Below are 144,179 nucleotides of genomic sequence, written 5' to 3'. Positions count from 1 at the left end.
TGATGTATATGTATATAATAATATAAATGATGTATATAGATGATATGATGCTTATAAATGAAATAGCTTTGAAAATGATATTTATAAAATGATGAAAATGATACTAAATGCTTATGATGATGATATGATGTAATTTTTACAAATGCAAATTGATTTAAATGCAAATGAACCTAATGATTAATGCACCTAATGCAATTTGCAATGATTGACGATTTAATGAAATGCACCTAATGCAATCAATGCAAATAAATCTAAATGCATGAATGCAAATCATCCTAATATGATTAAATGCAAATGCAAATGTTTTTGTTTGTCCAATTATACTCAATCATTTTTTCAACCATTGATCTTGAATGGTGATGAATGCTTATAAGAAAACGAAAATGCAAAGACCTTTAAATGACATTGCCATCTTTTTAGCATTTTTGAAACAATGCTTAAATTCCTCATTGGGATTTTAAAATGTTGTAAGAAAATACAAGCATCTTGATATAAGAATTCAAGATGGCCTGAGTACTTCTTACATGGATTTTGATATAGCAAGTTAATACAAGCATCTAGGTACAAGGAACCAAGATGACCCGAGTATTCCTTGCATAACAGACAAGGATTATCCCCTTTCATATATGACTCAAAACGTCCTCAATGATCTTTTGTCGATCATGTCCTTAGACAAGTACATACATTATTAAGAGATAAACCACAAACAACAGACAAAAATAATAATCATGCCCCATCATAGCTCTTCTAGTCTCAGACATCCTTGAGCTACATAGGGTACATGATTAATGAATAGCAAGATACAAACATTGAATCATGTCATGCCACATGTACGTTCTCAAAAGCAAATATAATCATCATGATTAATGATTGATGATATGTGTTGTCACTTTCTTGTTGCATCTCTGAATTTTGAGTTTCATGATTCGATTTTGTTGGATATGTCTTGATTTTGTTTAAGCCTTGTTGCCTTACCTCTTCTCATCTGCTTTAAAATCCTATTGTTTTTGGTTTTTCTAAGTTTTTCGATGTTTTTGGATTTTATAGATTTCAATGTTGCCCCCAACTGTGTTCTAGATTTTGCCCCTAGCTAGAAACACACTTTATTATGGATGTACAATAATGATCCAAACCATGGTGGGATACGATGCAGATAACTATTCAAATAAGAAATGATAGTGACTATGCTAAGTATGTCCATGTTTGATAAGCTTTGTGAGCTACGAATTTCTATTAAGGGCTTAAGTCAAATGAATGTGAAATAAAAAGGCGAACTCATAGATAGAAGAGCTAGTTGTTAGATAGCGCCTGTTGCCAAGTTTTTACCGTCTAAATTTCTTGCATTTTCCATATATTTGATTTTTTTCACTGTTTTCGTTGTTTTCACTATTTTTGTATTTTCCTCTTTTCTACTTTTTAGGGATTTTCTCTTTTGTACTGTTTTTTTTTATTTTGTTGCTTTTATACTTTTTATGGTATTTTGTTGATATTTCAAGCATAGAACTTCTTGAGATGCATGGTGTTGATAGGTTCATCAAACCATTCACCCTCTGGTGTAGACAATCTATATGCTCCTGATTCATATGTTGCTACCACAACAAAAAGACCCAACCAGTTTGGCTCAAATTTGCCCTTTTTCTCTCTATCTTGTTGGTTGCGTGGATTTTCTCTCAGCACAAGATCTTCTATCTGAAATACTCTAGGCTTGACCTTGTGATTATAGCTTCTTTCCATTCTCTGTTGATATGCCTTCAAGTGATCTGAAGCATTCTAGTGACGTTCTTGTATACATTCTAATTTCTGTAGCCTAGAGACTCTTTCTTCTTCTTCTTCTAGGATAGGTCATTTCAATGACACATGTAGAGAAGGTATCTCTACTTCTATTGGTAGGATTGCTTTTGATCCATACACAAGGCAACACAGATTTTCTCCCGTTGGTGTATGAATGCTAGTGCGATATGCCCATAGAGAAATGTTCAACTAAATGTGACAGTCTCTACCAGCCTCATTGACTGCCTTCTTCAGAATCTTGAGGATTGTTTTATTTGATGCCTCGGCTTGACCATTTCCATGTGGATAATATGGTGTTGAGAACCTATGTTTGATTTGGAATCGCTCACATAGTTCTTTCACATCTTGAGTTTTAAAAGATCGTCCATTATCAGTGATAATGGTCATAGGAACACCATAGCGACATATTATGTAGTTCAGAATAAATGATGAGATCTATTTTCATGTCACTGTTGTCAAGGGCACTGCTTTGATCCATTTAGTAAAGTACTCAGATGTAGTCAAAATGAATTTGTGTCCATTAGAAGATGAAGGATTTATCTTTCCCACTAGATCTAACCTCCATTGAGAGAATGGCTATGATCTTGCTAGAGGATGCAGTTCTTGTGTCGGTGCACGAATGAGATTCCCATGAATATGACATTGTTTACACTTCTTAGCATATGTAAAGGAATCTCTTTCTATAGTGGGCCAATAGTACTCCAATCAAATGAGTGTCTTGGCCAGTGTAAGACCATTCGAGTGTGTGCCACAAATACCTTCATGGACTTCGTTTAGAAATTTTTTAGATTCCTCACATTCGAGACACCTTAGTAGAGTTCTATCCAAACCTCGTCTATATAGGATATTAGCAATGATGGTATAACAGGCTGATTGACAGATAAAGTTTTGCTTCTGATTGTTGGATAGGTTTTGAGGAAGGATATTCTCTTTTAGATATAGATAGGTTTGGTCATATAGGGAGACATTGGTTCCAGATATGTTGAAGACAATTTGGGTATTTGGGGAATCAATGGTAGGATAAAATATTTCTTCCACCAGGAACTCGTAACCCTCTTGATGTTCTTGAGTTTGTAAGATAGATGCTATCATTTCCATGACATCAACAACTTTATTCTCACTCCTTGGGATCTGAGTAAATGTGATTTCAGGAAAGCGTTCTTTGAAATATTCAACCAGCTTCTTGTATGGCACCGGTTTGTCATCCTTGGTTCGATATTCATCATTGATCTGATTTATTATTAGTTGTGAATTGTAATAGACATGTAACTCCTATACATTCCATTCAATATCCATCTTAATCCCAATGACTAGCGCCTCATACTCTTCAGTATTGTTTGTACGTGGAAATTGCAACCTATATGATTTTGGAATAGTGTGACCCTGAGGTGTTATGAACAAGATCCTTGCACTCGATCCATGTTGTGTGTAGGAGCCATTAAAATACAACTCCCAAAACTTGTTCTAATTGTAAGAATATCTGCATCAAGAAATCAATGTGTAAAGGTGCATCATTGTGTAGGGGTGCTTCAGCTAGTTGATTTGCAATTACTTGTCCTTTCATGGTTTTCTGATCAACATAATCAATGTCAAACTCACTCAATAGAATGACCCATTTAGCTAATCATCCAGTTAATGTTGCCTTGTTGAGTAAATACTTCAATGGATTAATCTTTGCAATTAGCTTTACAGAGTGGGTAAGCATATAATGTCGCAATTTCTGAGTTGCAAATACTACTGCTAAACATGTGTTTTCCACTGCTGTGTAGTTCAACTCATAATTGACCAAGGTTTTTCTGATATAATATATTGCTCTTTCCTTTCCTTCGGTGTTATGTTGTACCAGAAGAGCCCCTAATGATACTTCTATTGTCGAGATGTATAGCAACAATGCTTTTCCTTTGATTGGTGTTGCTAGCAGTAGTGGATTTACCTGATATTGTTTGATTTGCATGAATGCTTCCTCACATTTATCATCCTATCTGAATGGAAAATTCTTGCATAAAAAATGAGTAAAAGGGTGACATTTGTCAGCTAACTGAGCTATGAACCTTCCGATTGATTGCAATCTCCCTTGTAGAGAATGCAATTGGCTAATATTCTTTGGGGATTCCATCTCCATGATATATATTACTTTCGCAGGATCCACTTCTATTCCACGAGTTGATATTGTAGTGTCCACCCTTGATTTGACCTATTTTGACTAGAGTTGACTTTTATATTATGCTTGATAGACTTATCTAGACTATATTTGATGATTTGGACGATGATTACTCATGTTCTTCAGTTACTTATTATTGATGTTAGGCACTATTGGACATATGCTATTTTGATGATCGATATGGATGTTGGTACTATCATTATTGATCATGTGATTTGCTGATATATGTATTCGATGGATTTTATATGCTCACTATGTGGTGGATTATTGATAGATTAGATTTAACATGGTTTTGATGATGATTACGATTACGCTAACCCTACTTCATGATTACATTTGATGAGATGTTTATGAGGTGTGTTTAACTATTGTTTGATTGTCTTCATGATAGAGATGATTCCACATCACTCATTGGGAGTGGGATGTGTTGTCGCGATTCTCTATCACTTGCTTGTTCTATATATGTATATGTATATGTGGTATTGTTGTTTTGTGGTTGCAGGACTTTGCGGGTACTAGACATCGACTCCACCTGGCTTCACAGGTCTGAGTGTGTCTTTAGTTCCAATGGCTTATGTGGTTCAAATATGACATGAGTTCCCTTCACATACTCTAGGTCTAAGTTGTTCACCATGAGTAGTTAGCGTCTTGGCATAATTTGCCATGTCAGTTACTAAGCTTGGTCTTCTTGGTATTGTGAGTTCGTTTTTTGTTAGCTTATTTACTTGATTATGTTAGAGTAATTATGTGGCTCGTGATGTGTAGTTTTATACTTAATTAATTTTTTTAATGTATTTAATTTATTAGTTTTGAATATTTAATTATTTGGCATTTATATTTATTTGATAATTAACATTTATTGATTTTATGATTATTTAATATTTGATAAGATTTATTGTTGTTTAATATTTATTTTTGTGATTTAATCTTTAATGGTATTTGATTATTTAATTATTTATTTGACTTTCTATTCTTTACTATTTTATTTGATATCTCATATTTATTTGGTTCTTCATTTTATTTTATTAGCTTTTGGTTTATTTAATTTTAATCCCCATTTGGATTATTTATTTATAGCTTATTTTTATTTAATAGTTTGACTTTTATTTTCCTTAGTGGGGTGTATGAACACATTAAATTAAAATAATAATAAAACATTCCCACTTAGTTGGAAAAGTACATTTTATATTTACTATACCTACCCTTTACTCTCATTGGCTAAATTCAAAATGGGAGAATAAATTATAATATATGGTGGGTTCGTAAATTATATTCTAAAATGGAATATTTTGATTGGTCGAGATTGAGGCTAGGGGTTTTGGATTATTGTTGCTTTTTATTTTCATTCCCGTGATGTTTTTCGGGTTGGCTATTCTTTGGAAATTTTTCCAGCAAGCATTCTTCCCTGGTTTTGGATTTCTTTTACTCTTGGTTTTGGCTAGAGCTTGGTTGGATTTTGGTTTGGCTTTGTGAGAGTTCTTCTTCAGCTTCATTCCATCACTTCAGGTTGTAGGTTGGAGATCTTTTACTTTTGCATTTTGATTTTAATGGTTTCTTTGTGTATGCATTGTGTCTGCAAGTGTTTTGGGCTTGGGTTGAAATATTATGTTATTCTATAGTTTTAATATTGTTAGAGAGAAATATGTGGGGAAGAAACTTTATGATATAAGAGTTCTCATATAGTTGTTGGAGAAATATATTTGGTTTTCCTGTGCATGTCATCTCTCAGCTCTGTGAAATTCTTGTGAAAATCTCTGGTTGATGAATCTTTTGTTTGTATGGGAGTTGAATGGATATTTTTCCCCTTGAGAGTCTTTTGGTCTGAAAGTGGTTGGATTTAGTTTCATTGGTTTGTCTATGAGTTTGAAAGGGTCTGTATGCATTTTGTCGTGAAGAAATTTTGGTTGGATCTTGAGTTATAGTCTGAATTTATTTACCTTGTTTATACCTATGTATTCCTTGTTTCCGAGCGTCTCTATTCATGTGTTTTTTGAGCCCCTTTGTTTAAGTTTGGAATTTATTTTTCTGTCGTAAGTTTTTTGAGTTTTCCGCATGAAATATGTGAATGCATTGTTTTAGTGAAAGCGTTGTCTGAAAGTGTAAAAGTGTTATTTTGTATTGTGTTTGCGTTGCTCTGCCCAACATAAGCGATGTCTCAGAAGGAGTACGCGTGAATCTGGGAATGCATGTGCTGTCTTAGGAGATGTATGCGTGATTCTAGAAATGTTTGCATTGTCCTATGGGATGAAAGCGTTGTTCTATGGGATAAAAGTGCTAAACTGATTTTGTTATGCATTTTCTCAGTTTTGGTCATTTTTGAGGTATTGTCCGGAGTTGATTTTTGTACCAGAGACTTTATTTGAGGTCCACTAATATTTTTTAGTTTTGGGTTTGATCAGTTTTGATGTATTTTGATGGTTTAAGTCTATTTATTTCTCTATGCCATTGTGGATGTTATGGATCCTCTTCCGTGTTGATAATCCATGGTTATTTGAGATGATTATAATACTGTTTTGGACCAACAAGTGAGTTGTCCTTGCTATGATGTTATCTTTATTTGATGGTATATTTTGATGGCTTGATATGCCCTTGTTATTGCTGGCCAAGAGGCTCATTTTATTATCTTTGATGTTGTAGCCTTGCATATGTTGTGAGAGTATGTGTGGAAGTTATTGGTTGCATTGAGTGTTATTTTCATGTGTTTATTCTGGTTAGAGCCTCTTGTGATTTATTGTTAGGCCATGTTAGGAGGAGTGGGCTTCCTTGTGATGATCGGGGTCACAAGAGATAGGCTTGCATGAGGTTCCTTGTAAGGATGCATGAAGTCTAGACCACTAGGGCACATTGGAGTTTACCATGATTTGTAAATATGTCCTAATAATTGATGGGTTGGGTAGCTAGATTAATTAATAAGATGATAAATTGATTTGAGCCTCACGACTTAGTACCAGGGAGGATGTTTTAGGATAAGCATGAGAAGGTCATGAAGACGGTAAGCTAATCTCCCTTAGTCTCTCATTGGTTGAGATGGCTCCACATGTCCAGCAGGCTAGTGCCTTATGTTATTATGTTTTGAGGATGGCGTGTGATGACACTCCACTCCTAAATGTGTTCCCCTTTATGATTTATTATTATGCTTATTGATGAATTTATGTCTTGATGAGTTTTATGCCTATGGGAATTCATTCTTGTTGTATTGTGTGAGTTATTGCTTGAGAGTCCTTGTGTGGTTAGTCTCTTTGGTTAGAGTGTCAGCTTAGGTTTAGAGTGTGTGTTGGGACCTTGTGTCATCTCCTAGCATGGGTGGTGGTTCTTTTGGTTCCACATGGTCATACTTTTTATCTATTGGGATGTTCTCTTGGATTCTTCTTGCATGGATGTGGATTCTTCTTCATGATGGACTATGGATGTACCTTGTAGAAGATTTATGTAATGGATAAGATGGAATGCATGTAATGTAATATTCTTGTATATGGTAGATGGATTATTGTAGTAGAAAGAGATATGCTCATGGTGTATTTAATGTACTTGTATTTGTAAGATGAATTGTATTTGCAATTAAGATTGACATATTTGTAATTGTACTATTGTAGAGATGTGATCTTATGAATCATGGATATAAGTGGATTATAGTTGGAATAGAATGGATTTGCATTATGGTTCAGTTGTATTATCTCATGGAATGTTTAGAAGGAAGTTAGAATGTAAAATAATCTTGAAAGAGGAACATTCATAGATTAATAAATGAATATGTTGGAAGGTGTTAATTAGATCTAGTGAAGATGAATGATTCATATAGATGCATTGGTAGAAAGGAAATTATGCATATCATGAGGAATAAATAATGTTGTAGGTTGCATATCTCATGGTTAGAGAATTAGAATATGATGCATTAAATGAAGATGAAATGTACCTATCATGTGTGTAGTATGCTATTATGGTGATGAATTAAGTAATGATGTTGAAGTACCCTAAGGAAAGGTTAATGATGTTATGTTATTTCCGCTTGCGTTAATCAAAGAAATGAGCGATGATGTATGCTCATATTGGTTAAATGATTAATGAATGTAAAAAGATGGATAAGTTATGTGTTGCATTAGTTGTTATTAGATGTTAATTAAGAAAATTTTTTATCTCCATTTGTATGTTATTGTTTAGTTTCTCTAGGGTATTTTGGCAGGCATTACAAATATGATATAACCTAGGAGTTTACCTGATGTAACCCCGAAAGCACACTTCTTTGGATTCAACCTTAATTTGTATTTTTCTAGTCTATCAAAGATCTTGTCTAAGATTTCTAAGTGCTCTTCTCTTGTATGTGATTTTTCTATTATATCATCCATATAATTCTCCATGAAAGTATGCATCATATCATGAAAAAATGGTTGTCATGTAGCTCTTTGATATGTAGCTCCTACAATCTTAAGCCCAAATGGCATGACGTTCCAACAGAAAGTACCCCAAGGGCACATGAAAGCGGTTTTCTCTTGATCTTTGAGAGCTATCTTGATTTGGTTATACCTCGAGAAACCATCCATTATAAATAACATCTCATGTCTTGCTGATAGGTCTACAATGATATCAATGTTTGGCAATGGAAAGTCATCCCTTGGAAATGCTTTATTCAGGTCCCTAAAATCTGTGCACACTCTGATAATTTTGTTTGGTTTTTAAATAGACACAATAGTTGACACCCATTTTGGATATGTGACTGGTCTTATGAACCCTACATCCAATATTTTCCTCAATTCTGCTTTGACTAGAAGAGCAATATGGGGATGCATCTTTCTAAGTTTTTGTTTAATTGGTTTGGCTCCCAGAGTGACATTGAGATGATGCATAATGATATCTGGATCAAGTCATTGCATATCATCATACGACCAGGCAAAGTTGATTTGCCTCTTCTTGAAGAACTCAGTAAAGTTCTATCTTTCTTGTTCTGATAAAGATGTCGTAGGATGAAGAATCTTAGGACTCTCTGGAGATCCAATATTAACTACCTCTATGGGTTCTATTAAAATAACTGATCTCTCTTGAAAATATTCTGGTAGAGTGTCAAAGCTTCCATCTTCTAGCACCTCAAGGAGGTTTTCACCATTAGATACGTCCTTTATTTTATCTTTTGATTGATCTAATATTGTCATAAAATGGTTTTTAGCATTAGATCTTCTTCTTTGTTTTATCTCTTCACTTTTGCAACTGGAAGATTTGGCACCCTCCTGCCTACAAGAAGCATTATTTGATTCACTAGTGGAAGCTCTCTTTTGTATTGTGGGTTCAACAACATTAAGGTATACAGATATGCCATGGTCATTTGGAAAGGTATCAAGTTCAGGGATTTCGTCGTTTTCCCAGTCAATCAGTTCTGGGTGAATTAAGGGTAACTCATAATCTTGGTCAATCTCTGTGTTTTCAGTCATCATAACATAATTGTCAAAAATTTCAAGCATATTAGTCAACTCAAGAATAGCACTCTCTTCAGGATACACTCTTCTAATCACTCTCTTATTAGCTTTGGTGAAGTTAGAATGAGTAATTTGTGATTCACCTTCAAGTAATATATCTTTTGACGTTTGACCCTCAAATGAATGGATCATATCGACTTGTATATCTTTTGGATAACACATCTTTTCAAAAGTTGTCTCATCATTTGAATCAGTTTCATTACTTGCTTGTATTTGACATATTTGAGTAGCTTTTGCTACTTTTCTTGCCATTTCTTGTCTTCTTTCATACTTTGCTTCCTCTAGACTGATTGTTTCTTCTACTTGGCTTGCTATCAATTCTTATATGGTTCTACCAAGTTTTGGCTCTTGATGACTAGAGATTGATGAAGATCTCATTTCCTTTTGTTCTTCTAACTATTGAGTAGTGACTATATCTGTCTTTTGGATTGAGACTTCTTGTTTTCTCTTATTTTCTTCTTCCTATTTTCTAGCATATGCTTCTTTTCTTTGGATTCTGACCTCTTCTTGTCTTCTGTCAAGCTCTTCTTTTTGTTTCTTGGAAGACGTCTCTTGTTTTGTAATAGATTTCTTGTTCCTTAAATCCATTGTTTCATCAAATGGTGATATTGAATTCCACTCATACTCATTTGAGTCTATTTCAGAATCACTTTCTAGGACTACACCATTGTATCTGACAGGGATGTTATATGGTGAGAAGAGTTCGTTGATAATTGATACAAGTTTTGTCGCTTGTTCTGATTCAGTTTATGTACTTGCTAGAACTCTTTGAATTTTTTTATAAACAGACTCCTCCCTTTGAATGGTAGGTTCTTGTTGTTGTTTCTCATATTCCTCTTCCCTTTGTTCTCTAATTGTTTCTTCTATTGCTGATTTTGTACTAGCTCGATCAGGTTCTCTATTTGCTTGCACTTGATGAATTTGTTTATAGGAAGCCTTCTCTCTTTGAATGGCAAGTTCTTCTTGTTGTTTCTCATATTCCTCTTCTTTTTGTTCTCTATTTGTATTTTCACCTGCTTGATGTATCACTTCTTGCCATGATTCTTCTTTGTGTGCTACTTTTCTTCTCCACTGGGGATTTTGATGATGATCTCGATTTTGTATAGGTTGAGTATGTTTGTCATACCCAAGTCCATATTTATCTTTAACATGTTGAGAGTGAGGTGTGATTGGTTTTATGATGCCTTCTTGGTGCTTGCCAATAAGATCTTTTCCTTGGTATCCCATTCTCTACATGATTCTGAATCCATTGCCATATTGCTATGTGGGGATATTGATATTTAAAGATGTTGCTCTGATTTCTTCTTCATCTTTATATATCCAATCAAGGATGTCCTTTTCATCAGTTTCTTCAAATAATGTTCCATCTCTGACAAATTTTTTTATCAAATGTTTCAATAGGTTTTTGTTGGATTTGCATTTTTGCTTTTGTTGGGCTTCCATATGACTTGGGAGAAAGTGGTAAAGCTTGCAAATAATACTTTCCCATTCCTACATCATAAAATTTTAGCTTTTTCTCAAAAAATTCCAAAGTGGATGCATATGATGTCTCTTGAGATGTTTTGGCAGGAGATAATGCTTCTCTATTATGAGGAACCCTTGCATCTTGAGTTGGTTTCAAATTGTTGCAATACTTACTAGAATTTGTTGCTATGGTTATTTATTGTCCATTATGAGGAAATTTGACACATTGATGATATGTCGAGGGAACTGCTTGCATGTCATGAATCCATCGTCTACCCAGAAGAATGTTGTAAGATAAATTCAAGTCCAAGACTTGACAAACTATATCCTTCTCAACTAGTCCTATTTTGAGTGGTAAAACCATTGTTCCTCTAGAAGAGCGTTCTTCTTCATCATAGGCCTTGATTGTTATTTTATTTTTAGGATCCACTGCATTTTTTCAATATCCCAAAGCTTTTATCAAACTTAATGCACAAATGTTTAATCCAACTCCTCCATCTATAAGAACACGTTTGATGCAGGTTGTATGAATAGTGTCTTTAATGTGTAGGGGAATGTTATGGGGATGTTAGAATGATATGTCATCATTTTATGTGAATGATAAGCAATGAGGGGCTATGAGATGTCCTACCATGTTTTGAAATTTATCAAGATCCAAGTCCTTAGAGATTGTTGTTTCCACTAAAGCTTTTTCCAATATTTCTTTATGCATTGGTGAGATCTTAAGCAACTCTAAGATTGATATTTGCGCAGGTATTTTCTTTAATTGATCTACTAAGTTATATTGTCTTGAAGTGGATGTTCTGTTGTTTGTTATAACTGAAAATGTTACCTTTGCCTTACTTCAAGTAATTGCATTCACTCGTTCTGTAGGTGCTTTGTCTTTAGCAATGATGACATTCACTACATTGTCATATGTGTAGGTATAGTTTACCTTTTCTTTTCCTTTGGCATCTGCTGGATTGGATGGTCCACCCTTTTCATAATTGGGGAGTGGAGTTTTGAATGCCAAGTGTGAGTCATTCATTTTATGACCATCCACTGTGATAACCTCATTATCAATCAAGTCCTGAATGATATGTTTTAGTCTTTGACAATCATTTGTTTGGTGTCCTTTGTTTCTCTGAAAATCACAAAAAAATGATTGTCATTCCACCAACTTGGTTTGACCTTAGGTTTGAAATCTCTTGCTTCTGGTAATGTGATCAACTTGTTTGCAAGAAGCATTTTTAGATCCGATTCCAATGGTTCCCCAATGTTTGTAAATTTTCTGCGAGGGTTGGAATAAAAGGACTTTGGTTTAGTATTCTCTTGATTGTTTATTGGTGCTTGACTTGAGAGATTGAAAATGGGTTGTTGTGGTTTAGCATCGATGTTATGAGATACTTCCTCATTGGCAACGTTTATGTTCTTCATCCAAAATTTTGGTTCATCATTGTTGTTATTATTGCCATTATTGTTGTTACTATTGTTGTTGTTGTTGTAGTTAGAGGAATTGTAGAGTTTTAATTCTCCTTTATTGACCATAGCATCCTCTATTTTTAAACTGTTTTCAATCATTTTTGCAAAACTGGGAGGACATTGCATTTTGAGTCTATAACTCATTTCACTAGTAAGATTGTCAATGAATATGTCCATTTTCTCGTGATCTGGCACATCTTTGGGATACCTATTAAAGAATTATCTCCATCGTTGCAGAAAGACCATGAAAGGTTCACCATTCTTTTGCTTAATGTTGCATAGGTCCAACATGGTTATCTCATTTCTTATGTTGTAGGAGTATTGTGAGATGAATCTGTTCACAATTTCTTCAAAAGATTTAATCCCATAAGGCAATTTTCAGAACCATTCCATTAATTGCCCACTTAAGCTTCTAGGAAATAAATGCATCACATAGGTTTCATTGTGTGCAAACTCCATACTCATAGTGCAAAATTCCCTGATATAATCTTGAGGATCAGATTTCTCATCATATTTATCGTATTTTGGAATTTCACATTGTTGTGGGAATGGTATCATGTTCAAACTCCTATCAAAATGATATGGACAAATGTCCTCCAATGAATATTTCTTGGAACTTGTTCCATTATGCATATCATGTATTTCTTGTTGCAAAGTTTGTGTTTATTGAATAAGAGTCAAAAGAGGATTATCAACATGGGTTCTCCTTAAATCCTCATAAGTTCTTCTCTCACTATGCTCCCTTCTTGTTTCATCTTGGTTCTGTGTATCATCTTGGTCTCTTCTTGTTCTATCTGGACCTCTTGTTTCTTCCCCATCTCTTCTTGTTTATTTGTGGTTTACCTGATTCAAGTCATCATCGTTGTGATCATCAGTGTTTTGATTATGACTTGTTTCGGCATCTTGTTTCAAACTTTCCATGTTAAAACCTTGTGGCAATTTTGCTCCTGAATTTGCCAACATTAGGAAATATTTTTGCTTTTATTTTAAAAAGAGTTTTTCCATTAATTTGTAAAATTTGGAATCTTGTTCAAGGTCTCTAATGGTATTATTGACTGCTTCTTCATCAACATCTGTATATCCAAATTGATGAAACATTAAATTTTATTCTTCCATTTATTTTTGTTGTCTTCTCAATTTCTCGTGTTGAGCTCTATTCCAAATTGACATATGATCGATTTGAATCTTCCCAAGTTTTTTATTTTCTGGATGTAACTCAATAGGTGATCAATTGTTTAGGCAAACAAGTTAAGTTGATTCTACCACCTCTATTGGTACGTTGAGATAAAGCGTCTCTTTGTTGAAAAGCACATGATTGTAAGGTTTCTTCGTCAAACTTCATTCCACAACCATGTAAATAGTTACGAAAACGGTGTAGGAATATGTGATGTTTCAACACGATTTTGTGATTTATATATAGAAATATTCTCTTTTTCAAGAGTGCTTTATAACTAAGTTTCCTCTTCTTGAGACGACACAAAATGGTCATATAGGTATGTAATGTTTGACAAGTTTTTGATCCCAATGTGAGTGCAAGTTTTGTGAAATTTTGATAATACCAAGTTCAAGGTGAAACGATATATCCAAGTCAATGAACAAGGTTAATCTGATCTTAAAGTTTCGTGATGAAGGATGATGTAACCTATTGAGAAACTATGAATAAAAGATCAAATTTATCAAGAAAAGATGGTTTGTGCACTTGAGATATTTGATCTAAGACTTGTTAAGGGTGAATACTTGTGATAACCTTAGGTGTAATCTATTGTTTTGGGTGAATTCCTTAAAAAACCTATTTGTTTGGCCAATTATGAAATCTGTGGCAGTTGAAATGGAGTCTTCTTGAAAATGGGTGTCCAGAAATGTTTTCAAAAATTTGAGTTGATAAGGGGAAGTGCCCTCTGTTGTGGATGCACTAGAACAAATGTGCTACAAAAATGTGTGAATGCATTGTTAGATGTGACAAATGTGCTACACTGTTGTGTAAATGCATTGTTCTGCTATTCAAAAGTGCTAGTCTGTGTTGTAAATGCGTTGTTCTATGATGCAAATGCGCTATCAGATAATGTATATGCGTGACTCTATTGTTCAAATGTGCTATTTTGTCATGTAAATGCATTGTCAAAGTTTGTAAAAGTGTTACTTTGCGCTATGAATGCGTGACTCTGTAGTTTTTCACCAAGATGATTATTTTCTGCTTTGATTTGAAAATGTAATGCAAACACAACAGACACAATGTTTTGAAATAAAAATGCACAGGCAAGTACAATTCCTATGATAGGCCAGGACAATAGTTGTTTAATCTCACGCGGGTTTCCCTGAGGCTACGCTATTCAAAATGGATACTTAGGTGCTTGACCCCACTAGCTCCACCCTCGACACTCACCTATCTGGGGTAGCCAAGCAGTAGTTCCCATGAAAACTCTTCATGGAAAACTTTGTATCTCTACTAAGAACTATATGTATGTGAGTCATTTCAGAGGTCCGACCTCCTACGCCAACAACTAGAAGGATTTGGGCTTGTACACAAAAGAGTTTTTAGTGAAGGCATTCAGTTGAGTAGCCATACATGCGCCATGTTATGCTTCATTAAGGAAGGCCTCCCACCCTATAGAGGTTGTGCTCTATAAGGTTTATGGGAAGTCATAACGTCGGTATGGACTAATTAGCACTCATTGCCTGTAACTTTTATTACAAACATGATTTATTTATAGTGGATCGGAAGAGCTTGGCGTTAGCCCATTTCCACTTGGGTCTTCCCCTCTCATCGAGCCTTAAGGGCTACTCAGGAGGCAGACCCTCTAAAGGTTGAACATTCTAGAAAGTGGGTCTAGTTTTCTAATCACCTAGTTAAAGTAAAAACATAATATGTTAAGATAATCGGTGAACAATTGAGAGGGGGGTGTGAATCAGTTGTTAACAGATTATATCAATTAAACCACTTCACAACCTTTAACTGGAGCACATAAAGATTGAATACTAGAATAGGAGAATTAGATACCTGTAAGCAATAAAACTTAAGACTAAAATAGAGAATTAACACAATGCAACTATACCACATAAAACCATGATTTGTACCTGGAAAACCCATAAAGGGAAAAACCACGGTAGGAAGCCTACCCACAGTTAGATGATACTTTTACAGAAAGTATGTGATACAATAAGGGGCCTGCACATGCAGGAAGGCACACTACCTAGAGTGTACTGATCATTACAAAAGAGTCTCACTGACTACAGATAGGTTATAACCACCTTTAGATAATTGGACAACAATCCAAAAGAATGAACTACCAAAGATTGCATCTACCATGCCGGATTACAGTCTTGGTTAAGCTCAATATCGGAGGCCTTTGACCTCTTCCTTAAACCCAATTCGATCACCTACGATCGACCAAATATCCTTCGCATATGATATTATATTTCCATTCACATACCATGATCTATAATGAGATCTTACATCAATTTATACAAACCCTAAAGCCTAAACCAATTAGGTCAGCCACCTAAAAGATATTACAATAAGATCATTACATAATATTACAATGATATGCCATGTCGGCTTGAGACCAAAACAATAATAATCGATCCATAAATCATCCCGGTAACGTGTAGAGAACACATTAACATGATACTAGTCCATAACCTAGATAGGTATCATACCTAATCTAGGTCCACCACGCTAAAGAAATGTCTTCAATTAGTTGAAGCATGATTAAGGATTACCTTCTGCATCTCGAATTCCATCTAGAAGCTGCACCAACACCACTTATGCATTTTGTCTAGGATTCTCAGTGAAAGCTCTATCGGTTAAACCTTAAACCCATGCCAATAAGGGTTTACAAGAGTGTATGATAGCATTCGATCACCAAGTCAATACCAATTGACCAAAACATGCTCCAGAAGCAAGTAACACATAAAACCAAACATACTCCATTGATCCAAACATGCCAAAAGTGTTCAACAGATAGTCCCTTCTACCAATATCACTATATCTTCTACCGATAACCAAAACTTGTCTGTCGGTAACCAACCATAACAACTAGTGTTGACATCAATGACAAAAAATCAATGCAACACATAATCAATTCATCCATATTGCCAACAATCTCCCCCTTTGGCATTGATGGAAACACTAGATATGAAAAACATCTAAGTGCCAAGAAATGCCAAACAAGTCTCCCCTTGTGGAAGACAACCAACAATCTTCTAAATATCAATAACTCTCCCCTTATGAATAATATCTCTGTAAAGTTCTGAATTTATTTTTCACATCACTATCACTCCCCCTTTGACATCAATGCCAGAAATCTGACAAAAATATCAAAGCAAGAATATAAACCTTTGAATCTCAAAGTTGACTACTCCCCCTAAGTAGTAGCACCACTCATCAATGCCAGAATGAATAGTATCTCTTATAATGCATGTCAGACTGATGACAAACTACATCAATCAAGTCTCTGTCAGAGGGGTAGAAACCCCTAACTTGTTTCTCAAAAACTCAAATGATTCCTTAGACAACGGTTTAGTGAATATATCTGCAATATGATCTTTAGTGTTCACATAAACCAATTTGACTTCCTTTTCTTCTACCTTTTCCTTCAAAAAGTTATATTTTATTGATATGTGCTTAGTCTTAGAGTGAAATACCGGATTCTTAGACATGTCAATAGCTGCAGAGTTATCACAATAGATAACTACCAGTTCACTACAATTTACCTTGATATCCTTCAACATTTGCTTCATCCACAAGACTTGAGTGCAATTAGTTGCTGCTGCAACATATTCAGCTTCTGCAGTAGATAAAGAAATGCATGACTTTTTTTTTGTTGATCCATGAAACCAATTTATTTCCAAGAAAGAAAGCTCCACCAGAAGTTCTCTTCCTACCATCAGTATCTCCTGCCCAATCTGAATTTGTATATGTACATAAAGTAAAGTTATCATCTCTAGAATACCACAACCCATATTCTGTTGTTCCTTGCAAATATCGAAATATCCTCTTTACTGCACATTCATGATTTTCTTTAGGATTACTTTGACATCTTGAAACAATACTTACTGCATTCATAATATTTGGTCTAGTCTAAGTTATATATAACAAACCACCAATCAGAGACTTATACCTTGTGGGATTTACCAGTGTAGATGTATCCTTGATAGATAATTTCTCACTTGTCACCATAGGAGTACTTACTGGTTTGGAATTATCCATACCAAAATTCCTCAACAATTCCTTTAGATACTTAGTTTGAAAGATAAAAATGCCTTTGTCAGTTTGAGTAATCTGCAAACCTAAGAAAAATATCATCTCACCAGTCATCGACATTTCAAATCCATTCTTCATATTATTAGAGAATTCCATGCATAATTTATCTTCACCTCCAAAAATGATATCATCAACAAATACTTCAATAATCAGAATATCATCATCAGTGTTCCTATAATATAAATTACTATCAACACTACCTTTAGTAAAACCAAGCTTCAAAATATATTTATCCAACCTTTCATACCAAGCTCTAGGAGCTTGTTTCAATCCATATAAAGCTTTCCTCAATCTACAAACCATATCTTTATCATCTATCAGTGAAAATCCATGAGGCTGCTCAATGTATACTTCTTCCTCAAGTTCACCATTCAAGAATGCACATTTAACATCCATTTCATAGACCTTATAGTTCTTATAAGTTGCATAGGCAAGAAATAGTCTAACAGCTTCAATTCTAGCTACAGGTGAAAATGTCTCACCATAATCACTTCCTTTCATTTGAGAATATCCTTTACAAACCAATCTAGCGTTGTTTCTTACAACTTGACCATACTCATTCCGTTTATTTCTAAAAACCCATTTAGTTCTGATAACATTCTTATTTTTAGGTCAAGGAACTAAAGTCCAAGTCCCATTCTTCTCTATCTAATTTAATTCATCTTCCATAGCCTTTAACCAATGTTTGTCTTTACAAGCTTTAATAACAGATGTCGATTCAATTTGAGAAATAAGACATACCTCTTCATTTGCCAGTCTTCTTCTTGTCACAACTCCCTTGTTCTTATCTCCAATGATTTGATCTTCAGAATAATTTAATCTTACATACCTTGGTGTCTTCTGAACTTCAGGGTCACTGCTATGATCATCAGTCACAGATGAATTTTTTGATCGTATCGGTATAACTGTCTCAGTTTCCTGTACCATTCAAGGCATTGTCGGTTTAGTTATGATCATTTCCACTGTCGGTTCCATGTCATATGATATAGATTTATTTCTGTATTGCTCATCCACTTTCACATTAGCGCTCTCCATAATTTTCTACAATCTTTTGTTATAACATCTATATGCTTTGCTTTGAATTGAATATCTAAGAAATATTCCTTCATCACATCTAGGATCAAACTTCCCAATTGAATCACCCCTTTTGATATAGCATTTACTTCCAAAAATTCTGAAATGTTTAATAGTAGGTGTATATCCAAACCATAATTCATAAGGGGTCTTATCGATTTCACCTTTGATGTGAACTCTGTTTAATGTGTGGACTGTTGTACTCACTGCTTCTCTCCAGTAGATGTGAGGCAATTTGGCTTCCATCATCACAGTTCTTGTTGCATCCAAAAATGGTTATGTTATTTATTTCCACTACTCCATTCCGCTGAGGAGTCTGAGGTGCAGATAATTGTCTCCTAATTCCATTTGTCTCATAGTAACTGTTAAATTCATGAGAAGTGAACTCACTGCCTTGATTTGATCTCAGACATTTGATTTTCAATCGAGTTTTTGTTTCTACCTTTTCTTTAAAGATCTTGAATTTCTCAAAGGCTTCATAATTTTCCCTAAGAAAAGTCACCCTCGTCATCCTAGAATAATCATCAATAATCAACATGAAATACCTATCACCTTGAAAGCTTCTAGTCCTTGTTGGACCACATAAGTAAGTGTGAATCAAATCAAGCACATCATTATATTTATCATGTATGCTCTTAAAAGAAGTTCTAAATTGCTTTCCCAATTGACATTCCTTACATACCGGATTATGAGGCTTCATAATCTTAGGTATATCTCTAACTGCCTTAGTTGAACTGATCTTAACAATACAATCAAAATTAGCATGACACAACCTATTAAGCCATAGCCAACTCTCATCAATATGAGCAATCAAACATGTCTTATTACCACTGTTCAAGTGAAAGATATTACCTCCAGTCTGAATACTGGTTGCAATCTCCAAACCAGTTTTGTCAATGATTTTGCATTTTCTATCTTTGAATTGAAGTTGGAATCCATTGTCCACCAATTGACCAACACTCAAAAGATTATACTTTAAACCTTCTACATAATATACATTATCAGTATTATGCTTACCATTTAGAGAAATAGTACCTCTACCTTTGATCATACATACTTTGTCATCTCCAAATTTGGCTTGACTGCCTTTGTATTCTTGTAGGGATGGGAATTTTCTTTTATCTCTAATCATATGATGCGAGCATCCACTATCAATTACCCATTCATCCTTGTCTTCAACTTTTGCTGCCAGGGCCTTTTCTTCATTCATGATAACCGGTTCTGGTTCATCTTCTTGTAAAGCATAGAACACCCATTCCTGATCCACTAGAAGAGTTTGTTGTTGGTTCATCCTCAGAGTCATCACTTACTCCTTCCTCATCCACTATGTAGTATTGTTTACTTTTCTTGAATCTATATCTGTTCTGATTAGGCTTAAATGATTTCTTAACTCTCTCTTCAAATCTTGCATTCCTTTTAGGACATCTGGATGCAAAATGACCAATCTTATTACATGCAAAACATTTAAAAGATTATTTTCCTTCATACTTACTTCCTGTCGGTCCTTTAGGTACTCTTCTAGCAAATAGGGCTTCAAGTTGCTCAAATTTTTCATCCTCTTTCCTCATATCTTCCAATTCCTTTGCATATAGGGCTTTCCAATCATTCTTGTCGGTAGATGATGATGATGATGCATGAAAAGCAGGTTCAGACTTTGCAGCTCCAGAAGGTCCAAATTCTTCAAGCTCAAAAGTAGATAACTTCCTAATCAGAATGTCTTTGTTAACTGAAGTGTTTGCCATTATTCTCAGTTCATTAATTGCAGTTGCCTTCATGATGTAAGCCAGTGGAAGGGTTCTCGAGACTTTGAAAATTATTACATATTCACTCAAAGATCCTCCACAACATTGAATTCCCATAACAATCTCATTTACTCTTTCCATAAATACAACAATTCTTTCATTATCTTCCATCTTCAAGTTTTCATACCTTACTCGGTAACCATCAAGTTTAGCAATTTTGACATTAGGATCACCTTCATTCACAGTTTGCAATTTATCCCACATAACCTTTGTCGATGATTTATCAATCAATCCCGTAATTTACTGATTAGTAAGTGCACACAAGAGGGCTTATCTAATTCTGCAATCATTTTCAATATTTTTGTCAAAGTCTGCAGGAGCAGGATTGCGAGATGTCAGATCATAAGGTGTGTATCTTTTCTCAATGATATCCCAAATATCCTTGCCAAGACATCTAAGATGAGTCTCCATTCGGATTTTTCATATCCCATAATTTATTCCATCAAGCTTAGGGATTTCTCTTCTAAAAATAATTGTCGGTGGATTAGAAGTATTAATTGCCATAGGATCTACCTCAAACGGTTAAGCTTATGCAAAAGAGGACCAAAGCTCTGATACCAATTGTTAGGATAACCAGTGAACAACTGGGAGGGGGGGGGGTGAATCAGTTGTTAACAGATTATATCAATTAAACCACTTCACAACCTTTAACCGGAGCACATAAACATTGAATACCATAATAGCAGAAACAGATACCAGTAAGCAATAAAACTTAAGAATGAAACAAAGAATTAACACAATGCAACCATACCACATAACACCATGATTTGTACGTGGAAAACCCAGAAAGTTAAAAACCACGGTAGGAAGCCTACCCACAGTTAGATGATACTTCTACAGAAAGTATGTGATACAATAAGGGGCCTGCACATGTAGGAAGGCACACTGCCTAGAGTGTACTGATCATTACAAAAGAGTCTCACTGACTACAAAGAGGTTATAACCACCTCGAGATAATTGGACAACAATCCAAAAGAATGAACTACCATAGATAGCATCTACCATGCCTGATTACAATCCCGGTTAAGCTCAATATCGGAGGCCTTTGACCTCTTCCTTAAACCCAATTCGATCACCTATGATCGACCAAATCTCCTTCATATATGATATTATATTTCCAATCCCATACCATGATCTATAATGAGATCTTACATCAATTTATACAAACCCTAAAGCCTAAACCAATTGGATCGACCACCTAAAAGATATTACAATAAGATCATTACATATATCCATATTACAATGATATGCCATGTCGGCTTGAGACCAAAACAACAATAACCAATCCATAAATCATCCCGGCAACGTGTAGAGAACACGTTAACATGATATCGGTCCATAACCTAAATAGGTACTGGACCTAATCTGGGTCCACCACACCAAAGCAATGTCTTCAATTAGTTGAAGCACGATCAGACATTACCTTTTGCATCCTGAATTTCATCTAGAAGCCGCACCAACACCACTTATGCATTTTGTCAAAGATTCTCAGTGAAAGCTCTGTCGGTTAAACCTTAAACCCATGCCGGTAAGGGTTTACAAGAGTGTATGATAGCATCTGATCACCAAGTCAATACCAATTGACCAAAACATGCTCCAGAAGCATGTAACACATAAAACCAAACATACTCCATTGATCCAAACATGTCGGAAGCATTGAACAGATAGTCCCTTCTGTCGAAACACTAGATCTTCTACTGGTAACCAAAACTTGTCTGTCGGTAACCAACCATAATAGCTAGCATTGACATCAATGACAAAACATCAATGCAACACAATCAATTCATCCATATTGCCAACATAATAACCTACCACTTTAACAAGCACAGTAAACAAAGGTTAATTTTGAACCCTAAAAATTGATCTAAGTGCAACTAAGCTAAAGAAGACATAAAGATGCAAGTTGCATGTTGTTAATTGACCTTCTTAGTTAAACTAGGTGAAGTAAGAGATGGTAAATTACAAAACCCCTAGATTAACTAAATGTGATAAATGCATGAAAAACAACCTGCAAACACAAGTTAGTAGTTTTGATAATTTTGGTCTTTGATGGTCGAATCTGCAAAAGTGTTAGTCAAACAACCTGTTTTAAATTTTTTTGTAAACTGTCAAAAGAAAAGCACTAAAACTACAAATGTGCTAAAACAAACTACATATGCGCTATACTAAGATGTAAATGCGCTACCCTAAGATGCAAATGTGCTAAACTGTGTGTTAAATGCGCTAAAACATTTCAAATGCGCAACTAAAATTAATAAATGCACTAACCTGTATGACAAATGTGCTACCAAATAGAACAAATGTGCTATAGAAAGTCACAAATGCGTTAACAAAATAAATAAAAGCGCGACTTTGCTAAACCTGGCCAAACCTGTGAGAATGAAAGACATAAAATAGAAAGTGAGGTCTGGGCCCCACAGTGGGCACCAAAACTGTGAAAACTTGGAATTAATCTTCAGAATAAGACTGCAACTTGTTAGTTTTTCAACAAATATTAATAATGAAAGCTATAGGAAAACTCCAAATATCAACCAATGAAACAAAGTAAAGGAACAAAGCATGAAAATATAAAAATTATACGTTTACCCTCTTGTCTCATTGTGCCCTATCCCCATTGTTCTTGGTTGCAGATAATTGCTCTCAGGCATGCACTGTGTGGCTTCCAAGATGGCAAATGTGAAATGGACAGATAACTGATAGTTGGATATGATGATGCTAAAATGATTTATGCAAATTTTATATGATTATGCTAAAGCCAAAGGCACACTCCTAATTTGCTCAAGATGCTTAATTGCTAAAACTCATGGATGCAAAATGACTACTGCAAGATAACTATTAGATGGCTATTAATCTCAAAATGCTGGAGAATTTCTCTTTTTATAGATTTTTGTGTGAAAAATCCTATGTGGTAGAGATCAACGGTTGAGATTGAATCATGTAGATTGGATGGCTATGAAAAGATTGGTTGAGATGTGAGAGATAAAAGAGGAAGATGTTCCTCCTACAACTGCAAGATGGAGGAAAAGGTGGAAGGAGAAGCCAAGTGTCAAAAGACTCACCTTGACTGAGGATGAAGACTTGAGAGAATATAGGATGGTTGGAGAAGACTTAGGGATATGAGGACAATTTAATTATTGATAGCCAATTTTGAGTGTATACAATTGTCGTTGCTTTTAGATTTATTTTTTAAGAGTGCATAAACTATGTGAACACCTTCTTATGCCAAGGATGAGTTGTGCATAAACCAGTCCCTTTTTCATTTTGTCATTTGTTTGTGGCGGCCATAAGTCAATTTTCTTCCCTAAACCCAAATGAGATGAGGAAAAATAGAGATAATAAATTAATTATCACAATAAAAAGAATAAAATATAATGGATTAAAAGTTGCAAGCAAACCTCATGCGTATCAGATTTCCCCATTTGTGTAGCACTAAAATAAACACATCTACATTTGAATCAAAACATATGATTGCATGCTTGTGTTTGATGTCTTTGATCATCACCCAAGGATGTAACATTGATATATTAACAAGGTTTAGCAAAAAGAACTTGATCTTTGTGATTCAACATCCCTAAGGTATTTTCAAATATTACCAATACTTACACATCATCAGAGAACATAAGTTATTATAAATTGTTATAAAACTTTGTTATCTATTGAGTCAAATCTACACCTCAAAGGTATAGTCCATAAGCCTTTAGAGATCAACCCAAATACTTTGGTGCACTACAACCCCTATTTAAATATATCATCGATTTGAAAAGGTTACATATATCTCTTCTTTTTATTTAAATCTCAAAATAAAATTTGAATATATTATTTCCAATTATTTAAATTTAGATAAATTTATATCTAATATAAATATATTTATTTAATTAACCTAAATTTAAGTTAAAAAGTTCATACATACCCTTCCAAACAATTAAAATAAGAATAGATCTAATTTTATTATATTTAAATCTTATTCTTTCTCATTTTATTGTATTTAAAAACAAATCTAACTTTATTATTGTCCTAATAGGAATGGAGTAGAACGAGCAAGGGTTTCTGCACATTAACCTGGGTTGCAGTTTGTTAGTCAGATTCCTTATGTTGTAAAGTTGTTTGTGTATGGGTTCTTTCTTACTACTTTCCTTTGAATACAACAAACACGGGGGACAACTCCCCCCCCCCCCCCACCTTGAATGGAGGCCACGGGGCCCCAGACTCTCTGATTCTTGATATGGGGCCCTTCCAAGAGGAAGATCCAAAATCCTATGTTGACAAATTGTTGGAGGGGAAAACTCCAAAAAGAGTGGGAAAATAAATTCAAACAGAATCCTCATTCTTAGTGAGGGGTTATGAGATTGATGTCCCAAATTATTTAGTTCAAGATGCTATTCAAGGATTAAGGCTCTCGCTAGTAGGTAAGTTCCTATCCTTTCACCCTAATGTTGATCAAGTTAGGCATTGGGTGAATGGGGTTTGGAAATTGAAGGGAATTTTTAAGATCAATGCTATGGCAAATGCCTTATTTTTTATCAGCTTTGTCAATAATGAAGACCTAAAAGTCCTCACAAGGGGGGCCTAGACTTTTAGCTCTAATACCACTAACATTTTGTCCCTTTGTAAATGGAAGCCACGTTTTGACCCTAAAGTGGATTTGGGATCTATCACCCCTACTTGGGTTAGGTTACCGGGTCTTCCTTTGGAATATTGGAACACAAATATCTTCTCAAGAATAGCTAGTGTTTTTGGACAACTAGTGGTAGCGGACAAAGTGACCCTACAATAGACTAGACTAGTATTTGTCAGACTTTGTGTCAATGTCTTAGTGAATATGGTTTTGCTAACTTCGGTGGTTCTCAAGTTTGAATATGGCTCCTGGAATCAAACCATCAAATACAAGAATATTATCTCGCATTACTAAAATTGGAGTAGATATGGGCATTTAGGTCCTTATTGTAAGAATCAACCTCATCAAATCCCTTTACATTCTATCCCAGAATTTCAAGTGTTGGATCATCCCAAGAAGATTGTATCTGAGTCGGCGAAAGATCACCTTGAACAGTCCTCCTCGAGGGGTTCAGACAATCAAACTAGTGAGAAGACATAGTTAGAGAAAAAGGTAGTAGATGGGTAAGCCCAAAATGATCCTAGCAATGAGATTAGATTTCAATCTCATTCAGGTCCCCAAGAAGATAACAACAACCCTTCTCCTTTCAGGGAGAGGAACTTGAACATTTCAGATCAACTCTCCAACATGAAGTAAAAAATAAACCAAACTAAAATTGATAGGGATGTTGAAGAGGAGAACCTTCCTCAAGGAAAAAGAATATAGACTTCCTTGATGGATAAGAAAGGTATGCAAAGCCAAATCAAACAGAAAAAGTTGTCAAGGATATGAAATGAAATGGTCAAGAAAATATCCAATCCAACGGTAGTGAAAGGTTGTCTCACTCTCTTGGGAGCCAAAATCAAGAGCCATATCCAAAAAAGGAAAAGAAGAAATAACAGCAGCCCAAAAATCAAAATGATGCATTCATAGATCTAAGGGCAAACTTAGCTATTCTTAGGTTTGCTTCAACCCCCCGGCAAGGAAACCAAAAATTAGACTCATTAGAAGAAGAACTAGATATGGAGTGGACTTAGGTCAATAGCAAGGCCAAAAAGAAAAAGAAAGTGGATGTTGGTATTGAGAGCAAGATTAAAAGGCCATCTCAAAAGGAAACAAGAATCAAAGATGCTACACGAGAAATAGCAAATGGTAGGCAGAAGACCCTAGATGAGTTATTAGAACAAAAAAGAAACGAAGGTAAAGGGAGCTGCTCCAAATGTTGTGGAGTGATAGAAGTTATAGTTTTGTTATTTTTTTTGGATAGTTATTAATGAAGTTTATCTCATGGAATATTAGAGGGTTAAACAACCCTTTCAAATAGAATACCCTAAAATGTACCTTACTAGATCAAAAAATGGATGTTGTTTTGTTGCAAGAAACAAAAATGAAGAGTGACGGTTTTGAAAAAGTAGCAAATAAGGTGTCATTGAATGTTGATCCCCTATCCAATGATGCAGAAGGCTTGGCTACTCTCTGGGATTTAAGCAGATTCTCAAGTTTTTTGATTGATAGATGTAAAAATAGTCAATTGTGAGGATGAAGGATAATCTCTCTAATGAAGAATGGAATTTGATAAATGTCTATGCCCCAAACTCCAAATCTTCTAGAGCTTCCCTATGGGACAAACTGGGGTCCTTGATTATAAACCATAATGATGATCACTGGATGTTGGGAGGAGACTTCAACTCTCCTCTTTATCCTTCAGAAAAGTCAAGAGGGGTGAAAGAATTCTCTGATAGTATGTCTGGTCTGACTTATTTCCTCACTACTGTGGGTCTAGTTGATATAGATATTCAAAGTCAAGAGTTCACTTGGTCTAATAGAAGGCAAGGGAATCATTTGATTTAGGTGAAACTTTAAAAATTTCTTATTTTTAATAATTAGCCCATTTTAGCAGACTTGTCATTTTAGCCTCTCCCAAGATTTGGCTCGGACCACAATGCCTTGATTCTTACCTGGGTAAGAATTCTATCAGTGGTTTGTTTCCCTTCAAATTTGAGATCATGTGGACTTGTCACCCGGAGTTTAGAGGATTATTAGAATAATTGTGGAACCTCCCACACCAAGGGAGCCCTATGTTTAGGTTCATGCAAAAACTCAAAACGTTGAAACCTAAGGTAAAAGGTTGGAACAAAATCTCTTTTGGCAATATCTTCCATAGAAAGAGGTTCCTGACGAACATATTGAGTGAGATTTAGACAAAAATGGATAAAGGAGATTCAGATGTAAACTTATGCAAAGAGGAAAAATAATTGAGAATAGAATGGTGGAAAATTTCTAAACAAGAAGAGACTTTTTGGAAGCAAAAGTCACGTTTTCTATGGTTCACTGAAGCAAATAGGAATACAAAATTCTTTCACCAATCGACTATGAAGCATAGGAGCCAAAAAAAGATAATAAGTCTACAAAGGGAGGATGGTTCTACCGTCTTTGAGGAAAATGAAATTGTAGACATTGTTGTCTCTTTCTTTGTTGATTTCCAAAACATGAATCTTCCTAGGATTGATTATGTTGATCTCCTTGAGGCAATCCTAGAAGTTCTAGGTCTTGAAGATATTAAAAACCTTGAGAAACAATTGACCCTTCAAGAAGTTAAAGAGGTTGTGTTTTCCTTTGGTGGGTTCAAAGCCTCAAGGCTGAATGGGTTCCCCTCAGCGTTTTTTAGGAATTTTGGGATTTAGTTGCTTTTGATTTATTCAAAGTGGTTAGAGATTTTTTCAGAACTGGTAAGCTTCTCAAACAAATTAATGCTATGTTTGTTGCTCTTATTCCTAAATTTGAAAATGCAACCTCAATGAAAGGTTACAAACCAATAAGCCTGTGCAATACTATCTATAAAATTCTCTCGAAAGTCATAATCGATAGGCTTAAATTTGTTATGGTTAAATGACATCTCCAAGTCAAAAGGGGTTCGTGAAGGGTAAACAAATATTAGATGTTGTTCAGGCCACCAATGAATTGATCCATTCCATGAATATGAATAAAAAACAAGAAACGATCTTAAAACTAGACATTTCTAAGGCATGTGATAGGGTGTTGTGGCCATTCCTTATAGAAGTACTAAAAAAATATGGTTTTAAAGGTACATTTCTAAAAATGCTCATTCAGTGCTTCTCCACCCCTTCCTATTTAGTCTTTGTAAATGGATCCCCCAAAGTTTATTTCTCATGTGGTAGACGACTAAAGCAAGGGGATTCCCTCTCCCCCTACCTGTTTATTATCTTGGCAGAAGTCTTTGGCAGAAATATCCAAACAAGTTTAAGGAATGGTTCTATAAAAGGGGTTAAAGCAGGGACGTCTCTTCAATCGAATACCAATCAACAATTTGTGGATGACATAATTGTATTTGGTGAAACCTATTTATATGAAGCTAAAGGCTGGAAGACTATCCTCGGGAAGTATGTTGAAGCATCAACCCAGTTCATTAATTATAATAAAAGTAAACTCTTTTTTTAATGTGAACCAATCCACCAAGACTATAATTATTAATATTCTCAACTACTAGGAAGTTGCTTTGCCTTATGCCTACTTGGGGTTGCTTCTTGTTTGCAAATTATTGAAAGAGTCCAGAAGAAATTGTCAGGGTGGAAAGGTAAACTCCTAAGACAAGCAAGGAAATTGCAACTTCTCAAAGTTTCTCTCCAGAATATTCATGTGTACTACCTTTTTCTTTTTAGAATCTCTGAATTCATAGCTTATAAAATTGAGCAGATCCAGAGGAAGTTCCTTTGGACTGGAGTGGAAGAAAAATCAAGGATAGCTCTTGTAGACTGGATTGATATCATGAAAGTAAAATACCTTCACAATGAATCCACAAATCAGTTTTTATTGGAATCCAATCTTCCCCAAGGATTAGTGGTATGGAACACTCTGCTAAATGTCGGATTGATTCTCAAGAAAGTGGGGAGAAAACTTGTCGGCAATGGCAAGAACACCTTATTCTTGGATGATGCTTGGGCCAAATATGTCTCCTTATCTTCCATACCTTGCTTAAGACCAATTAAAAATAACCTCATCAATAAAAACGGTAGATTTCTGAATAATTATGTTGAGTGGCAGGGAGATAAGCCAAGATGGAGGAATTTTAAAGAACAGTTGGTGGATGGTGATACTCAAGGAAACAAGAACCCAAATAGATGGGAACATGACATTGCTTTCTTAATGGAGCAGCTAGAAGGGAGTGCTTTTTCTTGACAGGGAAATTCTTAGTTAAGTTAGCCTACTCATTGTGGAGAACCACTATGATATGTCAATGGATAGGAGGTAGGTTTTAATCCCCAATCTGATTCCTAAAATTAACTATTTTTTATGGTTGGTAGCCCACAACAAAATATCAACTATTGATAATCTCATCAAAAGAGGCTTCTATTTACTTAATAGATGCTCCCTTTGTTGTAATGATTTTGAGTATGTTTAGCATTTACTTCTCCATTGTCCATTCGCCTCAGAGGTTTAGATCTCGATCTTGTCTCTGCTCAATGTTGAGTGGGAGATGCCTAGTTGCACTGGACACCTTATCTTGGCTTGGTCCTCACCTCGTTTTCACATTCAATCATTAAGGACTTATGGAGACAGGTTCCCCCCTTTGTGGTGTGGGAAATTTGGAAAGAAAGAAATAATTGGATATTCAAATATTGGAAAAGAGATGCTAGTGTCCTATCCCAAGCCATAAAATAGTAAATTAAAGAAAATGTTAATGTTGTTTCCTATGGGTTTTCAAAATCATAGTCGAATTACATTGAGTTGAGGATAAAACAACTATGGGGATTAAATTGGGATCTCTTAAAAATCAATTGGCAAAAAATTGAGGCAAGAAAGAATAGCAAATGGGAAGCCCCTGATGAAGGATGGATCAAGTGCAACTTTGATGGTTGCTCAAAAGGGAATCCAAGGATCTTTGTGGCAAGAGGAGTCATAAGAGATCATAGTGGAAACTTGATAAAAGCTTATGGATGTAATTTAGGAATCTCTTTTAATAACAAATCATAAGTGTATGCGGCTTGGAAAGGACTTCAAAGACTTAAAGATATGAAATAGGAAAGAATTATTCTAGAGGGAGTGTGTAAATTAATTATCTCAATCCTAAATGATCAAAGTGAAAGCTCATGGGAAAATAGAAGATTGATGGAGAATTGCAAACGAATTGTTAGGGGTTTCCCTTATTTCAAAGTGGTTCATGACTATAGAGAAAGCAATCAACTGCAAACTTAATGACCAATATTGCCTTAAACTACAAAGGTTGGAAAATATTAAAATTCTGAGATTGACCTAAAAATTAGAAGGAAGCCATGTTAAAAGAAAAGCAACAAGGCGAGCCTTTTAGAAACACAATTAGTAATGAGTATGGTGTCCCTTCCTAATTGCTTAAATTTAAGCACTTCTCGTCACCTCCGCACGAGGGAGAGATATGGATATTAGGAACCACATATGGCACAATGGCTTGATTCAAATTTTAAAGCCACACAAAGGATAGATGATAATGATTTTAATAGGAATAGTTGTACTACGCATATATGGAAGGACACATGTATGATGGAGAGGCAGGGGAAAATTCAAGAAACTTTTAATAAGAAATTTGGAGAAATCTTTAGTTTAGACCGCCCAGATTGAGCAAATTATTTGGAGAGAAAAGAAAAAGGAGACTTTACAAGAGAAAACTTGGAACATTGCTGAAATGGGGGGAGTCATGAAGAGGATTGAGTTAAGGGATTGTGTGTCGCTACAAGAGAACGAACAACTCTAAAACCTACTAGACAAAGTCGGGTTAGTTCCTTATATCCTCTCCATGAAAGGTAATAACAAAACCTTGTCTGCTAAGTTTTGCAATTCTTGGTTCAAAGAAACAATTTAAGTTGGCAGTGTTAGCTTCATTGTTACTCCACAGTTAGTAGTGGAAGCCATTGGCCTTAACTACAATGGTTTAAAGGTGGTTAAAAATAGTTCAGGTGATTATAAAGCCTTTATTAATAAGTTTTTAGAGAAAGGCGAGAAACTTAAGCCCAAAATGGTTATCCAAGAGAAGACCTCCCCACCCCGTATGCCTTGCCGAGTTTGTACATGATGAAGTATTTCACCTTAGAGGGTCGATATAAGATTGTGCATGGATACCATTTTCCACTCCTTAACCATATTCACCATAAAGAATTTTTAAACATATCCTACTTCCTTTTCACCTCAACGAGCAGTAATATCAATAAAAGTGTCTCTCCTCCCCTTCATCAAGGGTTGATGTATGCCCAGTACATGCATGAGCTCCAAAAAATCCCCCATGGTAACTGCTTGCTTTCTTTGTATGCCATTAATTCCCTTACATAACAAATGGTATAATGCAAAATTCGATTATGGTAGTGGTCTCAAGCAAATCCAATCTCTTGAAGATGATCAAGAAAAAGAAGTAGAAGGACAACAAGAATGAAGAGGACTACGCCCTACAAGAGGACGATTGGAAAGCTAACTTGCTGAGACTGGCTGATGCCTAGGACAAGATCTCAGGAAAGAAAGATTAATATCGTTTCTTTTCTGCTTATGCTTAGGGCTTATTTAGATTTAGTTGTTACTCTCTATAAGACTGATGGCCTTCATGGCTTATGTTTATTGGATAAGTTATTCTCAGATGTTGGACACTTCAATGCTTTTTTGATTTAGTATGTTGCAGGTAATTTATGTTTTAGTGCAGTTTGCTGTTTGTTGTCCCTCATTTGATTTTTGTTCTACTGATGTAAGGGATCAAGGCCCCCTCCCTACTTAATCAAAAACAAATCTAACTTTATTATATTTAAAAAATTTCTTTTTTTTTTTCTTTAATATCCAATTTCATTTATACATATACATGGAATCGTCGTCAATAAGAATGTAAATTAATTTAATTTGTTAGCCAATCTTTGTTTGCATTTGCTTCAGTAACATTTTGCAGTAAATCTGCAATTCCAGGAAACGTTTATTCTCATCTTATATATATCTTTCTAATTCTAGAATTGTGTCATAGCGTGTCAACAGCATTAAAAAAAATATTAAAAATTCCTTAGTCATGTAATGTCTTGATCTTAAGGTTTTTATAATTTACTAAAAATGTCTATTTGGTAGCAAAGGGGAATGAACTCGGTTCAAATCCCTGCAAATTCGCAATTCAAGTCGTCGTTTAATCATGAATAATAATAGATGATTGTAACAGTTGGATTAAAATATTCAAAAAAAGGAAAAAAAATATTTTTTAATATTCATTTCTTGTGTTTTGGATTGTTGTTATGTATTGAAGTACAAATTCCTAATTGCAGGCAGTTACAAACCATGTTTGTGGTTGTTGCCATCCATTGTAATACAAACTTCTAATTCAAAATTCATGTATACAACATCCACCTTTTTAGTCTGTAGTTGCTGCCATGCAGTGTAATACAAATTTTTAATTGCAAACCGTTTCAAACTAAGAGCAGATTCCATCAGTTGGTTGGATTTTCACGAATAACAGCTGGATTAGAATACTCATCACGAAAAAATCCCTCTATATTAACATACATTTCTCTTGTTTCTGGTTGCTGATGTGCATTGTAATACATTTTTCTAATTGCAGACAGTTAAAGAAGCCCGGTTGCCATCTATCATAATACAAATTTATAATTGAAAATTCCTTTATATAGCATTCATATCTATAATTTTGGTTGTTGACATGCATGGTAATACAAATTTGTAATTGCAGATGGTTACAAATCAACTAGCATATCCCACTAATTGGTTGAATTTGGTTTGAGCTTTACTGTTTAGAGCCTGTATCTCATTAAACCTGCGGGTGGCAACTAGGCATTTAATTTTGCCAAAGTTAACATCAGATGTTCTTATATTCTATAGAGTCAATAAATGAACCTTGATGGATGTAAGTCATTTGCTTAGTGACTTATGAAGGGAATTTTTTAGGCATTCACAACATACGGAATTTCAATAAACAACTTGCATTAGATGTGGAAAACAAAAGAAAATTTAGGAACATGAAATATGAGACTGTTGCTGCTTTGTTATTTTGATGTGCAGCAAAACATCAAATAGAACCCATGGAAAACTAATGAGATGGGCAATTTTAGCGTCATCATCATCACGACGAACTCTCTTGCCCCAGTAACTTGGATGGTACGTTACGTAATACCAAGCAGATGCCTTGGCCAGTTTTTTGGTACCTTCACAAACATCATTGTAACTGTCTTCGAGATCAAACCACCCTCTGGCTTCTTTTTTCAGAGATTTCACAGCTGACATAATGGTTTCTCTAACATATCCATACCTTTTATTACTGCCCACGAAGTTTGACATACTCTCGATGTTTCCACTTATGATTTCTGCTTCATTTTTTACGCCATAATGATCCATCAATGCGGCCAATCTGGAGTCATACCTAGCCTTGTATTCAAAGGCTTTCTCAAGATATCTCTCATATCCCAACACTTCCAAATCTTTGTCGTATGCCTTCTCTGCAAAATAGGGGTTGGAGTTCTGTGGAGCAGCTTCTTGGACGGATCTGTAAAGTTTACCGAGTACTCTTGTTGATTCATATGTTTCCTTATCTTCTTTTTCCATAAAATCTGGGTATCTTTTAGGATGTAACTCGGGAGGGATTTCGGCAGCAACTCCAGTCTTGGCAAAGTCGACTGCTGTGGAATGGAGCTCGGCTAACTGTAGGCATTTGTGACTTCGTGCCATGTCAGGCTCTTGATCCGCAAATGCAAGATGAGAGTTCGCTATAATTCCTAAGGTGTCATTGACAATATGATTTGCAAAATGCTCTTGCATATCCTGCATCATTGGAGGACAAATATTAGACATGCAATCTCTAAAAACATCACAACTACATGGATTACATGGATTTTTCGCTGACGAGACGCAGCATTTGAATGGGTTAAAGGAGTTAAAAGCAAAAATCCCAAAACCAAAAAATGCACACAAAAAGAACACATATTTTCTGATAACTTAACAAAGACCCTGGTCTTTTCGTTTGGATCTATAACCTGAATAATCCAAGTTTTCGATAAATAAAAATAAAATTCGGATTTAATTCAATTTAAAAAAGAATAAAAGGGAAGTTTTCTTTTCTTGAAAAAGTCAGTGACAATCATAAGTTTATCGTGCATATACTACAATTATTACATACTAGGGATTCCTGGTTATCCACTTAAATTCAGAAAACATGTCAAAGGGTGCTGATGCTTTTACCTTTGAGAGACGGAGAAGCTTCTTTCAATGACCAAAACAGGTAGAAAAGAAAAAGGAACCGGTATAAATGCTAGTCTTCGTAAATACAATTCAATGTTATTTAAAATCTCAGCAAAATAGCATACAGCTCCAGAGAAGCTATTTTTAATGCAACATGCACTTTCAAAGAACCTGTTCCTAACGCACCTATGAGTTGATCTCCTTTATGTGAAAGGCCTTCCTTTGTGCTCTCCCTTTGTCTTAGTCAATCCAAGTGCTTTAGGCGACCTTTCAACTTGAGTTTTTCTTGTAAAATGTCTTCATGTGGCACCCAAGATAATTAAAATCTCAATGTTACATACAATAATTAATTAGGAGTAAACTGAACTAAGAGTGGCATCCCATTTTAGGTGGACCACAACTTACAACAATATTAAATGTTTTAAATGTAACATGTAATGCACATATTTCTCAACATTGAGGGACCCTCATCACCCTAAAACACAATCCATTACTTTCTTCATTGATGAAATCTTCAATAATGAATACTATGGATGCCTTTACATTCCAACCACTATTTCTCATAATTCCCACCCGTAGGTTGGATGAGTCTTTGTAATGCAGAACAGAACAACTACTCTTGCCTGCCACTGATGCAGAGCATCTCCCTTAAATTCCCCTACCCACGTTCTGACTGTGGAATCAAAGGAATTTGCCTTTTCTTGGTTGCTTCCTGCTGTTTCCATTTTGTTGTGGCGGTTCTGGGTTTTGTCCTATTTTGGGGTGTGAGTGGTCTGTGATCAAATCAGCTGCATGCTGGCTGGGTGTTATTTTTATTTAAGTTTTTTGACTTAAGTTTGTGGGGGGCTGAGTTTCAAGGGGAACGGAAAGGGAAGAATTGAGAGTCAATATTCTGAACAAATGGTGTGTATTTTCCAGTGATGTAATGGCTGTATATTGAAGAAGAATTAAATGAAAGGAAAGACTATTCAAATCTGATTCTATTCCTGTTATATTTTCTGGGCTTTTGATATTTGTTTTCTGCAGATTTTGCATTTCAATTGTTTGTTTTGAGCTGCATCATTTTGGTATCAGAGCATCTTTCATGGCCTTGGGGGGAACCTGGGGTAGAATAGGTCGTTGCAGGTCCTTGAGGCCAGATTATTGTATGAAGATTCTGAGGAAGAACCAGAAGACCAAGGAGGTCAAGGGGGAGCCATTGATCCCATAGGAAGACTTTTTGAAGCCTCTACCAAACAGGGAACTAAAGTTAAGGTTGAAGTCCCTGATTTTAGAGGGGAGTTAAATCCAGAAGTGCTTTTAGATAGGATCCAAGAATTAGAAAAATTATTTGACATAGAAGGGATTGAAGAGACTGATCCACAGAGAGTCAAAATCGCTGGATCCAAACTGAAGTCTCATGCTGCTTTATGGTGGGAGAATCTCCAGAATGCTAAAGAGAAGACAAGGAAAAGAGAAAATCAGACTTTGGCCAAAGATGTTAAAACATTTGAGACTAAGTTCATGCTTTCGGATTATCAGCAAAAGCTCTTTAAAGAGTTTCAAAATTTGAAGCAAAGAGATTTGACCATATCAGCTTATACTAAAGAATTTTTGAGGTTGCAAATCAGGACTAATTTAGGAGAAGATAATGAGCATGCAACAGCTAGATATATTAATGCACTTCGATTCCAACTCCAGAATGAATTAGCCTATTCAAGGTGAGTAACGTGGATGAGGCATATCAATCAGCCTTGAAAGTAGAAGAAAAGTTGAATAGAATGGGCAAAATGGCGAACAAAAGAGGTGGCAACAGTTCAGGTAGGGGAAGAGGGAGTTCCTATAAAGCAGCTAACGGAGAAGAGCCTAAAGATGATGTGAAGCCAAACTTCCAAGGGAGGGGTGGCCTTAAAGGTAGGGGACGAGAACAACGATTATCTGAAGGATGGAGACCTTTGAAATGCTTCATTTGTAGTGAAGCCCATAAAGCTGCAGATTGTCCTCAAAATCCCAAGAGGGCATTGGTGATCCAGGAAAAAGGAGAAGAGCCCTTGAGAGAAGAAGTTGAAGCAGAAATAGGTGAGGACCTAATGTTGAATAGAACTTTGGTTGCTAGTGACAAGGAAACTCCCACGACTGATTGGAGAAGGAATAGTGTGTTTCCGACGCAATGCAAGTGTAAAAGTAAGGTGTGGATGGAGGATGCACCGACAACTTGGTGAGTACAGAAGTGGTGCAAAAATTACAGCTGGTATGTATTCCAAAACCAAATCCTTATAAAATTTCTTGGTTAAAAAAGGATTATAGTGTGCTTGTGAACCAATTTTGTCTAGTTGATTTCAAAATTGGTCCTTACGAGGATAGAGTGTTGTGCGATGTAGTACCAATGGATGCTTGTCACCTGTTATTGGGTAGACCTTGGTTATATGATAGAAATGTAACTCACCATGGCAGGGAAAACACCTATGAGATTCAGCAAGAGTGTAAACTCCATTTATTGAAACCATTTAAAGGAGGAGAGAAAACTGAAGTAAAAGATTTGTCTTTGACCACAGTAGGGTGTAGAGAGTTCTTTAGAGAATCTAAGGGAGGGACTTGCTATCTTTTTACCCTCTGGAGAATAAGAATTCAGATCAGCAGATAGTTCCATTGAAGGTACAAGAATTGTTACAACAATATTCTAATTTGACACCATCTGATCTATCACCTGGCTTGCCTCCATCCAAAGGCATTACCCATCAAATTGCTCTTATCCAAGGTGCCAAACTTCCAAACCAGGCTGCCTATAGGTTACCTCCGCTGGAAAATGAGGAGACAAATTACTGAATTATTGGAAAAAGGATTTGTAAGAGAAAGTATGAGCCCATGTGCCACACCTGCTCTACTCTCTCCTAAGAAGGGGGGGTAAATGGAGGTTATGTATGGATTCTAGAGCCATTAACAAAATCACTGTGAAGTACCGATATCCCATACCCAGAATGGATGACTTATTAGATTGTTTGTCAGGTGCTAAAGTCTTCTCCAAAATCGACCTCAGGAGTGGTTACCATCAGATTCAGATCCTTGAAGGTGATGAGTGGAAGACTCCCTTCAAAACACAAGATGGATTATACGAGTGGATGGTGATGCCATTCGGACTATCCAATGCTCCAGCTACCTTCATGCGAACAATGAACCAGGTATTCAGACTACATATTGGAAAATTTATCATTATTTATTTTGATGATATCCTTATTTTTAGTAAAAATATGGAGGAGCATTTAGAACATTTGAAAACAGTGTTTGACATACTTAGAGGAGAAAGGTTGTTTATCAACCCTGAAAAGAGTGAATTTTGCAGGGATAAGTTGTATTTTTGGGAAATATTATTTCAGAAAATGGATTGAGCACGGACCCAGAAAAAATGAAGGCTATTCTTGAGTGGCCTACTCCTCAAAGCATCACTGAGGTTAAGGGCTTCCATGGGTTGGTGAATTTCTACAAGAGATTCGTTTAGAATTTTAGTGGCATTAGTGCACCAATAACTAATTGCACTAAAGGAAAGGATTTCACTTGGACCAAAGCAGCTGATGTGAACTTTGAACAACTCAAGAATAAGATTACTTTTTTATAGTGGAGTGTGATGCTTCAGGTGTAGCTATCGGGGGAGTGTTAAGCCAAGAGGGAAAGCCTGTGGCCTTTTTCAGTGAGAAGTTAAATGAAGCTAAAAAGAAGTATAAAACTTATGATAAAGAATTCTATGCAGTGGTACAAGCATTAAAATATTGGAGACATTATCTTCTACATAGAGAGTTCATTTTAAAGACTAACAATCAAGCCTTGAAATATATAGATTCACAGGGTAAGCTGTCCCACAAGCATGCCAAATGGGCTTCATTCTTGCTGGCTTATACTTTTGTTGTGCAACACAGGAGTGGTAAAACTAATGTAGTGGCTGATGAATTGAGCAGGAGGTGTCATTTATTGGTTGTAATGAGTCATGAGTTAGTTGGCTTTGAAGAAATGAAGAATGAATATACAAATGATCCAAACTTTGGTCACATATATGCCATTCTCAGCAGTCAAGACCATTCGCTTATGCAGCCATTTGAGGACTAATTACTGTTGGATGGATTTTTGTTTAAAGAGAACCAACTCTGCATTCCCTTTCGATCTAGGAGGGAACAACTCATAAGAGAGATGCACTCGAATGGATTGGGAGGTCACTTTGGAAGAGATAAGACTTTTGTAGCAGTATGTTACAAATTCTTTTGGCCTAATATGAAGAGAGATATGGACAGATTTGTTGCTTCTTTTAAGGTGTGTCAAATGTCAAAAGGGGGGCATCGAAATACTGGCCTAAATATGCCTTTACCAGTACCAAGGGAACCATGGACTGATATCTCTATGGATTTTGTTTTGGGTCTTCCACAAACCCAAAGAGGTAATGATTCAGTGTTTGTTGTGGTGGACCATTTTTCTAAAATGGCCCATTTCATTCCTTGTAAGAAGACTAATGATGCAAGTCAAGTGGCCCATTTGTTCTTTAGAGAAATTGTGGGCTGCATGGTATTCCAAAAACCATAACCAGTGATAGGGACACCAAATTCTTAGGCCACTTTTGGAGAGTTTTGTGGAAAAAGTTGAATAGCAGATTGCAATTTAGTTCAGCATACCATCCCCAAACCGATGGTCAACCAGAGGTAGTAAATAGGAGCTTGGGAAAACTATTAAGGTGTTTAGTTGGAGACAATCACCGACAAAGGGATTTGGTGATTCCTCAGGCTGAATTTGCCTATAATTCCAGCATTAATCGATCTACAGGTAAGTCTGCATTTCAAATTGTATATGGAGTAAATCCTAAGGGAGTTGTAGACTTGGTTGATTTGCCAATAAGCCCACATAACAGTCAAGAAGCTACAGATTTTTTAGAGCGTATCCAAGAGGTACACCAGCAAGTTAGGCTCAAATTGCAGCCCATGAATGAACAATATAAGAGGAGAGCTGATTTGCATCGGAGAGAAAAGGTCTTCCAGGAGGGAGAAATGGTCATGATCCATCTATGCAAAGAGCGGTATCCCCAAGGCACCTACAACAAATTGAAGCCCTAGAAGATTTGAGCTTGCAAAATTATAAAGAGGATAAATGACAACACCTACCAAATTGATTTACCAGAAGACTTGGACATCAGTCCCATTTTTAATGTTGCTGACCTATAACCATATTCAGCTGGAACTATGGAAGATTAGATGGAAGTTAAGCACAATGAGGACAACAACCTTTGGAGTAAGCAGTTGCCAACGAAGAAAAGAGAGCAAGTTGAATGAGTATTAGATACCAAATTGGTGGCAACAAGAACCAAGTCATATAAGCTTTATTTCATTAAGTGGGAAAATTTGCCAAATTCTTACAATTCATGGATCACTGAAGCTGATCTGATGAAGCGCAGTTGATCAGAACCAGGAGGTTCAGATTTTCTCAAAGGAGGGGAGAATGATGCAGAGCATCTCCCTTCAATTCCCTTACCCATGTTCTGACTGTGGAATTAGAGGAATTTGCCTTTTTTTGGTTGCTTTCTGCTGTTTCCGTTTTGTTGTGGCGGTTTTGGGTTTTGTCCTATTTTGGGGTGTGAGTGGTCTGTGGTCAATCAGCTGCATGCTGGCTGGGTGTTATTTTTAGAAAAGTTTTTTGACTTAAGTTTGGGGGGGACTGAGTTTCGAAGGGAACGGAAAGGGAAGAATTGAGAGTGGCTATTCTGAACAAATGGTGCATATTTTCCACATATGTAATGTTTGTATATTCAAGAAGAATTAAATGAAAAGAAAGACTATTCAAATCTTATTCTATTCCTGTTATATTTTATGGGCATTTGATACTTTTTTCTGCAGATTTTGCATTTCAATTGTTTGTTTTGAGTTGCATCAGCCACTTCCATACACTCAACATAAAACACAAACCAATATGCAGAGATTCTCTGCTTTCAAAACAACAACAGATTGAATGCAACAATAAACAAATTTTCATTCAATTTAAATCTGCATCACTATATTAACAATCATGGCCTTTTCATTGACCTTTCCCTCTATTGTGCTGCTCTCACACAGTGATCCAATTCTCTCCTTCATAACATTCCGGCCCCTCTACTCAGCTATTTACACACCACTCTTTTATGCTACCTCCTCCCTTACTCCTACGCAACCCCTCAATCAATTCCCACACTCCCTCTTTAATTCCAATGCAGCTCCCGTCTGCCAGCACATAAATGATTCGAGTGTTATTTATAAACCACAAACTATGGGCTCTGTTCCCACTCCAACGATGCCCCTATCAAAATTCATTTACTATTTTTAATAAAGGCATTTCCGAAATAAAAATATCTTCATTTAATAAGCCTCCTTTTTACTTCTTAAATTCCCCCTCCCTCCATTTTTCTTACCTTCTTCTCATGTTATCTTACTGCTGTTCTAACAATTCAAATTATTGTTTATTTCAGATTTTATTATATTTTAAAAAGTGCAATTTAGGAGCCCATAACTGGCAGCCCCACTGTTCCATGCCTTCCTCTCTCACCTGTATCACTTATGCCACCTTGCTGATTTCTTTTGGTTTTTATTCAGTAGTCATTACCTTTATTTATTTCATCATTTCAATTTCTTTGTCTACACTACCCTTCACCTGCGCAGGCTTCCTCTCCTAAGCCATTTCAAATTCTTTCCAATCTGTAATTTGTCAGATGCTCCTGCACCACTTTGTTGCCACACAAGAGTACAACTGGTCAAGGAGCAGCTTGAACCATACGATATCATTGGAGTATAATTTTTTCACCTAGAAACCGAACAATAATATAATGCTTTGCATTCTGGATTGGCATAGGAATTCACTTATTTTAAATGCTCATTTAGATTTTGTCTATCTTCTTTTCTTAGCATGCAGAAGGATAGGTTGACTCAAGGGCTCCATTAATGGAGTCAGAACAAATATTGGTATTTTGAGACCACCCTAAGTTCGTTGGAAAATGTGATATGGTGCCAAACATTGAAGTGGCCTAATTAGTCAGAATAAAGAGTAAGAACTAATACATTTTATCTCATCAAGGGTTGTTCCCTTTCATTGGAACCATTTACTGGCTTTGCAAAAGCCCTCTATATCTATGAAAGGTTGATGCCTTCGTAGGGAAGTTCAGATCAGTTAGAAAGTAGTTTGCTCAACTTGATTTGAAATGATTCATATTGATTGAGAAAGATGCAATTTGGCTTTGCACTATCACTGTATGGTGAAGCATATATTCCAATCATATTTTGAGCTTTTCCTATACAAACTATTGTGTATTTCATTTCTATGTGTTGTGTTGTTTCCTTGCTGCTTGGTGAGTGCTTAATTGGGTTCTCTGATCTTGAGCTGCATGAAATGCAACTAGATCAGGCATAGTTCCTGTGAAATGTGAGTTCTAAAGAGTGTCCGTAGTGTACTCCACCTGTGTAGTAATGTTACCCAAAGTTACAATAGTAGGTCTTGTCTGTCACGTTGTGAACATGCCTCCCAAAAGAGCTACTAGTAGAGGTAGAACTGGAGTTGTCAGTATAGCAAGTTGAATAGATGAAAATGCCAAGATGCTCATAGCAATGCAAGTCAGATCAGATGCAGTGGAGGAAGGTAAGCGCAATTGGTTTGTTCAGAGAGAAAGTTTGCAGAGTAAGCTCAAGATAAAGAATTGCATAGGAATGAGACCAAAGAAAGATTGATGCAAGCTATTTCAAAAATTGACAAGGGGTATGAATGGATGTACCGAATTTCTCCAAGACTTTAAACCCTAGGGAATTGATTGATTGGCTCATAAAGATAAAGAAGTACTTCGAGTGAGATATCTTCAAGCCACCTTCACTTTGGTGGAAAGAAACTCGATTGGAATGAACTTGGTGTGGGAAGGACCAGATCAGCCATTGGAACTATATGATTCAAACTAGAGGAAAGTTCCTATTTGGAGATTATCAGTTGATGGTATTGAAGAAGCTCCAAAACTTGGAGGAAAAGGAGTTGATTATGAAAAATCATACTAAGTTTTACCAATTTACATTTAAATTAAACCACAATGAAATTGACCAATAAAAGGTGGTATGGTACACAAATCAACTGTGGCTCAATATTCAAGATGAAATGAGCATGCTTAAGCTCTAAACTACTTAGGAAGCCTATTAGTATGCCTTGAGGAAAGGAGAAAAGCTGACAAGGAAGCAACAAAACAAGATGCAAAGCAAAGAAGAGGGTACATCTATTGCTGGAAGAGACCAGCAACATTGAGTAGAAACCAATACTTCTTAGACCCAAAACTATGACGATGACAAACAATCCACCCAAAGGGTGAGGATGATATGTCAAGGGAGGAAGGTGGTTTCAAGGTACCAATTTCAAGTGTGGGCAAGTTGGACACATAACATTTGAATGCTCTCAAGATGAAAGCGAAGGGCATTACAAAAAGGATTCAAGCACTGATGTTGTACAAGTTGATGATGATCGCATTGCCAAGAGCTGAAGATCTAGAGCATGGAGAGACTCTCATGACAAAGAGTGCAAATACCTAAGGCAACTAATGACTTGAATAGTAGTTAAGTACTTTTCATATTTTGTGCAAATCTGAAGGCCAGTGTTGCAAGGTTATTGTTAATAGCAGCAGCATTGGCAAACTTGTATCAAAAGAAATCGTTAATAAGTTGTGATTGAAGAGAGTTGCTCCTAACTCCTGCAAGTTTTCACGCTTGCGAAAGAATCATCAAGTAGTGGAGAGAGAACAATCCCTTGTTAATTTTAACATTGAATCTTACAAAGATAAGATTTGTTTTGACACCATGCTTATGGTTGTTTGTCATGTTCTATTGAGAAGACCATATCAATTTGACAGAAAGGCACTACGTGATGGAAGGGAAAATACTTACAACCTCATCAAGGATGGCAAGTAATATATATTGAATCCTTCGAAGGAGTGTCCTATTGACTATTGCAAACGAGATCCTAAATGAACTGAAGTTGGAAGCCACGTATGCACTCATCACCAAGGGTACAGATAAAGTTAATACGAAGGATTTGCCCAAGGAGGTAAGTTATCTCTTGAGTGAATTCGTTGATGTTGTATCTTGTAAGACTCCTAAAGGGTATCCAATGCAGAGAAGTATCAACATTTTGTGGATCTGATACTAGGAGCAAGTTTGCCTAATAAAGTTGCATATAGGTTAACAAACAAGTTGGAGAGTTGTTGCAGAAAGGACTTGTTGATGTGTTGTTTATGCACAATCAAACACATAATAAAATACCAATGGTACTCTATCCCCTTGTTGTGACCATTTCACACATCGCCCCATTGCAAATGGGGACCCCTGCTTTTTGCTTTCTAGGGTTTGTTCTTTAAGTTTTTTAGGGTTTTGTTAGTTAGCCTTTGCATTTTGAGTGTCGCCAAGGGGATCACCTGGATAGCAGGTTTTGTTTGAGTTAGGTCAAGTTGGTGAGCGATGAAGTCTGAAAGTCTTGATCCTGAAATTTGGCTAAGTCTGAATGTCCTGAAAATTGGCTAAGTCTGAAGTCTTGATCCTGAAATTTGACTAAGTCTGGAAACTGAAAAACCTCCAAAAATTAGATTTTGCAATATAGCTCCTGGAGGTCTGAAACCACTCTCAAACATCCTGAAAGTATATATGGAATATAACTTAAAGTATAAGTGACATTTCCTCTTATACTTAAATGTTATATTCCATATAATTATCCTGTCGGAGAGTTCAAAAAAGTCGGATTTCACTCCTGACCCTCTCAGGAGGTCCAAAGCGAATTTCGCTCTTGACCCTCTCAGGAGGTCCAAGGCGAATATCGCCTCTGACCCTTCCAGAGGGTCCAAGGCGAAAATCAACCTAGGACTCATTCCTGGCCTTATTTGACCAAATTTTGATTTGCAAAGCATTTTGTTTGGACTTTGGAATTGATTGACCACCTTGAAGAAAATGATGAATTTTGGCCAAGATTGGGAATTTCGCTCCTGACCCTCACTGGAGGTCCAAAGCGAAATTCATTGTAGATTTCGTTTGCCAACTCGCTTGAATTTGAAACCTTGTTCCTGGCCTTGAAAATGATCTTACCTTGCCCTGTGAAGTGATTTGAAACTAAAAGATTGAGCAATTTAGCCTAGATTGTAAATTTCGCTCTTGACCCTTACTGAAGGTCCAGGGCGAAAATGTGGTTCAAGTTTATTTCTCGCTAATTTTGGCTAACTTGTTTTGTGCAGGGTTTCCCAGAGAGAAGATTGGACGTTACTGGATGCATTTGAAAGTTTGAAAGTTTGAAAATTGTTGAATTTTGGGCAACAAAGATAATTTCGCCCCTGACCCTTACTGAAGGCCCAGGGCGAAATTCTCCATGAAGGTCATTTTTAGCATTGTTGTGGTCAAGATGAGGTATTAAAGGCAAGAAGAGCGGTGGAATGAGCATGATAAGCCCCAAACCCGTTTGAAGACCAAAGGATGAAGGAGTCTTGCCTAGAGAAGGCAAATTCGCTCCTGACCCTCTCTGAGGGCCCAGGGCGAATTTCTTGTGGACACATTATTTTATCACTTGTTGGGCTTAAAGATTTATTCATAGCATGAAAAAGGAAAGTTCTTCCTTATCAAGGTGATTTCAAAGGGAAAGGTGAGAGAAAATAGCTTAAATTTGCAAAAGCGCTCCTGACCCTCACTGAAGGTCCGGAGCTAGATTCTAAAAGTACAATTTTCTTGCAAGGACAAAACAAGTTTTGTGATTAAAATAAATGGAAGAGGGTGTGTTCTATCCGTTGAAGATAATTTGGAGAAACAACAAGGCATGGACAAGCTTAAATTTGCAAAAGCGCTCCTAACCCTCTCTGAAGGCCCAGAGCGAAATTCTCAAAAGTTCATTTTTCTTGCAAGGTCAAAGCAATTTTTTGGTTGGAATGGATGTGTAGAGGTATGTTTTACCCATTGAAGAAAATTTGGAGGACTAACAAAAGATGGATAAGCTTGAATTTGCAAAATCGCTCCTGACCCTCTCTAAGGGTCCAGGGCGAAAAAGGAATAAATACACTTTCCTCCTAAATATCAAATGAAATCAAACTCAAAATTCCAGTTAAAAATGCCATTTAAATGTCTAGATGAAGTTTTGGGCGGAAAAAAGGAGGTATGCAAGGTCTAGATTGAAAAATCGCTCCTAGCCTTCACCAAGGGTCCAGGGCGAAATTGATGATATCCTTCATTTTTTGCATTAATTGAACGTTGACATTCCTTGAAATTCACCAAAATTTGCTAACTTTGGGGCATTTGAAAAAATTAAAATTAAATTGGCATTAAATAAAGACATTTTGGCATTTAATAAATTGATTTTAGGCCTTAAAAAATCGAACTTTTATTGTGAAGGCATTTAAAATTAATTTTTATTAAATTAAAATTAAATGTGGAGCGCACAAGGCCTTATTTTCACTTATTTTGCCAAGTCGGCCCCCCTTTTTTTTGGAAATTTATTTATTTTTAACCTCTTTTTGCCAAGTCGGCCTAGAGGGAGCAAAGGGGTGAGCGCTCTATATATTGGAGGTGTTTTTTCACAATTCAAATCATTCAATCATCCTTTCAAGTGCGAATTTGGAGAGCTAATTGAAGGTGCGAAATCTAGCTGGAGTGGAGCGAATTTCTACTAAGTGTGGAGACTAAGGAGGGCGAAATTCATTTTGAAGGCTATTGGAGAGGCGAATTTCTTTGCTAGATTGGCGGATAATTTCCAGATGTTTTGAAGGTATTTGAAGGCGAATTTCCAGATTTTTGAAGAGGCTAGTGGAGTTTATTCTTTTCCAAGCTAGAGGAGGCGTAATTCATCCGAGGACTATAATCTAAGCTTGTCCATCAAAATCCGGTTTTCTTTCATCTTTTGCCAAGGTTTTGTAGTTAAGCAATCAAAGAGGAGGTATGAAGAATCATTTTTGAAGTTCTTATTCAAGACTTATTGTGATCCCATTGCAATTTTGTAAAATCTAAGTCTTGAAGATCCAAATTCCATTCATAATTAATTTGAAAATGTATAGTTCTTGATTTATCATGACTTTTTTCAAATTAATATCTTAAGTTTTACCTTTGAAAGGTCTTAAATTTCATGCTTTGAGGTTTGATGCTCAAAAGACTAACTTTAATATTTTGTGTAGGCATCAAATGGAGATCCCGGAGTTGGAAAATCAAGCCAGATCAAAGGCGGTCTCCTCCAAGAAGATCAAGCAAGGATAAGGGCGACTTCCTCCAGTCTAGCATCGACAGGGACGACCTTCTTCGATCCAGCATCATCAGGATAAGGGCGACCTCTTCCAATCCGGCGTTCCAAGGCGAGGTACATCATCATCTTGCACATCAAAGACAAAAGAAATCAGAGCAAGGGTTCGTTGAAGAAGCAGATAGTTCCAGAAGAGTTAATTAAAGCTAACTTCTCAACATTACCAAATTGAGTATCAACCAAGTGTCTGACAAGTTGGCATCCTAGTCATCATTTCTCCAGTCAGTGTGGTCCACCTCAACATGTCCAGATTCAATGTACCTAACTCATGGGAGGTGGCACAAACTTCTATGTACCTACCCTAGCTATCTATTGGTCGATTTTTCCAGAGAAGACATGTGTCCTAAGGATGTAATTTTATCATTGGTCAAGCATTAAATGTTATGTAATGGCTGTAACAAACCCTAATTAGGGTTTTCATTATTGAATCTTGGCCATTGATCTCAAATTGATCTTAGCCATCGAATTGTATTAAGGGCACTATATAAGCCCCGACTCTTCATTTTGTAAAGGCAGTTGGAAGCAGTTAGAAAGGAGTTAGTGAATAGAGAGTAGTTAGAAGGTGATTAGAATAGCAATTAGAGTAGAGTAGAGAGAGAAGGCAAAGATTGTTGCCAAGATGTTGTTGTAAAAGACTTGTAACTTCATTGAAGAAATGGTGAAATTTATGGGTCGATTCGACAATTTGCATGGTCTCTATACTTCTCATATTTGATTTCGTGTTATTAGATGAGTGGAAGAAATGTGCTTGATTGATGGTGAAATTCGTATATCCATACTACTAGTAGTTTGTTGATTGCAAACTTGCCTTGCGTAGTCAACTGGAATCATTTAGCTTAAGCTTAACTTCAATTGTCGCTTCTTCATTGATATGCATCAGCCTGATGGTGTCTATGCCTGCAGTGATGATTTGAACATCATAAAGCTTTCCTTCGAAGATTGCACTAACCTTGTGGAGATGGTCCTGGGATGTCAAAACAAGACTTAGTTAGAATTTCATCAAAGCTCAATCATTGCTCCTACATTCCTTAGTATTAGGATTAGATTCTTTCCTCACCCTCATCTTTTTTCCTTTTTTCAAATCAAAGCTAGTAAAGTCCTGTGTTCTAGCAATATTCAAAGCAAATCAGACGTTCAGTCATCAAGTGTAAGTTCCCTTGTGATTCCAGCAAATCACATCATACCACAGAGAGCTTATCCACACGTAGAGATCCTACATACAAAGAACCTTGAAGTCATCCCGATTGATCCTTTTCGTGACATCTTCAGCATTCGGAGACTTTATTCAAGAGAGGATAAGGTACCTTTAGGTATTTTATTCTGTGTTTGATAGTGTACAAAATACACGTCAACACCCCTCTTGATCAAAATCTTCCTGGATGCTAAATTGAATGATCAACCAAGATGACTCCAAGGTCTTGACGTGTAGATAGCTCAATTGGTTTGATGTGTTTGCTGGTAATCCAAGGGGCCTTACATATATGCTTCTTAAGAGATATTACTTAGCTTCAAGGAATGCTTTTCGAATGATTTGCAAAATGGCTCTCTTATTATTACTACTACTAGACATTTGATAAAAAAAATTGCAAAAAGTTGAAGGGTTGAGGGATGCTAAATTATGCCTAAGAATGCAAGGACGGAGGACAATTCCGATGAAACTCTACTAGTCTTTTCTTTGACATACAAGAACAACTCCACAAAGGCTAATGCAATCTTCTAAGGAAATTAAATGGTTTTCAAATTATTACCAAACATAGACACCATTATTTGAATGCATATCAATGATTGAATAACAATTGAACTTACACTCATTCAAGAATTCCAGTTGACCACACAAGGCAAATTTGCAATCAACAAATCGCTAGTGGTATGGATTATGAGTTCCACCATGAATCATGCACAACAATCTATCATTCAACTTAGATACTTAAACAAAATTTAAAGCTTGAATTGAGAAGATGAATAACCATGCAAATGCTTCAAAGATTGAATAGGAACACCACACTTCAATGTCTTTATTAATCCAACAGCAAAATAGCAACAATTATTTAAGGCTGCTACTTGAAACTTCTTGCAATTCATTCTCAATAATCTCCTTTTGTAATGAATCACCTTCTCCCTTGATGGCTATATTGACACTTTGATCATCTCTTGCTACCACTTTTGTTTCAAGCAGCTCACTTACACTATCTTCTTGTGATTCTTCCTCTTGGGATGAAGTTGTAGCATACACCTCTTTAGGTGCAAGGTATGGGAAGTTATCAATTGCAATACATTGATCATCAAGTTGATTTGTGTCATCAGCTTGCAATTGGCTCTCTTCACTGTTGGGTGATGTAGTAATGCCTTGTTCATATGTTCTTCTAAATTCAGTTGCAAGGTGTGCACTCCAAAATCTATTCACAATACACTCTTCCTTAGATAAGGCTGGCAATCAAAACTGATATCTGACTTGGTTGATACCATTTCGCATAATGGGCAAGTAAACTCTGAGTGGGATGTATTATGAATCCTACACCACAATGGTAGCAATATGTCTTCTAAATGCAGTTCACCATTCAAGACAAGCTGACTTTCGATCATCCCTAAGAATCTTGAAAGAGGATCATTGCTTTCTGGGACACTAAATTGCCTTATTTTGCTTGTGGCTTGGGAACATCCCAAAAGATCTTTTCTTGCACTGCCGATTCTATCCTTGACAAGAATGTCAAGCAATGCATTTCATCATGTTCAGTTGTCTCATGGATTCTGCATTTCCCTGATGATGCAAACTCGAACAATCTCCATGGGTATAGTTGTGCATTCAGTCTCCACCAAAGTTGAAGAATATCAACTTGTTGCTCATCTTGAAACTGTTTCTGCTCCATTGAAAAACCTTTCTTTTTTATTTTCTCATTTTTTTATTATTTTTCTCATTTTTCACTTTTTTTTTTTATTTTCAACTTTTCTACTTTTTTGGATTTTTTGGAATAAAAGAGATCTTGCAAATCTCGAACTCAACTTGAAAGCTCACTCTGGTTCCAGCCTCTTTTGCAAATCCACCTAATAATCCAGCGATCACCTTCTTTCTTTGAACAAATTCTATTGAGCATTGCTTCAAAATATGACTTGATAAGTTCCGACATCAACTGCTTCTTTCATGTATCCACAATCAAGCCCTTCTAGTGCCGATCCTGTTGATGTGTTTTTTAGCACAATCGAACACAAAATAAAATACCAAGGTTATCCTCTCTTGAATAAAGTCTCTCAAATGCTATGCTTCGAGATCAAATGAGACAACTCCAAGGTTTCTACTGTCAAGTCTTGACTCGTGGATAAGCTCAATTGGTTGATGTGATTGCTAGTAATCTAAGGGGACTTGCATTGAATACTTGAATGTTGAACGTTAGGATGTTGTTGGAACTTAGATTCTAACTACTTGCTCGGAAAATAAAATAGCAAAAGGATAAGGTTTAAGGAGTCTAATCTAATCCTAAGAATATAGGAACGATGGACAATCTTTGGTGAAACTCGACTAAGCCTTGTTTTGACATGCAAAGCAACAACTCCACAAAGCTTAGTGTGATCTTCTAAGGTAAGTACATGATGTTCAAATCACTATCAACTACAAAGATAACATCAAGGCAATGCATATCAAAGTGTGAATAGCAATTGAAGTTAAGCTTATTTAAGGATTCTAATTGACCACACAAGGCAAACTTACAATCAGCAAATTGCTAGTGGTATGGATATATGAATTTCACTATTGATCATACACAAAGTTCTTTCATTCATCTAAACAACGTGAAAATAAATTGAGAAGTAGAGACCATGCAACTTGTTGAAACAACACATTAAATTCACCATAGCTTCAATGAAATCATATGTTCTTTACAACAAAGTCCTAGCAATATTCTTTGCCTTCTCCTAATCTATTCTAACTTCTAACTTCTAAACTATCTATTTTCCTATTGTTGTTAACTTGCTATTAACCCTTTACAAATGAGAAAACCGAGCCTTATAAGATAGCTCTTTACAATAAATGGCTCAAATCAATGGCTAGGATTACAAGATGGAAACCCTAATTAGGGTTTGTTACATCAAACTTCCTTTTGGCCAATATGATCATTACAATGAATTGCGCACATGTCCATCATGATGAGGCGCCATGTGTCACTTGCTCCACCATGAGATGAATCAAGTTCATTGAACTTGGACTTGTTGATGTGGAAGTAACTTGATTGGCTTGAATGCGAATAGGATGGCACATCAGCCTCTACTTAAACTATCTCCATTCCTTGATCACGTTCACTCTTCTTTACTCTAACTTGGAAATTTTCCTCCTTGTGATGCATTCACAATCTCAACCCTTTGAATCATGAAGTTTTTCTTCCTTAACCTTCTTTGATCTTGAAATTTCTTGTCTTGGACTTGGAACATGTTGTTGTCTTGAAAAGTAGACTTTGATCCTTTGGAATCCATGTGATGTGTATCCTCTTCATGCATCCCTGAGGTATCTTCTATCATGTTGATGACCTTGAGGTTGAAATGTGAAACATGTCCTTCGCTTGGAACGTTGAGCTAGACCTCAATGCGCGGATCTCCTTGTTGACTTGGCTCAAATGTGTTGATGTTGTGATACTCTCTATCTCTATACTTTCAAGCTTTCAGCCTTCCTCTATGATGTCAATTCGCCTTCTCCAAGTTGCCTTGATTCATAGTGGTATCTTCCCTTGACATTTTCTTGTACGAAACTAGAAGTTAGAACATTTGAAGGACGATTTAAAACTTAATTCCAAAAATATTCCTAAGTTCTGATTTCTTCTTGTGAATACCAATGTTTCAGATTTCCATCAAAACTTAGAAATATCTATGTTAAATTCTGGAAATTAGCATGATCGTTCATTCAATTTGCACTACAAAACCTGATTTTTGTGACTCTAAAAGTCTGATTATTACCCAGAAATATGAGATATACCCTTTGAGATATCCTTTTCTCAATTTGTGATCTTTGAGTCAAGGATGAAGTTTAGTCACCACTCAGAAATCAGAGTTTAAACGATTTGGGCTTTAGTCATGGACCAGCCCCTTTGATTCTTCTCCCACATGAATTGATGTTTGAAAATCTTCATCTGTATCTTCTTAAGGCAATTTCACAATACTTCCCTCTTTTGGAATTAATGTTTTGAGTTTTATCCTTGGCACGAATTTTGCTGAGTCTTTCTTTGATGCAGATTCAAAACCATAGTTACAAAACTCGGACTTGGCTCGGACTCGGCAAGCTGATTTTTGACTCAGACTTGGACTCAGCAAAAACTTGGCCAAGACTTGGCAAATTGAAAAACCCAAGAAATTCAAAGTTTAAGGATTTAAAACTTGTTTCACTTCCCATATGCCCTTTTTATGATTCATTCATGTATTCTCTTATGGTTAGTACTTTGTGTGGTAGAATACAATGTAAAAAATCGTTGCATCATTGCGTGGAATGGCACATATATCACACAATGCAGTTTACTTCTTGACAAAGCTGAGCACAAATCTAGAAGAAAAAATTATACTCTATATTTGGTCTATGCTTTCTATTGTTTCCAGTTTGATTCTTTTCTTTAAAAAAATAAATCATTTTGGAGGGATGAATGTCAATTTGATTCTTAATAAGACAATTTAGATTCCATTCCACACACCATCTATGCAATATGCTTGTCACTTTGATACTAATGGTCCCATTAAAAGTCATAGTATCTCTTTTCCCCTTCACAAACTCTTTGTCTACAATCAGGCCTGACTTGGAGATTAACCAATCAATCATGTGTTTCGATGTTGTACTACGATTTCTTACATAAAGGAATTCAAATAGTTCATAAGATTTCTATTCCACTTCTTCAGCATTGACATAGCTAGAAATAACATTCTCAAGTCCTTAAAATACCTTTTTCAAAAACCTATCAAACACTCATGAAAAAAGTTACAAGAGGACATTTCTGTAGCGTTGATGTGTTTTTCAGGCACATGCGAACACAGAATAAAATACCCAAAAGTGTCTTATCCTCTCTTGAACAAAGTTACTCAAATGTTGAAGATTAGCTTAAGGATCACTTGAGATAACTCCAAGGTTCTGGTATGTCGGGTCACGATGTGTGGATAAGCTCCATGGTTTGATGCGATTATGGTGGAATCACAAGGGGGACTTACGTTGAATTGTTGAATGCTTGAATCGTTGGAACTTGATCATCGGATGTTGCAATCTTGTGATGCTTTTTATCCTAAACTAGCTTGAGCTGAAAAAAGGGCAAAAGGAGAGGGTTGAGAGAGTCTATTCTAAGACCTAGAATGTAAGAAGATAGGTGAATGATTAGATGGAATCCTACTGGGCAAGGTCTCACCATCAACTTGAACAATTTGACACAAGCTCAGTGCAATCTTTTAAGGGATGATTCAAAGATGTTCAAATCATTATCATCAAACAATGATTACCATCCAAGTTAATGCATAAACAATGGACGTATAACAATTTGAAGTTACGATCATATCATTCCAGTTGACCACGCAAGACACACTTAAAATCAGCAAGAGGCTAGTGGTATGGACTCAATGGATTCCACACAAACGCATTCAACAAATTCTTCCATTCGATCTAATCAACATAAAAGCAAATGAGAAGTAGAAACCATAGATGGACTACTCGTCGAAAACTCGCCAAGTTTTTGAGCCTGGTGAGTAGTTACCATTTCTACTCGCCAGAAAACTCACCGAGTTTTTGGCGAGTTTTTGGCAAAAACTCGGCGAATCCAAGTTAAAAACTCGGCCGCTTGGGTCTCTTAGCCAAAAACGGCAAAACAGTAATGCATTTTTTGTTTTTTGATTGTGTTTTGGACTGAGAAGGGGGAAGTGGACTTGTAGTGAGTTGCAAGGTGATTTGGAGTGATTTCTGAGTGATTCCAAGTGGATTTGAAGGGGATTTGAAGGGAAAATCAGATTCTTAGGTAAGTTTTTGCATTTTTTTTCTATGTTTTTTTAAAACAATTTGTTTATTTTTTGTTGCATTTAGATGGATTAGAAATGATTCCTAGGTAATCTAAATCATTTCTAAGTTATTTGCACAAGATTTAACACTAGATTTGACAAGTTTTGTTGAATTTTCACAATTTTTTTGAAGAATCTAGTTTTCAAAAAAAAATTCAAACCCTACCTTTTTTGAAAAAAAACTTTGAATGATGTCTAAATTTATTTAAACTAATGTAGATAGTTTGCTAAATTGTTTAACTAAAATGTTAATTTTTTTTTTCACTTTTTATGTGGAGGTTAAGTAAGCATTAATCATGGCAAGGGAGCAATGGCCACTAGATCCATGCCCATCTGGATATATAGGCACCCATCCTAGAGGTGCTAGAGATGGGGCATGGAGGTATGCCTATGAGGGACCTGATCCTGGGTTAGTTATATGCATAAAATGTGAGAAAATACTTCATGGGGGCATCAATCGCCTCAAATACCACCTTGCAGGAATAGATAGGCACGATGCTAGAGCATGCCCTAGGACCAATGAAGAAATAAAAAGACAAATGAATGCCCTACTTGTAGCTGGGGAAGAGAAGAAATTGCAAAAGGAGAGGGCAAAGCTAGCCATGAGATCAGCCATAGCTGAATCTCAAGGTGTTTTTGTTGACCTTGAAGAGGAACAAGAAGCACTTGAGGGCATAGTGGGCTCTCGGCGTGGCCCACGTATCCGCAAACCCACCATCACCTCGCCCGTTGCTTCTGCTTCCTCTAGTAGAGTACCTGGCACTGTTCCACTTCCACCACCACGAGCAGGGTCCATAGGTGATTATTTTGTGCCCAGGAACACACCTGGAGCACAACCATCATTAGAGGCCACTGGATGGAATAAGGAGGTACATGAGAAAACTGACATTGCAGTAGCTGATTTTTGGTACTTCAACAACATTGCATTCAATGTGGCGGAGAATGCTTATTGGCTGAATTTGGTGACTGCTATGACAGTTTCAGGAAAGGGGTACAAGGCCCCTTCTTGCAAGGATTTGAGTGGAAGGTTAGTAAATTACTACATAGTCCACTTGATTTCATTTTTAATTATTTTTTAGATTTCTTGTTTATTAAATCAAAATTGTGTAGTAAGACCTAATTTCACTTTGCACTTACAGGTTGGCTCACAATGGCAGTTGGTAGGGCAAGAGAAGTGATGGAGGATCAAAAAATTGAATGGGCAAATTATGGCTGCACCATTCTTTCTGATGGGTGGACAGATGGCAAGAACCGCACCATCATCAATTTTTTAGTTGCTTGCAAGGAGAATGTAGTATTCTTGAAATCTGTTGATACCTCCAACAAGGTGAAAAATGCAGAAACATTGGCTGGAATGTTGGAGCATGTCGTCATGGAGGTGGGGGTAGAGAATGTGGTGCAAATCATCACCGTTAATGCAGCAGCATATGTGTCAGCAGGTAGAATCCTTTTAAATTATCACCTTTAGGCATTAGCAATATTTTCATTTGTTGTGGCTTTGTTTTACTTGGTTGCATATTTCTTAAGAATAAATTCTTCTTTTGCAGGAAGAATCCTCCAAGAGAGGCACCCCACTCTTTTTTGGACACCTTGTGCAGCACATGTCCTTGACCTTCTCTTGGAGGACATAGGAAAACTTGAGTGGGTGACTCCAGTTGTGGAAGATGCAAGGAGGATCACCAAATATATTTACAATCACCCCTGGGTCCTACATTTGATGAGACAACACACCCAAGGGAAAGATTTGGTGAGAGCTGGTGTCACAAGGTTTGCAACGATTTTCTTGACGTTGCAAAGCCTTCTTGCATTGACTTCTTTGAAAGAAATGTTTGTGAGTGGAGAATGGCTTAACTCACCTTATTCAAAGAAGCCTGAAGGAGAGGCTGTTGCATGCATAGTCTTCGACAACCAATTTGCACAAAGGGCTGCAGAGATTGTGAAGGTTGTTACTTTAAAACTTTAATTTTTAAATTTTAGTTATTCTTGATTCAAGTCTCTCATTACTAATTTGTAACTTCATTATTTAAATTTTAATCTTTTTGTAATTTGTATTTTTCAATTGTAGGTGTCAGAGCCCTTGGTTCAAGTTCTTCGCTTGGTGGATGGGGATAAAATCCCAATGGGATATCTTTATGAGGCCATGGATAGGGCCAAGGAGTCTATAAAAAATTACTACAAGGGGGATAGGCTGAAATTTGATCCCATTTGGGAAATTGTTGATAGGAGGTGGAACAATCAGCTCGACCAACCCATTCATGCAGCAGGGTACTTCCTCAACCCTCGTTTTAGGTTTGGGGGTTCTTACTCAGATTCGAATGGAGAAGTCATGGAGGGCCTCAATACATGCATTGAGAGGATGGTACCTGATGTTGAGGAGAGAGACCTCATTGTGAGTGAGCTCCAAAATTATGAGGGAGGAAGGGGTAAGCTATTCTCTTCAGAGCTGGCTAGGAGAGGAAGAACCACTCAAACCCCAGGTATAACATTTGCCATTTGGATTTTGGGATCTAAAGACTAAAACGATTGATAAATTATGTTTTCTCTTTTCTCTTTGCTTTCTAACTTTTCCATTTTATTTATTTTGCAAATGCATGGTGGCAAAATTGGGGTGGAAACACCCCACATCTCAAGAAATTTGCCCTCAGAGTCTTATGTCAGCCTTGCAGTTCATTCAATTGTGAGCGCAATTGGAGCTTGTTCGAAGCAATCCACACGAAGAAGAGGAGCAAGTTAGCGCAGAAACGGCTCAATGATGTCTACGTGCAATATAATCTTCGATTCCGCGTAAAGAAGGTAGAGGAACTACAAGGTGGTCCAATTGACTTGGATGATATAGATCCTTACAATGATTGGACATCACAGGAGCAGCCTCCATTGTTTTCCGACACTGACATCACTGATTTAGAGAGGCAGGCTATGGAGGAGGGGGGTGGATTTGGTTTCAGGCTCGATGACATTGAGGAGGATGAGGATGAGGATGAGGATGAGGATGAGGATGAGGATGAGGATTCATTGCCAGTGCCAGAGGCAGGTGGAGACATAGCTTCATCCAGGATGGAGGATGAGTCTCAATCAACCATACCGAACGAAGAGGCACAGTCACGCCTAGTCCCACAGCAGACTTATACGACTAGACAATCTAGACCCTCTAGTTCTACCTCTCCCCATGTTTTTGCTAGAGCTGGGAAGAGGAAGTTGTAATTGTAATTTGTAATGATGTATTTACTTTTGTTTTTACAAAAACTATTTAGTAATATACTATTTTGCTTCCAGGCTTCCAGCCATCAGCATTCCTCATGAGGATGTGATTTTGTAGACACTTTGCATTTAAATATATCTAGAATCAGCTTGTTTCTTTTGTGTTATCATTTATTGACTCATTGGATGCATCTTCTCATTAAATTTTGCAAAAAAAATGCATTTTTTACTAAGTTTAAGCGTGTTTTTAAGTTGCTGAGTTTTTCGCCGAGTTTTTCCGAGTTTCTCCCGAGTTCGCTCCAAGGTGGATGCAATTGAAGTAACCCTCTAACTTGCCTTTCATTATCTCAAATTTAAAATTGTTCTTTTCTAAGCATATGAAGACATCAAATCGGCTCAAAGCAATGATCTGTAAGCAATTTCTCATCTTATCTTGAGCAAATGAGGCAAATTCGCTCCAAGGTTCATGCACATAAAGTTCGCTCTAAATGCCATGCACATGAAGTTCACTCCAATTTGCATGCACTTGAAGTCACTTTCAAATCAACACTTGAACTCTCCTTGCTCACTTACACTCACTTTCTCAATTTCAATACGTCATAGCATGCTCGACATGAGATCTTAGGAAGAATTTCGCTCTGAGTCTCGAGCACATGAAGTTTTCTCCACAAGGGGTGCACATGAAGTGAAGTCCGCTCCAAAGTGGATGCACATGAAATGAAGTTCGCTCCAAAGTGGATGCACATGAAGTGAAGTCCAAATCAAAGTGGATGCACATGAAATTCTCTCCAAAACTCATGCACCTGAAGTGGATTGAAACTTGACACTTGGTGATTTCTTGCTCATTCTCCTTCATTCCATTCATTCAAGCTTGTTGAAACTAGACTCATGGTGTGTTCTCGGAACAATTTTGCTCTCAACTAACGACACTTGAAGTGAATTTCGCTCCTCAAGAGGAGCACTTGAAGTTTTTCGCCCTCAACTTTGAGCACTTGAAGTAGCTTGAAAATGCACTTTTGAGTTGAACCTTATTACTTTATGCCTTAGTTTATGCCTCTATATACTATAAGACCTCAAAACTCACCTCGATATGATCTCACCTTCAACCTAAGGCAATAAGAGTGAAACTCGCTCTAAGAGAGGGGCACTTGAAGTTGCCTACGTACTTGACCCAATTGATGTTTCCTTGCATTGCTTGATTGGGCTTGATCTTGAAGAGTTCCTCCATCAGACCTCTTTCTCTTTATGTTCATTTTGATCTCATTTCACCCCAAAACAAGAGCTATCCTCCTGACTCCTAGCCTCTCGACCAACTATGCCCCTTCAATGCAAAGGCTAATAGCTAAGGACTCTAACACTATCCTAGAAAGAAGAAAAAAAAGTGGGTGTCCCCATTCGCAATGGGGCAATGTGTGAATACCTCACAACATGTAGTTTGTACATAATTTCAATCATTAACTATACAACTTCAAATAAGCTATATTATCTTGATGACAACTAACTACATTTTCCCTAAATAGTGAACAACAAGCTATTTGACTTTAACCTTGATTACACTTTTAAATTAACTGAAATAATTGTGAAGTCCAATGCTGATTTAAACACAATTGAGCTCTAGCATGAATAATTTGAGAAGCATCTCCCTCAAATTTACAATCAACATACTAACAAAAACAATTGAAATGAATATATTCAAGAATGTACAGCAGTTACATAGATTATAATTTATAATCCCCTACACTTAAAAACCTCACATCTTATAGAAGATTTACTTATTTCCAAACATTTCATATTCTTTGGGAAATTGTTTGTTGGTTTGAAAAGAAGCGTCAATACAAAATTAAAGACATTTGCCAAAGGACACTTGCTGGGCACGACAGAGTCCTAGGCTCGAGACTCGGCGAGTCTGCCGAGTTTGAGCAGACCCAGCTAGACTCAGCCGAGTCCAAGTCCAAGGTCCACTGGACTTTGCAAAGTCGACCCACCTCTGGACTCGCAGAGTTCTATAACTCTGTTTGAAACAACCTTGTTTGATGGAGCTTGGTTGATTCCTCCCTTTTCCTTAGGCAAGTTTGATAAAACTCCTTGAAGCGATTTTAGATAACTTCTTGTGCGAATTTAGAAGGGCAGAGATAATTTGATTCAAATTTGTTTCCATGTAAAAAGGCTTCCCTTCCATCATATATAAGCCTTGAATGGGAAGTTGCACCCTTCCACCTTCTCATGAAAGTTAACTTCCTATCAACTTGAGTTGGTGTGCATCCCTTTTTCTTATCAACTTAAGTTGATCCACATGCTTTGCTTTGCTTTTGGAGGTTAAATTGACTAAGGTGATTTTTCTTCTTATCAACCTAGGTTGATCTGCATGTTCTTTCTCATCTTTGAGGGTTGATACATTAGTTGAGCAAGTTTCACTTTCCCATCAACCTAAGTTGATCCGTAGGCTCTCGCTTAAAAACTTGCTATCAAACTAAGTTGATCCGTAGGCTCTCACTTAAAAACTTCCTATCAACCTAAGTTGATCCGTAGGAGACTTCCTATCAACCTAAGTTGTTGCACAAGCCTTGAATAATGTTGGAAGTTGAATTTTCTTTTGCCTAGATAGTTAATTGATTGTTTAAACTTAACATTTCATCTTCTGGAGTTGATCAACTTCCTTATTTGGAGAAGTTGTTATCACTTGAACCTGCACCCCTGTTTGCTAAGCTATCAACTCAGCAGGCTTGTGACACATGGGAACCCTCCTAGGCCTGTGGGTTGCCTAAAAAATGGAGTGAACCTCCAGAGTAAGCTGGTTCTTTTCAGATTCTGCACCTAAACTAACAATTTCTTCAGGGAAAAGAGTAAGGAGGAGAAAATGTAAAACTAAAACTTGAATCTAAGGTGATTGCACCAGATGGTATTCTTTTTTGGAATCTATCTAAGCAAAAGACACACAGTACAACAATGATAATAAACCCTTTTTTACACTGACCAACAACTCATGACCCTTGCATCAATGCTTCATAAACAGGCTGGATAATCACAGTCCTAAGATGGAAAAAATCCTTTTTCACAACCTAAGACTATTAATCATTAAAACACAGCTTATGACCTGCAAGTAGTATATATGTTTCTGCATAAGGCATCAAAAGGAGATGTAAATTTTAAGGGGGGCAAAAGCCAACCACCAAAGAACTGACTAACCCTGAAGATGCAGTAACAAAGAAAGATGAGAAGTAGAGCAGCAAACCAAGCTATTATCCTTGCCAAACAGGTATCACCAAGCTTTATAACTCCTGAAAATGTGTTACAAAGACATCCATTCTTGCAGAGAGAACTAAAAAATTACAGTCTGCTCCAAGATGAATGAATCAGAACCCTTACAAAGATGAAGGTTCCCAGTATATATGCCTTTTTCCAAAATTATCAAGAAGACTCCACCTCCTCATTTTAGGTCGAGCAAACTCAAAAAACCTACTTTTTGGGCCTCAAAAATATCTCAAAAGGGATAAACCTGAGCCAAAAGGCTAAGTCATCCATTCTGCAACCATAAAACCTCATAAAAGCAACATAAATGCCCCTGAAATGTCTCTGACAGGCCTGCAAGCCCTCATAAATGCAAAAATATCCCTCCCTTTGCCCAAACAAAATATCTAATAAAGTGATTTTTTTAAAAGAATTTATTATTATCTCGTCAGACATTTGTTTGACTTTATTTTTCATTTATATTTAAAGGTCTTAATAACATAAAAATAATAGAATCGTTTTATTTAAAGTGACAAAATAAATAAATCACTTTAATAACACAATTTTATTATTTTTATTTATTAAATAATAAAATGTAATAAAAAATATATTTAATAAAAGTGTTTGATTAACACTTTAATAAATAAAATTTTTATTATATTTTATTATTTTTTAAATATAAAATAAAATAAAATCAAACCTATGTTTGATCAAAAAAATAATTTTTTTTTTTTTTTTTTTTTTAAAAAAGGAAAACTTTAAAAACCTTTGCTTACATCCTTGAGGGCGTATTCTTGAGTTTCAAAAGTTAACTTGCTAGGAAAATTGCAAGGGGGGACTAAGTGATAGAAGATCACTTAGGAAGCAAAAGACTTTACAAAAATGTTAAAGTGATTAAAATCACTTGGAAGGATATGCGAACCTTGCCATTTGGCTTACAACCATTAACGTGGCATAGAAGAGAGGAGACAGAAAGCGAAGGAAACATAGGCGATTTTTTATGAAGATATTTTAGGGAAACAATAACCCTAAAAGCTCATTTTGCCTCTTCACTTTTGTCTTTCGATAATTCTGGAAACTGGCTCTGCATCCTTCTGGGCGCCGCTTAGGGTTTGAGCTGGGCGTGGAAAGAAAAAACGTCGGTTTGCTCTCTGTTCTAGGTGCCGAAATGAGTGCTGGGCGCTCCTTTTGCTTACGGCCGGCTCTTTGATTGCGTATCTGCTAGTTTCGGGCTCATTTTGTGGAGCCGCTGTGGAAATCCGTTGTGTTTCTGAGCATTTTTGGGGTGTTCGAAGTGACTCCTTCCTTGCTGGGCGCGATCCCTCCACTTTGCATCCGTTATTCTGCACACGTCCGCCATTCTTTACCGATTCTGGAAGGAAAAAATGCTTTTTTGAAGTATGCATGGCTTTTCTCTCTGTGTCTTTCTGAAAAATTTCATGGCATTCTTGCTCGGCATTTGCTTCTATGTGTAAAAATTCATTTATGTAATTTGTTGCACCTTCTGTAAGCTATTAATTCAGCACTGCAGGATTATCTTTCCCTTCTTTATCATAATTATGAGAAAAATACTTCGACCTGTTGCATCTTTTTCCATTTTTCTGAGTTATTGCAACTTCTCCATTTCACTGCGAATTGTGCTACTTCTCATTTCATTATTTGGAGGCCTGCCTTGCCTAGGAGGGGTTGGCCGATCAAGAGACTTTGTAGGCTTCAAGACTATATTGCCTAGCTTCTCTGGGTTGTCTGAATCAGACTTCTGGTGTTTCTTCATATACCTTGGTGTAATTTTATTGTCACTACTTGTTGACTTTTCAGGAGGAACAGAAGATCCCTCTTGAGACTTTGATGTTTTAACCTCTACTTTCAAATGTCTTCGTCTCTGTTGAAATGGTTCCATGCTTTTTACCTCAATTGTTTCAACATTGACTCTATTTTTCCCTGTAATAACCTTTAATCTTTAGTATCATTGCCCAAAACCATTGCTGGAGCAGCATGGTAAATATCCATCATAGCGCTCAGTCCTGCACCAGCCGAACCATTCCAAGGAGACATACCTGCATCTTGGGCAATTTTACTTTCGCTATCATCTATCAGCATTCCTTGCGCAGCTTGATGGTTTCCATTTTTCTGAGTTATTGAGTTTCACACCTATTGGAAGTCTCCAATCATCTACTTTTGATTTATTCTGTAAATCACTTTGCATGTGAGCCCATGCCTCTGCTACAGAGAGGTCCAACTCTTCATTCCAGCAAACTAACCCTTCCTTATCCATTAATTGTGCAGGAGCGTCTTCCTTCCAATGCCCTAGTCCTTTATCAGTGTATTGGGAATCTGATGATTCGTCTATATTTATAGCTCTTTCATTTTGCGTAATGCTAGAAAATGAATTTCCCTTCACATTACCTTCCATATCATTTGAAAATGAATCTTTCAAACAATTTTGAGTAAAGATGGAATTTCTGGTAGTTGATGATGACAGTTGATGCTGCTTAGTTTGATTGTTGGCTGCAATATTTGTATTTGGAATTTCACCATGATTTATATGACTAGATTCATTATTAGAGCATTTTCCTTGAGCTGAATCAAGATCAGGAACATCTTCTCCCATCAAATTGTGTGTTACCTGAGATGAGTTTGAGAAGCTAAACCGTTGGTCCATTTTTTTTTTATTTTTTTTATCTTGATTGTCAAACACACAATTTATCTGTTTTGCAGCAGTATGATTGTCAGCTCCACCATTTACCCCTGAAGAACTATGCATACTCACTCTCTTAGCAGACTTTGTATTTATGCAAGGTAGCTGGGGCTTAAATCCACTGTTTTTATTCTCATTTTTTTGAAGAGACAGTTTTAAAATGACCTGATTTATTGGGCATAGGAAAAGTACTATCTGCACTATTAGTGTAATCAGGATAAAAACTGTTAATTTCAATGGGATAATGACTAGAAATTGAATGTATCTCTCACTTACTTCAGTGTCATCAACTATAAACAATCTTCCAATCTTTTGTGTCCTTTTGTTTTGGACTGCACCATCTACGCTCATCAAATTCTATGCTACCATCTCCAACCTTCTTTACATCAGTATTACCTCTTGGCGATGATCTTGTATTTACATGCCTCTTGAGATAATTGTGAACTCCATGCTTTTCCCTGTAGCAATCAGATGAAGTCTGCATGAGCTTAGTTTTTGTGACTTGCTTGGGCTACCATACCTAGCTGATCTGAGCTCTGAACCTCTGTCAACTAGGACTTCCCTCCTTTGCGGAGAGCATGTAGCTCCATCTGGTGGTTCAGCAGCACTGCCATTATTGTAACCCAAATCCTCAGAATGATTATTATCAATGAAACAAGAATCAAACGAGGCACCCTTCACAAATCCATGTCCATTTGATCCTGGACCAACATTGTGGTATCTATTTATCAAACCAATTCCACATGGCAATCTTTCTGTTTTTTCAAGGCTTGAAATCTCAACAAATGCTTCTTGGACACTCCCATAAACTACTGGAATATCTCTTTCAAAAATTTGATCTTCACATCCAACATCCAATGCTGATTTCTCATTGTCTTCATTGAAATAAGCACTTCTCTGTATGACTGTTTGGACTGAAAATGGTGAAAAACAAACACTAGAAACCATCCTTTTGTCATCTGCCATTCAATGCTGATTTCTCATAGATATTTTATAAAAACTGTAGCTGCCATTTAAACATTATTCTCTTAAAATCTGAATATTATTTCCAAGGACGCAACTGACTTGAATTTGTTGAAATGTCTGATCAATCACGCCTTTTCCAGCGTATCATAAAAAATCTTTTAGGCTTGATGCATAAAATGTCATCTTGTTGATCTGATTGTATGAAACCTTGCGATTGTCCACATGAGCTGGGCTCAACCCTTGTGGGAGCCACATTCATCTCCACTCATCTTAGTGAACTTTATGACCAGCAAACTGTCCTTTTTCTTTTTCTTGCACATGAAACAAACCTGTTAACAAAAATGCATATTTATGGTGACCTTCCTTTGATCTGATTTTGCCTTTTGGAGATTCCTTTGTGATGCGAGCTATATGCATTCGATGTATGTAGGGATCATATATATATATGCGTGCATTAGTACATATGTCAGAAATGCAGCCAGCTATTGCTTAGAACAAAATGTTCTAACACATTGTTTGTTCCAACTTTTTGCAGATATCAGAAGGAAAACATCAACGGACCAGGGTGGAGCAGCAAGACAAAGGCGATGACGAGCGTCTCTCAACTGTTCCAGTCATTCAGGCAATGACTGGTTCCATTTTTGACATGCCTTTTCCTCATTTTTTCCTTTGTACTTGCATATATATATGTATATTTCCTTTCTGCATTGGATGTACATAGCTAGTCCCACGGCTCTTTGTGTGGGACGCAATTTTGAAAATGAATAAAATACTTTTCTTTTGCAATGAGATGTCTCCTTCTTTGTTGTTACAGAATAGAAGTACTTAGAAACACCATCTTTAAAACACAAAAATAGAGAAAAGTATAAACTGGCTTTCTTTTGTTCATGCTAGCATTTCTCAACCTATTTTTCAGCCAGGAGCGAAAAATAGGTAACAGAAGTTAGTGTGCATCTCCTTCCTTGTTTATGGAGGTTGATTAATCACTTAGACTTGAAATCATTCGAAACCCCTTCTTGACAAACATGGAAATTCTTGCAACATATTGACATTATTGACAACTTACAACCTCAAGCAATTTTGCAACAAGACCTCAACTTGACATCCCTTACTAGCAAAGGTTAATGACTAAAGAAGCTAAGAAAACTAAGACACCTAATCTAAGCAAAAAGTGAGGGTCCCCATTTGCAATGGGGTGATGTGTGAAAACATCACAATAGGACTCATCAAGGAGAGTCTCAGTCCATGCATGGTACAAAGTACATACAATGCTTGTCCCAAAGAAGGGAGGAGAAAGGCACATGGGTAAGCTCAATGGCGATCAATAAGATCACCATCATGTACAAATTTCCATTGCCAAGAATGAATAATGGACTTTTTGAGTGGAACAAGATATTTTGCTAAATTAGATTTGAAGGGTGGTTACCTTCAAATCAAGACCAAATAAGCTGATGAATGGAAGACAACATTTAGGACATGAGGGATTGTCTGAGACGACCACACTAAGAACATTCATGCAGCTCACAAATGAAGTATTTAAGTCTTATATAAGAAAATTTCTGATTGTATATCTACATGATATACTGATTTTCAGCAAGACCAAGGAAGAAAACTTGGCACACTTATAGCCAGTGCTGCAGAATTTCAAAGAAAAAAAAACTATTACAATCAGAAACTTCCACAGTCCATAATGGTTTTTAGCCAATATTTTGTGGACTTGACCATGTAGATTTTTATTACCAACATTTCAAATCAAACTCCATGATCCATCATCGGGGTGTGCAAGCAAGAGAAGAGAAATGAGAAGTTAGCAGACCAAGATGACTAAATAGATAGAAGGAAATCTGGCACAAGAACCTAGAAAGTAGAAGATAGATGAAAAGGATAAGCCTTGGGTGAGGGGAGAGCTAAGAAGGGTAGGGCTAATGACAAAAATATGAGAAGAGGATAAGAAGCCAGTATAGACACAAGAAAGCCAACAAATTAAAAGAATTGACATAAGGAAAACAATAGCAAACAAAATGAAATGTAAGGATAAAAAATGAGTCATAATTAACTTGAAAGGTAATACAGCTTAGGAAAGAGGGAATTCAAGTAAATACGGAAAGGAATAGATATACATGCAAATGTGTGTGTGTTATTCATATATTATCTTATAATGCTAGAACTATAGATATAGTACAACTATTATAAGGTATCTATTGCTAATAATAATATTAATTATAGGGATGACTTTAAAATATATAGGCAATGATATGAAACTTAAAATGAGCATATCATGCTATCTGCTGTTGCAGAGCACTCCTTGAAAACCAAACACCACATCCCCTTGGATGACACCCAAATCCTAGCCAAAGACAAGTACTTCAAAAGGAAACTCAAAGAGGCCATTGAAATCCATAATCACCCCTCCAACTTGAATTGGGATGGTGGTAACTGGTTCTTCCTTCCCTCTAGTTCTCTCTGTCTTCTTCTTTCCTTTTGTACTCTCTTTTGTCCTCTTCCCCTAATACTTTCCTTCCTTCTAGCGTATGGCCTGCCTTTAGTTGGGGCTCATTTGAGTTCTCCCCCGTCACTCATTTCCCCTCTTTCCTTTCTAGGCTTATGTTTCATTTGTTTTTCATTACAACAAAAGACCCAAAAGATACAAAATCATATACGAAAGTCCAATAAGTAACATATATTTCTTTAACTGTATGCTGTCACAGTTCTGCTCATTACACCTGTATACTCTCATTTTATAATCGTCTTCTCTCCTTTAACTATATGTAGTCATAGAATTGCTCATTGATGAAAATAGTAACAACTGTATGTTATTATTCAACAGGATTATGTTTTCATTCCATAGTTGCATGTGGTTACAATTTCCATTGATGAAGAAAAGTTAGAAATCTATGCTGTCATTACATTTTCAGTCTACAGTTATATGCAGTCATTTCACAGTCTTACTCTTTCATTCTATAGTTTTATGCATTCATTCCAAAGTTCTACATTTTTTTCATAATTTATGCGATCATAAATTTGCTCTTTGAATAGCAGATTTTTCTTTTTGGGTTAAAAATTCAAACCCTTAGGAGGATGTTCGATTGTCCCTGAGATGGTTGCAAAACGTCTTAGATGTCCATCCCAAGGATGTAGACCCCTGTGGACACCTTGCTAGGGACGCATTCCCAATTTCCCCAGTGACAAGGGGTGGCCAAGATATGTCCCTTGCCATTTGGCTATACTGGGGATGCCAACGGGTGTATCCTAGGTAACATGGAAGAGAAACTATTGACTGATTTTAAAAAGTGCAGTTTCATGAAAGAAGAGCTAGTATATTTAGGATTTGTGATTTCAAGCGATGGACTCAAGATGGATCCTAAAAGGGTGAAGGTAATAGTGGAATCACACTATGTCGCTTGGCATAAATGTATCATAACTTGAGTAATAGAATCTATGACATAAAATAGTTGGTAAGAGGGAGTTATGAAGTGGATCTGGAAGGACAATGAAAGCAGCCTTTGACCCATAATGATGGCATCTATAATAGCATCTTGTACGTGGTTTGGACTAAATTGGATTCCCAAGTTTGGTGAGTGGAATATTTGACTCGAGGAGTTACATGCTATTCGGAGAAGGTGAACTCATTCTGATAGGGGTTGGAATTTGAGGAGACAAATTTGGGTCCCTTGGTTTGGCCCATGATTTTGGAAACCACTTATGGTTTCTTGGTTTGCCTTGGTTTTATAATGGATTCTTGAGTTGAAGGTTGATGTTATGTTGCTAAAATTTCTCAAGACGTAAGTTGAAGATCTATATTGAAGAGTTGATTATCTAAAAGTGTATTCTGATCTAAGTGTTATGATTAATTCATTAAGTGCTCTTTTGATGCTATTTTTTCTCAAACTGGGTTTCCTAGGATATATCTTGTGTTGCGTGTTGCTCATCATTATTGAAATTGTGAGAGTGAAAATTATATAGTTTTTACCTTGTTTCCTTTCGATGACTTCCTTTACACATGCTTTTAGATATGTATCTGTATGCAATATTTCTCTCATAGGGTTAGTGTGGAAATTAGATAGCTTTTAACCATACCCTTGGTTCTTGTCTCTCCATACCGAAAACATGTCCTCATCTTGGAGACCTATATGGAGACATCTCTAGACATTAGAGACTTCAGATTAAGTTTCTTTGCATCTCCTATACGTCTCCTGTAAGCATCGCTTAAAGAGAAGGAAACTTCCAAAGCGTGTGCATGTTAGTGGGAAAGCCCTTAGAGATGCCACAAATTTCCTAGTTGGGTATTTGATCTGGCTACATTTGATAGATTTCAAGGACAAAGGAAAAACTTCAAATCAATTTAACATGGACCTTTATGTAGCTCATGGTAAATTAAATCAAATGCCTTCAAACTGGATCAGTCTCCATAAATGCACATGCTAAGTTTGGCTTGTGCATAAACTATAAATACTTATTTTCGAACCACAAGCTAGAAAACCTATAACAGTTATCTTTTACTTCTAAAATTTAGATATTCGTGATTTTCTGACAGTATTTTCCCAGACTATGAAGTTATTTCTACATGTATAAATTATTCACCTGAGGTTATGAATCACTCATGTAGTAAGATAATATATATTCCTGATAGAAGTAAAAGAAGTTTGTAATTAGCTCTTACACTGTATACTGTTTGTTCTAGACTTCAGCCAGAAAGGAGCGAAGCTGGAAATTTCTGTGTTCAATTTGCTTCTAGTTTCAAAAATTCAAATGCGACTAGTTTCAAAAATTGAAATATGATAACATACAGAAGTTCTCAGTTCAAATGGGAAGATTCAACATAAAACATACGTGAATAATTTATAACAATATAAGTTCAATGTTCATGTGTAGGAATTGATCAGTGGTTGTGACTATATCTCCTAGGTCACAGTTTTAGAAGCCAAATGACAAAAGTAATCCATTCATACCGTTCTAGTTCATTATATTCCACAGTTCCCTTGTATGAAAAAGTTGGAATACAGAAGACAAGATATTGACTTAATGGTAATGTGAAAAATATTAAGTATGCTGTAAAACCATTATGAAATTCACATTTGAAAATAGACAACATAAATTTTATAGTTTACTATTCAAAGAATTGCTATGCTTGTACCTCAATGGTCACATTGCGATCCAATTGTATAAGTGGCTTAGCAACATAGTCCATTGGCATGTATTCTTGAGATGGAAGGAGTGATTCATCCCAGCTTGCAAAATAAAGATCACCATCAAGATCGCTACCTGAGCACTCATTTGGGTGGGGCCTGCATATTCGGAAGTATTTCAAATAAATTGAATGCATCAGGAAATTCTGTATTCCCAAGAAACAGTTAAACTCAGATACAATTTGAACGCTAACAATGATTAAGACATCATTTTATTTTATTTCAAATAGACAAAAAAATAACAGAAATTTGTGGGGTCTAAATTGCAAATGGCATTCAAAGCTAAAAGTTAATATCATGCATGGAACCCATGATAAATAATAAATAAAATTTAAATCGCTCTAGCCATCTGAAATCTGCAATCATCATCACTCTAAATGCAAAGAAAACCTGAAAGCATCAGGTCAATGGAACTTAGGCAATGATACCAAGGAAAAGGAAATTATGGAAGCCTCTCCTGGGTATCATTGCTTAAGTTACAAATTTCTCAGGAAAAATTCAACACATGGAGATTGTCATTGGAAAATAAAAACTTCTTTTTCTTTAAATTTTTGTGAGGATACTGCAAACTTCCAGTCTCCAATGTATAGCACCTACTGAAGCTCTCCTGCCAGAATTATCAGTGGTTCTAATTTTAGGATAAAGATCTTGTTTATTCCTGTTGTTTTGCTTTGGATGTTCCATGGATGATAGAATCATTTGCACGGAAAAAATAGTAATAGCCAACCTTGATGAGACTGTCCTTGGGGATTTTAGAGTAGATCCAATAGAAAAATGCCTAAAGAACATTATCAACCTAGTTGTCTTCTTTAGAGTCACATGCATGGACTTAGGGCACCCTTCTACTATAAGACAAGCTACCCTGCAAAGAGGTCTCAATAATATAGTCTTTCACAGAACAAGGACGTATATTACCAGAAAGACATCATTCATCAGTGCATATGCACTGGTGGACAAGCTAACATCAGATAAAAAGTGAGACTAAGCTGCAGTGGAAAGTGACTTTTCAAAACTTAAGTTCTTCATATACTACCAAGATATACAAGAATAATATTGGCTTCCTGAGTTATTCTACTTAAGTCTACAATGAACCAAGTGAGTGGGAGACAACACAACATTTCTTTTCTGTTCCATGATTTCTTATTATGAAAACAGAATGCTAATGAGCTAAATATGTAGATGACATTGCAGGAGAAATCAGAGAAATGGTGAATTTCTTGAATCATTGCTATTAATTGCGATAACATGGCACAGGTCTAAAAGAGCAATTTATCAAACTCTTATTCAAAGAAAGGAGAGAATGGTGAAAAGAAAACACATATGCAATTCTCCAATAGGTTCTCAAATTTAACATAAGAAACATTATGGCTTTGGATCATAATCTGGGAAATTGGATCTTAAAACTTGCCTCTCAAGATGTTACAAAAAACCATTTCATTCTATACAGTTCAAAATTTCTCGCAAGCCTTTATGACCATAAAAGTGGATCAAGTTAATGTAATAATAGTAGAACTTGCTATGATTTTGGGAGCTAAGGAATAGATTGCTTCAACTTATACTATTTGGGAAGACATCCCCAAATGTGTAACATATCAAGATAACGAGTTTCTACTTTAGTTGTCACTAAGTAATGCTCTCTCCCAAATGAAATTAACTTCATATACATAACAAGAATGGCAAAAGTACAAACTTAAAGTTTTCTGTTTGAAGATCTTGAAAATGCATTTGGATGGTTTTGTTGATGTACCCATGGGCATCACTCCTCTTTCTATAAAAGACCATGCAATTGAATCATTTCAAATTTTTCGCAGTCTATGTATGGAAATAGAACTTAGGACAACATATCAAGGCCTCAATGGGGTTTCCAGAGAATTCCAGACAGTGCCTAGAATGCAATAACAAGGAATAACATATCAAAATGTACATTATTTAGCTGTGATGTTACATGATGGTAGCAGCAGAGAACAACATACAAACTGAAACAGTCAAAAAACAATAAGGAAAATTATCATGGCACTCAAATTCCTTACCTTCGTCCATGCTGGGGGAAAACGATACAATCAATCATATGATGAAGCTTCAATGTGTTCTTGGCCAAAAGGACACGTATATCACCTGGATGAAGGCAGGGATTTTTTGCAACAATTACTTTTCCTTCTATTATGGAGTTGGCATGGTTCCTGTCGTCATGAAACTGCTTGTTTCCTGGAGCACGGGAAATTTGAATAAACACTTCACCGTAATTTAGTGTTCCAGTTTCATCCAGGCATCCCATTAAACATCTTCCCTTAGGAACAAAAATGCGTGCCTTACTTCTTAACTCTTGAATTTTAGATGCTCGAAATGCTTGAAGCATCATTGACAAGTAAGGCTCTGAACTTGGGCAATAGCCACACGACAGAATGTCTGTGAGAAGATGGTGACTTTCACCTGAAAAGAGAATATGTAGCACACCAAGAGCATCATCTCTGTTGTACAGAAGATTATCCAGGTGCGCCAATGCCTGTTTTTGCAGAATCTCAAAGTTTTCATCTTTAACCCCCAAACTAGACAGCAGAGTAATAATTTGACGGTTTAAGAAACATGGCCCATATTTTGTCCAAGAAAGGACATCAAGACTTATATTATTTGAAGTGTACTTACGCATGCTTGGACGCAAGGACAGTTTGTGGTTAGATGCTGGATCAATAGCTACAACACCTTTGAAGCCAGCATACCTTATTTGAAAAGCAGAGGGTGGTTTCTTCTCACATCCACACTTACGAGCCACCTCTTCTGCCAAAGAAGAAGATATTTTACCAATTCCATCTGAAAAAATGTATTTTTTACCACTACTATGAACCTCTATGTCACGAATGTATTCAAATTCATCTGAGGCAACATCAACTGTTTCAGTGGAAAAGCTAAATGATTGTCCCATTCTTGTTGCACACTTTGCAACACATTTTATCGTCACAAAGTTACCTAGCCATTTCCTTATATAATCTGCACTAAGTGTGTCAGTCGAGGCAAACATCCACACTGAACTTTCACGTAGCTGACTTGAAGAGAAAGCAAGAAACTCAAATATTTTATTCCCTATCACAATGCCTTCTTTCAAAACAGACAGAATCCTCTCATATATTTTTGTATGCTTCTGTGGCGTTTCACGGCCCATCCATTGAGACAAGTCACGAGAACTAAGCGTGTTCAAGTTCTCATCAACAAAGGAAACACGAAGAAAGTTGTCAATGTATTCTGCAAAGTGTCGTGTCACACGATTGGAAACATTAACTTCAGGTCCACAGAAGTAGATTTTTGAAGGAGTAATTTGTACCCTGTTGATATGCATCAGGCCATTATCCAGAGATATGTTTTCAGAATGAAGGTGCCCTTTTGATTTTTCCAACATACCTAGTTCCTTTGTGAGCCAATCTACAGGTCTGTAGCAAGTGTTCCATCCTGAATTACTAAGTTTTGTTAAAGCCTGATATATATAATCAGCTGGCCTTCTCTCAGGCAGTAGCAAATTGAAGAATTCCTTGCTAAGGGTTGGCCAACTAAGAATGCCTTGTTGGACAAGTGAATTTATTTTGAACATTATTTTGTAGGGTATGTCCAAATCTTCTGGAGGACTTCTGATTGGCACCAAAATTGAAGTTGGATTATATGGTCTTCCATGCTCTAGCAAAATTTTCTCTTCAATCTCTTTGTAATGTGCAAACTTGTTCTGAATATGAGAAATGTCTATAGAATTGGGAAGCTCCAAACTAAACGATGAAGATTGACCTATACAACAACATTGTGTAAAATCTGTTGTTCGGATCCACTGAGCATCTTTCAAGTCTTTGTAGTTGCAGCCATTAGTATCAGATTGTAAAACTGGGGACATATTGCTGTAAATCCTCGGGGCATTCCGTAGCTGTCATAGTCAAGCATATCAGCTGATCAGTGAATGCGTTAAATTCCTCAAAACACAATCATTTCACAACAGAAAATTGTTTTTCACTCTTCTTGTTTCTAAATCTTAATTAAAAAACAACTACTCGCTCCAGGAACCTCCTTCACGTTAGCTGCAGATATGACCATTCATGTCCAAAAGCTCCTGGAGAATAAGATATTCAATTGAAAGAGATAACTTGATGCAAAAGTTTCTTACATTTTATTGTCTTTACAAGACATGACAGGAAATTCTGATTTACTTGTAATACTCACTGCATAAAACTTTTGTTCTGGATATATCTAAATGCCAGAGACGAGACACTGAATCTAGATCTATAAAATGTAGAACATTTCAGTACATTTCAGGCTAGTGTATGATTGTAACTGTTACTAAGATAGCTTTTCGTATTTTTCTCCATCAGTATTTCAAGTTTCCTTTTAGGATTTTTGAACAATCCTGATCAAATATTAGTTTAACGTTGCTCGTCTGTACTTTTGCTGGTAACTTAAGGTCCTTGATATTTCATCAAGACACAATTCAAACTAAATGGAAGGTGTTACCCTGCCAATTATCCAGCACTGCCTCAAAGTCAAATGTGGTTTTCACATCGAGTCTATCATGTATGCAATATTTGAACAGTCTCAGTAATCAGCTTTATTCCCAACAGCTGTACAAAAAATATAAACCAAAGTAACCTTGGATCCTTCTCTTGAGTATATTTTGAGGTAGTTTGAACTTTGAAGTCTTTACTTTTTTTCATATTTACATTGTTCTAATTCAATTTTGATCCTTAATTTCCAACAAAATCCAACCAAAAACTACAAAACCAAAGCTTACTTATGTTCCACTGCAAATGACAGTGAAATGTGGAGGAATTCAAGTGCTGTCACACAGAGAAATGAAGTACTAAAATGAGAAAACAATGCAACAATACATTATTTATCCTGGGAAAACCCCATAAAGGGTGAAAAAGCCAGATTGGTAGTGGCAAATTCTCTTCTACCATTGTGTATTGCTCAACTCGAGAAGGATAAATGTAAATACAGCCTCCACCAAGCCTATCTTCTCATTTTCAGCTTTTTCTTCTATTGCTTGTATTCTCTGTAATGTCCCCTTTTTTCAGGTGACGTGAGATGAGTAGGGGTTGACCTACCATTTGAGTTCCCGTAGGTCAACGACATGGTTAGGGGACTCATTCTGAGGGTCATGGAGCTTTGCAAGGGCTCTGTGAGCCGTTTCAGACCTTCGAACGAGGTCTCCTATTTTTTAGGGAGAACTGGCAGTTGACTAAATGACCTCGTGGGGGACCAAGGAGCAGAGCAAGATCCTTTTGAGCAATTACAGGTGTTTGAAGAGAGGTTCCTACTTTTTACGGAGATTCCCTACCTTTTAGGAGGTTGTGGCAATTTCCATATTTGAGGTTCCACGGGACCATACTATGGTTTCAGTTTCAAGAAGATTGGGTGTGTTTCCTAGTTTCTAGGAGCATCCCTAGATTTTAGGGATGGGACTGTCAGTTAGCTCAGCTTTTCCGGCATCGGTCACAGATAGGTAACAAAGTTATATTCATGATTGTTTGGTTATTTTGGGCTATTATTGGATATTTGGAGATATTTTAATATATTTAAATATTTCCTAAGTTAGCGATTTAATAAATTAAAATAAGGCTATGTATTTAGTCATTTCGGAGTAATAAGGGGTTTATGGCTTCATCTGGGTTGATATGCCTATGTGTTATAGCTCGTTGGAAAGGTCTTGAACTTTGCTACATGATTCTCACCTTCCAAAGTCTTTTTGGATGCTTGGCGCTATTTATTTGCAATTTAGTGCTATTTTCCTATAGTTGACGCCACAATTAGAAAATAACACTCTTTTCATAATGCGCCAACTTTACTCCCTTTTAGGGTTTGGCTTGGAAAGGAAAGGAGATATAAGGAGATGAAGACCTAATTGTTCATTATCTTTTTACACAATCAAACTTATTTTGTGAATTTGCTCTGAGTGAGTGATTCTTCATCTAGGACGCAAACCCCAAGATTTGGACTGGCTGGGACGTAGCCCTCAACAGTTATTGGCATTGGATTCTTCAGGCAGAGTGCATAGTTGACAGAGATTGAGTACGCCATTCTTCATTGTGGATTCAGGTTGCAGAGTAAGGGTTTCAGCATGGCAAATTGATTCTTCAGCTTGGGCGTGATCCTTGCAGCCTTAAGGCCGCCATTTGCAGCGGGTACATCCCACATGGAATGTAAGGAATGCATGTATTCAGCCTTAGAGGTATTCTTGATTCATGATATATTATTTTGTGAAGAACTTGGAAGTTGCAGGTCTGCAATTTACAACAGCAAGCAGGTTTGAGACGGAAACCTCAAATTTGGTCTTCAGGAGGACGGAATCCCTTCTACAGGAGGCACGTGGAACACATCAGAAGCTTGTTTCAGGCATATTGAGGGTCATTTCAACAAGAAAACTCAGTAATCATTAGCAGAAAGGTCATTACATCAGATCTGAGCAAGAATACATTCAATTTCAGTGCATTACTTATTTCTTTTGGCAGCTGTACTGTTTCCCAAGGGCGCCGTACCATTACAGATGGCTGTGGAGTGATAATAAATAAAAAGGAGGGTTTTAACTCCATTTCTTGTTCTTAACTTCATTGTTAGGATCAGTGAGGACTGTGTAGAAGAAATCACAGTCATCAGGCTTGAATTGAGATCAGGGTGAGCAAAACAGTGAGGATTTAAGGCTAAAATTGTATAATTTTGCCTGGCAGAATTTGGATTTCCAGCTGGTAATTGGGTTTTTGGCCCAATTTGTTATTGGTAATTCATTTGGAGGTAGTATAAGTGTATTGGTACATCTGGACTGCCCTTGTACCTTCAACTCGTGCCTGTATCCATTTCTGGATAGCAAATCAGCAACAAACCCCAGCGTTGGATCCGTGGTATGTTTCTAATTGTTTTGGTGAATGTATCTTCACTCCTAGTTGAATGTAATCTGCTGCTATAAATAAAATTAAAAGCTGATATCTTATTTTGAGTTGAATTCTATGTTATTATTGGTTAATGATTGCAATCCCCATCACCAAAAAATAAACAACACTTTCTGCATCTTCTGTCTAGTCTCTAAAAACACCAAAAGGCTCTGAAAGATAGTTTATTAATTAAAACTTATCCAAGGCAGCAAAGAACCCATTTAGGGATCTTTCAGTGGTATCAGAGCTTTGATCTTGCCAGCCTGTTGGGTGAAGATCAAGAGTTCTAATTCAGATTTGAGTTTAGTTTGGTTGAAAATCAAATTGGACATCATGACAGGGTTGTTTAGAAATAAACAAGCAGGGAAAGAATCTGAACAAACACCTTCAAGGAGTTCCAGACAGTCTAAGGGTACAACTCCTTCAACAAGTACAAGGAGAAGGTCTCCTGCCAAGACATTCAATGATACAGTTATGAACAACTATGATAAGTATTGCTCTCTTCCTAAAAAGATAAGTGACCACCTTTCCTTCACACAATTCATGGGCGTACCGGTTGAAGATGACTTGATGTTTTCAAGTCCACGTCATCAACCAAGAACAAAACAAGAGTCAATTGAGAGCAAGGGAAGCAAAGGAAAAGGAGCAGATATGATGTTTACCAGTGAGATTGGTAGGAAACTATTTGAAGATTTTGAGAGACATGTAGATCCAATTGGTGCCTCTTTGGTTGGTTACAACGCTGTCCCATCATTTTTGGTGGAAGATGTGAAGGAAGAGTTTGTAACTTCAAGCAATATACAAGACATTCATGAGAGGTTTGATGAGTTTTCAGATTGCCCAAAGACTGATTTTGAATCAGCAATTGATGAAGAACATGAGGTTGAAATGGACAGTGTAAGTTTGGATTCATTTGTCACACTACTTCCTCTTCTCAATTGGGAAGACCATGAGGAAAGTCGAAATTTAATGGTGTAGTGAATCCAAAGATTTGTCACCACGGTATGATCATAATTCTGAAGTCCATAACAGCAGTGACGTAACTTCTCTTCCTCAAGATATGACAGCCTTTGGTCATGAAGAGAATAAAGATTTGCATTCTACATTTGCGGGTGCTTATGGTACAAGCATGGGTTATGCTGATGCAAATAATACAACTCACCATAAGTCTGATTTTGTGTACTTTGGGGCAGCTGGTATAAAACATTGCCAAAAGTTGAACGAAGATTGGTTACATAGAGCTGCCCAAGCAAAAACGCTTGCTGCCCAAGCAAGACACCACCTCCAAAGAGTCAAAGAGCGTCACTATCGGTTAGATGACGCAAGGATACAAAGACAATCATCCATTAGATCTTTATTTCTTCCAAGGGAAGAAAAGGACAGCGAAGATATATTGAATGGAAATAAAAATCGGTTTGATTTTCTGCGTTTGATCAGCAATTCTCCTTTATATAATGAGTCAAATTTGAAACCTTGCATTGAGAACATTCAAGTTGGGAAGACTAGGTGTGAAGTTGATGAGTTGTTAGGTGGCATTCATAGTGGACCAGCCACTGAAGGTTTATCCATGTTGCAGAACAAAAACATCTACTATTCATTTGTGGACTTGTCACCTCTTTCATATGGTAGGGCAGCGATGTACTTACTAATTCGTGACTTAGTTTTCTTAGAGGTGATAGTGGGCTATGAAGATCAGCCTGTAAGAGACTATATTTGGTGCATGGCTAAACAATATATTTATTTGGCATCCTCCAATGAAGACATACTAACTTGTGGAGAAATTGGGCAAGTTGCAGCCGCTGATCAAGGGTTTTGGAGAGGTTTCCATCACACTTTGCTTGTTGGAAATTGTCTTATTGATGGGTCCATTTCAACATTGAAGATTGGTGGTATTTATGGTTTCAATTGGAGTGAAACTCTCAGCTGGTTAGGTGGTGTCCAAATTTGCAGCAACAGTATAATGAGTATTGACACGATGGATGGATATGACAGTGCAAAGATTTGGGATCCTGGTATTGACATGTGTGGTGTATTTCTTCAGTGGATCCATGATGAGTTGTTTCACTTTTGGTATACAAATGTTTATATCAGAGTAGCGTAGCGGTTGGGTGAAGTAACATTTATTAGATTGATATGGGATCTAGTGAATTGGTTCTCAGCATGCAGGTGGAGATTGCTTGAGGGCAAGCAATCTTCGGGAAGGGAAGATTGTAATGTCCCCTTTTTTTAGGTGACATGAGATGAGCAGGGGTTGACCTACCATTTGAGTTCCCATAGGTCAACAACATGGTTAGGGGACTCATTCTGAGGGTCATTGAGCTTTGCAGGGGCTCTGTGAGCCGTTTCGGACCTTCGAACGAGGTCTCCTATTTTTTAGGGAGAACTAGCAATTGACTAAATGACCACGCGGGGGACTGTTGACGTGTATTTTGTACACTATCAAACACAGAATAAAATACCCAAGGGTACCTTATCCTCTCTTGAATAAAGTCTCCGAATGCTGAAGATATCGCGGAAAGGATCAATCGGGATAACTTCAAGGTTCTTGTATGTAGGGTCTCTACGTGTGGATAAGCTCTCTGTGGTATGATGTGATTTGCTGGAATCACAAGGGGACTTACATTTGATGATTGAACTTTTGATCTGCTTTGAATATTGCTGGAACATAGGCTCTCACTGCCTTAGATTTGAAAAATGGAAAAAAAATGAGGGCGAAGAGAGGATCTAATCCTAATACTAAGAATGTAGGAGCAATGATTGATCTTTGATGAAACTCTAACTAGGTCTTGTTTTGACATCGCAGGACCATCTCCACAAGGCTAGTGCGATCTTCGAAGGGAAGCTTTATGATGTTCAAATCATCACTGCAGGCATAGACACCATCAGGTTGATGCATATCAATGAAGAAGCGACAATTGAAGTTAAGCTTAAGATGAACGATTCTAGTTGACTACACAAGGCAAGTCTGCAATCAACAAATTGCTAGTAGTATGGATATGCGAATTTCACCATCAATCAAGCATATTTCTTCCACTCATCTAATAACATGAAATCAAATATGAGAAGTATAAAGACCATGCAAATTGTCGAATCGACCCATAAATTTCACCATTTCTTCAATGAAGTTACAAGTCTTTTACAACAACATCTTGGCAACAATCTTTGCCTTCTCTCTCTACTCTACTCTAATTACTATTCTATCAACTAGCTAACTACTCTCTATTTGTCTTCTAACCGCTTTCCAACTCCTTCCTAACTGCCTTTACAAAATGAAATGCGAGGGCTTATATAGTGCCCTCAATACAATTCGATGGCTTAGATCAATTCGAGATCAATGGCCAAGATTCAACAATGAAAACCCTAATTAGGGTTTGTTACAACCATTACATAACATTTCATGCTTGACCAATGATAAAATTGTATTGCTTGGACACATGTCCTCTCTAGAAAAATCGACCAATGGATAGCCGGGGTAGGTACATCGGAGTTTGTGCCACCTTCCATGAGTTAGGTACATTGAATCTGGACATGCTGAGGTGGACCACACTGACTGGAGAAGTGATGACTAGGATGCCACCTCATCTGACACTTGTAACTTGGTAAATATTCAACTTGATGTTGTTGAGAAGCTAGCTTTAATTAATTCTTCTGGAACTATCTGCTTCTTCAACGAACCCTTGCTCTGACTTCTTGTGTCCTTGATTTGCAGGATGATGATGTACCTCGCCTTGGAATGCTAGACTGGAGGAGGCCGCCCTTGTCCTTGCTTGATCATCCTTGAGGAGACCGTCCTTGATCTGGCTTGATTTTCCTTGAGGAGAACCTTCCGACTTGTAGATCCTTCGAGCTTGGGAGTCGCCATCTTGATACCTACACAACATTTCAAAATTAGTAATATATCTTGAAATCTAAAAATTAAACTTTAAAAGGAAGATTCAAGATTTTAATTAGGAAACTTCATGATAAATCTTGAGTTATCATTTCCTAATTAACCATGCAATACTTAGACTTTTCTAAAAAATGTCTAAAAAAATCAAACCTTGAATAAGGGTGTCAAGATGATTTTGCCATACCTCTTCTTGAGAATTAACTCTAAGAAATGATGTAAAAATAGATGAATTTTGCTAGGCAAAGTGTAGATCAAAGCTCTCCCTTGGATACAATGCACCTCCTTTAGCTTGGAAAAGAACTCCACCTTCCTCTTCAAAAATCTGGAAATTCGCCTTCAAATGCCTTCAAAACATCTGGAATTTATCCTCCAATCTAGCAAGAAATACACCTCTCCAATAGCCTTCAAGGTGAATTTCGCCTTCCTCAAATTGCTCTTCAAGTTCGCATGAGAGATAATGCAAGAATGATTTGAATTGTGAAAAAAAAACACCTCCAATATATAGAGCACTCACCTTCCACTTACCCATGAGGCCGACCTTGCAAGTAAAGGCAAAAACTAAATAAAATTAAAAAAGGAAGAGGCCGACTTGATAAAATGAATAAAAAAAAATACCTCAAGCGCTTCATCTTTTAATTTTAATTTAATAAAAATTAATTTTAAATGCCTTTATAATTAAAATTTCGATTTTTCTAAGGCTCAAAATTAATTTATTAAATGCCATGAGCCTTTATTAAATGCCAATTTAATTGAAATTTTTTAAAATATTTTGAAGTTTTTAACGAATTTGGCATCTAATGCGATTTGCTAAAATAAGGCAAAAAATAACGAATGTTGATAACTTCGCTCTGGTCCCTTGGAGAGGGACAGGAGCGCTTTTGCCAATTGTCATCGAAATTTGTGGTCCTTGCAACTCCATTCCACCCCGAAGCACTTTAAGTATCATTCCAAACTTGTGCTTTGGCCTAGATTCGTCCAAACTTGGCGAGAAGGACTAGATATTAGGTTTTTCGACCTGGTCCCTTGGAGAGGGACAGGAGCTATTTTGCAAATCCAAGCTTATCCGTCCTTTGTTAGCCTTCCAAATTATATTCAATGGATAAGTCATGTTTTCCTTGGTCTCTTCAAATCATAAAATTGTCTTGATCCTGCAAGAACAGTGCAAATTTGAAATTCAAGCTCCGGTCCTTCAGTGAGGGACGGGAGCACTTTTGCAATTACAAGCCAATTCGTCCTTCTTTACTAGCTTCGAAAATTATCTTCAACGGATCGATTGTGTCTTCCTCCACCCACCTCAAACGCGAAACTTGCTTTCCTTTTGCCAAAAACTTGCCTTGAGGGAAAATCGCTCTGGTCCCTTGGAGAGGGACAGGAGCGCCCTTTGAAAATAGCCCTGGTCCCTGGGTGAGGGACAGGAGCGAACTTGTCATTTAGGTTGGTTTTCTCCTTTGTGGCCCACTTAAATTATATTCAACGGACAGAGCACACTCCCCCTGGCCTCTTCCAATCGCAAAATTATTTAAGTCTTGTGAGGATAATGCAAATTTGGGATTCAAGCTCCGGTCCTTCAGTGAGGGACAGGAGCGAATTTTGCTCTCTAGGCCAAATCGTTACAATTTTCATCAAAAAATGTCTTGGCTAAGGAAGATATCATCTTACTTCATGCTATGAATAAAAGTTAATGTCCAAAAAAGGTCTAAAATTGTGCATATAAAGAAAAGCGCTCTGGTCCTTCAGTGAGGGACAGGAGCGAATTTGACCTTCTAGGCAAAAACTTCATCATTTCATTGTTTTTGATCAAGTCTGGATGCTCTATCATGCTCATTTCGTCCTTCACCATGCTTTTGATGTCTCAATTTAACCAAACAAGGCCAGGAATGGCTCAAATAAGTATTTTCGCCCTGGTCCCTTGGTGAGGGACAGGAGCGCTTTGCCTTGGTCCCTTGGAGAGGGAGAGGAGCGAAATTCGCTCTAGATCCTCAGTGAAGGACAGGAGCGAAATTTGACTTTTTGAACTCTCTATCAGGATAATTTTTATGGAATATAACATTTAAGTATTTCTTATACTTTAAGTTATATTCCATATATACTTTCAGGATGTTTGAGAGTGGTTTCAGACCTCCAGGAGTTATATTGCAAAATCTAGTTTTTTGAGGTTTTTCAGTTTCCAAACTTAGTCAAATTTCAGGATCAGGACATTCCAGACTTAGCCAAATTTCAGGACATTTCAGACTCAGCCAAATTTCAGGATCAGAACCTCACTCAAGCCGGACTTGCTTATCCATGTGATCCCCCGAGCAACACTCAAAATGCAAAGGCTAACTGACAAAACCCTAAAAAACCTAAAAAGACAAACCCTAAAAAGCAAAAAAAAAGCAGGGGTCCCCATTTGCAATGGGGCGATGTGTGAAAACGTCACAACAGGGACCAAGGAGCAGAGCAGGATCCTTTTGAGCAGTTATAGGTGTTTGAAGAGAGGTTCCTACTTTTTAGAGAGATTCCCTACCTTTTAGGAGGTTGTGGCAGTTTCCATATTTGAGGTTCCACGGAACCATACTATGGTTTCAGTTTCAGGAAGATTGGGTGTGTTTCCTAGTTTCTAGGAGCATCCCTAGATTTTAGGGATGAGACTGTCAGTTAGCTCAGCTTTTCCGGCATCGGTCACAGATAGGTGACAAAGTTATATTCATGATTGTTTGGTTATTTTGGGCTGTTATTGGATATCTGGAGATATTTTAATATATTTAAATATTTCCTAAGTTAGTGATTTAATAAATTAAAATAAGGCTATGTATTTAGTCATTTCGGAGTAATAAGGGGTTTATGGCTTCATCTGGGTTGATATGCCTGTGTTATAGCTCGTTGGAAAGGTCTTGAACTTTGCTACATGATTCTCACCTTCCGGAATCTTTTTGGATGCCTGACGCTATTTATTTGCAATTTAGTGTTATTTTTCTATAGTTGACACCACAATTAGAAAATAACACTCTTTTCATAATGCGCCAACTTTACTCCCTTTTAGGGTTTGGCTTGGAAAGGAAAGGAGATATAAGGAGATGAAGACCTAATTGTTCATTATCTTTTTACACAATCAAACTTATTTTGTGAATTTTCTCTAAGTGAGTGATTCTTCATTTGGGACGCAAACCCCAAGATCTAGACTGGCTGGGACGTAGCCCTCAGCAGTTATTGGCATTGGATTCTTCAGGCAGAGTGCATAGTTGACAGAGATTGAGTACGCCATTCTTCATTGTGGATTCAAGTTGCAGAGTAAGGGTTTCAGCATGGCAGATTGATTCTTCAGCTTGGGCGTGATCCTTGCAGCCTTAGGGTCGCCATTTGCAGCGAGTACATCCCACGTGGAATGTAAGGAATGCATGTATTCAGCCTTAGAGGTATTCTTGATTCATGATATATTATTTTGTGAAGAACTTGGAAATTGCAGGTCTGCAATTTACAACAGCAAGCAGGTTTGAGACGGAAACCTCAAATTTGGTCTTCAGGAGGACGGAATCCCTTCTACAGGAGGCACGTGGAACACATCAGAAGCTTGTTTCAGGCATATTGAGGGTCATTTCAACAAGAAAACTCAGTAATCATTAGCAGCAAGGTCATTACATCAGACTTGAGCAAGAATACATTCAATTTCAGTGCATTACTTATTTCTTTTGGCAACTGTACTGTTTCCCAAGGGGGCCGTACCATTACAGATGGCTGTGGAGTGATAATAAATAAAATGGAGGGTTTTAACTCCATTTCTTGTTCTTAACTTCATTGTTAGGATCAGCAAGGACTGTGTAGAAGAAATCACAGTCATCAGGCTTGAATTGAGATCAGGGTGAGCAAAACAGTGAGGATTTAAGGCTAAAATTGTATAATTTTGCCTGGCAGAATTTGGATTTCCAGCTGGTAATTGGGTTTTTGGCCCAATTTGTTATTGGTAATTCATTTGGAGATAGTATAAGTGTATTGGTACATCTGGACTGCCCTTGTACCTTCAACTCATGCCTATATCCATTTATGGATAGCAAATCAGCAACAAACCCCAGCGTTGGATCCATGGTATGTTTCTAATTGTTTTGGTGAATGTATCTTCACTCCTAGTTGAATGTAATCTGCTGTCATAAATAAAATCAGATGTTGATATCTTATTTTGAGTTGAATTCTATGTTATTATTGGTTAATGGTTGCAATCCCCATCACCAAAAAATAAACAACACTTTCTGCATCTTCTGTCTAGTCTCTAAGAACACCAAAAGGCTCTGAAAGATAGTTTATTAATTAAAACTTATCTAGGGCAGCAAAGAACCCATTTAGGGATCTTTCATTCTCCTCCCCCTTGTGTGTGTGCACCCTCTCAATGTCTTCACAAAGAATGTTGTAAGACTCCAACATGTTTACAATGTCCTCTTGCTCAGAATTTGAAGAGACAGGGTTTCTTAAAAAACTTCATATTCTTATTTCAGTTGCCATGACTAAACCATCACTTTTCTTCAGCAGACGGTTACAAAACCATCATGTGGGAACTAGCAGTTTCAAAACTGCCCCATATCAAAAAAAATTGCAGTTTATGAAAACCAAGTTCTGGGGATAATTTTTGCACTTGAAACTTGCTTAGGTTTCTTCATCTGATGATGAACTTTTCTAATAGATGACATAAATCTATTTTGTGCTTTTATTTGACCTTTTATAGTACAAATGCATGGGTGTTATTTGGTTTGGTGCCTGAATAATTTTAGCATAGGTAAGCTAACATGATAAGGTAGCATTTAAACTGGATTCAATTGATCAAATATTTTAGTAGATCTAAAGGAATCTCACTAGATGTGCTATTAGCTTATTTGAACACAACATAATTACGAAATATTGCAGATTTGGGATGACATCACACCAGATCTCCCTTGTGCACCAACAATAAACATCATTTTGTACTGCTAGTGCTCGGTCACAATAGTTGTTGTCTCTTCTACAACCAAAAAACCTTGTAAAGTATGGCGTGAGTGTTCTTTTTCAATGTCAACTTATGAACCCTCTCTGTCAATGCTAAGTTATCATTGTTGCATCCATCAATAATCAAATAACACAACACTTACCACCTGACTTGCACTTAGTGCAAAAGATGCTCTTCCACAACCATGGTTCCTTCTCTACTTGAGCAAGTTTGAGGAAAATCATGCACATCATCAAATTATCGTGTGCTTAAGAAGATCTGCTTTCCATTTCACAATCTTCTTCTTCTCCTCATGCAACATGAAAACACTTCTATGTGTGACCTCCTCATGCATGGATTCCAAAGTTCCAAACACTCAAATGCTCAAGACCTACTACCCACAATTAAAGTGAGTTTTGTTGAAGCCTTTGCCAAGACTTCTCTCAGCCTTAACTCTACCTCTAGAGGCATACTCATCCTTCAGGTTCTGCATGTTACTGCTGGGCTCTATCCCTTCCTTCTACACATAGCCCTACTTTCAATCACCTCCCTTTCTCTACCTCTACCTTATGCACTTTGTCGTTTTTGAGACTTCTCTCCTTCCTAGAGCATAAGCTGATAGGCATCTTCTAAGGAACATATATGCATCAATTAACATATTATAACTCTTATGAGTACTCTTTCATAAATGCCTCCTTTTAGTGCAAGTGTAGAGCCTACACTCATCGGTTATTCTCAAACCAATTCATATTTGCTAAGTTTAGAGCTTTACGAGGACTCCACTACTCCTAGGATGTGAGATTATTTTTAAACTCCCCACCACTTACAAATTAAAAAGCCTCACAGAGCTGGTCAAAGCATCTAATGCCTACTGATGGACAATTTGAAATTTGGGTTCCCTCCAACACATGGATGCCCTACATCCAACACCCATGGTAGAAAGAAAAGTGACCCTATCACTTCTCAAGAGGAAAACCAAGGCCTTTAACTTCATCTTTTGATAACCAAGATGAGTCTTCATTAGGTCTTCCAAGCCATTTTACCAAATATTCAAAGTATTGCTTGTTCCTTGTGCTCCTACTCACCCTACTATCCAAGATTGCCTATCTCCTCCTATGAAGTAGATGCTAGAATTTTCATCTATGCTCCTTTTACATCTCCCTGAAACTCGCCTTCATGATATTCTGTTAGATCTGAAATATTAAATATGGGAGAAATATTAAGCTCATTAGGTAACTCCACTTCATAGGCATTACCTGAATCATGCTTACTTACAATCTTGCAAGGCCCAAATTTATTCATTTTTAGCTTTTTGTAAGTACCAATTGGGAATCTTTCTTTTCTCAAGTGTACTATAACTTCATCCCCAATCTGAAACTCCTTATGTGTTCTCTTCAAATCTGCCTTAGACTTATACTAAGAATTCATTTTGTTGATATGCTTCTTTACCTCTTCATGTACGCTCTTCATGTGTTCTAAAAAATTCTTTTGCATCTGCACTTTTCTTATCATTTATATCTAACTTTGTTAAATCTGTAACATCTCTTGAGCTGCTACCATAAACAATTTGGAATGGTGTCTTACCTGCACTCCTATTAATTGAGTTGTTATATGCAAATTCAGCTTGAGGTGGAACCAAATCCCACCCCTTTGGCTTGTCTCCAAACAAGCTTCTCAACAAGTTGTCCAAGCTCCTATTTACTACTTCTATTTGACCATCTACTTGTGGATGGTAAACTAAACAAAACTGCAAATCAGTCCTTAGTTTCTTCCATAATGTCCTCCAAAAGCCACCAACTTTGTATTTCTATCCGAAACTATGCTCTTTGGGAGACCATGTAGCCTTACTACTTCCCTGAAAAACAAATTTGCAATATGCGTGACATCATTAGTATTTTTACATAGGATAAATAAGCCATCTCGGAAAATCTATCCACCACCACAAATATAGAATCATAACCCCTTTGTGTCCTTGGCAAACCAAGAACAAAATCCATACTAATCTCCTCACATGGCCTCTCAAGTACAAGTAGTGGCTGATATAACTAGTGTTTTGACTAATACCTTTTGCAACTTAACATATCTTGCAACTTCGAACATATTTCCTTACATCTTGCTGCAATTGAGGCCAATAATAACTTTCTCCAAAAAGTACTATAGTCTTATCAAAACCAAAATATCCTGCAAGACCTCCATTATTTTTCTCCTCGATCAAATTCAATTTCATACAACTTCTAGAATGCATAACTCATTACCTTTGAATAACATACCATCCTGAATAAGATAATCTAACCACCTTGTCATATGACTCATCCATAGAAATAGTATCTTTGCAAGCCTTCCATGCCTCTCCAAAATTAGGATCTTCCTCATACAACTCCTTGAGCTCATCAAAACCAACAACTTCAACCTGCATTTCAATCAACAAATTCTGCCTCCTACTCAAAGCATTTGCAACCCTGTTAGACTTCCCACTTCTATGTTTCAAAACAAATATATAACTTTACAAGAACTCTACCCATTTCATATGCCTTTGATTCAATTTCTATTGACTATTCAATTATTGAAGTGCTTGATGATCAATAAACAAAACAAACTCCTTAGGCCAAGAGATAGTGTCTACATTTCTTAAATGCTTGAACAATAGCATAAAAAACTTGGTCATAAATTGAATACTTTTTCTTAGTATCATTTAACTTCTCGCTAAAGTAGGCAATGGGTTTACCTTCTTGGCTTGAAACAGCCGCAATAGCATTACCACTTGCATCACAATCAACTTGAAATAATGTTGTGACCTTTTCACACATCGCCCCATTGCAAATGGGAAGCCCCACTTTTTCGCTTTTTAGGGTAGATGTTTTGCTTAGGTTGCCTCGATTTAGCAGTAATTTTCTAGTTTTAGCATTTGCTTAAGAGAGACTGTCATGTCAAAATGCGAAGGGTTGTTAACAATGTTAGAATGATCCTAAGTGTCAAGTTGCCTTAGCAAATTAAGTTAGCTTGCTAAGTCCCTATAGGAGTCATTTTTTCCACTCCTAAGAGGTGAAATAAACCCAAAAACGCACAAAGTCCCCATGGACTTCTATTTTCCACCCTTGAAAATTTGGGAAAATTCATAAAGTCTCGATGGAAATAGAATTTCCACCACATAAATTGATGAAATTGGGTAAAAATGGACTTCAAAGGCATGAAAATCAACAAAGTCCCAATGGAAAACGTTTTTCCACTAAGCAGTTAAGTCATAATTATCAAAGTCCCGATGGTAGGCGTTTTTCCACTGAGCAATCTGTTGATTATAATCAGGGAATGGCGGATTCCAATTGCCTTGGGCAACATTGGAATCGGTCCAAGGGGGCCAGCCCCTTCCCAACGTGTAGGGCTGGGCCCTATACCCCACAGCATCTAAAGAAGACCCCATGCTACATACATACAAGCTAACACACCAACATAGGGCCAACCCTATCCTTATGCACTTCGGTTAATAAATTAAAGGACTTTAATTTATAAAGGCAAGCCGACATGATTAAGACTATTGCTCCACATATAAATAAACACAAACTTCACATCATTATTCATTCATTCAGTTTTTGCATGCGAAATATATGTGCCTGCCTAATGCGAACTTAAAGGAGCGACATTGTATCTGCCATTAAAGCGAACTTCATCTGCTAGTTAAGGTGCGAAATTCATCAATGTGGAGAGCGAACTGAGTGTTAAGGCTGCAGTCCATAAAAGAGCAGACTTCATATGCAAATATTGCAGATCTAGGGTTTGAACCTGATTGCTGTTAAAGGGGGCAGATGTGACAATTTGATGTTTATGAAAGTGCAGTCTTGTGGAAGACATCATCAGTCCTATGTGCAATCACCTTCAAGTACTTGAGATAAGTGTTGTAACCTTCATATGCATTCAATCCATAATCAGATCTGAGGATCTTTTCTGGCTGGGTTTTTTCTCCTAGGGGGTTTTCCCAGGGTAATTGTGTCTTGTACTTATTTTGCTCTTTTCTTGGTTATGCTTAAATCTGGAAAACTATAACTTATTCATTTAATCAAGTTAGTTAGTAATTAAATTCTGATTTTCTGATTTTACATTAATCTGAAAGTGTTAAAATCAACATGGTATCAGAGCCAAGTTGTACTAACCGTAATCAGATCTAGCATCCTGTAGCCTAGACCTTGCACTTTCTTGCTGTCGTAAAATTGATGATAGGTTCCAGGATCGAGGAAAGATTGAAAAGGTTTTGTGATCAAAGGTTTAGCATGGTCTAATCTTGGTCCAGTATGCTTGAAGATCTGACTCTTCAGCGTCATTCAAGCTAAGTATTTTTGAGTCCTTGCATTCTTGATTGCAAGAGATTGAAGTATTATCGTTTGGCTGACCTAGTTCTAGGTCGTATTGATTTTATGATTCTAATTGCCTTAGTGGGTAGACTTATCTAATATAGAACATTTTTGTTAGAACTTAGAGGGTATTCTAAATTTCTGTTTGAGTATTGCAAGGTATTATAGATCGATTCTTCGTTAATATTTTGATTGGAATCGGGAATGTCTTGGACTCATCATCCACAGTTGCCATCTATATAACTATGATCTAAATACTTGTTATGTCCTCTGCATATGTAATTTAGATATTGTTATTATGTTAAATAATATGGATTGGTTCTATTATTGACTTTTGATCTAAAAGTTCTAAGTATTCTTGTGATGAATACTTATATGCATTCTAAGTGAGTAGCTATGCTTGGTTGAGTTATATTTTTTTTAATGATCTTCATTCATGACATTTTTTTATTGACTTGAATTCTACTTGACATGAACGACTTATGGAGATGTGTACAATCATAAGGAGCTAATGATTGTTTGCCTTGGCATCATTGATATAAGTATACCAACTGAGGTGTAGGAATTTTATGTTCTATTAATTGTGGAGATGAACTCTTAATGAACAGATCGAGATCACTTTGACTTAATGTTTTTGGCCTATGTGTAACTTTACCAATAGGTGTTCCTGATAGAAAAGTTTAGTTGAAAGATGATCTGCAATCATGTTCGTAGTATGCAAGGGTTAATGCTAGACAGCCTTTTAGTTCGTATAATAGATCTTCTTCATGTGCTTTTGACGTATGGGATTCTTCTACTATCATAAACTACCTTAAGATCTGTTTGGTTTTGATCAAGCATAAATTGTGCTTGGTGGTTAACAAAGAGTATAACTAATATTTTATTAATATCATTTTGCAGAATGATGTTGTTAGATCAATGTTATCAATGCTCACTCCTTTTGATTTACTTCTGATTACTTCCTCTAGATTGAACTATAAATAGATGAACTAATGGATATTATGGCTGCATTCAGTCTTTGGTCTTTTCTATGATTTGAGTGAACTATTACTTTCGTTTATTGTTACACCAATGTTATAAGTTGTTCTAGTATTCATGTGTTTCAGAACATAGCCTTGAGATGTTCTCAAACCTTCAAATCTGACCGTTGATGTGAAGAATGAGATCTACTATAAATATTTTATGAAGAAGTTATGTGTGGCTCCTTGTTGTTTTAGAAGTGTATTAAAGATTCCTTGATGTTTTAGGGAAAATCTTTCTTGCTTGGTTTTGTAAAGATAATGATCAACTATGGACCTTAATGGAATCTTGAGTTCTGATAATTGTAGATTCATCACTTCTCCTATAAGAGGTTGATGGGGCGCAGTTGGATTATTTGTGAGGTTTTTCTTTATTGTGCTTACTCCGTCGTCTGTTCCAAGAGATTGAATTTATATCTTATCTTACTAACGTTGCATAATGTTGCTATTCATTGGCTGAAACTATTTTCTACAAATCTGTGATTCTATTTGTGATTTCTCTTTGAAAGATTTCGCAATTGATCTCTTAGGATTTTCATTTTCTATTGATGACATTTGATTTGCAATCTTGTTGTGTAATCTCTTGATGGAAGTTATCCTCATCTTATCTCAACAATTGTGCTATGGGTCCACCTTATTGATTGAAAGACAGACGGACAGGATCCTTGAGATTAACATAAAAGATTGATTGTGCAAAAGTTAAGAGGGAGCGCCTCCTTCTGAGTTTGGTATACTCTAACTTATGTTGGTTGATTACTTTTCTTATGAGTATTAGCATGGAATTATTTTCTTGGGTCAAGCATTTTTAATTTCATTGAACTGACTTGATGCTTAAATGTATGATTTCCTATCCTTAAGTGCAAGAAATTGATTGGATCTTTCAGTGGCTTGGAGTGCCTCTGAAACAGGGCATACTAATTCTTCAAGCGAAATTATTGGGATGGGTTTACACTCGAAGGAAGTTCGAGTGCCTTGGAAGCTGTGATTGAACACAGTTGCTGCTGAGAGGGAGTTCCAGCTATTTTGGTATATCTTAAGGGTTATGAGATTCAGGATAGAGTAACTCATGTGTGCAGATTGAAGAAAGCCATGCATGGCCTCAAACAGGCCTCTCGTACTTGGTACGAAAGAATTGATAAATACTTGTTAAGTTTAGGATTTTGTAAAAATGATGTTGTCTCTAACATCTACTTTAAGTTATCCAATGATGAAATGCTAATTATAGTTCAATATGTGGATGATTTATTTCTTACTAGTAAAGATGAACTTATCATTAGATGTAAGAAAGAACTAGCTTCAGAATTTGAAATGAAGGACTTAGGTTTAATGCATTATTTCCTAAGTCTAGAAGTATGGCAAAGGTCTAACGAAATTTACTATTGATATTTTGAAAAGAGTTAGAATGATAGATTGTAAACCTATCTCTACTCCTATGGAATCTAACTTAAAGAAGTTAAGTGTTTCTGAAGCTAATTCTGATTTTGCAGATCCATCAAAGTACAGGCAATTGATTGAATCACTAATGTATCGAGTTAACACTAGACCAGACATATGCTTTGTTGTGAATGCTCTCAGCTAGTTCATGAGCTTGCCCAAACATGTTGTTGCAGCCAAGCACATCCTAAAATACTTGCGAGGCACAGTTGGTTATGGGCTGAAGCTGCTTAGGTTCAGATTGGTCAAGAAGTGTTACGGACAAGGAAAACACTTCAAGCATTCACCTGTTGGGATCTCTTGGACCTACAAGGACAGTCCTCAGTTGCATTGAGTATTGTTGAAGCTAAATACATTGTTGCAAGTGTTGCATCAAGAGAAGCAGTGTGGTTTCTCAAAATTCCTGTTATGTTGTTTTGATTTATTATCAGGGGTGTATAGAGATACCTGACAATTCAGTGTTTTATGGCAGGACAATCCTGTGTTGCAGATGTTCTCACCAAGTCTCTTGAAACTTGAGTACTTCAAAAGATGGACTTGGAGTTGTGGAGAACACCGCCTTGGTTGAGAGGGAGTCTCAACCTCAGTGATACATTGTGTTGTATCAACCACCCTCTGCGGGCAATGTAAGGTGGTGTTGTAATCTTCTCAGGGAGAAGGGTAATTGTTAACCATCCTCTGCGGGCAATCTAAGATGGTACAAAAGATCCTCTCCACCCTCTGCGAGCAATGTAAGGTGGATCCAGCCTATGCTTGTGTGCGAGCTGGAAGATTATATTATGTAGTTCCTTTGTATGCATGTGTGCAAGATGGAAGACTACAATATTCTGATTATGTCTATTCCATTTCTTGCTTGTGTGCAAGATGGAGGAATATGTTTATTAGATTCCATTTTATGCTTGTGTGCAAGATGGAGGAATATGTCTTCATTTTATGCTTATGGAGAGCAATGATTATGTATCTCCACTCTATGCTTGGGTGCAAGATGGAAGATTATGATGTTACATTCTTCTTTGGGAGAAGACTGAGGTTAAGGCAATGAATGATGGATATGCGTGATCGATGGCATGGAAAGACTCCATGATGTGCATGAATAATTGTGTATGTATTCATGACTTGCAAGTGTGCATGTTAAAATTTGAAGTCACCCTCCACAAGTAGTACAAGATGGATACTATGGGATACTTGTGATCCTCTCAAGAATATTTGAAGTTGACAGCTAAGTTTGGATTGCAATTTAAACATTGTATGTATTACGTAGGGCTGGGCCCTAATCTTGTAACCTAGTTGTAAGATTATCTTTCTCCCTACCTAAGAGGGAGTGTTGATTATAATTAGCGAATGGTGGATTCCAATTGCCTTGGGCAACATTGGAATCCGCCCAAGGGGGCCAGCCCCTTTCCAACGTGTAGGGCTGGGCCCTATACCCCACAGCATCTAAAGAAGACCCCACGCTACATACATACAAGCTAACACGCCAACATAGGGCCAACCCTATCCTTATGCACTTCGGTTAATAAATTAAAGGACTTTAATTTATAAAGGCAAGCCGACATGATTAAGACTATTGCTCCACATATAAATAAACACAAACTTCACATCATTGTTCATTCATTCAGTTTTTCCATGTGAAATATATGTGCCTGCCTAATGCTAATTTAAAGGAGCAACATTGTATCTACCATTAAAGCGAACTTCATCTACTAGTTAAGGTGTGAAATTCATCAATGTGGAGAGCGAACTGAGTGTTAAGGCTGCAGTCCATAAAAGAGCAGACTTCATATGCAAATATTGCAGATCTAGGGTTTGGACCTGATTGCTGTTAAAGGGGGCAGATGTGACAATTTGATGTTTATGAAAGTGCAGTCTTGTGGAAGACATTATCAGTCCTAAGTGCAATCACATTCAAGTACTTGAGATAAGTGTTGTAACCTTCATATGCATTCAATCCATAATCAGATCTGAGGATCTTTTCTGGCTGGGTTTTTCCTCCTAGGAGGTTTTCCCAGGGTAATTGTGTCTTGTACTTATTTTGCTCTTTTCTTGGTTATGCTTAAATCTGGAAAACTTTAACCTATTCATTTAATCAAGTTAGTTAGTAATTAACTTCTGATTTTCTGAGTTTACATTAATCTGAAAGTGTTAAAATCAACACAATCAAGATGAAAATGGACAAAGTTCCGATGGAGCATAATTTTCCACTCCATTTTGAGCATGAAAGTGTCAATTAATGTTAAAGATTATGAAAGTCCTGATGGAGTTCATTTTTCCACTCTAGGGCTAAATTTGCAAGTGATTTTGTGAAAAATCCTAATGACTCAGAAATTTCCACTCAAGACAAAGCAAAGGACATGATGAGTCCCGATGGAGGTCATTTTTCCACTAGGTTACAAGGTAAAAATGTACAAGGAGATTATGTGTCCTGATGACCCACGTTTTTCCACTCGATGGAAAAATGACCCAGGTAAAGTGGATTAAGCAAAATCATGAGTCTTTATGAAGTTCGAATTTCCACTCAAGGAAGAAAGTTTACAAGTCAAAACACATTAGTCCTGATGACCCACATTTTTCCACTAGGCTGGTATTTTATGATATTTATCCCACATTCATTGTGGAGTGGAACAAAATGAGGTAAGAATGAATAAAGCTGCAAGTGGGTGAGAGAGCAAAGGTAGTACAAGTGCTGATTTGTCTCTATATCCATTGAATCTCCACTTGAAGGCAAAATCAGAGGCAAATCAGGCAAATTTTTAAGGACTATGGTGTCCCTATGGAGATCGAATCTCCACTCCATGGGAAAATAATCAAAGCAATACAAAATTTCACAAGGACAACCTAGTCCCTATGCCAGTCGATTTTCCCCTTGCAAGGTTAAGTGAGCTTTCAAATACAAATTTAAGATGAATTTGACAAACCAAATCAGTCCCTATGAGTGGTGATTCTCCACCATTTCATTTGGTGGAAGAAAATGTGCAAAATCAAAATTAAAATAATCCCTATAGGCTGCGTTTTTCCACCCAGGCAACAAAGTAAAGTGATTTAGTCCCACATTCATTATGTAGTGGAAGCTAACAAGGCAAACATGAATAAAAGTGGAAGACATAAGGAGAATAAGACATAAGTTTGGATTGCTTTCATTGCAGAATCGTTGAAGGAGATTGATCAACAAGGTGGCACAGCTCTTCATTCTATTGGGCAACAATTTTGAAAGGAAGATTCATGTGCAAAGTCCATTACCACTCAGATTTTATCCATTCCAAGGCAGACTACCAGCCCAATTCAGACTTGTGACTATTATTGGGAAATCGTTTTCAGACCTGTAGGACTCCATTGTTGGACAGTTTTGTTAACAGCGACTTAATAAAATCCAAATCAAGTACTAATTGCATCATTTGTTACATCTGCGATCATCATTGGAGGACATTTCCAAGGCCAGCGACTACCATTACAAGGTTGTTTGACCACCCAAATCATGGTAAGAGAGACTTGTTGATATAGCAAATTGATTAAACCTTTGTTTTTTGCGATTTTTGTTATTAAATTCAGATAAATTAATTATTGAGAAGAGAGGTGAAGCGGATCCTGTGGATCAACGCCTTCACCTAGGACTTTAAATCACAGATTTCAGACCTTGGGGAGATCAAAACCACAGCACTTTTCAGAATTTCTGAGTACTCACAATCATATTTAGGTTTCTAGGATTATAAGCAAACCTCATAGAGTTAAAGAACAAGTGTCGGAAATGCATTAAGGAAGGCTAAGACATTAATTTCCAGGTCAAATCAGAGGTAAAACCAAGTGCAATCAGTCCCTATGAAACTCAACAAGGGGGATTCGAACAAAAGCAAGGATTAATGAAGCTGAGGACAAGTTGTCCCCATAAGAGTCGAATTTCCACTCCATGGAAAACTTGCAAAGGAATTGAATGAAGTGTTGTCCCTATGCCTATCAGTTCTCCACCTAGGGGTTAAATATGTTAAGGAGTGGATAATTTTCAAGGACTGATTAGTCCCTATACACATCGATTTTCCACATAAGGAAATGTGCTGAAAGAGGAGGTGGTTCGCAGGGACTAGATTGTCCCTATCCCAATTGAATTCCACCAAGGATTGTAGATATGAAAACCGCAACAGCTAAGAAACATGGGATTGAATTTAGACCTGGAATTACATACAACGCATATTTCATTATTGTTTCTTTGATTGATAAAGTTTCGATTCGGGTTTTGTCTCTTTTGCAGGTCTAATTACAAGTGGATTGAAAGCATAATGATCAAGGCTTGAGGTGAAAGAGGATGCAGCTTGCAAGGATACCAAGGGATCTATTGTAAGGTTTTCAACTTTTCACACATCGCCCCATCGCAAATGGGGACCCCCTACTTTTTAGGCCCTTCCGGTCTTTTGGCTTTGTTTTTTGGGTCTTTTCGCAGCATTCTCGTCAGTCCCTCTGCTTTGCAAGTGTTTGGGGGTCATATTGACGAAGTTTGCTTTTCGTTTGAGCGAATTTGGTTGTCTAGGGCTCGTTTTGTCAATTTTAGGGCTTATGTCTTCAGTCCTAGATTTTAGGGGTTTCTTTTAGGGTTTTGGAAAAACGGAACGTAGAACTAAAGTCGGGACACTTCAAGGAACCTCCCAGTAAAATTCAAGTGAATTTGAGCACTTACTATTTTTAGTAAGTTTCACTGCCTCCCGGATTGGTCTAATTTTTCCAAAATCGAACTTACTATTTTTAGTAATTTCTATTTTTAGTAAGTTTCTATTTTTAGTAAGTGCTTTCCTAACCTTTTTTGTCCAAGCCCTAATATTTTGAAACACTTCCTGTTTGGGAAAATCTATTTTTGGCAGGTTCTTCGCAGGCAAACACTGAAGACTGAAAATTCCTAGAGATGCTGAAGACTAAACGTTCCTAGAGAATCGTCTAAATCCGGAAAGTTGGAAAGAGCAGGCAGAGTGATCAAAATTTGGCTATGGGAACTAGTCCAAGAATGGAAAGCTCGAAAAATCATCTAAGTCTGGAAATTCATATCAATCCACAAATGTCATCCTGATCTGGAAATGGCCTGAAATTTGACTAAGTCTAAAAATTTAAAAGGTCTTCTAAAACCTAGAATTTGCATTATAATTCCTAGAGATCCGAAACTACTCTCAAACATCCTGCCAATATATACATGAAATATAACTTAAGTATAAGAAAGGAAAAAGACATATTGAAATGGCACTTATAATTAAATGTTATATTTCATGTATACATTCTGATGAAGAGAATGAGGAAAAAAATCATGAAAATCCTTCCCCAAGTCAATTCAGCACCCAAGTTTGGGCAAGGGCACTAAAACAAGGTGTCCAAGGAAAGCGTGGAAATGTTGAAATTCCACCAACAAAGCAAATTAGCGCCCAAGAGGTGGATAGGGTGCCAAATAGGAGGAGTCAGGGAAGAATGGAAAAATGTGAAAATCCTTCCCTAAGTGGTTTTAGCGCCCATGCTTCACCAAGGGCACCAAACTCAATATGCCTTGGAAAATGCTAAGTTCATGAATTCCTTGCCTTAGTCCAATTTGCACCCTAGCACTGTGGAAGGTGCCAAATGAAGGGAGCAGGGGAAAGTTTAAAAAGAAAAAGATGAATTCCTTGCTTTGTAGGAAATGATGCATGGAAAGTACAAGATTCCATGACAAAGGCTAAAATGTGCCCTAGGTTGGAGGAGGGCGCCAAAGTAAGGGTGCCTTGGAATTCATAGAAAACTTAAAATTCTATGCTCAGTCAGGAAAGTTGAAAATTTTTCTAAGGCTTGGAAATGATGAATTCCACCATGCGAAATGAATTCCACACCTAAGTTGAAAAAACTGAAGAAATCTTCTAAGGCATGAAAATCCAAGGGTCAAGGAGGAATGGAAAGCAGAAATCCCCTCGGGAACGAAAATCAAAAAATTTCTTCATCGCATGAATTGAAGATGAAAATTCCAATCTCAAGCATCAAATCTCATCAGAATTTCAAAATTTCTATAGATTTGGATTCGTGAGGGAATTCTCTCTCTCTCTCTCTCTCTCTCTCTCTCTCTCTCTCTCTCTCTCTCTCTCTCTCTCTCTCTCTCTCTCTCCAGGACCCGGGTCCTAAATTTTAGGAAAGTTCCTAAAAAATAGGAGATTGTGGAAAAACGTTGAAAATCTCTCCCAGAGCAAGGAAAGTTCGAAAAACTTCAAGAAAATTCTTCATGGATCAAATTCTTCTCTCCTGAAGTTTTCTCTCTCCAAGGGTTTCTCGCCAAGTGGCAGTCAGGTCAGCGCATGTTGAGTCAATGGAGCATCTTTTGCATGCAGCTATCACGTGAAGGCATGGTGGTGGCACATTTATTGTTGGAATATTTTGACTAAGTGGCGGCCCGGTCAATGCATGATGAATGCATGAAGAATCTTTTTGCATGCAGCCGTCTTATTAATGGTTTTATGACAGATTCTCTGTGCATGTAGCTGTCGCGTGGAGAATGATGGGCATTTATGTCTACATGATGAATATTCATGGTATTTTGGGCAAATTTAATGTAATGGGGTGCATTTAATGCACGAATGGATACTATTTTGGGTACTTTTGAATTAATTGTATAAGGGTGTGATGGATTATTAATTGTTGATTCCCACCTAGTTGCATCATGTGTGGAGAATCTTTTTGGGAAAACCCTAATTAGGGTTCACATGTAATCATGGCCTGAGGCCTATATAAAAGGGTGACCCCCCTCATTTGAAAGGCAGGAGGGAGACTTGTATGAAATTGTTGCAATAAGTTTTGAGATAATAATAGTGAAACATTGTTCTTTGATGGTGTCTACTTAAGTTATTATTTCAAAGCTTGCATGGTTTCACCTTCCTCACTTAGTAGAAGTAGTATAGTGCTTTGATTTCAATGGAAAATGTAATGGTGTTTGATGAATTTCCATGGTTCATAATTTTTGCATCTTACTGATTGTAAGTTGCAGTGTAAAGTTAGTCTGAGCCCCCTAAATTTGTGCTAAGTTTGATTGTGGATAGTCATTTGGATTGCACCGTTTTTGGGTATTCAATTGTACTTTCCCGATTTGAAAATCCTCTAGCATCCCCAGAAGATTGCACCGGTTCTTGCGGAGTTGTAGTTGATCTTAGCAAAGCAAAGCTTGGTTTATTTGGAATTCCTCCACCAAAGCACTATTCATTGATATCATCGCCCTTAGGAATAGATTCAGATCCTTCTAAACCTTTTCCCTTTTATTTTCAGTTCATTTTAGTTCGTTCGAAGCAGCAACATCACAAAATTGCCATATCCGATGATGAAGTTCCACGCCACAGCAAAGAAGTGAAAGAACGATCCAAACGTAAGGCCCCTTGGATTACCAACAAAACACATTAGCCAACTGAGTCACGTCTGTTGCACAAAGGAACCTTGGAGTTAGTTGTTTGATCTTATTGCAATCTTAGCATACGGTTTAACTTTGATCAAGAGAGAGTAAGGTGACCATTGGTAACTTTATTCTGTGTTAGACGTAGTCATAAAAAACACGTCAACAAGATCAACACTTCAAAGCAACAAAAGATGAAGGATCAGCTACAAGATGACTCTACAAGCATATTGCAAGGAACTCAAACAATGCGAATGAGGAAGATCAACATTTTAGGGATTGGAAGAGGATTTCAAGAAAAGGATTTACAAAAGCAAAGATGAGGACTAGCTCAAACGTGAAAAAACTTCACTATGATGGTGAACAAATGAGGGAAAGACAAATCCAAGACATGATCACAAGGAATTCCAAACATAATGAAGAATGTTCAATGCAAATTGATTAAATCTACAAGGCAAGCTGAGGCGGCATTCCAGTCACCATTCATTCAATCAAAGGGCACCAAGTCAGCATTCATTCAAGGATGGAACAAGTGACACGTGGCGCTACATCAAATATTATTTGTCTTACCTATCCTCATCTCTCATTGACCAATGTAATGGCGGTTGTAACAAACCCTAATTAGGGTTTCTATTTTTTGATCTTGACCACTGATTGTGAATCAATCTAAGTCGTTCATTGCAATGAGACTTCTATAAAAGGGCTCAGCTCTCTCATTTGTAGAGGTTAATAGTTGAAGGGCTAGAAATTAGGAGAATAAATAGATTAGAAATTAAAAGTTAGAAGTAGGAGAAGAAGAAATTGTTGCGAAAACTTATAAATGAATATACTCTTTTCATTGAAGATATGGTGAAATGTGTTGTTTCAACAAGTTGCATGGCTTCTACTTCTCATTTGCTTTAATGTTGATTAGATGAATGGAAGATTTAGTAGGTGATTAATGGTGACATTTGTATCTCCATACTACTAGAAGTTTGCTAATTGTAAACTTGCCTTGCGTGGTCAACTGGAATCCTTATTCAAGCTTAACTTCAATTACTATTCACACATTGATATGCATTGCCTTAATGGTGTCTATGTTGTTGGTGGTAATTTGAACATCATATATTTACCTTAGAAGATTGCACTAGCTTTGTGGAGTTGTTCATTGATGTCAAAGCAAAGTCTGGTAGAGTCTCACCAAGTCATTCACTACATCCTACATTCCTATGATTAGATTAGACTCTCTAAACCATTTCCTTTTGATCTTTCTTTGTTAGATGAGTTAGTCCCAAGTTCCAGCAATCTCCAAGTATTCAATGTATGTCCCCTTGTGATTCCAACATTATCACATCAAACCATTAAGCTTATCCACACGTCAAGACCTGACAATAGAAACATTGGAGTCTTCAAATTGATCATATAGTTTAGCATTTGGGAAGATTTTGTTCACGAGATGATAAGGTACCTTGGTATTTTATTCTATGTTTGAGGTGCTTAAAAAACACATCAACAAATACCTTGTTGAAATCTGGGAGTGCTAACACAAGTTGTTTTGTCACTTTGGCCCTCAACAAATCGAAACTCTTTGTTGCCCCTGTATAGTCCAATTGAACTCCTCCTCATCTCCTCTCATAGTCTCAGTTAGTGATGCACATATACTACTGAAACCTTTAATGAACTTTCTATAAGACATGCTAATCCATGAAATGATCTCACCTCTGTTACACTTCTAGGTGTTGGCCATTCTAAGATAGCTTTCACCTTTTCTAGGTCCATCTTGATGCCTTCTCTTAATACAACAAAGCCCAAATATACCAATTCCCTCTTCACAAAACTGCAATTCTTGAGGTTAATCAGCAACTTTTCATCTCTAAGCTTCTCAAAAACAAGTCTAACATGCATCAAACATTCTTCTAGTGTCTCACTAAAGATCAAAATATCATCAACATAAACAATAACAAATCTGCCCAAAAACTCTTTGAATACCTCATTCATCAACCTCATAAACGTACTAGGTGCATTAGTTAGTCCAAAAGACATGACTAACCATTCAAACAAACCTTCCTTAGTCTTAAAAGCTATCTTCCATTCATCTCCGTCTCAGATTCATATTTGATGATAGCCACTCTTCAAATCAATTTCGTTGAAGTCCTCAGCTCCACTCAAGCAATCCATGATATCATCCATCCTAGGGAATGAAAATATGTACTTTATGGTAATCTTGTTGATAGCTCTTGAATCCATGCATATTCTCCTTTCTTCTTTGGTGATAACATTACAGGTACTGCATAAGGACTTAAACTCACACTAATCAAACCTTTCTGCAACTAGTCTATTCAACTCTTCATTCTCTACAGTGGACATTCTATGGGCGCCCTTGTTTCACAAAGTTGCTCCTAGAATCAAATCAATTTGATGGCTTATCCTTCTCACCGGTGGGAGTCCTTTTGGCACATTATTTGAAACAATATCTTAAAACTATTGCAGCAAATATGCAATCTCCATAGGAACATCTTCCACATTTTCACGGTTAATCTTAGGAATTAAAGCAAAACAAACTTTCTCATGCTTCATACATTCTAAGAACTTCCTTGCATCAAGTAAACAAACTCTTGCATTACCACAAATTTGAACCCAATCATCCTTCAGAGGTTTTAATTTATGTCTTACTCCATCCTCGGTTAATGTATAAGTGTTAGTATAACCATCATACATTGCCTTCCTATCAAATTGCCAAGGCCTTCCTAATAAAATATGACATGTATTCACAGGAATAATTGTTAATGCATGATAGCTTCGGTAAGATAAATGATTGAATGAGAGATAAATGAAGTCTCTCATTCAATCATTTATCCTATCGATAAACCATCAAGAAAACTTCAAGCTATTTCATTTGATAATCATTCCTCATTATATACATCGAATCTACTTAGTCGATCAATATTGATAATCATATTATAGCATGACATATCAGTGATCACCGATGGTTATCAGGTTAACCATGTATCAGATGTGTTCCCAGCAATAAACAAACAATGATTATTGAAGTTGCTTTCGGGTGGCAAAGTATGCACTGCTTGACATATATAACCTTTAGTTAGTTATTGGTGCCTATTAACTTAGACACCGATTCAACATCGGTTAATATGCCACGCCAACATCGTTTGGCATACTTCATGAAATACCGATTGACATGTACACTAAGTTACGTGGACCCCGATTAGTATCGGGCTGGTAATTCATTAAACACCGGTTGATAATATACATCAAAGGGTGCGATCAAGTAGTGTCTTGATCGGTCATGTCCATAAGACATGACCGGTCAAGGCACTTCTTGATCCTCCCCTCTTGCATATATATATCATTTGATATTTGTGAAGAGGATATTGAAATCGATAAATATTCCTCTCACCTGCCAAACAAAGAAGATAATCAGAATTATAATAGAGATAGATAATACATAGAGAATACAAATTAGAATACATCTTGCATATTGAATTGAAAATTGAACAACATTTACAATAATATCACATTAAATTTCATCAAAATAATATCCTATATTAAATTTTACCAAACATTGTTCACTGACCAAAAGTTTTTGATTATCTTGTACCCATGCTATCCTGTATGGATTCGGGTGTTTCCTCTTCTCTAGCTTCAACTTTCTCACTATTTCTTATGATACAAGGTTATCCATGCTTCCACTATCTATGATGACATTAAAAACCTTCCATTCACACTTGCATCTTGTCTTGAATAATCTCTTCCTTTGAGCTGGTTCATTGTTTGCATTCAACAATGCTCTTCTTGTCATCAGGACTTCACCTCCTTCTACCTCTTTTGATTGTGATGAGTGTGCATCTTCTGAATTAATGTTTTCTGCTCTATTATAAATTTCTGATCTCTTTCTTGGTCTTTCTTCCTCATGAGGGCAGTCATATGCTCTATGACCCTCTTCTCCACACTTAAAACAGGTTCCTCTTCAAAAACCTCTACCCGATCTCCCTCTACCTCTTGAATTTTGATCTCTACGACCATATGAATCATCATATCTCGGATTTTTGCTGCTGCCTTGGTCTTCATTTTTCCGATTGCTATCATCATTCTCATAAGATCTTCCTCTTGTTCTTCCACCATGGCCTCTTCCTCTTTGCTTACTCTCATACCTTTTGTTCATTCTTTCGTCAATTTTTAAGGCAAATTGATATACATCTTCCATTGTGTAAACTCTCACCAAAGCCATCTCTTCTTATATGCTCAGCCTCAAATCATTGATGTATCTTACAACCTTCTCTTTGGTAGCTTTAGCATGTCCTATTCTAATCAGGATCCTATGAAATTCCTCTATATACTCCTTCACTGTTTTGGGTCCTTGTTTAAAGTTTAAACCTTGCATTCTTTTGATCAAATCTAATTCATAATCCACCAGAAAGAATTGTCTTTTATCTTCTCCACCATTCTATCCCATTTAGTAATATTCTCCTTGCCTCTGCTTCCTCTTTCAAGTTGCATCTCTTTCCACCAAATAGAGGCATGTCCCTTCAACCTAGTCTTTGCAAATCTCACTCTATCAGGGTCTTCTGCTTCCTCTTTCAAATTGCATCTCTTTCCACCAAATAGAGGCATGTCCCTTCAACCTAGTCTTTGCAAATCTCACTCTATCAGGGTCTTCTACTTCTTCAAATTCAAAGCACTCTTCCATGTCGTTGATCCAATCCACTAGCTCTTCAAGATTCAAATTCCCATTGAATGTAGGACAATCGATTTAATTTTGATCTTTTTTTTATTCTTGACAATACCCTCACCAAAGGATCATTCACAAATACTGTTGTTGCTGCTTCATCTTCTTCACCACTTGTATCATTAGCATTTTCTGCAGCTTCATCCTCTTCACTCTCAAGTTCTTTCCTTTGAGCAAAACCTCTTCTAATTTCCTCTTGGAAAGCTTCAACTTGCCTTCTCAAGGCTCTGAAATCATCACCGCGAACAATATTTGGAGGATTTCATCCTCCACCTCTACCCCAACCATGTTAGGCTCCTCTTGCATACATTTTTCACCATACCCACAAGCTCAATCCTGGTGCAAACTGACTTCTTCTGGCAAATTTGCCTGCACACTCAGAATCTTCTCGCTCTGATACCACTGATGTAAGGGGTTGAAAACCCCTTCTAACATGCCTCAATCAACACTCTAAACACACATACGAATCTAATATATGTGGAAGCAAAATAGATGAAAATGAACAACAAATTGATGCAACAAACTTAAGAAATTCTTATTGAAACTTCAAGCAAATTTGCAATACAAAATGGTGAGCCTATTGGCTTCACTTTACAACATCTCAATTTGATTTGGCCTGATCATAGACCTGAAACTATGGTGTTTTATTAGCAGCAAATGGCTTCTCAAAAGCCTTCCTTCAAGCTCTCATCAAAATGCACCTGCAACAATATGGTTTATCCAACCCTCAAAACAAAACTGCTTCCAGGTCTTTTTTCCCCTTGCCAAAATCTGGAGGTTCTTTTATTTCAGAAAACCCTTCAAAAAAAAAGAAAAATAACACTCACACCCAAAACTGTTGACTTGCAGAAAATGCTACGCACCCTCTCCCCTATAAAAAAACACCTACCAAAAACTTAAACTTAAAAAGGAAAACCAACCCACTACACTCATCCGTTATTCTCAAACCAATTCATATTTGCTAACTTTAGAGCCTTACAGGGACTCTATTACTCCCAGGATGTGAGACTATTTTAAAACTCCCCACCACTTACAAATTAAAAAGCCTTAAAGAGCTGGTCAAAGCATCTAACGCCTATTGATGGACAATTTGAAATTTGGGTTCCCTCCAGTACGTTGATGCCCTACATCAACTTGGTGCAAATTTACACGAGTTCTTGCAAATTAATCTTTTACAAGTTCTTCCTCATCAAAGTTCACATTCACTTCCAACGTGACTTCCTCTTAAAGATCATCCTTACTAATATAACTAATAATGTTTTGTCTCCTTTGTATGGACTCCATGACATCAGTTCTCTCCTACAGAGCTCTCAACGTATAAACAAGATCCACCATGCACAATCCTCTAGCAGCTCAAACATTCTATGCATCTGATCTTCCAACTCCATGGATTATCATGATCTTTGGACCATCTATAATATGATAATTGCCAAATACACACGGTTATGTATCTCAAACACAACTCACACCTATAGATCAAAAACTAAAGCTCTAATACAAACCAATGTAGCACCATAATGGGTCAAATAAACTAGTGATTAGCAAACTAAGTCACAACATCACAAGTAGAATGCAAAGGAAATACAAGAAAATGAAACCTTTATTAAATATAGTGAGAATTACAAACACATACATCCTTTATTACAAATGTAAACCAAAAATAGCTAAACCCAACACAAGAAACACTCAACCCCTAGCAAAGACTCTACGTTACAAACAACTCTATTTACTAGCCCTCCAAGATACCAATCTTCAAATTTTCTAGACCTTGACCCCTAAACCACCAGCTCTTCTCACTAAGGAACAACATCATTCAAAAACTAATCATGCCAATGCTTTAGGCGCAACCACAAACTAAACATACAAGAAGAAATCTACCCAATGTCAACAAACAAAAATAAAAATGGCATTCCAAGAAGAAAACAAACTAGGCTTCAAGAATGTCCCTTCAATTCCCAAGCATCAAACCAGCTACATGTAAATGCTTGAGAATATTACATCAACTCATAGGTTTACAAGTTATCCTCAAAGAACTATAGAATTGAAGCACGTGCAATTCACAAAATCTAATCCAATGATGACATGCACACTGATGAAAAACAAGGTGTAAAGTGGCAAAGATGAGAGTGAATTTTAGATCTCAAGTGCTATCCAACAAAAGTCCAACAACATGTGCGGTGATGCAATAGAATGTAAAGGTTGTATAGAGGCTTGTGTAGTAGTGCACATGCCTTAAAAACAACAAGCACAAGCCAAGACTTGCACAAAACGCATTCGACAATCTACATTCATGAACAACTATGGAAAGCGCATGAAACAATTTTGTGTGAGCCAAAGATGCAAGGCACACTAGATTGGATGGGTCCAACACCTTCCCAAGACATATACAAATTAACACAACAAGCAAAGATGGAGAAGCATGCAACAAAACAATAAGAAATGTACAAACTATGAATTATGTCTAGGAGGTGAAAGAGTGCTTGATACTTAGGATACTTCTACATCATACACACCAAGTAGTAAAATTTTGAGCATAGTGCTTAAAGTTAAGGCTTCACAAAAGACTATTGACCACCCAACTTGACCTACTTCTATTTTTGAAATCCACAACACTTCTTCAAGCCCTTGCCAATGAATTAGATATTCTTTGTATTCACTCTACCAAATTTTCTTGCCAATGGGAGAAACCAAAATCTATGCAATCTCTCACTACTTTTCTAACGTTAGTTTTCTCTATCTTGACGACAACTATGCAAAACTATCAAGAGTAGGCACATGGTAGAAATATGAATCCGAGACATTAAAGATAGGTGATATCCAATTCTTTTGGCAGCTCAATCTTATGCTTTTTTTGAATATTTGGACAAAACACAAAATGGACCCATTTTCTTGGGTTCCAACTTATTATAAGTTCCTTTTGGGAATTCTTCCTTCCTCAAGTGCACCATGACTAATTCACCCTCTCAATAAGTCTTTTCTCTTCTATGCTTATTTGCACATGCCTCATATTGGGATTTGCTAGCTTTTATCTACTTCTTGCCTTGCGCATGTACTTCCACCATTTGTTATTCAAAGTCTTTATTCTCTACACTAGTGTGCCTGCCAATATATACTCCCTCTTGGAGAAGATCCATGCACCATCTAAAATCTTGTCTTGGCTATAGAGCTATTTACTAAATTGTTGTATGCAAAAACTACTCATGCCGACACTGAATGCCACTATGTAGTTGCCTAGACTAATTAACAAGATCCATTTGCACATTCGTCTATGGATGATAAGCAGAATTGAGAATTGTAATTGAATTACATTACCAATTTCTTCTACAAAAGGCTTGAAAAATGACTTAGGAAATCTATATCTCTATATGATGTAATGCTTTGTAGTAACCAATGCAAGCGAAAATTTTCATTGAAGAACAAGCTTGCAATCTTGGATACATCATTCAAATTCTAACAATGAATGAAATGAGCCATTTTTGAAAACCTATCAATGATGACAAAGGTGGAGTCATTACCTCTCTATGTACGTGGAAATCCAAAGATGGAGTCCATCAATAGTTACTCCCACGGTTGGCTTGGCATGCACAATGGCTTGTACAATCTTGTATTCCATGCCACTCCTTTTAGTGCCTAACATGCTTTGTAACACTACACAAATCTGTGCAGATCTTTGCAGGATTTAAGTAGTATCTCTCCTTTAATATTACATGTGCCTTGTCTGCAATAATAGAGTCTCAGAGTCCATCTCAATGCAACTCACAAATGAGGTTCTCCCTCAAAAACTGTGCAAGATACACAATTGTCGTCTTCTAAACAGGAACCCATCTTGCACAAAATAGTCCTTGGGAGTCTCTTTGCCTCCTGTCCACAACTCTATGCATGCACGCCCTGTATTTGCAAAATTGGGATTTATGACATGCAAATGCTTCATTGTCTCCATGCTTACTAGTTTCACTATCATAGTAGACAACAATGCCCATCTTCTACTTAAGGTGTCTACAATTTTATTCCTCTTACAAATGCATTGCTCCAAAACAAAAGAATAACCCTACAGATATTCCACCCATCCATGTGCCTATAGTTCAGCTTCACTTGATTGTTTATAAACATCAGCACCTAATGGTCTGTATACAACAAAAACTCCTTGGATAACAAATAGTACCTACACTTGCACAAAGCTTGCACAATCATATCATAAAATTCTTGGTCATAAACTGAATACTTTTGCCTCGAATCATTCAATTTCTTGTTGAAATTTGCAATAGGCCTATTCTCCTAGCTTCACATGACACTAATTGTGCTTCCGCTAGCATCACAATTCATCCTATCTAGCACAATATAACTCATAAATTCTTTGCGTGTCTATTTAAAGTAGCATAGCATGCTAATTCTTTAGTTGTTTCATTCCTTTCTTCCTATAAATAACCATGGAGTTTTTCCCCGTAGGTGACTAATGAAGATGAGATTTTCTTTGATAATTATTTTATTTTATTCTCTACAGTTATACTACAGGAAACAATTTAACAGTTACAAGAAATTTGTATTGTGACATTTTTTAATTTTATTTATAACTCTTTTAATTTCAACCATTGTTGACTATGCATGAGATCTGACCCATATTTTCAAAATTACGGGTTTCAGTTGCATCATTACCTTTCTTCCCAGATAAAAGACAATGACTATGATACTGGCAACAGTAGGAGGATTCCTTATTGGGAGTTAAGGGTAGAAGATTTAGGATCAAAGGGCTTTGAATCTTTCACTTTCGCTCTATGCCAACAGCACCAAGAGGAGGAGAAGGGTCCTAACAATTACAACAAATGAGGCACAAAGTCAGAGATAGAGGCTTTAGGATCAAAGAGCTTTAAATCTTTCTCATTTTCTCTATGCCAACAGCACCAAGAGGAAGAGGAGGATCCCAACAACTACAATAAAAGGGGCACTATAATTCTTTTGTATATTTGTGGTATCATGGCTATGCTTTAATGCTGGATAAATTACAATTACAATAAAAACACCACGATCCTTTTGTATGCTTTTGGTACTATGGCTAAGTTTTACTGCAGGATAAAAATTTAATGTTCTTAAGGATATGTTTTGTTCTTAATAGTTTTGACTGCAATTAGGGTTTCATGCTGCTGTTTCTGGATTGGATTGTGTGTGTGTTTTGTATCAACGTTTTGAATCACACTCTGTGATCCATTATCAGTATGCTGTGTGGGCCCCTACTATTCTAAGGGCCCTACTATTATTATAAGGGGCATGAAGGGTAGATTAATTGGTGGGAGGATATAGTGATTCCTGGGTGGGTGGGGGGCTCCATTATCAGTATGCTGTGTGGGCCCCTACTATTCTAAGGGCCCTACTATTATTATAAGGGGCATGAAGGGTAGATTAATTCGTGGGAGGATATAGTGATTCCTGGGTGGGTGTAGGGCGCTTTAGCCCCCCACCCAACTAGAATTCCCGTAGGGTTGGGGAGGATTCTAGTTGAATCTGCCATTCGTTGGAACTCGAATTCCCTCCCACCCTGCATTAGCTCAATGAGTAGAAAAAAAGGATTGTTAGATACCCAGAAAGACTAAAAAAGATGTTGGAAGAAAATATTAAACTTGTTAGTATATGAATATTAGTAATGTCTAATTAATGATGATTTGCTATTATATTAAGTATAAGATAGTGCATGTATTATTGACAAGAAATCAAATAAGAAATTGTGAGGTAGGAATTAGGCATAAGGTTCATAACAATCAATTAGCCAACCACGAAGCCTAAATGCTATGAAAATACTCCTAACACATTCAATAAAGGAATGAAGGTAAAACATTCAAAATAAACGCAAACAATATGCAGATGTTTCCTTCATTGACCTCTATTGTTCTTCTTTCTCCTTCAAATTATCGTGGATATCACCTACAAATGCAAGTGATTGAAAGCAAGTTGGATTGCAAAAGATGGATTTGAATGCAACAGCATAAGGATACTAGAAGCATGGTTAGAAAATGACAAGAAAAGAAAGCTAAATTTATAGGACAAATTGATGAGGACCTCAAATTGGAATGAGCAATTTGAAAGAAGCAATTGATCGAAAAAGGCATGATTGGGGGGCAAGATATGACAAATTCTATGTCCATTTAATGACAAATTGCTATGTCAAGAATTATGACAACTTACCCCCTATCCCCATGCCGCTGCTTAAGTGCATTATCTGCTTAAATTTAAGCAGCTGATGTGTCCCCATGCAAATTTTTATTTAGGGGAATTGGATAAATTGGAATCTCTCCCTATTTTAGTGGAGTAGCTACTGCTTAAAAATTAAAAATAAGCTTTGAAAAAAAGGGGGGGCTGAAAATAAGCAGCAACTGCTTATGGAGAAAAATGATATGTGGCTCCACAAATTTCTTTCCCTCCTTTTTATTTGCCTCCAATAATTTCTCCTAAATTTACTCCAAAAGTATTACATACATTTTTTCATCTAAAACTAAAATTTAAGGTAATTGTTTCAAAGATAAGCAGTAAAATTAAATATCCATGGGGCCACCAGCTATATAAATTGCTCCTAAAAATATTGAGCAGTGACTGCTAGCAAAAATAAGCTTAGCAGCCGCATGGGGACCTGCCCTTACTATGCAAATTTCATGACACATTTCCAAGACAAAATATGACAAATTAGCCCCAAAAGTAGCTCATAATTCTGAAAAAATTGAGCACAAAAAGAGGAGAAAATAGGGGGGAAAATTAGGGGAGAAAAAGGTGGGAGAAAATTAGGTGGCATTAATTAATAAATCTTCCATTTATTAATTAATTCGCAAAAAAAGAAGGAATTAGCCAATTAAACAATTAATTTAGTTGTGACATGAAACACTTAGAACAAATGAAATTAATTCATTTAACCTAAAGGAATGTTAATAGGACTTAATGATTAAATCATAAAACCCTAGGAGACAGGAAATGAATTAGGTCAAAATGCAATAAATACATGATGATGATCATGATCAAAATAGATAACTGACAAGGATCTGCCATTGATTGACAACAATTGATAACGAATTGATCAAAGATGATAAAGGGACCGAATTGATAAAGGACAATTGATGAAGGACAAATTACTGATTGATCCAAAATGATAAGAGTTTGGTAATTGATTGAGACCGATGACAAATCCACCAAAGATTGACAAAAGTTTGATTTGATGAAGATTGATTTGACCAAACGATTGACAAAGACCGATGATGAATCGATCAAAATTGATAAAAAGATTGACGATGAATCAATAACTGAAGATTGACAAAGATCCAAAATGATCCAAATTGATTGATGATTGATCACAGATTATTGATATCGCAAGTGACAAAGATTAGGACAAAACCCTAATTGACATCGATTAGGGTTACAACGATGTCCAATTGATATGACAGGTTGATCACAACCAATGATTAAGAATCGAAATTGTCATCGACAAGACCTAATTCAAATTGCGAGAAATTGGAATCGAATAGGAAAGAAATGCAGAGGAATGACACAATGTCGACAAATGATAAAGATCGAATACGCGACATAGAAGAAATGTTAATAAAATATGAAAAACCCTAAAATAAGGTCACACGGACATGTTAGAGTATGACACCACAAGGGCTGACCATTTTTAGATGCCTACATAAATAATTAAAACTCAACTAATAAAATCTATGATAATTAAGAAACCAAAAAAAAGTTAACAATAAGTTAAAAAATTGATGTAAATACATAATATAATAAAAATATTATATAATAAAAATATTATATAATAAAAAAATTTAAAAATGAGAAAAACTAAAAAATCACCTTATGAATAAACTCTTTGAACTCACTAACATTCTAATGATGGTGATGCAAAAAAAACACACCATCTAATCCAGAAACAGCAATTTCAGATACTCGGTTTATGTGAAGGAAAAAAGAATGTAATGCCAAGATGGCCCAATGTTAATGAGTGAAAGTTTGCTCAGAGGTTCTGGGCAAGCTAGTGGCCAGATCAAAGCAGTGAGAAGGCAGGATAAAAGATCGAGTTATTCAGACCTTGAGCTCGTCCACAGTCAATGTTGAAAATCACATAGTTTCAGTCAGCTCAATTGTGATTTCATACCCCAGAAGTCACAGCACCTTCATATAAATACCAAACGAAACTTCGCTGACACATGAAAATCAGTATTCAAATAGCCCAAATCATTCTAAAGAGGATCGTCACAGCTTAGAATACGATACATAAATTTTCATTCCCTTCAATCTTAAATTATTCACTTTGAAAATGGAGAATTCTCGCATGCTTCCCACACTAATCAAATAAATTTGGCACAATTTTCTCGTTGAGATTCTTTTTAAGATATGGAATGATAGAAATAATGTTATTTTCACTCACTCATATATGGACACTTTTTTAACTATGGCTCACAATTAAATGGTAATCTATAATGCTATGTTACAATTCCAGGTTCATGCTGAGAAGGTATGGCTGGAGATTGAGCACCTCCAAACTCTTGTTTTGATATTGGGGAATGCCCCTTGTACCATGAACCATGTAGTTCCAGATTCCCCCTGTCAAGCTGCTTCTGGCCATGGCTTTGGGGAGAATGGCTATAGGCATCACACGAGTAGTCAATTGGGGTATTCCTTGTTATACCATGATTATCATTGCCTCATGGTGTTGCCCAATGGGCCTTTCCTCCACACCACAACAAGTCTTCCTGTCTAGCTCTTCTCATCTCGTTGGATTGAACAAAGGAGATGGAAGATAAAGAAACAAAGATGATACCCAAGGTCTGAAGCCCGTACCCAACCTACACATCCTTCTAGTAGTGGCAAATGAAGGAGCATGCAGGATGATGTGCCTTGGCCTCTCCCAATTTTAGGGCTCGTCGCTCCCATTGCTTAATTTTTTCTAAACATGAATTTGCTTTTACCAAGGGTACATGGGACATGTCCACAGGTTTTTTTTTTTCTCAATGGGGAAGGGGTAGGCTCAGAGACATTTCCCAGCCATCCTCAAGATTTGCTGGACGTTACGCCAACCGCACCCAAAAAACTGCATAGCATTTAAAAAAAAAAAAAAATGATGCTTGTCGCCCCCACACCCCTCTAACCTTGACTAGCATTTGACTTCAATTTTTCATGAATTTTTTTTTAGTGTTAAAAAGAGAGAGAGAAGTAAGGTTAATTGGTGTTGTTGGATACTTTCCATTATTATATTTTACAGTTTGATATTTGTAATGTAAATTTGTAGTCTTTGAACATTTTGGTGTATACAGTATATTAAATATAAATTTATTTGATTCTTATGTGAATTCTAAAGAATATTTTATCAAAGTAAAATTTATATATATATATAATTATATATTAATTTATTTGATTTTTATATGAACTTAAATAAATGCTTTGTCAATGTTATCATATGAATATTAATTTTTTTTATTTTTATATGAATGTTATATGTGTGTATGTATGTAGTGTGTGGTTCTAATAAATGACCTCAAAAAATTTCATTCCCAAAATACATCCCCCTGTCCTTATGTCTGTCCCTATGTCTGGAAAACTTTGTGGTACTAGGCTTTTACAAATGTCAATGATCCATTTCTACCTCTACAAACTCTAGGGCTTGTTGCTTTGACTGCTTAAAAAAATTTGTATTATCTTTGCCTAATTATTCTTTGTCCTCATGAATGGAGCAAATATGACTTTCTAAATGTGATGTCTTTCCACCTTTTTTTTTTTTAAATATATATTTTATATTATTTTTCAATACATATAGCATTTTTTCATAATAAAATGTGACTTTCTAGGTCTGATTTTTTATCACTCTTTTTTTTTTTTGATAGGTAATGGATCAAGCCGATGAGGTGTACATACCTTACCCCCACTAGGCCAAATTGTACAAGATTTCTTATCACTCTTTTCTTTGTAAAAGTATGCTGTATTTTATGTTATTTTTCAATAAATAATAACAATTTTTCAAAACAAAAATTTGAATGTTTTCTCATTAATATGTAATGTAGATATGGGTAACTCTATAATAAGAGATCATTTATGTTATCTTCAAGAGTTAAATAGCAAGTTCAACTATACAAAATAACAATTTCTTGCAAATAAATAAAGTTTTTAATCAATTTTAATGCATATTGCTTTCATATTTTATCATGATTATAATTATTAGTTATTATGAATACTTTTATGAAAAACTCATTCATCTTGAAAAAGGATACTTATGAAAATAATTGTTAATACAGAATATCTTCTATGCATTTATAATTTTATTCTTATAAACATTTATTTAAAATCTTTTATAAAAAAAGCTTATAAATTTGATATTCCTAAACTATTATATTTATATAAAATAATAACTACTAATAATAACTCAATATTTCCCACATTACTATACAATTTAAATCTTCAATCTAATACCCCTCATGCAATCAATAATTTGTTAATTCATTGTCCTCCTTGAGGTATGTAAGTTAAATATCAAATCAGTTTCCATATAAATATTATTAATTAGAAAAAAAAAGTTTGCCATAACCATTCATATCAAATCTAAAATTATTATCCATATTATTGAGTTTTGCAGGAATCCTGGTTGAAATTAATGGCAGGATGTTATTGATTAAAATCTGTTTAGAAATTCTATTTAAATTGAATGTTACCTAAAAAATTAGGGCACGGTCTATATATCAGAAATGCTGTGACAGCTAATCAGTCCTAGAATAATTCAGCAATCGACCCCTCTAAGAAATTAATGAAACCCCATTTCCATCGGATTTACCTAGTCAGAGAAAAGTAATTTTCTAAAAATTAAAATTTTGAATAAAAAGAATGAAGAAAGCTCACCCGAAGGAGGAGGACCTGAGTATTCTTTCCCGTCGCCTGCCCTCTGTGAATGTAACGGATATCTGGATACTCAATATCCATCTTGTAGTCAGTCCCACTCGCCCTTACAAAGAGGCTGATTCTCTTACGACCATACACAAACTCTACAATAACTTCATTGAAAGAGCATAAAACATAGAATGAATTCTCAGAAATTTCGCAGCCCATATGCAGATCAGTTCCCTCCAAACAAACAGAGGTTTCCTTTACAGCAGACACTTCTTTCGATCGAGATCCCACTTTTCGCTCAGAATTTCTTTTTGGCACAGAAACCTCTCGGTGTGGAGCAAAATTTGGCTCGGCAACAGCTTTTGGTGCTGAAGTCGATGCTGCTGGCTCAAAAGAGCTATAAAATTTTGCAAGAGAAGCCTTTCTTTCTGAGATCGGATCATACCCTGGTTTTCGCTCAGCAACAATTTCGTTTGGCTTAAATGTGCTAGAAACGTTTAGCACAGAAGCCTTTATTTCTGAGAGAAGTTGTGGCACGGAAAGATTTGGATCATACACGGACTTTGGCACAGCTTTTGGTGCTGAAGCCTTTGCTGAAGACACAATTTTTAACTCAAAAGCATCAAAAACTTTTACTACAGAAGCCTTCATTTCTGACAGTTGTTGAACAGAAAGATTTGTATCGTGCACGGGTCTTGGCTCAACAATATCTTTTGGTGTTGAAATCTTTGCCGCAGACACAGCTTGTGGCTCAAAAGTGGTGAAAATTTTTGGCACAAAACCCTTCCTTTCCGAAGGAAGATTCGGATCGGCAACAACTTTTGAGTCGTTCACTGGTTTTGGCTTAGACACAGCTTTGGAAAAAGGGGGAAAAGTATATGCTTGGCTGGGAGGTTGTGGCATAGAAAATTTTGGCTCAATTACAGCTGAAATATTTGACTCAGGAACAATGGCTGGCACAGATACCTTATTTTCAGACAAATTTCCTGGCACGGAAACTTTTGGCTGGCTGAAAAGTTGCGACTCCGAAGCCTTCGACTCATAAACATCTTCAATTTTTGGCTCGGACACAACTCTCGGCAGAGATGTGTTATTCTCAGACACATCTTTTGGCACAGAAAGCTCTGCTTCGCAATGAAGTTGAGGCACAGAAAAATTTGGATCGCACGCAGCATCATTTGATTGGGGCAAAACCTTAGATTCGGACAGAAAGTCCGCATTGTGCACAAATTGGACTGCTAGTAAAGCACCCCACAAGTTGAGAAGACCGGCCTTGGCAAGATTATGAAGATCCATTGCTGATTCCGCGCTCGCTGTTTCAACAAGGGCGCTTACTTCTGCATCTTCTTGACTATGCATTGAGCTTTGCGTGATCAGCCTGCAAGCGCGCACATTCCCACGGCCAACTGTGTCCTCCAGACATTCTACCAGAAATTTCTCGTTCGGGATGAAGGGCACGCGTGAAACCTGAATCGTGCGACCGGCCATGATAACTTGCAAATGTTTGTAACTGAGAATGAAAAGCAAGTCAAAATTGCAGATTTCAGGCCTTATCAGTGAAAATCTTCTGCTATATCCTCATCCTCTATATCCTGTCTCTCAGCATTCCGGATAAATCCCTCCAGTGCCTTCGTTGCAATGCTGTAAAAAGGCTGCCAAAACTTAGCTTCCACGAAAGCACGGCGAATATAATTCTTGCTCTGAATCTCCACGCCATGATGGGACGACATCACATACGTCCATATTTCTACGTACGGGCTGCCCCAGAGAAGTTTTAAAAATATAAAAAACTCTGTGGAGGCTGCTTCCGCGCACTCGACCATTGCACGAATATCACTCATTCTACTTTATAAAGTTTCTCTTGGCACTGCTACCAGTGCGGACTGCCCAAAATAAGGTATCGCCCAGCTGAAAATGCCGAAAGAAACCGAGGAATCATTTTTAAGCCTAGCCTAGTGATTGACAAGTTTGCTTATCTACTCATTCGTTGGAGAATAAGGTTAAATCTGTGAAAGTGAAATGTCCGGAACCGTTATTATTTGTACGCAGAAACACAGTCAGTGCTTTCCTGTTCCACATCAACATCATGACTGTTTGACAATTAATTTATTCCTCAAAAGTAAAGCTCAGAACTCGGAAGTTTCAGTGGTGAATTTCATGGAAAGTAGTACAGTAGAGAATTTGTCTTTTGTCAGAGATCAAGAGTTCAATTCTTATAGTGTAAGGCATGTATATCTTTTGTAAATCTTAATAGTGTTTTAGAATTTTTTTTAATGAGATAAACATTCTAAGTTTTTTTTCATTTTAATTTTTTATTTTTTATTAATGAAGTTTGGAAGGGATTTCAATTATATGAAGCTTAGTGTAAAACAAGTTGAGTAGGAAGAGTCCTAGAATTTATAAAAAAGAGTCTTTAGCACAATCTTATCAATTATTCTAACGGGAGATGAATCCTCATTTCAAACATTGATATTGAGTTTATATTATTCTTTTTTAGTAATAGAAAAAATTGTATGCTTGTGCTCTTTTCTCTTATTTAGATTCATTTTGACTAGAGTTTTTACTTATATTCTAGATCTTTAGAATGTATTTTTGTATTTTTGTTATCATTATATCATATCTATCTTGCATATTCACTTTTAACATTAATTGATTGGAGTGGTTTTCTTGACATTAATTAATAAGTTCTAACTATTGAATTAATCAATATAATTTTTCTTCTTATGTTAACTAAAAAAAAATTATTTATTTAGTTAATTTAAATAAATTGATTTTTTTAATGTCTCGACAGTTTTTTGGACTGCAAGAACCGAGTAGCTCCCTATAAATTTCAATTCGCCTATTAAGCTTTTTTCATGTGACTAGCAACACTGGCGTGACACATCCTCCAGTACCATGGGGATTTGGAGAGACTAGACCTCATGATGTTGTAGCCAATCAAACTAGAGCCCTTGCCCTGATGTCTCAACATTAATTGAATAAATCACATTTATTTTATTAAGTCGGCAATTTTCTAACAATCTCATATAAATTAAATAAATATATCAATATTTATATAATTCATCTAAAACATCCCTCATTATTAGTTTAACAAAGAAAATAGATTTAATCAACTAATCATTCATTTGCACATTTCACTACCATTTTGATTAAAATAACAAATAAATCGTGCATGTAGCTCCAAGTATAAGGTTTCAAAAATAACATTTTCAATATTCACCCTTGATCAAGATTTATCATGCCTTTGCCTCAAATATTCAAACTTAAAACATTATATCAATTGATTTTTGTTGGCTTGAAAAAATTATCTATTGCTAATACTAAGCAGTAGCAAGAAGACCATTTTAATAAGATAGGCAACCCACCAAGACAGTCGGCCCTCTAATAAATCATGATTTCCTTCAAGTAGACAACCCTCTTATAATGTGGCAGCTTCAGTCATACAACCTAGATTTTCCTTCAAATGAGAATAAATGATGATTAACTAAAAGTCATGAGGCATCCAATGGGGTGTGACCTTTGAGAGAAAAGGGGTATATATAAGGAGATTTATCAAGAGGAAGGAAAAGCAATTTAACAAATATAGTTATTTATTTTTCCTTCATGCAGTATGAATCAATGATTCGACAATCTTGAGGATGAAATCTATCATAGATAAGAAATTCAAGGATGAAAATCCTTAATTTCTTTATCAAGTTAGTGGACAAAACCCCCCAAATTTAGCAAGAATATTTCAAAACATTTGTACAAAGGAAACAATTGCAAACTATAAAAAGAATTATAGCAAATAATCAAAAAAAAAAGTATACTTTCAAAATAATATTGTAAATTTTAAATCTAAATTTAGATTTAATAACATTTGTAATTAATTATGCAAGCTCTATTATGAGTATGGGGTATTTATTTAAAGCAAAAATAAGGAAATCCTAGAATGGGACATTACAAGATTTGATCAAATATCCACTTGTCATATCTCCTTCACCCTTACCCTAATAATGTTCAACAATCACTTCCACTTGTCATATCTCCTTCACCCTTACCCTAATAATGTTCAACAATCACTTCCACTTGTCATATCTCCTTCACCCTTACCCTAATAATGTTCAACAATCACTTGATACCACTTGTCATTTTCTTGTTCTTTCCTATATGAAGATCAAACTTAACTCATCTCCTCACAAGATCTAATTTTATTCATCCATCACTTGATACCACTTGTCATTTTCTTGTTCTTTCCTATATGAAGATCAAACTTAACTCATCTCCTCACAAGATCTAATTTTATTCATCCATCCAACAATCATTTAAAATAAGAAGATTAGATGGAACAAGATTATGATATAGAATTGGGTAATCACATTCACTTCAATCATCACCAATCACTTAGAGTGCAACACTTGTGTCATCATAGGTTTGTGTGGTAAGAAATTATTTATTTTTGTCATTGTTTACATTCATTTTACTCTATCAAAGATGCATGCTTGATATAGGATAGGATCATTATTTGGTATTTGTTTTCTACTTATTTTATTTATATTTATATATATAAGTGTTGGTAAATGTAACATGTTTATAAGTGACATATTTTATGTGAATTTGATAAATAATAAATTATTTTAATCTAATAATTTTTTATTCTTAAAAATTTGTCTCAATCTTTAGATGATTTTTTTCACCATCTTGAGTTTATTCAATATGCATCTATATTGACCTAAGTTATTTTTACAGTCATATATCTATAACTTAAACTTTTAAGTTTCAAGTTCAAAATTGGTCTTGCTCATTCCAAGGGATCCTATTAGTTTTTTGTGAGCTAATTAGCATACATTTATGTGGATTTGTGAGCTATATAGTTGTGTTTAAAGACAAGCATTAATTCATTCAAAATTAAGTTTGATTCTGAAAGAGATGGAGGGATAATCAAAGAACATTTGCAATGCTCAACATTATAGTGGTATTTATTAGACCATACATCAGTTATATATCGACCTAAGCATCCATGCATGTTTTTTTATCTTTGATCTTCGTTCCTAGTAATTAAATCTATTTGCTTAAGGGTATTAATAAGGAGAACATGACACTTGTAATGAAATAGATTATTGAAATGATTTTGTAAATATTGTTAGTTTTGTATTAGGTTTTAAAATTAGAAGACCAGGGTGAATGATTTTCAATCATTAATATTCAACCAATTCATTCTCCTAGTATAAATTGGCATATGCATACTGATTGTATTTTATAGGTACAAATATCAAGTCCACACATGCATACATTTAAACCATATTAGAGCATAATTTATTTGTAAATTCCAAGGTAGTCATCTGATTATGCTAAAAAATTATAGCATAGCAACAAATTGATTCCCAACATCTTCAAAACCATTTCCCATCTCTAGAGTCTAGCTAAGTATTTTATTTAGTTTGTTTAAAATATATATTTAATTATAATTTTAGTCCTAGCTCATTTTTGTATATCAAATTTATTCATCATTATGGTTTAATTAATTTTTTGAGGATATTTATGTGAAGTGTGATTTATCTCTTACATTTCAATGAACTCAACATTCCTACACCCCTAGGATTATATCTTTAGGTTTCATTCCTTAGATACATTAGGGTTTCAAATCTAATTTGTGTTGATCTTTCATCTCAAATGTAATTAGGTTTTGTATCCATGATTTGTGTGTTTTGATTTATCTATATTTGAATTTATCCCTTTATCATGTGATCTATCTTTGACGCATACCTACCCACACTTGTTTATGCATCAATGGTACCTCTTTGGTCATGGATTCTTATAATCTCTTATTCTTAACATCTATCCAAGCCTATATTGCAAATTTGGATACATTTCTATGCTTTGTAGTGTGCACTATTTGTTGGGAATTAAGGTGTCTCAACATTAGCCATTCTTAGCATTGTATTTATTTATTCAATGCCTTAATTATAATTTATTTATCATCATATTTTTTCATATAGTATGACATGGCATGGTGAGTTGTCTTCACATTAGGGAGGTGACGTGGAAGATGACTAAAATGTATTTTGTCCTTCTATGGGCAAGTAGGTGTCCCGTTTTGGTAGAGATATTTGTTCATGTGTCTACATCTTAGAAACATGTGAAATCCATTACTGTATGGCATATTCTTATAACAGATTATGAAAAATCTCTATGACAAGTCGAATACGTGTTATATATAAGGCATCTTAGGTTATGACAATTTCTCTTACAAATGTAAGTGTTGTTATATATGACAAATTTTGTGGCATTTGTAAGGTGTGTAAGAGCATCTGTCATACCTATTATTAGCAAAAAAATAGGTGCCCAAGTTTGGAGGTATGTGAGAGGTGTTAGAAAATGAAGTACAAGTGTCATTTGCATGTTTACATGTGGTTAGAAAATGTGCCACAATTATTTGCACGACTCTCTCTTTTGGTTTTGTTTGGAAGCCACTTCAAACTTGTATTTCTTTATATGTTGTATGTCTTCTATGTATGTTTTAAGAGAGGAGTGATGTAGAAGTTGATGATCAACCACCAAAGCCAAGAATCATATGCAAGCAAAACACCTATCACACAAAATAGATCAAGCAAATATTGTATGCTTTATAACAACCAGAGAATTTTGCATTATTACACAAAAGAAATGGACTTTCAATATTGAAGATACAATTACAATGAAAGAATGCATTACTTTGAAAGCAAGAGATTCTCTAATCCTAAAATTAGAAGAACCAAAACATTGCAAAGTAGGAGCTAAAATTAAGCTCAATTACAAGCTAAAAAAGCTAACTAGAAATACCTCTACGTGAACTATGACTAAAAAAGTATAACACCTAGATAAAATAAAGCACCTAAGTTTAGCTTAAGTAAAAAAGTAATTAAAGGACATAAATAATAAATAATTAAATAATTGACCTAAAATTACTCCAACACCCCCCCCACCTTTAAAATTAACCTAGGGATAAGCTTAAGAGCTATTGATGAATGCAAAATGCATGCATGAATCAACCGCTTGATTAGGTAATCATGTACAAACCAATGCAAAGAAATGTAACTCACACCATTGAGGTCTCTCTAAATGGAGAAAAGGAGAAAACCCACATGGGAAAAAACCCCTCTCCAAAAATGATAAATGAAATGAAAAAGGTACTACTTGTGACTAAGATGAAGGACTTCCAAGTGGCCCCCCAAGTACAAAATCGGCCACATAAGTACAATGAATATCCCCTTGTAAGAGAGAGAATGAGGATAAGAATCCCCCCAATGTAAAACTAGCTCATATGTCAATGATGAACTCTAGAAGATAGAACATGATCCACTACCTGCTAACAACATGTCTCCCCTTAAAAAGTCACCAATCTACTAGAGATATGAGAAGTCACTCCCATAAACTAGAAGATGTAGGAATCCAAATCCAAATATATGACGATGTCTCTAAAAACTACTCATGATGTGTCACCAAATCCTTGGATGATGAAAATGCCACAAACTAATCAGGTACATGCTTAATCACAATAGAAGGTGACAGACAAGGAACCAATGGAAACTAATTTTGAACAAGATCCAAAGACAAACATGATGTGACAACAATTGTAATATGGTTGTCATCAAATAAGAGAGAAACCATCAAATGTGTCCTCCAAATTTGAAATATGAGACTCCAAAAATAATGAAGCAATGTATGTCAAATAGGAATCCCAACCAAGAAGATAAATAGATGAATTGTCATTCTTAGCAAGAATAAGGGTCTCAATCAATTAAGGTACAACAACTACCTCTGTCAGTGGAGAAGGAACAACTTGAGATTTTAATGCACACTCAACCAAGAGTTTAAAAGCATCATGTGAGAAATGTGGACTAATTTAATGTCCATGTTGATTTCTCACATAATATTTACACCTACAACCTTTATACATGATTCACTCCTCAAGATAATCTCCAAAAGTGATACAAAAACATAAACCCTCTGATGCTCTGCAAAATGGACAAGGTTAGCAAATGACAAACAACACAAGACACAAGAAATCATTAGTGTTAGTTAACCAAAAGCTAATCTAAACAGGCATATCAAAAGAGATACTAAGATCATGCTAATATGTCTAACAAATGAAACAAAGATAATAAGGCATCTCCAAATGCCTCTTAGCATGCTCTTAGCTCCTTCTCCCTTGTTCCTCTCCTCTCCAAGTTCCAAAATAGTGTAGCTCTCAGCAGCTTTTTGCACTATGGATGCTTATGGAGGATTGAGATTTGAGTATTTTGCTCCAAATGTAAATTGAAAAGCTAAAATACTAGATGCTATTAAAAATGATTGATTTTAACCAAAATAATAAGATATTAGTTTGTTATGCTAAATGCTCTCTAAAATGCCTATAGGTTAAATGCATACAAGTTTTCAAGATCTGGATTATGAAGAAATGGGCTCTATTTATAGGGAAAATGGAGCAATAGATGGTTGAGATTGAGTAATCTCAACAAGGGTCAGGATTGAATGATTTCAAATCCATGTGATGGCTTTCAACCCAATCCCAGGATAACAAGTGTTAATGTGAGATAGGTTGAGAGGAGAGGAAATAAGCATTAAATGTTTGACATGACCTTGGGAGTTAAGGTCAAGGTTAATTGAATGAATAAACTCTTTATTCAAAGAATAAAGCTTTTATCCAATGGATAAACTCTTGTGCAAAAGGCAAGAGGGATAAACATGGTCAAAGCAATAAATGTTTGGGGAGACAAGTTTTGAAATAACCATAAATGGTTATGTAAGAGCCATAAATGGTCATGTAAGAGCCATTAGTGGTCTTGGAAGACTTTGAAGGTTAATTTGTTGAACACACAAAGCATTAAATGCTTTTCAAAGACTTTGAAGTCTTTGAGAAGTGACTCCATTTTGCTTAAGAATGTGACAATATTTAGGGGATGGATTAGGTTAATTAGGAAGGGGTTAGAAGAATCTAGAAGGGGATTAGATTTGCAAGTGGATTTGGTAGGTGAGGGAAAATAGGATTTTATTAAAATAAAAATTCATTTATTTCAATAAATGTGTGCAAGTTGCATTTTGTAGGAAAATGCAAGTGGGGGGGATAATGATTTAAATAAATGTTTAATTTAATTTATTTAAAAGAGGAATAGGGGGATTTAATTAAATAAATAGATTTTATTCATTTAATTGATTTGAATTTGGTTTAATGAATTAATTAAAATAAATTGAATAATTTATTTAATTAATAGGAGAATGTTTGAGGATGAATTAATTAAATGTTAATTTAATTAACTAATGGCTAGTGGATTTTTAATCAAATAAATAGCAAATATTTATTTAATTAAGCTGGACAGATTTGTGTGACTACATTTGCCCCTCTTTGAGACGGTGTAGTTTATCGCGTCGTTTTAAAGAAAGAAAAATTGGTGTGAAGAAATGCCCCATAAAATATTAATTTAATGGGTGGTATGCCCCCTTGAGAGATGAGCTGAAAAATTTCAAAAAATCGGGCGATCTCTCGAAAAAAATGAAAATTGGCAGGGTGTTAGCAGAGAAGAAGTTAGCAATACTGGGTGAAAAATAGAAGAAATCGGGGGTAAAATGGAGAAATGGGAGGCTCGGGAAGTTTACAGGGACCACGGCGGTGAGCGGGGGAAAATTACGATGACTGCGAAGGGTTTAAATTGGGTGAAAGGGGTGAAAATAGGATCATTTGTGACCGCGACCAGTGTGAAACCAGAGCTCTAATAGTGACATTTTGGAGGAGCAAGCAGCAGTCAGGATGCCAATACTGATTATAGAGCACTGATTTGAGCGAGTCTGTCGGTTCCAGCGGCCAGACGACTATAGACCAGCGGTACGTAAATTTGAATTTTGAATTTTTATGCATTTTTTATACGCTTTTTGCTAAGTCTAAGTTGAGTAGGAGCAATAGCGCTGAAACTATGTTTTGACGCTATTGCCCAATGAACTAGTGCTACTGTGCCGCAATGGCGCTATTGTCCTATTGTTTGAGCACTTTTGAAATGTTTTAGCGCTATTGCATGCATGTGTTAGGCACTATTGATTAATAAGCGCTATTGAATGCTTAATTGAGTGTTATTGTTCTTGATTAGTGTTATTGCGAGGTTGTTTGAGTGCGTTTGGAGTTTGAGCGTTGTTGGATAGCTGATTGAGCACTATTGTTGATAAACTAGCGCTTTTGTTGGTAAAATAGTGCTTTTGTTTTTAGGATAAACAAATGCCCCAGTTTGTATGAATAAAATCTCTCGATGCCAATGATGGATGGATGGCGATGTGAAGTGGGAGTTATTTTGAACCATAGCAGCCTGATGAGACTTAGGTCATTTCTTAGGATAAATGCATGTTTGAAGTCTAGGTTGCCATGATTGCTTACCTATTGAGACCCGAAGATATTGGATCAAAGTATCTGTTGATAGTCTTAGGTTTAAACTTAAGAAAGTTTGAAAACAAAACAACTGATGATAAGTGATGGATACCCATGTGCAGAGGATCTAGGCTTGTTGCAGTTACGCGAGAGACATCCGGAGACACAGGGGTTGAGGGATCGATTGACAGAGGCAGAGATCGATTGTATTGTTGTGATGGGACTATATGATGTGATGCACATGCCCATGATTCGGATGAATCACATATTGATTACAGCCTTAGCAGAGCGGTGGCACAGCAAGACGTGTACCTTTCACCTGGCACAGGGGGAGATGATAGCGACCCTGGAGGATGTGTGGCGCATCCTGCGTGTTCCGATTCGGGGGGAGCTGGTGACGTATGACAGATCCTGGGGGACCCTTGCAGTACAGAGGTTCTTCGATGAGGATGTGTTCATTGATGATGGCTCTATTGCATGGGAGGAGATAGCTGCATTATACGAGCCTCTACCAACAGTTCTATCAGACATTGTGGGAGGACTTATGTGTCCAGATAGGCGATCACATGGTTTGGTCGTGGGGTGGGGGCAGATGATTGAGATGATGATTATCGAGGGGACCCGATTTGCTTAGGGGTCGTGCGTGCTGGCGTACCTGTATCAGGAGTTGCATGAGGTGGTTTACCGGGGGAGGGGTTCCTTACTAGTGGGAGTGATGCTGCTTCATATTTGGGCCTGGGAGCACCTACCAGTGACTTGACCAGTGAGTCTCAGGTTCCACGCAGTGGATTGGTCGTATATGTTTATGTATAGCGGTATGATGAGTCAGCCCCACCTAGGGAAGTTAGAGTGGTGGCGGTGGGCATTAGATGATCTAGATGCAGTCATATGGCGACCATACCTGGAGTGCGAGCTCTGGGATGATGATGCAGAGGCACTGCCCTATGTATTCATGACCCGATTCCTCATTGGGAGGACCTTGTACCATGTAGAGAGACAGGTGTCAAGGAGAGTGATGAGGCAGTTTGGACAGCAGCAGGGACTGCCTACTGGATCAGGGGAGTATGCATGAGTGATTCGGGAGAGATATGCATGGGGGCTAGTGCTGTCGTATGACCAGGCATTGGCGGAATTTCAAACACTGTAGGCAAGACCATGGGACATACGACCGAGGGTCGTGGATGTAGGGGTGTCAGATGAGTACACGCAGTACCAGACGACACATCTGATTCTACGGATATCTGATCCAACAGAGTCGGTGCCCGATTTTGAGGATGAGAGGGGACGGAGATGGAGGAGGGCAGGAGGTCAAGGACCGAGGGCAGGTGGAGGAGGGAGAGGAGATGGTGGAGACGGAGGAGGAGGTGGTGGAGGAGGTGGTGGTGGAGGTGGTGGTGGGTTGGGGATTCGGATTCAGCGGAGAGGGAGAGGTGGACTACCACTACGGGTAGCATAGGGACCGCTGATACAAGGAGGAGTTAGACTGGGTGGTAGGGGTATGGAGAGGGAGATCCCGATGGACAGAGGGGAGAGAGCTACTGGAGAGGGTGGTATAGGTGAGGCTGCTATGGATACTGGGGAGCGAGCCACTGGAGATCTTAGGGATCATATGATAGCACATTTGCAAACCCAGGTAGAAGATTTGGAGGTGGAGGTGGTGGCTAGAGATGTGCAGCTATTTGCACAGGAGTCAGAGCTGGTTGTAGTGCTACAGGAGAGGGATAGTGCGGTGGAGAGATTAGTAGAGCTGTAGGAGAGAGTCTGGGTTGGAGTAGGAGCACAGGGGCCTATGTGGGAGGTGATGAGGGAGATGCGGTGAGCATAGGCTGAGATAGACTACTGGCGGGGTTTATATGAGCAAGTGGTGCCAGCTAGTCAGCGAGCACTTAGCTATTTACAGATGCAGCAGGCCAGATCAGAGCGATCACAGAGGGTGCAAAGCAGTGGGGGTGTGATGGGTCCTCTACGGAGGGAGAGATCAGGGAATGCAGGAGTGAGTGGGGGTTTGATGGGGCCTCCACGGAGAGATAGATCAGATGGTGTGGGGACCAGTGGGGGAGTAGGTGGTGATGGTGGTACAACATCTGGTCAGAGTGGCATCTGAGAGAGCATTTTTGCATGTGTATAGTATCAGTGTTATTTTTGGACTGTATCTTGGATGGCTCTTGCTAGCCAATTTTGTAGACTTCATTGTACTCTGATATATGAGATGATATATATGAGGAGATCCCATTTTTGATGATATGCATTTGATATGTATGGATGTTTATGCAGGATGGTGATTTGCATTATTTTATTGCTTAGATGGATATGTGTATATGTTATGCATTGATGAGATGATTCCTATATGTAGCTTTTTATTATGATTTATGATGTTCGATACTAATATATGAATGCAGGTTTATATATGTATGATTTGTTTGATTTTGATGTAATGCTTTATGTATGTAATGCCATGATGATGATGTATGCTTATGATGAGTTAGGAACAAGATTTTTGGTGTTTCCTATTTTGATAAAAGGATGAGATAATTTATGCGATGATGTTAATGCAATGTGTGAATGAATGAGGTTATGTATGGATATGCATCTAGATGTTTTTAAATGAATGTAATATGGATAAACAAAATGTAAAGTACAAATGTTTATATGATAATGTCTAAATGAATGCATATGTATAATGGATAGATAAATAACATGAACCAATGTGTTTTGGAAACAAATGGTTTTATGATTCTAAATGCTTAAATATGATTAAGTAAAAATGATAATGTGATGATAATGCAACTCGTGGTTTGAATAACTGCACCTTAATGCAATTAAAAAAGGATAATGAATGCAATGTGAATGAATCCTAAAATGAGCATAATAAGATACTTAATAATGGATGAATGAATGCACCTTTTCATTAATGAATAGATAAATGAATGTATGCAATGATAAATGATAAAGGATAATGAAATAATGATGGATAAATGACACTAAATGAATGTATAGTAAATGATCAATACAATCAGGGACAATTTGATCATATGAATGAATCTAATTTATTTATGATTATGCAATGATGCAAATGTGTAATGAAAACTAATGTCAATGAACTATATGCAATGTTAATGTTAAAAAAAAAATGACACGAATGTACTTAATGCAAAATGCAACTAAATGTGACGATGATATGATTATGAGGAATGCAAGGTTTTTGAGACTTTGCATGATGCATTGATGATATATCAGAGTACTCGGTCATGATTGTATCCAAGACCAACCTAATGGTCACATTTGCATATAAATCCTACATATGAGTGAGTGAATGGATGGGTGATATGCAATGAAATGCAATATATAAACAGATGAGATGAAATGATGATCCATAGTGCTCTATTTTCATCATTGAGCTTTAAAATGTTGGAAGAGAATACAAGCATCTTGACATAATGATTCAAGATGACCTGAGTATTTCTTTCATGGATTTTATATAGCAAGTTGAATACAAACGACTTGATATAAGGGTCAAGTCGACCAGAGTATTGCTTGCAGAACAGACAAGGATTATCTCCATTCATGCATGACTTGGATCGTCCTCCTTGATCTTAGGCTGATCGTATCCTGAGACAAGTGCATACCGTAATAAGAGATAAAAACCTTTATCCAAATTGGATGAGGAGGAACCAAAGAAGGAGCATTGTACCTGCAAACAAACAGTATATACATAAAGAATAAATAATAAGGATCCTTGGTAATGGGTCATGCTCATATGGTCAAGGTATACGCTATAGTCAGCAAGTCGTAATGATCTATGACTGCATTTTGCATAAGATCACGTAGCTTGGTGAACTTCCCACGTAGACACCATTAGTACGTGCCCTAGAACTTCATCAGAAATAATGCGCAGACGACACACAAAATAATGCTGAAAGATCCCGATACAGATAAACGAATGAATTACTCACAAATCAACCAAGTATTTGATAGCTTAACATAATTTTCATGTCAAAGAAAACATCATTTTTGTCTTTGTTTTGGTAAGGAAGGATGCATCCTTGTTGAAGACAGTTTGATTGTTGATGTCGATTGTGTTGGTCAATTTTTGATAAGTGATCATCATGCGAGTATTTGTCAATGTTTGTTGTGGTGTCTGCTTGGATGAGTATGTACAAGGTGTTACCATGTTTTTGTGTGATTTCCGATGTTTTCCGTTGTTTTTGGATTTTGTGAGACATTTTTGAATGTTTTTGGATTTGTGAGACATTTTGAATGTTTTTTGGATTTTGTGAGACATTTTGAATGTTTTTGGATTTTGTGAGACATTTTGAATGTTTTACCCAATGAACCACCAGTAATGTAGAATCCACTTCCATCAACTAGATTTAAGGGCATTGCCCCCAAGTTTAGACATGAATATGAAAAAGCGGGATGCAAGATGTATGAAGTATTGTCTTTGATTACATATCAAATAACAAGCCATGGTTTAGATGGATGGATGTGTGTATGTATGAATGTGATCGCAACGAGCCTGAAAGATACTGGAGCCATAGTCTTTACGAGTGGTGCCTGTTTGTCAGGTTTTCACCATCGTACTTACCCAAGGTGCCACTGGAGTGTTTTGTTCACCGTTTGGATGCATGATGTTTCTTTATTCTTTTGATGTTTTTGAATTTTCTTCAGGACATTTATCTGGATGTTTTTGGTATTTTGCCGGTATGCAGGGGAGCCTGATGTACAACTTAGATATAAAACCGTTTGAGGTGCATGTTGTTGATTGGATTTGCGAGTGGTTCTCCTTCTGATGTAGCCAACTGATATGCCCCAGACCCAAATATAGCAGTGACAACATATGGGCCCAGCCAGTTTGATTCAAACTTGCCCTGATGTTCTCTGTTTGGTTGGTTGCGAGGATTCTCTCAGAGAACAAGATCACCTACCTCAAATGTACGAGGTCTAACTTGATGATTATAACTTCTGCTCATGCGCTGCTGATAGGCTTTGAGATGGTTGTATGCAGCTTGTCGCTTCTCATCAAGTAACTCTAAGTCCTGAAGATGGGATACTCTATAGGTTTCGTCATCAATGAGATTGTGCAAGGAAACCCGTAGTGATGGTATCTCGACCTCAATAGGCAAGATAGCTTCTACACCATAGACCAATGAATAAGGAGTTGCACTTGTAGGGGTTCGAATGCTAGTTCAATATGCCCATAGTGCTGGATTCAGTTGAACATGCCAATCACGACCAACATCATTAACTGTCTTTTTGAGGATTCTTAATATGTTCTTATTTGATGGTTTGGCCTGACCATTGCCTTGTGGGTAATAGGGAGTGGAAAAGCGGTGTTGGATATGAAATTTCTCACAAAGTTCACGGACATCCTGATTTTTGAAAGGAAGACCGTTATCTGTGATGATGGAAATGGGTACACCATACCGACAGATGATGTAATTAAGGATGAATGAGGTGATCTGCTTGTCGGTAACTTGGGTAAGTGGAACAACTTTGATCCACTTTGTGAAATATTCGGTGGCGGTAATAATGAATTTATGGCCATTAGATGAAGATGGATGGATTTTACCCACAAGGTCAAGGCCCCATTGATAAAAAGGCCATGGTGTTGTGATGGGTTGCAATTCTTATGCCGGTGCATGTATTAGGTCGCCATGAACTTGGCATTTCTTGCACTTCCTGACAAAGTAGTAGGAGTCTTTTTCCATAGATGGCCAATAGTATCCATTGCGCAGGAGTTTCTTGGCTAGTGACGGACCACTTGAGTGAGTCCCACAAATTCCTTCATGTACCTCTTCCAAGGCCTTTGTTATCTCATCTTGCTCTAGACATCAAAGGAGAGTACCATCAAGACTGCGTCGGTATAGGGTTTCAACAATAATGGTATATCGAGTAGTTTGGCGAATGAAGGTTTTACGTTGGTTATTCGATTGGTTGGGAGGAAGGGTGTGATCGCGGAGATAGGTGTAGAATTCACTGTACCATGGAGATTTAGAACTGACAAGGTGCCATATCATTTCAGATTCGGGGATATCATAAGCAGGAATCCAAAGCTGTTCTACCAAGAACTCGTAGCAAGTTGAATTCTGTGGAAGATCTAAGAGAGATGCGATGGTAGCCATAGCGTCAGCAGCTCAATTTTGATCTCTTGGTATCTGCTCAAAGGTAATTGTAGTAAATGTTGCTTTTAGTTTGTCCACCATTTGCTTATATGGCATGAGTTTATCATCCTTGGTCTGATATTCATCAGTTGCTTGGCGAATGACCAGTTGTGAGTCGCCATATACTTGCAGTTCTTGTAATTTCCATTGTATGGCTAGCCTGAGTCCTGTGATTAAGGCCTCCTACTCTGCTATGTTGTTGGTGCATGGAAATGTGAGCCTGTAAGACTTCAGGATGCTATCACCTTGAGGTGTGATAAACAGAATGCCTGCCCCTGAGCCATGCCTAGTGTATGAACCATCAAAGTATAGTTTCCATGGTTGTGTTGTTGTGATCATGAATATCTCTTCATCTGGAAAATTGGAAATGAGAGGATGATCGCCTATGAGTGGTGCATCGGCCAACTGATCTGCAATAACTTATCCTTTGATAGCTTTACGGTCCATGTACTCGATGTCAAATTCACTCAGAATCATCACCCATTTGGCCAAGCGGCCTGTCAATGCTGCTTTGCTGAGTAAATACTTGAGTGGATCAATCTTTGCAATGAGTTGTACTTTGTGTGTTAACAGATAATGTTTCAGTTTAGTGGCTGCTAAGATTACTGCTAGGCAAGCTTGCTCAATAGGTGTGTAATTGAGTTCATAGCCAACCAATGTTCGAGAGATGTAGTAAACAACACACTCTTTTTCTTCTGCATTATGTTGTGCCAGTAGTACACCCAATGTTGTACTTGTTGCTGAGATATAGAGTAATAACGGTCTACTTGGATTTGGTGGGATCAGCAACGATGTATTCATGAGATAGTCTTTGAGCATCTGGAATGCTTGCTGGCATTTGGCATCCCATTGAAAGCGGATGTTCTTGTGTAGCAGGTGTGTGAATGGGTGACACTTATCAGCCAATTGTGCAATGAATCTTTAGATGGATTGAAGCCGCCCTTGTAATGTCCTTAGCTGACTAATATTCTTTGGTGGTGGCATGTCCATGATTGCTTTTACCTTTGTTGGGTCAACCTCAATACCTTTGCTTGAGACAATGTATCCTAGAAGCTTCCCGAAGGTTACTCCAAAGACACATTTCTTTGGGTTGAGTCGAACATGGTATTGTTCCAGTCTATCAAAGATTTTATCTAATATGTGGAGATGCCCTTCTCTGGTGAGTGATTTTGCTAGTAAGTCATCAACATAATCTTCCATCATAGTATGCATCATGTCATGGAAGATGGTGGTCATTGCTCGTTTATAGGTTGCTCCTGCATTCTTGAGATCAAAAGGCATTACATTCCAACAATATGTGCCCCATGGACATGTGAAGGTTGTCTTATGTTGATCCTTTGGTGCGATCTTTATCTGATTGTATCCTGAAAAGCCATCCATGAGTGAAAGCATGGCATGTCCTACTGTTAGATCTACTATGATGTCGATATTTGGTAGGGGGAAGTCATCCTTAGGACATGCCTTATTCAGATCTCTAAAGTCCGTACAAATGTGGATGCCCCCTTTTGGTTTGCCGACAGGCACAATGTTGGAGATCCATTCTGCATAATCAATTGGTCTAATGAAACCAACATCTAGGAGTTTCTGGAGTTCTGTTTTGACTAACATTGCAATTTGAGGATGCATCTTACAAAGCTTCTACTTGACAGGTTTGGCTCCTTCTACTACGGTGAGGTGATGCATGACTAAATCAGGATCAAGCCCAGGCATGTTTGCATATGACCATGCAAAGTTGATTTGACGTTGTTGAAAGAACTCTATAAATTTAGGTTGTTCCTCTGGAGTGAGAAGAGATGCCAGATGTATGAGATGAGGATTTTTAGGAGTCCCCACATTGTATTCTTTGGTTTCCTCGATGAGAATTGTTGATCGTTCCTATTGTGTACTAGCAGGGAGGATGTCAAACCCTTCATCCTCAGGCACCTCAGAGAGGTTTTCACCATTGGATACACTCTTTCTATTTACTTTTCTTGGATCAAACAGTGCCATAGTGTGGTTTTCACTAGAAGATCCATGTTTTATAGTTATATTTTTGCAGCTAAAAGGTTTGGCATCCGCCTCGAAGTATGCTGCGCTATTTAGTTCTATGGCGAATTCAGCTTTGTGATCTCAGTTTGGTAGGTTATCCCTTAATTCCAAAAAGTCAATGATAGCCTCATCATTTTGAAAGAAGTCAAGACATGGGGGATTTGGTTGGTTCCATTCAATGAGTTCAGGGTGAATAATGGGCATTACTTTATCAATTAGGTTAAGTGTGTTAGATGTATCGGAGAGGGTTAAGACGTTGTGGTGAAGGTCATTGATGGTACTCTCCCTGTCAGAATCAGGCATAGGATGAGATGTAGGGTCTGTGGAAGATGTTTCCAACTCAGGAACCCAAGAAGTCTTTATATGTGCTTCTCCGTAAACAAGGATGTCTTTATGTGGTGGAGGTAGTGATGTGTCTTCCTCATCTGAAGTGTTAAGTTGTACAGAATCAAATTCCCACTCATGTGACTCGGTCTCTGAGTCACTTTCCAACATCTGATTACTATACCATACTGGGATGTCCTTTGAGTTAAATACTGCAAGTGTGATTGGTTGATGTACCTTTGTAGATGAAATGATCGATGTTGCAGGAAGGTCGATGGGGATTAAGGAATCCAATACAAGGAGTATCGGTAGTGTTGACTCAGTTGCTTCTGCTGGAACTGCTGGTGCCATAGATGCTACTGCGGGCTCTGATACAGTTGCTGCTGCTAATGGTACTATGGATGTGATGGTTGTTGCGGATGGGATTACTAGTTTGATTGGTGGGATGATTGGTATTGTAGACGGTGGTGTTGGGATTTTGAGCCTCGGTGGGGCAGTTGTGATGGTGCTTGATGCTGCTTTGATAATGAAAGGTGTCCTTTTTGCAGTAGGCTGACATAATGGTTTGTTGGGTTTTCCTTTGAATTTGAGTTTAGGAAAGATCTCTTTTTCAAAGCCTAGGCCTGTATTACCTTTGGGCTTGAATTTCGACAGCAGAGGTTCATGTCATCCTTGTTTGCAATATCCCAAAGCACTCTGACCATCATACCCCATTCTTTGCATAATGAGGAGACCTTTGCCATATTGATCCGTAGGAAGCTTAACTTGTGGTATATCAGTGGTGATGGGATCTTTATAGATCCATTCCGCTAAGTCCTCATCTTGGGTTTCTTCTTCTTGACTCTTTCCAAGGATGAAAGGCGTCAAAGCACATGTTGGCATGACTAGTGGTTGCTGGAGTAACTGTTGTGGTTTACTATGTGTTCTAGGAGAAGTGGGCATTTGTCCCACACAAAAGAGTTGACTCAAGTTGTATTCCCCAGGACCTTCCTCTGCTATTTTCATTTTAAGCTTTTCTTGCTTTGGTATAGTGGTGTTCGAACTGGCAAGAGAGGTGGGACTTACATATGATGTGGAGGGAATGACTTCTCTATTATTAGGAATGGTAATCTCTGGTTGATGGCTGATATTATGGCAATATGCAAAGGGATTTGCATCACCCAGGATTGTGATCTCTACACTGTTATGTGGGAACTTGATACATTGATGGTAAGTAGATGGAACGACTTGCATGGCATGTATCCAAGGTCTTCCTAACAATAGATTGTATGGCAGAGGAATGTCCAGAACATGACAGATGATGTGTTTTACCACAAGGCCCACTCGAATTGGTAGTACCACCGCTCCTTTGGATGAACGCTCCGCATCGTCATAGGCTTTGATTGTGATCTTTTTGTGAGGATCCACTGATTCTATGGCATATCCAAATGTTGTGACCAACTGTAGTGTACAAATATTTAAACCCGCTCCATTATCGATCAAGACTCGCTTGATCCTATGCTGGTTGATAAAGCCTTCAATGTGTAGCGAAGCGTTATGGGGTTGCTGGAAGGAAGAGTTGTCACTTTCAGAAAAAGTGAGACAAGATGATGACTTTAGACTTCCAACCATGGCTTGAAATTGGTCTGTATTTAGGTTTGCAGGGACTGACGCCTCTTGGAGTGCTTGATCCAAGATTGTTTTATGAGATGGCGATAGGCGCAATAGTTCTAAAATGGATATAAGTGCAGACGTTTTGTCTAATTGTTCCACAAGATTGTACTGCTTTGGGATGGAGGTGGTGCCTTGTGGAGTTGCTTTTTTGGTGACCTTGCCACGTTGTGTAACAACATTGCAATTGGAGTTGGGGATTTTGATGGTTATAGTTGCAACTTGTTCACTGGCATCATACAGATTATTTACAGTGTAATTATATGTAGCCTACGTATAATCTGCGGTATCAGTGCCTCACCTGGAAGTGGAAGGACCCCTTTGATCTTGTGATGGAAGTGGTTTTTTGAACATCAGATGATCATTATTTGTTGTTTTTGGGTCATGTCCTTCTATTTCAATTTCTCCTCGATCAATAAGATCCTGAATAAGATCTTTCAATTGATGACAATTACTTGTCTTGTGTCCTCTCCCTTGGTGGAAATCATAGTGTTCAGTATCTCTCCACCATGCAGGTTTGACCTGAGGTTCATAGTTTGATGTTTTAGGTAGAGTGTCCAAATTTCGAGAAATGAGTTGTCGCAATACTGTTTCAATGGGTTCCCCTAAGGGAGTGTATGTGCGTATAAGTTTTTGCTGACGAGGTCTTGGTTCATCGTGAGATGTGATGCGACCTTGATTAGAAGGAACATTTGTGTTATTCTGAGGTGGAGGATTCTGTCCTACAAACCGAACCATAGGTTGTGCACTTTGTATAGTCCTGGCATCCACAACCCCATCGTTGAGGATATTCTTGTTTTTGTTCTAGAAGCTTGGTTTATCACTATTGAAGCGTGGGCGAGGACCATCCTTTGGTTCATTATATATTTTGATGAGTCCTTTCTTGATGAGGGCCCACTCACATTTCAAACCCTTGGTGATCATATCATTAAAAGAATTTGTGTCTTTGACATCCAGGTGAAATTCCATTTCTTCGTTCAAGTTGGAAATGAATATTTCCACTAGTTCTCGTTCAGGTAACTGAAGAGAATGTCTGCTAGACATTTGACGCCATCATTGCAGGAATACTGAGAATAGTTCACCTGGTTTTTGTTTAGTGTTGCACAGATTAGCCATGGTGATGTCGCGTTCAATGTTATGAGAGTAATGAGCGAGGAATTTCTGGATGAGTTCCTCAAATGTTCTAATGCCACCTGATAGTCGAGAAAATCATGATGTGGTTGTTCCTCCCAAGCTTTGGGGAAAAAGGTGCATTAGGTATGTGTCTTCATATGCCACTTCAAGACAAGCGGAATGAAATTCTCTGACATGATCACGAGGATCTCCCTTTCCTCTATATTTTTCAAATTTGGGTGTTTCGAATCCTCGTGGAAAGGGTGGCATATAAAGATTCCTATCAAAAGGATAGGGACATATGTCATTGAGTGAGAATTGGTCAGTTTTGACACCACTATGAAGTTGTTGGGTGAGATTTTTGACTTGTTACTGCAACATCTCCATTTCATTTGGAGGAGGAGGTGGTGGGTTACCTCGAGGAATGTTATATCTGATGGGATCTCTACCTCTTTCTTCTTCATGGCAACTTTGTCGTTCTGATGCTTGTCTTAATTGGGCAAGATCAAAGTCAGAGGGGAGTTTTGCTCCTTCTTGAGTGAGCTTTAAAAAGTGAGCATCCGCATTGATCCTGAGTATTTCGTCAAAAAGTCTATTAAAGAGAGAGGCTTATGCTGGGCCCTTTCTATTGTTGCAGGAGTGGGAGTACTTGGGTTTTCATCATTTGCATTTCCTCCAAGTGCTTCTTGAAATTCATTGAGATTTTCCTCTTCTTCTTCTTCCATTTCTATTTCTCGTTGCCTTGACTATGATCGGGTTTGGGCCATTTTGTTTACAAGCTTTTGTTGAAGTTGTGTGAAAATGATGATGAGTTTTTGATGAAATGAGAGATTGATGGTTGGTGAATTATGCTGCATGTAGATCTCTTAGCACTTTTAAGGTAGATGTAACCGAAATTCCTTTTTTTTTGAATTGCTTGTTTGTTTTTGATAAGGTTGGATGTGATAAGGTGTAGAGAAATCTGAGATGTGTTACAGATTTAACTACCTAGTAATGAGAGGATTTCACTCATGAACTAGTTTTAACCTACGTAGACGTGTCTCTTAGGATGAGTTTATCCTAGATGTAGAAACAATCTAGAAAGTGATGTGATGCGTTTGATTCAAGCAATATCTAAAAAGAGAACTTGGGGCAAGAACCTCTTAATGTTTTGAGAGTTGGAACGGATTGATGATGAAGTGATGATGTATGAGTAAGATAATGGATGAAAATGTTTTTAACTTCAATAAAAGCTTTGTGTCACAAATGGGACAAACTCTACCTCTTCCCTTTTGGGTGTTGGTGGTATTTCCCGAGCTACGTTGTATGTGATACAGACGTTTGGGAAAAAGTTGGGATTAATCTTACCTCCTTGGTTTTTGTGATAACTCAAAGCTCTATATTGCATAAAAGCTCTACGGTTCAATGTCTCTGAATCAAATTCGTTTGTTTTGCCTTGAAGGTAGAGATGCATGTGACGCAGAAAAAACTCTATGGGAGACAAAGATTTGTCTATTTAGATAGAAGAATTTCCTCCTTTTGATCAAAGCCTTTGAGCTCAATGGTCTTCTTTTCAAGTTGATATTCTGATGACGCTTCTTCTTTCGCAAGATGCGAAGAATGGTCATAAAGTTTCATTCTTTGTTGTTTACACTTTGTTTTTGATATGTTTGGTTGGATGAATACTTTGTTTTTGGAAGTGATTTTTCTTTTGATGTTTCTTTGACAAGAAAACAAAGCAAGTACACAAACACAAGAATGTTGCCTAAAAGGCACAAATGAGTATGGGTCTAGATCAACCCAATCCTTGGACTTTTATATGACCCTTACTTTAGATGTATTTTAAGGTGTACTTTCAAAGCCTGAAGTCGACTCAATTTGCACTTGGTCTTTGACTAAAACAAACACACTTCAAACACTTTTTATCCCTAAGGTCAAATGGCCAGTTGTGACAAATTTTGCCCACATCTTGATATTTCTTCGACTTTGGTACTACATACCTTATGAATCCCGCTGTGGCAGGTAAGGATGTGATATACTAAGTCTTGCATGAGCATAACAAATAGATGATCCCTATGATGGGAGAGTCACCACTTTTATCAAGCCACAAGTGACTTTTCAAAAAGCTATGTTTCTACTCAAGGAAATATGTATGGTGAGTATCTTGGGAGAAAAACCATCTATGCTCTTGTACTAAATTATATCATAAATATCCTCAATCAATAGAACAGGTGGGCTACTACTTAAAGGTGTTTAGTCATGTTTGATGTTTTTGGACATAAGTTCATTCTACAGTGACTCACTTAAGAGCTTTGTAACTAGTGGTGGGGCCCATTTATCCTTTCGGCTAGTTACACTGTAGGAACAGCTATACCCAAGGCTACAACTTTTGCTCTCACCTGATTTGTATAGCAGCTCGAAGGATTTACCGCGCGAGGTCGTTCCCAAGAGTGATGTGTCTCTTGGCAGGCCTCTCTTAAAAAGATATTTTTTTTTGAGTGTTACTAACACTTTTCTCTTGCACCTAGGACCACGAAAGCCAAGGGAGAGGATAGTGTGTGTTAGAGGTGGGACCACTCAACCAGCTTTTTGCACAAGTGTGCCAAGCATAAAAAACACTTGTTCTTTTTAATTTGCCATTGCAATGTGATCTAACTATTTGGAGATGTTGCTCCAACATTCATGGTGTTCTTTTTAACTTCAAATGCAAAGGTTTTGAGTAAACTAGAATTTTGGAAATCTTGGTCAACTGAAATTGAAGCACATATGCATGAAGAAAAATCGCTTTGCAAAAGGTTTTAAACAAGTTGATTGTGTATTTTATGTGCACCAAAAATTGAAGTGTGGATTGTAAATTCTTTAGTTTGATGCAAGAAAATGGAATTGTTGATTTTAAGCACCAAATAAAGTGTGTTTCTTAACTTGCAAGAAAACAAATGTTGTTTTGTTCAATTTTAATGCACCAAAGAAACAAGTGATCCTAACTGGAAAGCAAGGGAAAGTTTGTTTGTTCAAGTTTTTAAAACACCAAAATAAATTTTTTGGTTTTAAAAGGTGAGTTTTTAAACTTGCACAAACAACAACCGGTTAGTAAAATCCATATCTAAGGGGGGCTTCCACAAGCCTAAAAATTTTCACTTTTTTTGGTTACAAGGTCTTTTTTACAACGTTTTGTTACAATAGCGCAAGTCTGTGTTTGACTAGAAGCGCTATTTAACACAAACGCGCTAAAAGAAAAAGAAAGATAGAGAAGGCAAAAGCGCTTAAACAGGGTCAATAGCGCCAAAACAGGGTCAAAAGCGCTCAAACCATGTCAATAGCGCTAAACTTGATACAATAGTGCTATTGTTAGAACAATAGTGCTAGAACAACAAGTATCAATAGCACTATAACGTGATCAATAGCGCTAAAGCGCAACCTGTGTGACAATTTCAACATTCAAACATGTTATTGGTTAAAAAAAAATGATCTCTTGGGTGTTTCGATTCATGTCGGGTTCACCAAATGATGCTTTGCAAAATGGACAAGGTTAGCAAATGACAAACAACACAAGACACAAGAAATCGTTAGTGTTAGTTAACCAAAAGCTAATCTAAACAGGCATATCAAAAGAGATACTAAGATCATGCTAATATGTCTAACAAATGAAACAAAGATAATAAGGCATCTCCAAATGCCTCTTAGCATGCTCTTAGCTCCTTCTCCCTGGTTCCTCTCCTCTCCAAGTTCCAAAATAGTGTAGCTCTCAACAGCTTTTTGCACTATGGATGCTTATGGAGGATTGAGATTTGAGTATTTTGCTCCAAATGTAAAATGAAAAGCTAAAATACTAGATGCTATTAAAAATGATTGATTTTAACCAAAATAACAAGATATTAGTTTGCTATGCTAAATGCTCTCTAAAATGCCTATAGGTTAAATGCATACAAGTTTTCAGGATCTGGATTATGAAGAAATGGGCTCTATTTATAGGGAAAATGGAGCAATGGATGGTTGAGATTGAGTAATCTCAACAAGGGTCAGGATTGAATGATTTCAAATCCATGTGATGGCTTTCGACCCAATCTCAGGATGACAAGTGTTAATGTGAGATAGGTTGAGAGGAGAGGGAATAAGCATTAAATGCTTGACATGACCTTGGGAGTTAAGGTCAAGGTTAGTTGAATGAATAAACTCTTTATTCAAAGAATAAAGCTTTTATCCAATGGATAAACTCTTGTGCAAAAGGCAAGAGGGATAAACATGGTCAAAGCAATGAATGTTTGGGGAGACAAGTTTTGAAATAACCATAAATGGTTATGTAAGAGCCATAAATGGTCATGTAAGAGCCATTAGTGGTCTTGAAAGACTTTGGAGGTTAATTTGTTGAACACACAAAGCATTAAATGTTTTTCAAAGACTTTGAAGTCTTTGAGAAGTGACTCCATTTTGCTTAGGAATGTGACAATATTTAGGGGATGGATTAGGTTAACTAGGAAGGGGTTAGAAGAATCTAGAAGGGGATTAGATTTGCAAGTGGATTTGGTGGGTGAGGGAAAATAGGATTTTATTAAAATAAAAATTCATTTATTTCAATAAATGTGTGCAAGTTGCATTTTGTAGGAAAATGCAAGTGGGGGGGGATAATGATTTAAATAAATGTTTAATTTAATTTATTTAAAAGAGGAATAGGGGGATTTAATTAAATAAATAGATTTTATTCATTTAATTGATTTGAATTTGGTTTAATGAATTAATTAAAATAAATTGAATAATTTATTTAATTAATAGGAGAATGTTTGAGGATGAATTAATTAAATGTTAATTTAATTAACTGATGGCTAGTAGATTTTTAATCAAATAAATAGCAAATATTTATTTAATTAAGCTGGACAGATTTGTGTGACTACACCCTCAATACAAATAGAGACCCAATTTGCATGTAGCCCAAAAAAGACAAGATTTATATCTATTAGTAAAAAAATAAAATTATGCAAAAAAAAATGACCTTATATTTGAATAGAAGACTTTGAGATCTTTCTGACGATATATGAAAGTCAAAAATCAAAGTTTGGATGTGCAAGATATGGCCCCGAAAGTGTGAAACTGAAGACTGAGTTTAGAGGCTTGGTATGAAAAATTGGTGCAGATTTTGACCAAACCACCTACAAAATAAGATTGATGATGGAACCAAATTTTCAATGATATCTCGTTTGCTTGATTTTGACTCTATATAATGAATTTATTGGCCAAAAACAACACACTTCTTTTTAGAGCTTGGAAGGCTAGAAGGGACCCCAAAAATGAAAATTTTCTAAAAAGAGGAACTTTCTGAAAAATAGAAAGTTTCCAAAAATAGAAAATTTACAAAAATTAAAAAAAGTTTCCAAAAATAGAAACTTGTCAAAATAGAGAGTTTTTGAAAATGGAAAATTTTTGAAAAGAAAAATTTGTTGAAATGAAAACTTGCAAAAAATGGAAACTTTCCAAAGACAAACTTTTTTGAAATTTTTTGCCAAGAATTTCCAGATCTCCAATTTTGATAGACCATCATAAGATTTTTGGGCTTTCTAAGTGTGATGGTGACCTCCATTTTGAACCAACGTGCCCAAATTTTTTAGTTACCCCTCATATTTTGCCTCAATTTGTGTGCCCTTAGCCAATTTGACCCAAAATTTCAACTGCTCTGATTTTAATGAAACAATAGTTTATCTTAAGGTTCTTCAATGTTGTGGATGCGATGGCAACCTCTGTTTGACCCCAAAGTGCATAAAAAAATTGCCTCAAATTGGATCCCTCAAGTATGCGGACAAGAACTTGACAGAAAAGCTCTAATACCATGTAGAAGTTGATGATCAACCACAAGAGCCAAGAATCGTCTACAAGCAAAACACCTATCACACAAAAGAGATCAAGAAAACATTGTATGCTCTATGACAACTAGAGAATTTTGTATTATTTCACAAAAAACTTGGATATTCAATATAGTAGAAAAACTCTAATGAGAACCATGAAAAGGCATCAAAGAGTGGAGGATCCAAATAACAATGAATTATGGGCATTCAAAATTGTCAACGCCTTGAGATACCTAATTGAAGAATTTTAGAAGAATAACACAAGGATCTCTCCTAATCAAAGAGATGTGAGAAGGAGGATTGATAGTCAAATTTGTGATCCAAGTCAAAAGCATTTTTTGGATTTGAATCAAACACTATTTTTTGCCAAGTTTCTAGATATGTATCCCCAAATTAAAATTAGTCAAAGATTCTTTGAAATGGTAAAGTCATTTTATATCAAAATAAATCACACACACAACTTATTCTTGTAGAGTACATATTGATTTTTCTAAATATTATGATGTTTATTGGCATATGTGTGTATATTTGCATACTAACAATGTTTTGCATCAATGTGACATAAAGGCTCCACCTAGATCTTCAAGGGATTTCATATCTAGCATCTGATGTGAAAGAGTGGATGGTCAACTATATTATAAGAAGTGTTGCTTAGATGGAACTTGTGTTCATTGTGGTAACTTGCAACATTTACCAATTTGTGAACACATGGAGCGTACACATGCAGATGGAAACAAACTAGTGGAATTTGACAAAAATGAGATAATGACTAGGGATAACTTTAAGAAAGCACCCCCTGGGAAAAAGTGTAAAATCATGGTGAATCAGGCGTTATTTTGGGGAGGAAATTTTCATATTGATGGCAAAAACAAATTTCAAAGTAGGAAAAAAATTAATTTGTATTGGTGATTTTTTTCTAGGGTACAAAAATTCCATAAAATTCTGGCGAATAATACCTTGTTCTATGGGAAAAATATATATTGTACGAGGTGAATGTTTTTCATTTAAAGGAACAAATATATAAGTGTATGGGTGAAAATCTTTACTCTGAAGGAAAAATTATTTAAGTGTATTGGCGATTTTTATCCACCGTTTGAAAATTATTTAATTTGTTTGGCTAACTTTTCATTATTTATAGAAAAATATATATTTTATTGGCGATTTCATGAATTCATTGCCATTAATAGACAAGGCACATCACATCAAATCACATTGAGTCTGGACTCTGCACATGTATCGATAAGCGTGACCTCATTGACACATCACACGTACCTAAAATCCATCAATGATTTTAAACTTTTGATGATCCTATATCAATTACTGAAGTTTTATTTCGGCCCAAATTTTTAAAGAGAACGTAGTTCTCCAAAAAGTGCTCGGAATGGAATTGGATTCAGTAGACACGTATCAAGTGTCACGGTCGATAATATTGGTCATTTAAAATGTCTTGTCACTAATTGCAATCCACTCTACCCCCACGACTTCCAATATGGTATTTGGTACCAGTTTAGAGTTGTTTCCAATTTCGTACACTAGTGCAATTATGGGAAATATTTGTAGAGATATATGAAAGATTTAAAAAAATTAATGGAATTAATACGGTTAGAGAAGGAATTATTACAATCAAGAGCTTCAACTATTTATAGATGATCTCTACTTCTTTCATCTTCAATTAGCCTTTGGTAGATAAATCGTCGGAGCTCGCGGTAGTTAAATTCTGCCTCTAGTTTAGGTCTATAAGCTCAAGTTGTATAATTTGGTATTCTGATTTCTCAAGATGGACACTCCTATCCATTTGAGAAGCATTTATGCAGAGGACCAGAGGGCCTTTTTGGGCTTTGTTAGAGACCCAACCCTCCAATCAGTCTGTAAGGAGGTTGGGATGTTCACTAATGAGGTTGTGAGGATGGTGTTGGGCAAAGAGTTTCTGTGAAATGAAAATATATACTGTGTTAACACAGATGTTACATCCTGGTTCTTGGCATCTCTTCAGGACCTCAGAGGAGACAAGGTGGATATGTTGTTGCTATTAAGGAAGGTGTTTAAAGAAGACTTATTTGGAGACGACGTTATTGTTGACGTCTTTGCAGAAGTAGGGGTGGGGATCCCTTGGGCAAATTAATAAACCAAGCTTCTTCTCCCTGACCAAATAGTGGTCAGGCAACTATTTCTTTTGAACTTGGATGTGGAGTAGTTAACACGTCATAGGAAATGGGCGCGGATTGGTAGGGACTTTCTCCGGAAATGGTTTCTCCTAGATGACTTTCCAGACTACAGTTGGCTTAAAGAATTCTCACAGGTTATAATGTCTGAATAATTATACATAGAGGGAGGGTAAGATTCTTAGGGTAAACCATGAATGTGTCCACTGCTTGTGCCCTATCCCTGACCCCCTAGTAGTTTTGTTTGTTTGGCTATTTCCTCGTAACCTCACTCATTTTGGCTTTAAAGTTTTTTAGGG

The 144,179-nt window shown here is 36.7% G+C and overlaps 1 protein-coding gene across 1 annotated transcript; it reads right to left on the bottom strand.

The window, feature by feature from the left end:
* Window positions 1-33,005: 33,005 nt before the first annotated feature.
* Window positions 33,006-116,310, bottom strand: LOC131064604 (RNA-dependent RNA polymerase 1). Its single transcript, XM_057998793.2, has 4 exons — window positions 114,270-116,310; window positions 70,843-72,713; window positions 68,761-68,911; window positions 33,006-33,856 (listed from the first exon to the last, which is right to left on the bottom strand). The coding sequence occupies exons 1-4, from the start codon at window positions 115,743-115,745 to the stop codon at window positions 33,050-33,052; spliced, it is 4,305 nt and encodes a 1,434-aa protein (XP_057854776.2). The 5' UTR covers window positions 115,746-116,310; the 3' UTR covers window positions 33,006-33,049.
* Window positions 116,311-144,179: the final 27,869 nt, after the last annotated feature.

The sequence above is a fragment of the Cryptomeria japonica genome, chromosome 2 (genome assembly GCF_030272615.1).
Source record: "Cryptomeria japonica chromosome 2, Sugi_1.0, whole genome shotgun sequence".
Taxonomy (NCBI): domain Eukaryota; kingdom Viridiplantae; phylum Streptophyta; class Pinopsida; order Cupressales; family Cupressaceae; genus Cryptomeria; species Cryptomeria japonica.
This window is presented reverse-complemented; position numbering and strand designations above follow the sequence as displayed.

Coding starts and splice junctions, on each gene's coding strand:
- LOC131064604 (XM_057998793.2), bottom strand. CDS start 115,745: ATGGCCGGTCGCACGATTCAGGTTTCACGCGTGCCCTTCATCCCGAAC. Junction 72,714..114,269: donor CTCAGGTCCTCCTCCTTCGG/GTGAGCTTTCTT, acceptor TGACTATGACAG/CTACGGAATGCCCCGAGGAT. Junction 68,912..70,842: donor TTCCCCCAGCATGGACGAAG/GTAAGGAATTTG, acceptor CCGAATATGCAG/GCCCCACCCAAATGAGTGCT.